This window comes from Streptopelia decaocto (genome assembly GCF_964273445.1).
Source record: "Streptopelia decaocto genome assembly, chromosome: 11".
NCBI classification, from domain to species: domain Eukaryota; kingdom Metazoa; phylum Chordata; class Aves; order Columbiformes; family Columbidae; genus Streptopelia; species Streptopelia decaocto.
Window position 1 is genome coordinate 16490554 of NC_138666.1, and position 121896 is coordinate 16612449.

Genomic DNA, 121896 nt, shown 5'->3' on the forward strand with positions numbered 1-121896 from the left:
GTAAGTGTTTTACTTTCCTAGTACAGCAGCAAACAAAACTATGTGTCTATGGCCGGAGTTTGATTTTGAGTGCTTATGGAGGGCATATAGGGAATGGTGATGGGGCAGTCAGCCTACAGACACTTCTGAATCTCATTTTTTTCCATTTAATTTAATTTAATTCTGTCTCTATATGCTGATGACTATGGCAGCCACAGCTGTTTGATATATGGGCAACCACAGGCCGTGTTAAAGCTGATGAGTAGGCTAAATGCTTTCTCTCACAGCAAGCAGAAAAATAAATGAAAAGCCCTTTCTAGAATGAAAGCAGAAAGCACTAGGGAGCTGAAGGCAATGGGGTGAGCTGAAGTCAAGCTGGGGAGTTGCTGGAGAATTTCTCTGAGAGTGCTGGGAAGTGTGGAGGGATTGGGGATGCTGAGCTGCCACTGTGTGGGTGAGTGTGCACAGCAGGGCAAGAGAAGGTAGGAGGTAAGGGAAGAGGTTCTGGGTGGCAGAGAGATAGGATTTCCTGAGACACAGGCCTGAATAAAAAGGTGGACCTGGAATTTGCAAGGTAAGTGGCTCTTTGTTGTTATTAGCACTGAGTATGTATATCAGAGGAGCCAGATTTGGGTATGTTCCCTTTAAATAAGGAGAGTTGCACCACAGAAATACCTGATCTCCATTTTCAGCTGCTTACTCTGGAGCGGTGCAGCCTGGTGCAGAGTGGTTAAAGGCAGACCAAAACGATGATCTACAAAAGCTGCTTTTGGCTCTGAAATTTCTTCAGGCAACACAGACATTTTAGAAAGTAAACAATTAAGCAATTTACTTAGTCCTGTAGAACAGGCAATTATTTTGATTTTGTGATCTCACAGATAAGCGTGGTTGGTCCTCCTTTTCTCTACTCCACCTAAACACACCTCATACATGCAGATATGTAACCTGGCTTAGTCTTAATTCATTCAAAAATGAGAGAGGTTCCAAAGTCCATTAGGTATAAGATGGGAAATATGTAGGCCTTACTAACACACTTGTTCTTTAATTCATAAAAACACCATTATAATAATGCTGGCTGAATACATAAAAACCCCAACTTATTTATGGTCTTTCTTTTGGCTTCACTTAAGTAGTCAAATTTTTAGACATGATTTCAGTAAGGGAAGCAGTGGCCTCTAGTTGCAACCACTTGACAGTTGTTGTATGTGTTGCCCAAGAAATACTGTATTGTTTCTTTGATTTGGTAGAACCCTTTAGACTAAGCTGAGTTTCAAGACTTTTTTTTTTAACTTGTTTTAATATATTTTAGTTTCTTTCTTGTTCGCATTCCTTCTGATGCTGCCCTAGCTACCTTTATAAACATCTGAACAGTTACTCTGTTTCCAGATACAAAGAACAATAGCACCTCAAGTGCAGTGAAAATACCAAATATTGATCTGTCCCTTGAATGCTGGAAAAGCTCAGCAGGAGGTATACAAAATATTTCTGAAAAACGATAGCTTATCACCTGCAGACCTGGAGGTTGCTGTCTGTTATTACAAAGACTTGCTGGGGGGGCTCCACTGACCTTCAGCCTTCAGCTATTTGTGTCTCTTCCAAGGCAAAGAGAAAAAAATCTCAACCCTCTCCACAATGTTTGCATTCACCTCCTTTCCTGTGTCTTTCACCTGAGTTTACCAAGGGGCACTGAAATACGTCAGTCGCGGTGATGCAGCAGCACCAAAATTTCAGAGCAGTGGTGGAACCTGATGTGTGAACTGCTTTTGGAATACAGATTTGGCCAGCTTGTTTACACCCTTGCAAATATCCCTGTAACTTAATCAAGTGGGGTGGTATATGGAGATGTGACTCTTGCTGTATAATGTTTCTGGATTCCTATTTAAAACCAAGCTGCACCTGAATGCTAATTTGCACTGTGCACTCTGATGTGCTAATTATTTTCCTGTTAAAAACATGCTGGCATTACCCTGGGGATACCAGAAATGTTAATGCTGCTTTTCCAGTCAAATTTGGCCCCATGGGGACGATGAGGGTTTCTATTTGCTCTCCCTGGCTTGTAGGGTGGCTGTGGCGTTGCACCACTGTGAGACGGGCACTCGCAGCTTCTCAGGCCACCACAGGAAGCTCAGGGAGCTTGAACAGTCACTATAATCTCCAGGGTCACCTTTTTTTGAGAAATAGAAACTACTTCTATTTTGTCCGTTACTTTTTCTTTTGGCCAGTTCACGTGTGGTCCCAGCAGCCCATTTCCCCAGTTCTTGAGCCCCAGTGCTTCCCAGAGCAAGAGTGGGTCTGGACTAATGATCTCCAGTCAGCAAATGAAAAGTTCAGGTGCATAACTAAGAACCATTTGAACCCTGAACTATGCTCCCTTACATGCTTGCAGGACTTAAACATACTGACACAGAAAGCAGGCTTGACCGAGCAAAATGGTCAGTTTCCATGTATGGTGTAAATCCACATAAAATTACCCCCCCCTTTTTTTTTTTAAACTTCCAAGGCTAAAAATATTACGAATCAATGTATATTACACAGTAAATCTCTTCCAATCTAGTTGACTTTTTATGCTCTACTGCTAGGCATGGTCTAGCTACTTTCCCATTCCAGGTGATATCTCTGTTCTGTTGCCTTTAGTAAATAATTAGGTATCTTGTGGTCCTTTTAAAATGTCACATAAGTTACTATCGCAACCCAGGCTTCATCATGTTTTTCTGGTTTGGCTTACTCTGTTCACTTCAACACACTCATTGCTCTCACTTGTAGCGTTCTCAGGACTTTGCTAACATTTCGCTCGAATTGTTAATTTGAATTGGCCACCTAAGTCAAACATGGGGTCATATTCATCCCTACTGTGACCTACAAAAAATGAATGGAATACCAAAGCTGTGCTTATCCCAGTACGGTCAGAGTTTGCCACTCAGAAAAGGATTTTTTTGAAAATTGTGGGAAGAGGGTAGTTCAAACAGCTACTGAAGTGTCTCTGAGTTGCCTGCTGCAATTTTATGAACTTAAAATTAAAAAACAAACAAACCCATGCCCAGAGCTTCATATCTCGCTCTTCAAAGAAAAAAATAAATTACATATTCCCTTGTGGTTGCTAACTCCTGAGATAATTTAATTCTTACATTTACATTTCTTATAATGTGTTTTCTTCTGCTATATAAAAATTATCAGTCCTTGGGTAAATTGTTCTGAGAATTTTTTTCTTCTGTTTTACAATAGAGGGAGCTCTAAAGAAACTTATCTCTCCATAGAAAGAGTTAAACAGACTGCATCTTCAGAAGTGCTTGAGAAAACTGCAGCGTCAAGGTGCCTGCCCCTTACGATGGCTATACATTGCACATAGGTGTTTCCTATACATCGCACATGGGTGTTTCACAGTGAAGTCAGGCCAGCCTGGAGTTCTCTACCACAGGGAGTTCTCACTGATCGCTGTGTAGGGGCTTATCAGTAGCTTTGTCTTGCTTGTTGGGAGCCGCTCTGGAAAACTCATTTTGCAGCCCTTCTCTGAGGATGCCGGGGCGCTCTGCTGTACCGAGGAGCGAGCTGCTCTTCATTCAAGGACTTACAGCAGAGCAAATAGATCAGGATGGATGTTTTTATATGAGTGAGTTCTGGACAGGCAGATTTAATAGAAAAGATAATTCACACTGTCTGGTTAGAAATCATGCCCTGTGAGGATGGTAGTGACAGGTGGACTAGTTATAAGAAACTGTGGTGATAACAGTGCTGGAGTGTTCCCATGTGGAAAAGGAGACCAGCAGGGTGGTTACAGTGTTGGCTGGAATGTGGGAGCACTGTCCCTGTGGCTTTGAATGTCTCGTTTAGCCATCTTCCTCCCTGTGTACAAAATGCGTATCAAAGGGCTTTCATATGTTAAAAATAAAAACATATTAGGAACCAGGCTGGTACTGAGCGTCTAAGTGCTGTGTGTAGAGACTGAGTCAGGTTTTATCAAAAACATCTGTTGACAATATATACTTAATATCTGGTCTATGGACTTTTTTTTTTAACTGCGTTTATATATGCAGTACCTGGGAGCACAAGACAAAGTTCTTCCAAAAATCATTTTGATTTAGACTTTTGGGAGGAAAAATTTCTTAAAATAGTTGTTTTATGGTTACAATTCAAATATGTTTGGCTGTGTTATTAATGCTTTTTCCAATGGTTTTCCTTCCCCAAACACACAGGGAAATAGATTTGAGAAAAAATGACAAGTGTCATCCAGATTTGCTAGAGCATTAACTTTTAGAAGCAGCAGGGTGTTGTTTATGAACCTGGTATACCTTTGTTTTCATAAAATCATCTTTGCTGTATTCCTTGAACCAAGGCTTTTTATGAACAATCACATAATCATTGTCTTTCAAAGGTTGTTGTACTAGAATAAAATGACTCTTTTTTCTAAAAAATAAATAAACCCCGCCCTGTTCTTTACCCAGTTGACAAGTGCTCTTTAAAGTATAACATGGTGCAGCGATCCGTACATCCTGACTTGTTTGTACTAGAAATCTTTCTTGGGAGTAAAATGCCAAATAAAGCCAAAGACTTGTAAGTCTTCATCTTTGGGCTAGAGTTATTTTGATGTTGTTTTGTGTTTGGGGATTTTTTTGGTGTGGGGTTTTTTTTAATGGTTATGTTTTTTTCTTCATTCTGCCAGTTCTTGACGCAGCAGACACTGATGGTAAAAGTTTGTCAGCCAGAGAATGACCATACATCAACATAAAGAATTTCAAATGTGACCACTTTAGCTTTCTATTTTTGGCCTGCACAATTCTGTAGCATTTGTATACTGAATCATATGATTAAGGAATGTGAATGTCTATACTATTCAATTGAATTGGAGTTCTCCCCCTGCAATGGGGATTGTAGAAGGCTTTTATTGTTGTCTTCAAGTCAGGCTCTGTGCAAGAAAAGGTCAGACTGCAGACATAACTGTATTAGCAAAACACTTGCTGGTAGAGATTGTTTTGCTTGTAAACCAATACAAGGTAGGTTGATTTAAAAACCAAAAAACATTTGGGTTTTTTTTTACTCAGGATAAACCGCATGTATTGTTAGATATTTTATCCATTGTACCTGTATGTGTAAACTGCAGGAATAGGTCTTGTTTTGGAAAGAGGTATTTCATGAGTGCTGGCTTCAAAGTTTGTGCTGTACATGCACAGAGTTGAACCTGACAGCTCAGTGCAGACAGAGCAGGAAGGCTTTCTCTGAGATCTTTATCTAGCTAGCTATAATTATAAAAGCTTAGTTTGAGAAAAAATGTGCATCTCTGCTACTTGAGGTCTGTCGAAATTGTCTTAAGTAACTGGACAGATTTTGTCCTTAAAATCTTGATGGGCTCATTAGTTCACATGCACAATCAAAAACCCCAAAACTTTTACTGACAGAGGGGCTGTAGTTAAACAACATAACATATGCATTACGAATAGGGCAATGACTGAGGCCAATGTGAGCATTTTGGTAAAGAGCAAACCCTGGCCCAGGTGTGCTTGTCCAAGGAGGAGGAGGAAACGTGAATGTGAGTGGTGTGTTCAGGGCAGAAGGGCTGGCACAGCCTCTTGTGCCGACCTCTCGTCCTCTGCACCGCCTGCAGGAAAGCTCCAACTGCAAGATGTAGCGATTTGGGAATTTAAGACTCCCCAGTTTATCCTGAGGAAAGGCTGAGCCAGGAGAGGTTTTTGACTGCCAGCTAATAAGCTGTTGTGACTGTGACACATGACATCCACTGCATATTTTAAATTCACCGCTTTATTGTGCTCAACTGACTTTCAGTTTAATAACACAGAGCTGTTAAGGAGGTAGCAGTAGTACAAAAGCTTTAATGAAAGAATAGTTTGGAGTAGGTCTACAGATGTCTGCCTGACTTTGGAAAACTGATCTCTCTCCTGGAGTAGTGTACTCTGTATATGGTCATTCGTATCATTTATAATAACTATTCAGTTCTCATAGCCACAAGCCTACCAGCAGGCTTTCAGACAAGATTTTAAAAAACATAACAATAAGTCCCAGTTGGCAAGGAATCTCTTAACCTTTTAAACTCTTGCTTTTCAGGACCACAACAACGTACAGCTTTGCAGAAATGTCAGGTTTGAACAAAATCCATGTTCTTTGAACAAAAACTCTCTTTCAATACCAGAAAATAGGAGTAGGCAGAAATCTCTTCCAAGTAGTGTGTTTCAAATTTTGGGCAAATGGAGACCCCAGGCAGGTGCCTGTGCCCTTGTTGTGGCTGGTTTGCGTCACCTGAACGTAGCTTTGCTCTCTGGCAGCCGTGCTCAGCCAGCCCTGCCCTGGGGGCGATGCTGGAGGAGACATCTTCCTCTGCCCAAGTTACCCTTATGCAAGAATAAAACCTGGCTTGTTCTTAAGGTTGCTTTTCTTCTAGGAGATGTTTGAGAACATGACTGTGCTTTTCAGAAAAGTCAAACATGTGACCACAGGCTTTCTCAGATACTGTAATGTATTTGTGGAACATAAGACCTTGCAAATAGCTACTATACAGGGGAATACAATTGCATTTTGCCTAGGTGAGCTAGGGTGCTAGTTGTTTGTTTTAATCAGGCTGATATGAAGAATATGCCTTTCACCTTTAAATATTAATGCTGTCTTTATTTTTCAAATGTGAGTATCTAATCCTATTTATATTTACCCACAATACCCATGAACGTCAATTAGCCTAATTCTTGCTTTCACAAATTTGCCATTAATATGAGCATACACCTAACTTAAAATATACAGATAAGAGTCCATCAGTGCAATCCATTCAGTGTAACTGATAAACTCACATTCATATTTGTTGCATTAGTCACACTGCTTTCAAAAAGTCAGCCAGTATGCATGCAGTACAAATGCAAAAACTATCCTGCTTAATAAATTTTCGTACTGCCAGTCTGTAATACAGAAGAAGTTTGTTTGAGAAGCACAGTTGTAGCAATGATGGGCTGTGCAGCTATGGGCTTTGTCCCCTGCTCCAGGAGGTGGATGTCAGGTGTTAAGGGTGGCAGCAGGATCTGCAACCTCTTCCCCACCCCCTGGCTATGATCTAGGCCAGCCCTGATATGGGGCAGCTGTGTAACCTGGGATCAGGCTGGTGTGAAGAAAAAAAAAAGCTGTGAGAGGGCTTGTTGGGGGCTTTCTCCCTTTGTTCAGGAGTCACATTTAATCTCAGTTGCCTGCTGTGCCTGTACCTGGCTGTGCGCCTTACTGACCCTGACCTTGCCTTGGCTTCCTGGCTTGACCTGGGACCTGCTTCATCACTGCAAACTTGTCTGGTGAGTGCAGGACTGTGGCTGACCCCGGTTAATGCCACCAGACCTGCTCTGCTTGCACAGAGACTGTGTGACTGTGGCGCTTCCTTGTGAGGTCCTTGCCTGCCTTGCTGCCCCCCTGGCTCCCAGCTCACCTCCCTGGGCAGAGGTCTTGCTGCTCCCAGGCATGTTTTTGTTTATGTGTGTGTTGGGGGTTGTTTTATTGGGGTTTTTTTCCTCCCTCTGTTGAGAATAAATTGATGTCCTTTTGTCTGAGTGTCCACGAGAATGAGAAGTTTGCTTTGGAGGATGGATTTGTGGAAATATGTGAATAGGAGAGGAATTATTCTGATGAGGTATTGACCATAAAAACAATAAATTGTACTGATCTGTGTTCACGAATGGTGCTTTATGTCAAAATGGTAACTGTTGTGTGTTTTGGTGATGTTGCAAACAAAAACAAGGTATGTGATTGATGATCACACTGCAAATTCTTTGGACAAGAGGCTGGATCTGTCTTATGATCTAAGAGAAGGAGACTACATCATATGTTGCTATTTTTGTTGACTTAGTGGCTTGAAAATTCAGAGCTGAAAAAGGACAAATAGGTACTGGAAATATTTCTACTGCAGGTTTCTAAACTGAGAGATTTTGTACTTAATAGGTTGCTTTCCACCATGCCTAGATCACATCATCCTCAGCTGTGCAAGTCAATGAGCTAATGCTGCCTGTGCCCACAGGAGGCCCTAACCAGCTTCATGTGTGCAAAGTTTTTAAAGAGCATGATAAAATATTAAGAAGATAATGAAAATATGGTGTAAGTTCAAAAACAATCTGTTGAACCTTGAGGAATAGCATGGTGTTTACTGTCCTCTAAATAGAGCTCATTATTTGATAGCAGGTAACTAATTATTTTATAAGAAGTGATTCTGAAATAAAAGGGTACTTTGATGGTAAAACACCCTCATGCTTTGGGTCAAAGACCTCCCTCTGCTGTGACTTGGGCTTGTTGCTCATGGTAGTTTCTTTGGCAAAGTAAGATAGAGGAGAAAAAATTCCCCATGGCATGAAGCCTGGCAGAGCTGCCCTGTGCTCTCCCAGGCAGTGCTGTGTCCTGGTTGAGCTTTCCAGCCCCTCTCTGGACCTGCCTGCTGGCCAGGGCGGCCGTGGGGCCTGTGCTGTTCTGCTCATCCCTGGGACACTGTGTTCGAGTTGGTGACTGAAGGAGGATGTCTGGAGCCATCGCCCACAGTCCAGGGTGGAGAGTCCCAACCTCAGTTATTAGCTGAGCCCTGCTTCAAACAAATTCTGCTCCTGCTCTCTGCTTGGCATCACCCCCTCCCAGCTGGCCCAGAGCCACTCTTGCCCATCTGACCTTCCCTGTTGGAGACCCTTTCTCCAAGGCTGCTTTGGTGCTCTCTGCTGACTCCTCTGCTCTTTCCCTGGCAACTCTGGGGTTTGAGTCTGGGACTAAACTTTGGGAGGGCTTTGAGAGCCTCTCAGGTGCTGCTGTGCCACACTCATGCCTGTGGACATTGGGCCAGCCTGGGTGCTGCCCTTGTCCCGCACCGGGCTGTACCTTACCTGTGGAAACCCTCTTGTTCTGAGGATGTAAAGCAGCTAGCGTGATGGAGACAGTTGCAAGACCTAGGCAAATAATTACTTTATGCATAATAATTAATAGAGTCAGTGTATTGGAGGCTTCTCTTGATTTTCAGCTTTGACAGGTCATTATTAAAGGACCAGACATGTTTTGGAAAGGGTGAGTGTAAACATTGCTTCATAACTTTGCTATGAGTACTTGGTGGAGCTCTGCTCCCCCCTCTTTTTATTTTTCCTTAAGAAAAGAGGAATGTTTTCCCTTTGTGAATAGGTGTAAAGTACTAGCTTGTGCCAAGATGACTGGTATTTGGCCTCCTTGCATGCTTGCAGGACATGGGTTGCATGTAAAGCAGGAGAGATGTAGAGAGTTGAGACAATGGATGTTGGGGAGTAACTGAAAGATTAAAAAGAAATCTCAGACATTGCAGGGAGACAAAGTTTATGAAGAAAATAAAGGCAAGGGAAGGTATAAGGGTAAAACTTTGTAGGGCAAGAGAAGCATTGGTGGTGTGTGGTGGTTTTTGTGTTTGGTTTTTCTTTTTATTCTTTTTTCCCCGAAACAAACACAGCCGTGCAGCTTTTCTTTGTTTCTTGGTATGTATGACAGGAGCATTGTGGTGGAATGGTTCGGTAAGAACTTAGATAGAAGAAATCTATAGTCGTATTGTACTCTGACTCTTCCTGTCCTCTTCATCTCTCTCTTCCACTTCTTTAATTCTCTGCAGGCAGAATGATGGAGGGAAAAGAGCTGATGGCACTTAAATAGATTTCTTCCTACTTTATGAATCTCCTCGTTTAAATTATTTGAAATCCAGAGAACTGTTTTTTAAATAGCTCAGTCTTGAGACCTGTTTGAAACTTCCCATTAAGCAAGCGAACAGAATTTCCTCTGTTTTGTGGCTTAATTCAATCAATAGATGTTCTGGTTTGCCCGTTGCCCTGTGATGTACTGCATTCCTCGATCAGGCTGAACAACTACTGCCTGGCAAGTTTTCAAGTGAACCAGAACCCGTGCATTACACCCTCCTGGGACAGAAGCGGGAGGCAGGAGTAGGTCAGCGCCCTCGCTGTGGAGCAGGGCAGTTTGAGCCTTGCTCTGGCATTAACTTGAATCCACCTGCCTCGACTCGTTTGGCAGAATGGTGCCTGGTTGCCTAAGGAGTCAGAAGCAACTGGAGCTGATACTAGCCATACTGGTTCTTCATTTACTGCAGAAAATGGAGCGGTTTTAGTTGCATCATGGAACATAGCCACAGAGGCTAAGGCTGGACCTTTGTCCCTGAAGTAGAACGGCATGACCTGTTCTGTGTTAAATGGCTGTAATGAAGGATGAGAGTAATGTATAGCCCTAACGTTGTCTCTTCATGATGCAGAATGGGGAAAGCTAACTTGGTGGCTCACAAGCTTTCAAAAATAATCAGAATGTGAGAAATAATTGAAAGTGGGGAATTCATCTGTGCACAGATCAAGTATTCTCATTGATGTTAAGGGATCTTTGTCCATCTCTGACACTACAAACTTACTTTGAAGATGAGATTTAGCTGACTTACCAATTCCTAAAAAGGAAAACATTTTCAGAAATCTTGAATTCTGTAATTATTTCTTAATAGAATCCACCTCGCATATACACTAGCAAAACTTTCCAGGAAAATAAATAATCTTTTACTTCAGAAAGGGGGTCGGATCACAAGGGCGCTATCTGTGTGTGTCAAAACAGACGTTCAGACATGTATACGGTCCTTGTTAGAGTCATGCAGGCATGCATCGTGTTACCTGGTAGGTTTAGATGACTCTTTTTCGCATCATGTTCCACTATTAATATCACTGAATGATGGAGAGCTCATTGAGCCCAGGAAGAGGATGTAATACCCCTCCTCTGCTTCCCGGAAGACCTATTTTGAATTCCTCAGCTTCACGCATCCGGACCGAGTTTCAGTGCCTGGTGCACAGTAGGTCCTTAGACGTTTACAAGGGAAAGATATGTGACCCTCAGTAGTGATGCGTGCTAATCCCAGCATCTTTTTGAATACCATGTTAAGATTGTGCAGTTTTAGTCAGATGGCAAATCTGGGGAATACCGACACACAGAACAACTTGTGGCCATAAGATGTCATTGTGCCTGTGATGAGATGAGGTATGAGAAGCCATCTGAGGGTGTGGGACCTCCAGGGCTCTAGAGGTAGCAATGGGGACTGCTTGGCAGCCAAACTGACTATTTTCTCCAGACCAGATGTGGAAAATTCTAGGCTACGATGATAAGGGACCAGGGAGAGGGAAGAGTTAAATTAATAAAGCTGCCACATGTGTACATCTCAGAAAAGAGAAAGAAAAAGTGGGGAAAATGAAGGCAAGGATCTAGATTTCAGGTTTCCACCTACCACCAGGAACTGAAGGTAGCCTGACATGGAGTGGAGCTCTTCATTCAAATGGTTTTTTGAATGGAGACTCCACAGGAAATATGGAGTAATATCAAAGCTATGGGGTTGTATATGGCAATGTTCCAGTTGCTGGCAAGCTGAACGAGGGTGAGGAAAGACATTGTTCAACTTTTGTGTTTAGGAAGTAATATAAAGGCTGCATCAAAGCTGAGAGCATTAGTTAGGAAATGCAGACTTTAGTCTGGACTGACTCCCTGTGCTTACATATTCTTTTTAGCATATAATCTGGCAGTTCAATAGATACAATCTAGACACGTCTTTTATGACTGTGGGTCTACCATAGGTGGTTTTGTTTGTTTCTTTGTTTTTTTTCAGACTTCCATGGCAGAAGTCTTCTGCTAGACAATCATTCCATAAACAGGGTTTATGCCATTGCTTTATCAGTTCTCATATAACTTCTGAACTTCTCGCCAACATCTAACCAAATTTGGTTGTTCTTAAAGTGATGTGAAAATAGCTAGGGAGAAAGTGGAAAGGAACTTTTTCTGAGGGAAAAGCAGTATTCATTAGAAAATCCTCTGAGGACTTCAATCTCAAAACATAAAATCTATGAGAAATAATACTTTATTTTGCTGCTCAAAGAACTATTTGTCTTAACATCTTAACAAGAACTTTTAAAAGTTACATTTAAAGAGAATTGTCTCTATAATTTTTAGGCTATTAGTCCCTTGTGCTACAAATGTTTATGTGCAAAACTGGCCTTGACAGATCATTAGGCTCATTAATTTCATTAAAGCTATTCCCTATAAAGACTGCAATATTGGGCCTTTGCTGAAACTACAGAAATGCTGGAAAGAGGTGTTTACTATGGCTGGAGTGAAATGTCTTCAGTGACAGTGTATCATGTTCTCCAAGATGTTTGAGTTTTTTGTAATCAAAAAGGAAAAATTATACCATTCAGTTTGCTCATGATATAGAGAACTGAGTGGATGCCTTTGTAGACTTACTAGCCCTCTGCTTCAATATAATGTGGCTGGGAAAAACAAACTCTGGACAAATTGCATAAAGAAATTTTATTTTATGAATTATGGTGGTAAGAACACATTTGCAGAGTGCAATTCTGTTTACATAGTTAAAAAAATTATGAATGTTCTAAGGCTATTTACACAAGGGAATGGGAACTGAATCAAATGTTTGTTTTCTTTTTTTCTAAAAAAAAAAACCCTGTTCTTGATTATTTAAAAAATATGAAAAAATACCCCACTCTGATGTCAGACTGGCACTGTTTTTTAAGATTTAAAATTAGCATTGAACAGTCTGTTCTGGGAGCTCAGGGTTTTAGTACATTTTTTTTCCACCACAGTCAGCACTGGATTGACTAGCATTGCCCTCCTTGCTACAAGTACTGTAGCTGTTCAGTCAGGAATGTAAAACTAAAATGAACAACGGCAAGGGGGAATTATTAGGATTGTTTACAAATTTAGATTTGCATGAGGGAGCAGAGATGTTGACAGTTATACTTCAAGAATCAAGCTACTGCAGCTGGATAAACATTTATCGGATATCTCAAGGCCTCTCTCTTTCCACACCCCCATGGAAGAGAATGAACCAAATGCAAGTCTAAGCTAATCTGAAAAATAATAGAACAGCTGTCAACAAAACCTATTTATCTATGAGGTCAAAAAGCCTCAGCCTAGTTACACTCCTAGATAGGCTCTTCTTGACAACATCGTCATACTATCCAGGAGGCCAGGAGCTGTAGTGTTACAGACCACCCAGAATTATTGCTCCCACAAGGCAACGATAATGGTTCTATGATTTCACTGCCTACAGACGTGAACTAACCTTTTAATAGCTTGAGTAGCCACAGGAAACATACAGCATTATTGTGTTTTATGGATCACTTTTCCTGGATGCTTTTTAGTCACCAATAAAACCATATTAGTTGATGGAAAAATTGTAAGAAAACAAATGAAGAAACAAGTTGGCATTAGTGTGTGGAGCTTAACCAAAGCTAGCTGTGACTAATAAATAGGTTTTATCTTCTTGGGCTTCATTATATTTGACACACCAGAATTCTGTCAAACTCCTTATGGAAGCAGAACATGTGCTGTCCTTTGGAATGAAAAAGTGAATGCATCCCAAATGCAACGGACTCTCAGTTTTCTGAATCTGTAGACAAAACTCCTGGGGCCTTTGGGTGCCATCAGCAGTGGCAGTCTGAGTGCAGTCTACAGGAAATAACTACTTGTGAAAATTTTACTAACTTTGTGTTGAGAAAAGATTGTAGAAATAACTTTCTTTAAATCCATTCCGATTACTGAATGATCTTCAAGTTGATGGGCAGTCCCATATGTAACTCTGTTGTGTTTGTGTGGTGTATGTTTGTTTGTTTGGTTTTTAAATTGGTGTGTGTTTAAAAAAAAAAAAAAGCCCCCCATACAAACACCGAGCCCCAAGCAACCTCAAGAATATTTTTGCTGAAGTTGGGTTTCTATTCTCGTGTCCTCTGAAGTCAAAAGAAATCGTGCCCTGGGTTTCAACGGGAGAAAATTTTGGCTTAAGAAATTAGCAACTTTCATGGGGAAATGTTTGCACACAGTGAGATATTTTTGTTTAAGTGCTGATTTACATGCTCAAGTACCTGTTTGCATAAGGAACCATATTTGGGCCCAGCTGTTCACAAATACTGCAAGGTGCCTGGAAGTCCCCTTTTTCATTACTGTTTGAAGTTGTCTGCTACCATCCAACTAGAGCTGAAAAGTAACATGATCTCTTTTGTCTTCTCACCATCCAAGCTCCCCCACCCCCCAAATCCAACAAGTTAACTATGAATTATGGAAACTATCATGTTGCTTTCCTTGTAAATCTTTGGTATCTGTAGATAGCTTGCAGATAACCTTATCTTTCCTTTTGTTACAGGCATGCAGACATGAGTAATGCTACCTGGTAGGTTCAGATGAATCTCTTTACATCCACTGTAGATAATTAATAGCAAATACTTCAATTAATGTGCTTTCTTTTTTCATGTGTGTTATTATGCTGAGGGTTTTTTTTTTTTAGATGGCAATGGTTGATGTTTGGGGTTTTTTCAGTGCATTAGGATGTAGTGACTAATGTCTGTATGTTTGTGGTGAGTTTTGAGTGAGCATTTTGTTTGTTTCATTGGACACATTTCCAATTCTAAAAGCTGAAGTCACATCTCATACCAAACAGGAATGGTGCCATCATTGTCTTCTCAAGAAACTCCCAAACTTGTGACTGTAATTCTATTATTTGAGCTGTAATTTAGCATATGCACAAATATTAGCAACAAATATCAGATTAAAGCGAATTCCTGTTCGGCTCCAGTAGGTCCTCCATGGCCACACCTGTTGTTGTAACCCCTAGTGTATGAACACTTGCCTTAAAATCTGCTTTCCAGTGATTATTAGCTCTGGTGTGTGGAAAACATGTGAGGAGGAGGAGGCAGGGAGTTCTCTGATGTTTCCTTCCCAGCTCCCTCAAGTGACTTTGATCCCAAGAACTCTCAGAATTCAAAACCCTTCATCACCTTCAGTGATTATAAAGATGAATATCAGGTATCATACACTTTTTTGTTTGAACTGGCCTCTTGGAGACAGAGATAAATGTTAGCTGCAGATTGTCAATAAGGCTTCTATATGGCTAGACACAGGTTTCATTTATATCACAATACTGTAAACTAAAGCTGTATTTCCACAATCAGTGTGATACACTTTGAACGCAGCAGCTCTTCTTGTTTACCATCTGGCTATATATAAACCTTGTCATGGAAACAGAGATGTTTGTGTGATTTTCTTTTTTCACTATATCATATTAGTCATAGACGTCTTTGTGGTGTGGGTTTGTGTGGATTTTTTTCCTGTTTGTTTTGTAAACCACAGAGAAATGTCCCACTCCTTCTGTTGTTGTTAATTCCATGTGCAGCATGCCAGGAGAATGAGGTGTCACAGAAACATCTCCTCCCATCCAAGTCGATGCATTTCACAGCCAGGAGAGCATAGGTGTGGTGTGCCATTCTCTGTTCCATTGATTCGGCAGCATGTGGCCCTTGTCAAAAAATGGAATAAACTCATGGTGCTTCTCCAAAGATGGATGGTTTGGTCTGATCTTTAGGGAGAACAGTGAAGTCTTCCCCTGTTTCATTTTCTAGATGAAGAAGGTATTTTGTTGAAAAAAGTCCCACTTACTTGGCCTTATCTGAAAATTGGCCCAAGTGCCTACCTTTGGGACAGGGCAGGCTGTGAGACTCTGCCATCTACATCCACAGTGATGTGATCCCCAGTATCATACTGAGCACTGTCTCCAGTTTCTTTTCTTCTCCACCTTCCCCATCTCATCTAAGTTCTGGATGAAACGTCCTGTTCTGCTCACCTGGGGACAGGTGCAAGCGCTGATCTCAATTGACTTTAAAGTGAGATGAAACTGTCCAAAATATTTGCAATTAAAGGTTCTGCTAGGATACAGCTTTCAAATTTCCATCTAATGATGGAAAACAATCTGTGTTTTCAAAACTTCCCATATATGTTTAGAAGGATTTTAGTTCTAAAAGTCTATTTCCTACTTAATAGTAGAACAGCTGTATTTGGAATGCAAGGTGATTTCATGTTTTGCTATTCGGAAAACTTGTATGCAAACACTCCTGCAGTAAATGTAACCATCTGTTAACTTTCTCTGTTTGCCAAATGCAATGTTATTTCATTACTAATATTTGTATATTGGTGATTTCAGTGGTTTTGGCTGAGTCATACCAATGCCTGAGAAATGGTCATGTACATGTGAAATTTGCATAAAAGACTTCCAAAGTGTCATCTAGGTTTGATGCAAGATGATAATATAAGCTTAATAAGTGTATTTTAGGAAAATTTGGGAGGGAGGGGTATTTACAAGTTTTTTAAACACAATATACTTTTTTTCATTATTAAAATTATTAATTGTACTAAACGCATGGTGGGTGTGGGTTAGGCAGTGTCCCTTGTGCAAGGAGTACACTCAGTGCACTGATCCGAAGGTTACTGCTAGTTCCTTTCTAGATCCATGGTAAAAGGCTCTTCCTAACCTTAAAACTAAGATTTTTGCCCCAGTTTTTCTTATGCACGTGGAATTTATCTAGTGATTCTCCATGTTCAGCAACACACAAATTTGCTGGTCTCCTAAGTATTATAAATATTCTGCTCTGCACTTTTGTATCCAAGACAATAACTTTTCACACAGGACAATTTGAAGTGATGTGACCACAGGGAGTAAGGAGGGAAGATAAATGCTGAGATTAAGAATTGTCAGGCTATTTTGGGCTGAACGAGATGTAATTGAAATGCATCGCTTTATGGGAACATCTTTGGGATGAGCGAGATGGGGAGGAAGCACTGGGAGAAGAAAGATTGCTTGCACTTGGGGCATGAGAAAACAAGTACCCACTATATCTGAGACAAAGCAGAGCTTTCCACTTCAGGTCACTGGAGCCTGGCAAGATGAGTCTTGAACTTGGGGATCCCACATCCCAGTGAAATCCCCAGCATCTACTCTTTTGTGTGTTTTGATGGCCATTCCTCTTTGTTGAGGAACTGTGCCAAAATATCTGTGTTTTATAGGACTTCTGTACCTTGTGCTGTGTGGCATTAGGGAAAAAGAAAAAAAAAGGAGTACAAGATACAGATCTTTATAATTGCCACAGAAGAGCTTTGTTGTCCTTGATCTGTTCTGGTTAGGACTGGGTCAAACTAGGCATTAGATCTGGAGCTGCTATGTTCTTTATGCATGATCTCTCTGAAGTGGACACTGGTCAGCTGCTTCTTGGGAGCTTCTGGATGGAGTAAATTTTCATCATCCCTCTCTCTGTATAAGTGTGCTTCTCTCCTGCAAGCCTTGTGTTCCTTCCAGTCTCCACCATTGGAAGCATCAACATTTTGTTCTGCTTTGCTGTCATTTTGTGGAAAAAAGTGAGATTTGGGTTACTGAGCAGACTGGTTTCCAAAAGAGTGAACCTGAAGCTATGAAAGGGCAAGAATTAAACACTAAGGAAAACAGAGGTTAAATAATAGCAACAAATTTTGTACTGTAGGAAACCTTGTGATATGTCTCAACTATGCCTTGTGAGGCTTGGTCAGCTGTTCTCAATTGAGGTAAAAAGTAGTGTGGGATGATAACAAGAATGTACCAATGACTAACCATAACTAAAAACTGTCCCAGATAAGCAGCTCAAAAGTGCTTGCCCCAGGCACTCTTTTATTAGTAGTATTTTTTTTGGTGCACTGAGATGAATAACTTGTAATGCTTTTAAATTGTACCTCCCTTGGAAGTTGGAGTAAATGCATGTTACCCAGCCAGTTTTCAGATCTTGATTAGCATTTTAAGTGAGGCAACATTATTTTTCGCTGGTGTTGAAGAGCGAGTTTGCAGGTTACTGTGGTGTCATTTGACTTCAGTGAGGCACCACTCTCTGAATCCTAACGTTTAGGAACGGAGCAACAGGAATATACTGGTGTCTAAGGCCAGCGATCCTGTGGAAACCCAGATCAAGGCTTTGTTGTATACAGAATCTAATTGTGAGTCTTACGTCTAACATTTGCTGATAATATTCTAACTTTATTGATTTATGACAGAAATCCTTCCTTATTGGGTATCAGCTGTGTGATTCTCACACATGGTGTGTGAGAGTCTTTGCTAGAGGGGAAGAAGATCTTGATCTTGGTTAATCTTTACACAAAGTTTGCTTGTTGAAGTACAGTCTTATGTCAATTTGACTATCTGTCTTCTTTTAACCTCATCTGTGTTCTTAGGAGAGAAGAAATGTCCAGTGCAAACCATCCTCTTGGTTATCTCACAAGCATTGCTGGAGATACTATAATGGAAAATATAGTCTTTGTGTTTGAATTCTGTAAGGAAAAATCACATAAACCTTGTGTTGTCATTTAATTCATTCAGAAACTATCCTTTAGTTATGTTTACTAAGTAGACGTTCTCTGTTAGACAGAGCTGGATTTATATAAGTACTAAATATTTTATGTTTACACATTCACAGTTGTTTTTTTCTCCTTCTGCATAGACATCTGTTTCTAAATTTTTCTCTGGTGTCCATCACCACAGAGTCAAAACAGCTTACAGATGTCAACAAATTATTTCTTGTGATACCACTGGGAGATAGATACTGCTCTTTCAGCTCTCTGAATGGCTTCCTGAGGATTAAGCAAATTGCTCGAAGACAGTGAGAGAAGGCAGGAGCAGAAGTGTTAAGTATTGACCTTGCAACCACTCTTCAGGCAGCGCTGCACAAATGAGCTCTCCGTTCAGCTGACAGGAACCCACTCTCGTGTATGACACTGTCTTCCCTCAAAACTTTAAACTATGTCAGCAGGCCAGACATCCATGGTATCCACCAAAATACTTGGAAACAAATGTCTCTTTGCACTTTGAGCCTTACTCATTTTGGAAATCTCAACTTTGGAAATTTGTTCCGTGCAGAATTAGAGACAGGCTCAAGTTTCAAAATGCAGTTCTCATCTTTGTTTTTTTTGTCATTTTGTTGACTCTTTGGCTCTGAGGTTTGCTGTTGGCTTGTATGTAGCCATAGTAAGACTGCAGAGAAGTCTTTTCAGTATGTGTGCAGGCCTTGTCAAAATGTCCTGCACCATTATGTGAGGTTTTTCTGCTAAGAGAAAGAGCTGTTACTGCTCTTCATTTAATACTTAGCTTCCTTCCTAAGAACTGCTATTACTTAATCTATTTAATTTCTTTCAGAATATCAATTTTATGTGCTTCCTTGGAGAGCTGCAATGCTTTTTGGGTTCTCTGTGTAAATTTTGTCCATAGATTCTCTTTCCCAGTGTAACGATGTGATCATGGCCATAGGCTGTTCAGCTTCTTATGATGAGTGTTTGTGTAATTACAAATGATGCTGTATCTGAAAGAGTTGGTTCTCTGATGATGATAGCACTAAGTTACCTGTGTTTTGCTTTGTTTGTGAGAGATATGTGTTTAATGTTACCTGAATAAATCTATAGACACAACAACTTTATTGCTGCCTGGTTTCCAGCAAGTCTTTGCTTTTACACTGGGAAATATAAAGGCTTAGCTTCTGCAAGAAGCTATGCATGTAGTTGAAGTTAGCGGCAATGCGTCTGCTCAAAAATTATTTACCCACTTCAAATACTTGCCAAGTGATGCCTTGATGCATAAATGGGATATCTTTGACTTCTCCTAGACTCTTTTACGGGTTTGTTTTTTTTTTTTCACTCAATAAAAACTTCTGCCTTAGTTTCAGTTTCTCGAGTGAGACTTCAGAAGGTCAAGAATGCAGAAACAAATGAAAAACAACAAGGCATGCATGTATTCGAAAATTACTGATTGCACCTTTCCCTTTTGTCTCCAGCCTTTTCCACTCAATCCTGGGGTATTGAGTTATCTTGTGGTAGGGGCACACCAACAATTACTGCACAGTGAACAATGATGTGAGCATACAGTCTGTTCCTGCAGCCTTAGAGACAACTAGGTGAGAGACATAGGAGACTTGTTTTTTTCCAAGATGTAACCAGAGCGTTCTTCTGGATTACCAGAAATGTCCCATTTCCAAAAAGTCACAGTAGAGAATATAAGGTTTTGCTGTTTTGGCAAAATTATCATATTGCTGTTCTACAAGGAAAGCAAGAAAACAGTAAATACATAGTTCAAGTCAGCAAAGGTTTTTGTGTGGAGAGAGAGGCTTTCCTGGATGGAATCAGAATGGTTTGGGTTGGAAGGGACCTTAAAGCCCCTCTAGTTTCAAACCCCCTGTCGTGGGCAGGGACACCTTCCTCTACACCAAGTTGCTCAAATCCCTGTCCAGCCTGGCCTTGAACACTCTCAGGATGGGGCATCCACACCTTCTCTGGGCAGCCTGTTCCAGTGCCTCACCACACTCATGGGGAAGAATGTGAGAGGAAGCTTCCTTCACATCAGGTGTCTGTCACAAGTGAGCTTGGTCCACCTCTCTTGGAGAAACGTGTCTATGGCTACTGCAAGGCTGTTTGATTTGGCTCAAGTGTGCGTGGCAAAGTGGTAACCAATGAAGTAGGCACACACCTGAGCACAAGTTCTCGAAGCTCTTAAAACCTTGTCTGGAGTCTAACTTAGCAACTAAAATCTTTCTACGTGCAACTGGCTTCTTCAGCATCCAGTCAGTATTCCCATGGGTTACATTTTCAAGCATTTGTGCTGTAGCTACATAGTCCTCTATGTATACATTCGAATTCCTTTTCCCTTCCTTGTATCATTTCTGAGCTTGAGGCTAGAGCAAAAAAATTAATGGGGGGGGACTGGGGGACTCTTAGGCTTTGTTTATTTGTTTACTGCTCCTCACGAGCCCTACGAAGCATTCACAACCAGGAAGAATCTGTGTCAATAATTGGGGTGGTGGGAGAGACAGACCTCCTGATCTATTTTAGTCCTCCAAGATGGCAAAAAATACCCTCAAAACTGCAAAAGTAGTCTGGAGGTAGGAGGTTTACTGTTTCCTCCCTTGCATGCCATCCACTGCTGCTCTGGAGACTTTTTAAAGCCCCGAGCAGCGTGAAAGGTAGATGTGACATTGTGCAGGGAGTTGGGGATGGTAGGCTCTTGCAGGCCCGGGAAAGTAAACTTTCTGTGGGCAGCTGTTCTGTGTCACTGCTGTCACGTTGTTGTTTCATTGGAGGCAGCAGGAATGGGAGGGATATAGTGCTGCTCAGAGCTCCTCACTGCTGGTCGTGCAGGGAGCTTCACCCTTGTTCGGTGAATAGGGAGAGTTTGAAAAAATACATTGGGTATTGTGATCAGAGTATTTGTGCGTTAATTCAGGACTCTGCTTGTTTCCCTGTATTCTGCTGTGGGACTGTCTTTTGGATGTAATGAGTTATAAATTACAGACTCCAAGCCTCCTGACTGCCTGCTGTTGCTGAACACCATTGCCTTTCCCACCTCTCTGCTGCTCAGAAGATGGCTCTCAGGCTTTGATGCTTGCAAATGGTTGCTTAGGGCATGATTCATAGCCTTACAGTTAAGCTGATACTTTAGGGATCTACCCAAGATCCTTTTTTGGACAAAGAGGGTTTGGAGGAAAACCAAAATACTGTGCTGCATCTGGTTCGCTGTCACTGTCTTTCAGTGACAAGGTACCCTTTAAATAATATCTGATAATACATTTCTCTGTTTCATGGATATTATACACAAGTAAAGAATTTAAAAAATACAGGTATACTTATTAGTAAATTGGGCTGAAGTTTAACAGGTTTGTTGGAAAAGCTTTTCTTCCTTCAGAGCACGAAATGGGGCTGCTGCTGTGCTACAGTCATACCAAGGGGCTTTGCTGACATTACATGTATAAACAAAGATTTGGGATGAATTTTACTCTTTTGGTTAGCATTGCTGTTTCTTATTTTTCAGTACGTTGTGTAGACTAAATTATGAAACAGAATAAATACTAGACTGTCTGACTCTTTATTACAAGTGAAGAGCAGAGTTGTAGAAACTTTTTTGGGTTTGGCCAAAAGGAACATTTGTCTTTAATGTTCAGCATTAAAAATGACACTTCAGTGAATCCTTTCATTTTTGCTGGTTTGAGAAACAAGACAAACTGAAAAAAAACATCCTGAGCAAGTCAGCTGGCAAAAAATAAGTTGAGCATGATTTAAATTCATATTTCTATATCACTAATACAAAACTGGTGCTTTACATGGTATGGGAGAAGTAACCTTTCAAAAGCTATTTTTAAAATGTCTTGCCTACTCAAGGCAGAGCTGGATTGCATGTGGTTATACTTTATTATATAACATTATATAATCTAGGAAACTGAGGTTTGGGGGTTTTCCCACTGAAATAACTGTTCAAAATGCATTAGCAAAATGTAGCAGTTGCCTTGGGAGAGAGCACTTGTAGGTGTCTCTCTCTGCCAACCAGCTGGAGTGAGAACACTGGTGTTGGCACTTTTATTTAAACACCATAACATTTAATATTTCTCCAATGTCCTTCTGATCCTTTCTTTTGAGGAACTGAATGAAGCGCAACCGTTACTGTAAGCACAGATGACATTCAGCGGTGTTCCAACGTGCGCATTCTTGGCAGCAGTAAGCTTTCTCCAGATAGCTGCCCGGGAATTCACAAATCGGTCACATCTGAATCCATGTTGTGAACCTCACTCGAGTCTGCACCTGCCTCCCAGAGACAGACGGAGGAGAGAGGTTGTAGACATGTTATCCATTTGCTGATGCTTCATTAGAGCCCAAAGGAAACAGCCACAGTTTAATGGTCTGATTACAACACCTTGGGTGGCAAAACCTCACATTGCTTGTTGGAAGAGACCACTCAGTAAGTCATTTGTACTGTTTATTGTGTTTCCCTCCTCCGCGGACTACATGAAGCCTAACTTTCTCCAGGTTATTTTTGCTGAGAAGAGAGGGTAAATATTAAAGTAATGGAGGCTCAGTCACCAAGTGCGAGAGAGGTTTCTGGTGCTGCTGAATTTGTCGTGCACTGGAGCCGATACTGGAATAAAGAGGGCAGCAGCGAGTCACGATCGTGCAGGGACGGATGGGATGAAACTGGGTGCGCAGGTAACACAGCAGAAACCTCTTTGGAAAGACCCGAGTGTTGAATTGTGCTAAAAACACTGCACCAATGTTTACAAAGCACGTTTGCTGGTGAAATGTAGGCCACAGCAGCTCTTCCTGCAGAAATTATCAAAATGTTTGTCCGTAAGTCATGAAGGCTTTTTATTACTAGTACTTGGCAGCTTGTCTTGTTAGATTCAGGTATAGAAACTGAACGTAAAGCTTACTAGTGTATTTTTAAAGTGAATTGATTATTATTCTAACTCTGAAATTTTTAAGCACTATGTAGACTTCGTGGTTGATCCATGGCTTTTTCTGTCTGCAGGACAGTGTCAGCACTGACCATGGCACCCTGCACTTGTATTATTGACTGTTACAGGAAGATTGCAGGTTGTTTGGTTTTGATGCTTCTCTAGTCCCAAGTACAACTTGTTTTATATGAACAGCCAGTTACCAGTGGAACCGAATGCTCTGTAATGACAAGATGGGATCGAAAGCCTCATTTCTTGGTAACAGCTTTTGGCCAGCAAGAGAAACAAAACCACACTGGCCAAGTCTGGATTTAAATGTTTGGATGCAGATGCTTTTGTAGCCCTACTGGCTTCAGTCAGACCAACCACAGAGGTGTAAACCTGTGAGGAATTGATAGCTTGTGTTCTTCTTGTTTCCAGAATTTTGGGGATGGAACTCCAGACCCATTGTGTCCCTATAGAATTTATTAAGAAAAACCCCTGTACATGGGTATTTACATACACACAAACATATATATATATTATCTAAACCATAACTGCTTTCTCTCTAATTCTTTTTGAAGTCATCCTTTCAAGGCTGGCAGTGACATGAAGGTAGAGTATCTACTTGCTCTTTTACTAATTCTAATATCTGGTTTTTAATACTTGTTTCTAGAAGGAATAGAATCTCTTAAAGTCCTTCTGGGCTTTCTCTAAGTTGTGGACACTTCCAAATGTAATTCATGGTGTAGCTTCAGAGAGGCAAATGTTGCTTTACAGATGCAGAAGGCATCTGTACTCCTGAAAGGTATTTCTTTACTAACAAAGAATTAGTTATTTATTTGTAAGTAAGCTGTTGGGTTTTATCAGCTGTTCTCCCTTTTCTGTGGCAGAACAGTTTGCTAAAAAAGTTTGAGGCAGCCTTATGCTTTACAACAAGTAATGGTGACACTCCAGTGCAGTCCATCTTCACAGCAATTTACAACAATACCTTCTGTTCCTTCCTCTGCTCTTTCCTGCTTAAATCTCCTGATAAAAGCCTGGTTTTATCTGGGAAGATACCAATAGCATCTCCTTCACACTTCAGCTAAATACTTGTTCACATGGCAGCTTTAAAAGCCTCTGGATTTATCAATGGAAAAAAATGTTTGGAAAGGAGAGGTTTAGTACTTAAATTAGTTCTATCAGCACTTTTTTTTTTTTGGCTGGGACTTGTTCTCACAGAACTTCAAGCTGGATTATTTGTGTTAAACTTCCTGACTGAATTCCGAACAAGTCATCTTTCCCCACAACGCTGACCTTTAGTACAAGGCCAGAATAATTTTAATTTGTTTCAAGTTTCCCTTATAAGCAAGAGAGCAAGAAACTCTGTCCCTCAAAGACCTGGTTAGCTGGTTGCATAGCAAAATCTTTTAGAATTCCAAGGGGGGGGGAAAAGTTGGATATTTCAAACTGGCATCCAAATGGAATGCTTCCTGAGTGGGCTTAGCTCTGCCATCTTCCAGAAGAACAATGACTTTAAAGAAAGGTATTAAGTAACTGAACTGTTTTAATCAGGGTCATGCCCTGATAGGGGCATTGCGGGGCATATTTCAGACTCCCAGTGACTGTTTCTGGCCACGGTGGGGACAGACATGAGGACATGGGCCGTAGTTTGCTGAATACATCAGGCCACCACCTTGCACTGGTGCTGGCCCCCACCTCCTGCTGGCATGAGCATCTGTTCACTTATACAGTGAACAGAAACCATGTAATTGATCTGGCTGAATGCAAACCTTTTATTTCTTTCTGTTTTTCTTTCTTTCCTCATTAGTTTTAACCCAGTTTGGTTCCCTGATCTTCTCCACTGTGCAGCTGCGTGATTGCCTTTGCCACCACACGGGAGGAGGTGGTGTGAATGTAGAAGCAAGTGACTTGGAAGGAGCATGCTACACTTCTTATGGTCATGATTAAACACAAGGACAGGCAGTCTCGGTCCTATCATGGCAAGGAATTGCTGAGAAATGAGAAGGATTTGATTGAAGCAAATCTTGGTAGTTCCATGTTAGGAAGAGAGCAATGTGTTTGGAAGGCTGGCAGTGGGGTGGGCAGCTGGGGTACCCTTGTAAAGAAGAAGATCTACTTGCTACTCAGCATAGCCCAGCAGCACAGATAACAACGGCTGGAGAATCCACAGTCAGTAGCTGTGTCTTTTGTGGGATGTCTGTCAATCTTCTTTACTGGGATAAGGGCATGTTTCCTGTGTGCACAGTTCATCGGCCGTTTTGTTCTCAGACTTGCTGCTGCCCATAACTGGAAGTGAACAGTCTTGACTTCTGCAGAGACTTGGCTTTGGTTCCTCTTTGCCTGACACTTAGTCTCACATACTCTTCTGGGACTGCAGAGGACAGATGCAGAAGTGAAGGAGTGATTTTTCTAGCACTAGGTGGCTGTATGGAGTTCTGCGATATCCTGTACACAAATGTTGTAAAAGCTGGGGAATGGACCATTCTCAAATGGAAAAGCTTCTGCCTTTACTCACCTCTTCTTCAGTATGATTAAAAAAACTTAAAGAATAAAGCCATTTTATTTTTATAAGCTTGTGACTGGCTGCAGACACCTTCATTTCTGTGGAGCCCAGGTGGGATAGAGCCCACCACAGAAGTGACTCTGGTGACTGGACTGTAACTGCTGCTGTTGGCTGGTGGTGCTGCTGCTGCTTTTGCTCTTAGAGGCTTGGATTTGAGCATTAAAGGGAAAGTCTATGTGTGTAATGTCTGATCCTGACCTTTCCAACTGCTCATGGTACCTGGAGGCCAGTTGAAACACGAGGATGGTTAGGCAAAAGGTGTCCACACCACCAGGGGACACAGTATGCTTGGTAGGTTCCTGACTTCTGATGATCCTCAAATTCCCCAAAGGATGTGGAGCTGCACTACACTTTGCTGATTGACTTGCTGATGGACCAAGCTTGGAGGGGATTAAGATGTCCTAAGACCTGGTTGTGCCTCCCCCCAGGCCAAGTGGCTTTGCCAAGGCCAAAGAACCACCTCAAGAGCTGTGCTCAGCCGTGTTGTCTTTTTTTCATGAAACCCAGCCCTTAGAAACAATTTGTCTCTGAAGGAAAGGCAGGGAGTTGTTTTCCTCCCCCTTGCAGTACTGTCTTCTCTCCTTGCTCTTTGCCATGATCTAGTCTCTGCGTTTCTGTGCTCAGGACACCCCTCTCATTAGCGGAGAATAAGACCAAGAACTAGGTTTCAGCTTAAAAGGGACTATAAAATCCTGTTGTAGTGGCTTGTGCGATCCTACATGTATAAAGCCTGATGCAGGAGGGGTTTGGCAATAGTCAGTGGTGCCTCTGATTATTTCTTTGCAGTTAACAGAAGTGAAAGAACCTTTCACAACTGGGATCCTTTATGTGTTTGAGCTTCACTTCATGAATATTTTATAGTGATCGAAGCTACTGTAATTTTTTTATTTTCCAGAGCTCTCTGGAGCGTAGTTCATGCAACTCTGCACTGAAAAACTCAGTGACACTAAACATTTATTTTGCATTCTTGGTGGTGGAGTATCCAGTATGATGATACTTATTTCTAAGGCCAGAAACTTAGCTGAGGTTTAAAGATCCTGTAGTGCTCAAAGCTGCTGTAAATACAAAGGTCAGACATATAATGAATTAGCGGATCCGCTGAAATGAAAATGTTCAAATCATAGTCTATGGGCTCAATAATAAGTTAGGTCTCCATTATGCTGGGTGCTGTATGTGGAAAGCAAAAATTTGGTATAGACCCCCAGATGTTTTTTATAACTCTATTTAAATTTTTAGGTGATGTCCCTTTGCAGCCTTGTTTCAGGTTTGTTTTCTCTGAATACTCTTGAATGAAGATCCCCGGGACATAAGAGTAATGTGCAGGAGCATTTGTCCCCAGGTTTTTGCACACTTGATCAGATGTGAAAAGAAGACACTGCAGTGACTCATCTGACCTTGTAGACCCAAGGCTAAGAATGTGACAGTGGTCTCTTGCTAAGGTCCTCATCACACGAATGCAAAGCGTTTCGGAAGTTTTTGTCAATGATTCTAGATGGTAGCCAATGTTATCTATAATGGACAGAGGAAGAAAAAGACTGAGTAAATCATTGTGAAGTGCTTACAAAATCGCTTTAGTTTGCACTTAACAATGTAAACCCACTGCAGGAATGGTACTGCTAAGGATGGCTGTGATGAGGTTTATTTTGTTGTTTGTTTGTTTGTTTGTTTGTTTGTTTGTAAGGACAGCTTTCCGTGCTAGACATAGAAATACTTCCTACAGCAGAACTGCAATTACATTAGGCAAAGAGGATTTTGGCAATACTGAAGTATTTGCTGGTGTTTACTTGTAAACTTGTAGAGTTGCAAGGATGTCTTCCTTGTAATTAAAAACCAGCTTTTTGCCCTCAGAAACTTAGTATCCAAATTTAAGACCGGATAGATGGGTACAGGTGGTAGCCATAGTGTGTTAACCAGCTCTAATTCATTTAGGTATCACAGCAGATGGGAGTATTAGGGAGGGATTTAAAGGAGGATAACGAGGTAAATAACTTTGCTGTTCCTCCCAAATGCCAGTTCTGTACAATCAGGAAGGGCCTTAGAGGAGGAAGCACATGAGGAGAAGCGGGACGTGGAGGGGATCTGGGCGGCTGGCAGGAGGGACCGCAGCGTGCGCCAGGCTCAGGAGAGCAACGAACACAGCAGGAGGGGAGCGGGGAGAGAACATCGGCGCTGGCTCATACAATCCAAGGCACTCATAAACATCTGAATTACTGTCTCAGGATATGTTTAATGGCAAAGTATTTGGGCAAGAGTTTGGGGTTCTTTCTTTGGGGGCTGAAAAAAAGAAGCCGATTTGTTTCAATGTCTAATTTTACATTGAAAGCAAACTTTCCCGTTTGTCCTCTGACGGCAGCAGCCAAGCATGATGGGTCTCTGGGGGCCACGGTGCTGGGCGGAAGCCGCCTGCCAGAGCTGCTCTGGGATTTGTTTTCTTTTGATTATGGGAAAAATAACCCGAGATATTTCTGTGCATGCAGAGCATTCTTAATGACTGAAAAATCTGTTGTCAAGTAGGGACAAGGGGGAAGTGCCATCTTGAAAGACGACACAAATGTGTTTTGGTTAGGTTTAAAAACCCAAACAAACTTATTTTTAGTGACTTCCAGAAGCTTCTGCTACAAAAAAAAAAATTGAGATAGTTGCACAGCTGAACCTGGACTTGCTGTGGTGGAACTTGGTGGAGTTCACTGCAATTCACAGCTGCAGGCGCAAGCGTAGGGTCTCCTCCATGGCCTCCCAGATAATAATTGCTCATCTCCTCCAGGCAGAGGTGCTGTTGGGCCTCTTGGGGTTACACAGCGTTTGGGGGTTGATGTGCCAGTCCCAGCTAAAAACAGCCATTTTGGAAGAGGGGGAGCAGGACTGGTGGTGCTGCTCTTGCCTTTGTAACGCTTGCTTGGTAGCTGGCTCCGCCGTGCGCTCCAGGAGGCCCTGGGGAGGGTGGGGTGTGCTCCTCAGGGGTACCTGTTTTGAGATCACTCTGATATTTCCCCTGGAAAAGGTTCTCTGCTGACATTCCCATGTCCTTCAAAGTTGGTGCACTTGGTAGCATGCAGGAGGCTGACCAGTGGCCATCTGCTCCTCAGACTGAACTGCTGGCTGGGTCACCTCTGGCTCTCCCACCTTTTGGCCTTCTTTATTCAACATACTGCAACTATTTTGTCGCCGAAGACCCAAACACGACAAAACCCAGGAGGGTGCCTCTTGCTGTGCTCACAAGGCTGTGCTTTGTTGTCAGCAGGCTGCGGGGCGGTATCTAAACCAGTCACCCAGAGCAGCACAGGAGTTTGAACCCCATCTGTAGGCACAGCCTGGCCCTTGCCCCACGGCCCGGCAGCCAGAGCTCGTGGGTGCTGCTCCAGCCACCTCTGCTGCCTGGCCCTGAGCACATCGCGGCAACTCGGACTGGGGAACTTCCTTGCTGGTAAAATAGGATGTTTAGTAAACTTCAGCTGGAGAGGGAGTAAGGGATGATGTTCACTGCCAGATAGTGTGAGGAAATGTGCTTATCGACACGCAAAGATTGTTATCACCTGACTCCAAAGGATAATCCTGGATATGTTTAAAATACTTTGTAATCCATTGCCACTGAATCTCTTGTGACCTGGTTTCCTCTAAAATGTGATCTTTGCACAAAACAGCCCTTCAGCCCCCTTACACCTCTACATGTGGATTTATTATTTATTTATATTGTGTATAGTGTAGAGAGTAAGTTAATGTATGTGAGTTTGGGTTTTTTTTGAGGCGGGAGGTGCTAGTAGGACAAGCAAAACCTTTGCCACTTCCATGAGCAGATACAAAGGACCAGGTGCAGGTGTAGTAGCACTGCAGAGATTTTGGATGAAGCATCAAGAGACTGCTCTTGCCCCACAGCAAGAGCTACCAGCTGGCTTTGCTGTTCTCTGCAAGCAGGGCTGGCAGCTGGTACATTACATACCCTCCTGCTCACCTCTTCACTCCCACTTAATCTGGAAGCGTTGCTGAGTCTCTGCAGCATCTTCTCATCAGGGCTACCGTCTGTTGGGCTGCGTGTTTATATCCAAGGCTGCAGCTGAGGATCCAGCTCAAGGACAATCTGCAGTCTTCAGTACTGCCTGACGGTGCCTGCTAGGCCTGCAAGCAAATTCCTGCTGCAGGAGAACATTGGACCTGGGACGCAAATAATAAAGCCACGAAATTTTTGGGAAAGTTAATATGGAAATTACTGACTGCGGTGCAGCAGGTGCCTAGGTTCATATCGTCTTTTTGGCTCATCAGCAAAGGAAAATATTTCAACTTTGAAGATACTGTGATTAATTTAAAAAGTTGAAGTTAAATGATATCATGAAATCCAGCATGCTTTATCAAAGCGTTGTCTGGTGGCTGCCAGAGCTGTTGATTTAGCATATTTTCTGCTGTATGTCGCAGAATAAAATAAGAAATATTTTAAGAAAACTTTGCTCCACTCCCCTTCTTTTTTGATTCAGTTTGGAAGATGCAGAGGCCCATTCTTTAAGCACTTCTGCTCCATTTCAGAGGCATTCATAGGCTCTTCCATATAGACATATTTATCTTTTTTTTTTTTTTTTTCCAATTCTGATGGGGCTTCTGGAAAAAAATCAGTCAATTATGTATTAACTGACAGTAAATTTATTCTTTTTTAAAACAGCTCTTTCTGGCTTTTAAAAATATATGGTTTTGATCCAGAGCTTGGCAAATGTGCTGAGTAAGAGAGTGGCTAGCAGCTGCCTGCAAGGAAAGTAAGTTATTTAACAAAAAGTTACAAACTTTTTAATGGAGAATGAAATAATGTTTATAGCCAACTGAAGGAAGATCTTACTACAGCTGAATGTCTGTCACTTTTACCATTAAGTGTGGTGTATTGAGGTGATAAAAGAACAATGAGCCAAATAAACTGTAGGTATAGCTTTTATGGGTTGGGAATGTTGGTAACAAATCACACACAATCCCAGAATGTCAGGGATTGGAAGGGACATCGAAAGCTCATCCAGTGCAATCCCCCCATGGAGCAGGAACACCCAGATGAGGTTACACAGGAAGGTGTCCAGGCAGGTCTTGAATGATCTATTCCGAATGATAAGACATTGCTAGAAGCCATAGGATGTGTTTAAAGTGGCCATGAGGATTGTTGGAGCAAGACTTGCCATTTTGAGCAAAGGGATTCATTCAGGTGTGACAGGGCACCCAATGCCATTGGCCTGTGCTGAGGTGCCACAGCCCTGGCAGGCTGCAGCCTGCCCCTCTTCCCTTGCTGGGAAATGCCCTCATGAGGAACAGACAAGTGAACGGTGCAGAAAGCTGCGATGCTTATATTTTTCTTTTCTTTTTCTGATATAGGAAGGAGGAGTGAGGAGAAGGCCCAGCTCCGCGGTGAGCCCAGGCACAGCGCGATGCGGAGGAGTGCGTCACCACTGTCCTTCTGGAAGCCATCAGCCGGTCCTGCTGCAGGACACCGCTGTCCTTTCTTTCCTCCCTGCTTTGAAGAAGCTCTGTGGAAAAAATTTCTGGGAGTCACGTTCCCTGGCAGAGGTGAGGGCAGGTAAACTCTGGCTTGCAGGTGTCCCAGGTAAGTCCCGTTGTTCTCTCCCTGCACTCTAGCCTGCCACACAGGCCGGTTTCATTTTCTTCCCTGCTCTGTCACAGCATCCATCCTTACACATGCTGTGTGAGCTTTGCAAACTTTACCTAAAGGCACTTAGGTGACACCAGAGCCACACAATAACTGGCCCTCACAGAGCAGAATTTATTGCTGCTCTATTTCCCCTCTGGTGAGCTTGTCGTTTTTGACTCATGCAGCTTTCAGCTGCAGGATTTAGGTGGTAAAAGACACAGCTTGATACAGTGAATTTCATTCCTGTCCTAACGCCCTGTCCACAGAGGCCATGAGACATTCTCATTTAGCATAACTGGCAAAGCTTCCATGGTTTTAGCCACGTAAAACCCATTTATACCAGTTGGGAACTGCGCATGTCACTGTTTCCTTACTGGAAAGGAAGCGCTGAGGGGGTGCCTCTGGCTTTGATTTGCCTCACCACAGCAGCCAGTAATTAACCGATCAGTTGGCTTTAACATTCCTGCAACAGTTTAAATGTGCCAAATTTTTAATGAACAGGGTTTTTTTTTTTTGCTAATCCTTTTAACCACTTGAATTACTGTAACTAACCAATGCAGTACTTGTTCTTGGAGGTGATGACTTCCCAGACATGTACGTACAAATGTACATACAAATGTGGAGTTTTCAGCTGTGACACAAACCTTTAAGAATTTGTTTTTAAATGTGTTACTGGATAGATACTTATTTTATCACTTCTGGCAACCCAGTTCTCCGCACAGTTTCTTTGTAGTTTTCAGTTTGTACTTATCCTATGCTGTGTGTGTAAGCACAGTGATTTATGCCATCTAATGTAGTGTATTTTCTTCTGACGGGACAGAAGTTGACCAGCACAGGGAAAAGGTACAGCAGAAATGCGCTAGTTCTTATTATGTGCTCTTAAGAAACAGTATGGCAACTTATTTCTGCTGTCTCAGTGCTAAGTGAAGAGATAGTAAGAACTGCATTTAGCACTGGGATGGACAAATGAATTTTGAACAGGAAGAAAATATTTCTGGTCTTCTGGAGTTTTATCAAAAATTGTGGTTAACTCCATAGCCTTTAAAATATGTAATTCAGCTGCTGATGAGCATGGCTGTGGTGACTGGGGGATGACCTGCAATTTATTCCACAAACCAATGCCATCTGCTCAATGAGTGACACCTTCATGTCCAGCTTAGGCATCCAGAGAAGGCTGATGTGTCCTGCTCAACATCCAGCTCTTGTTCACTATTTCCAGACCTTGCTTAGTAGTTCAAAAGTTCTTATCTTCAAAGTTTCTTATCTGTAAGTGAACCCCAAGCATGAGGTTGTAGCACCAACTGGGATCATAGTCTGGCAAATTTGGCTAAATTCATTGTTTTTAAAGCTGGACGAAGTGACAGATTGCAAGTGGGGCCGCAAGCAGGAAGAAGCCCGCAGGCAGATGCTGCTGCGAACCACATTCAGAGTAATGAGGTCTGAGTTCTTGGATGGGAGTGGCTGTAATTGCAGGCTACTGTGCCACGCTTTTAAATAGATCCGACAAGTAAAGGTGTCCGCTGTTATCCTCCAGTGTTTAGTGTACATAAATCAGTGTTTGAAATTAGGATGTTTTAACAAAAAAAATATAAATCAATCACCGATGTTGCCTTTGTAAAAACCTATGCCAGCCCAGAAAGCTTGCAAAGGGCAGCGCTCGCACTTGATCTGAAGTTGTTTGCATTGTTTTATGCAGGTTCTCTGCCTTTCTACGTTTGCCAGGCTCTGCCACCTTTTCCTCCTCTTTGCTGCTGTGAAGTTGAAGGCACGGGCACCCATCAGCCAGCCAGCTGGTGTCTCGGAGCCTGCAACGCCAAATGTGGACACTGAGCAGCTTTGTCACCGTCAGACTGGGCCAGTTAAGAAATGCTGTAGTGGCAGGAGCAGCTTTCCCAACGACACACCCAAGGAAACATGTAAGGTATTACATATATATATGAGACTTATAATACATATATATGTATATATATACACACAAATATATATACTTGGCTTGCAGTGTGTGTGTTGGTGGTGTGGTGTTGCACCAGATGGCCTCTTGAAGTCTTGTCCAACATCACTTCCCCTATGACTCTCTGAATTAGGAGGTCTAAAGGCTGAACAAGAGCGATGTGAGCTGAAGGCAGCTTCACCAGCCTCTTTCACGTATTCCTGATGGCTCCCAGCAGTAGCCAAGTGTCTCTGGTTCAGCCCTGGGATGACCTGGAAAAATCCTTGTTCTGTTCAGCAGCTGCAAGGTGGAGGGTGCAGACCTGGGGACAGCTGGTAAGGTGAAGCGCAGGGCTACCAAAGCCCTCCTGAATAATCTGTGTGCCAGATTTAGCAACCGTGTGTCACGCCGCAGCTTCCTGTTACGCACGGCCCCGAGACTCGGCCGCGGTGCCAGGGAGCCCCGCGACACTGGAGACTTCTGTGGTGCTCCCCCCTGGAGCTGCCTCCTGACTCACCGTCCTGCAGGGAATGTATGTTCGTTTTCCAGTATGTGCTTCCTGCAAGGAGCCCCACAAGGGGCAGCAGTTAATGTTTTTAAGCAGTTTGTTCTTTTCAACAAGGCTTGTTATGGGTTGGTATAAATTCTTGCTGCATTATGTCCTAGTTTTTATCTGACTACATATGTGTCACCCATGTGGTGGGGCACTGTTCAAAATGTGCTGAACTGGCCAGTCTTTGTGCCTTTTTTTTTTTCTTCAAGGGAGGCATGAATTGCTCATTTTCAATGAATTTTTAAAAATTAGGAGAGTGAGAAAAATAGCATGTGTGTGAAGGCCATCTGTGTCAAAGCACAGAAGTGCAGACCATGTCCCTAAAACAACTGTGGCATTTGTAACTCTTTCCATTCTGACTGTGCAAAAGAATAAAAAATGACTGAAATAGCCGTTGTGTGAACACCACCAGTAAGTTGCATTTCCAAATGTGAAATCAGTTGTACTTTTCAAAGCCAGGCTGGCAGAGCTGCAGAGCCGCCCTCTTTGGAGGAGAGGATGGCATCACACTGACATAGCAGCTTGTGAGTATTTGGCTTCTGCAGGTCACAGGAGGAAAGAGCATCCCCAAGGATGGCAGACTGACCAGCTTAAGGGGAAGGAAACCCACTGAATATGATGATGCAATATGAGGAAAACGACTGGTTCTTTTGCTCTTCCCCAGGCATCCACTTTTGGCTACAGTTGGAGACAAGATCCCAGCACTGATGAACCTTTTGCCTGAAAGACACAGCTGCTCTTGCAGGACCACGGTGTGTGGAAGGTAAAGGTGACCAAGCTCCCATCTGTGCCTTGAAGCTGAAGACAGGAAAGTAGCAAAGAGCTTCAAAAAGGTAAAATATTTACAAAGCATCTTTTCAATCCTATCAGATCTGGTCATGGTTTCTGAATTCTTGTGACTTTTAGCAAGAAAATTGAGAAAATTCCCCAAACCAAGGTCCCAGTGCTTCAAGCTCTGCAAGTTCATAGCCCAGGCAAATACTTATCTTCTGGAACACTCCAAAAATAATGGGAGTCTTGAAAAGGAATTGATCCCCAGTACTGACTGTCCTACATGTGAACTAGCCAGACTGGTTAAAGCTTAATTAAAAATAGCCAGAGTGGCTAAATTATTTTCTAAGTGCAGCTGCAAAACATTAGCTGTGGGCATATTTTAGACCTTAATTAGTAACACTTGCACTAGAGGACCAAAATCTTTCATTAATGCAGCTGCAATCAATTACAGAGTCACAGAATGTCAGGGATTGGAAGGGCCCTGGAAAGCTCATCCAGTGCAATCCCCCCATGGAGCAGGAACACCCAGATGAGGTTACACAGGAAGGTGTCCAGGCGGGTTGGAATGTCTGCACAGAAGGAGACTCCACAACCTCCCTGGGCAGCCTGGGCCAGGCTCTGCCACCCTCACTGAGAAGAAGTTCCTTCTCAAATTTAAGTGGAACCTTTTGTGTTCCAGTTTGAACCCATTACCCCTTGTCCTATCATTGGTTGTCACCGAGAAGAGCCTGGCTCCATCCTCCTGACACTCACCCTTTAGATATCTGTAAACATTAATGAAGTCACCCCCAGTCTCCTCTTCCCCAGCTCCCTCAGCCTTTCCTCACCCAGGAGATGCTCCACTCCCTTCAGCATCTTTGTTGCCCTGCGCTGGACTCTCTCCAGCAGTTCCCTGTCCTGCTGGAACTGAGGGGCCACAACTGGACACAATATTCCAGGTGTGGTCTCCCCAGGGCAGAGTAGAGGGGCAGGAGAACCTCTCTGACCTACTGACCACCCCCTTCTAACCCACCCCAGGTACCATTGGCTTCCGGGCCACAAGGGCCCAGTGCTGGCTCATGGTCACCCTGCTGTCCCCAGGACCCCCAGGTCCCTTTCCCCTACGCTGCTCTCTAATAGGTCATTCCCCAACTTATACTGGAACCTGGGGTTGTTCCTGCCCAGATGCGAGACTCTACACAATTAATATCAGGCACTTCCGTAGGCAATACAAAGGTCTCCTGGAAATGGTTTTAGTGCCCACCTAGATTTAAAAAAATACAATACTTATACACAACAAACTACAAAGTCAAAGATAACTACAAAATGTCTTTATTGAAAAAAGCAGATTATAGTGTCTAAGGTTAAATGAAACTTCTGACTTTAATATTAAATAACTTAGAATGATAGCAAGTAGCTTCTTCTTTAGATAAATAAATCTACATTTCCCAATTTTTTCTTCTTCAACAATCAAGGGAATCAAACACTGAAACAAAACCACAAGTAGTTCTAAAGACTAAAAGACAGAAGCACATTGAAAGGTTTTACAAAGATATATACACAAAAATAGTTAAACTAATGTATATTTTCAGCATGTAAACTAGTTACATGATATACAAACTGGGAATTTATATATTTCCTACAAAATAAAAATCAACGTTGGTCCAAGTTCTTGGAAGAAAACTATATTCTTTTAAAGAAAATGAAAATATTTCTTAAATGAAAACTTAATTTAAGTCAAATTATATACTCTAGTTTACGGCATTAGTTACAGAATGAATCACAAACTTTTAAACTTTTCTTGAAACACAAGAAAGCAGCTTTTGTCTCCTTTAGAGCTTTGGTTTACTTAACTACTCTGGAATTTCTGGTCTTAAAGAGCTCCTCTAACCATGTTTTCCTTTTGAAGCTCCACCTTACAAAATATATACACACACGCGCGTGCACACAAGTGAAAGGAAAAGGAAAGCAACCCAAACAAACCCTCATTGAAAGCTCAGTGATCTGTGTTCTTTTGTTTTCAAATTATCGTTTTGGTCCTGTCTTTGGAACGTGTCGTCCAGCGCGCGAGGGGCTCTGAACTGCCTGCAACAGCTTTGTGCTGTAGCGGCTGTGTGAGGTTCCTCACCGCATGGGAAGGTGTAGTCCTGATGCTAATGAGAACAAGTTGTTGTATTTTTATGGAAATATTCCCAAAGTACAGCAAAGGCTTCTGAAGAATGATCGCATCATAAAATGAACTCCAGAAAGTTTACATCTGTGTTGAACTGATTTAACATAAGAATACTCCTTAAGAAAAGCATTAAAAGAAGCTTCCTCATTTACATGATTCCCCAGAAAGGAGGTAAGAAGTGCAGAAGCTGTCACTAGCACTAACGAGTACAGCACATCATTGCTTTAGATTTGCTTTTGTTTTTCTCTTTGATTGAAAACAAAACCAAAAAAACCCACAACCTGGCAAATTTTTCTCTAGCTCCAGTTTTTGCCCTAAATGCTGGCAAAACAAAGCTGTACTTCATTATACACTAATGGAATGCACCTGTCTATAGAAAATACTGCAAAAAACAACTGCTGCTTTCTGGTTTTAAACAAATTGCTTATTCTCTATTGAAATATTACCTTTTGGTATTTTTTTTTCCATGATGATATTTAACACATTGGAAGTGAGTAGAACTACAAGAGACTGACAAATTGATATGTGAAATGAAATTAAAACATGACCGTGTTCTACAGTATGATCATTTTCAAAAAAGAAGGAAAGGTGTGGTATGTGCACGTTGGATAGTGTGCTGGCCCTTGACAAGTATGTGGGAGTGGAAACTTGAACTTGCTCCTGAAGGAGGCGAAGTGTAAAGGGGGCACTGGCAGGAGACGGGGCTGAGCCCCAGAGTCACCGCTGTCTCTGCCCACTGCGATTCTGAAGGTTTTGCTTCTATACTGGTGAAGCAAAGCAGTTTTCCAGTACTGGTGTGGGGTGAGCTGCTCACAGGAACAGACCCAAACCTTCTCCGGGTATTTTAATGACTGCTTTCTTAATTTGGCTTCCTTAGTAAATATTGTACAAGTAAAAATGTTTCAAAGCTAAATGTGGTCCAAAGCAGCTTCCTTAAAAAAAAAAAGAAGTATTACATTGCAGTTGCTGCTCAAAGTTTATCCTGAAGCTCTGATCTCTTCCATATTTGTAATAACCTTAAGGAATTGACCTGGTCACACAATCCAATTTAAGACTATTTTTCCCCCCTTTTCTAGTGTCTGCTGTTTGGGCAAGAGGCGCATGTTCTGCACCACCTGCTGCGGCCGGGCCGGGCCTGCGGACACAGAGGTAACGTTTGCAAAGGCAGAAAAGGTGTGCGTGCACCCAACGGCCTCTCTTCTGCAGGCCAGGCCTCTTCGGTCACACTGTAGGAACAGGGCACTAGTTGCACTGTTATTCCTTCTAAACATGGCTACTATCATATTAAATATGTTAGTTATAAACTGATATATATATATTAAGTAGAAAATTATTTTTTAAAGGAGCATCTGACTTGCCAAGGAGCATTCAGTAGGATTGGTTAATCTAGGCCAATGGCAGTTTGGCAAAAGTTCAGGAAACATACCTTTTGTTACTTACTAGCAGAAAAAACATAGTTCACAGAATTTGTCCTGCCCACCTCCTCCCCAAGAGGGAAATCCAGACTTTCAAAAAGTTATGTTAAGGGAGTTACTTATTCCACTTTGGAATTAGTGTCCATTGGATGCTCTTTGTACTTTTCAAGAGCACCACAAATGCCTTTCTAAAAATCAATAGAGCATGAGAAACTAAACTGCAATGGTGTTGCCAAATAAGTAATTTCATCAGTCTGCGGGCTGAATTTAACATGGGATCATTTCCGAATGGATCTGAATGGATTCTCAACGTGCTAAGAACTGGCATGGAAATGTTCCAGTTTACACATGCGGAGAATCTGGTCTGGTATTTCCACTTCCTCTGGAGCCGAAGAGTTTTATTTCATTGTAATTTTGGATACAGCTAAAGACAGCAATGATGGATTTATTTAAAATATAAATTCAGGAAGGCTGGATCAATTCTCATGAGAATGCAAGAATTTTTTAAGCATACAGATGTGTGATTTGCATGTAAATCATCAACACATGGTAGAAAACAAACCATAAAAAAGATTCATCTAACTTCCTATATGGAAGACATATATTTCCCCAGAGCTCTGAGGTTACTGTAAAAGCTTATGCAAAATACGAAAGTGTGTACATTCTATGTACATCTAATACTTGTTATAAAATACCAATGGTTCAATGGTCTGACTCTCTAAATTATTACTTCTGCTAAACTGTACTTGTTTTCCAATGAAGACAATCACCATAATCAGTTCAAAAGTACATCTAGAAAAGAACACAAAGCTGAAAAGATAATCCAAAAGCCACTGTCCCCCTCCTTTTTTTAATAATGTAGCAACATACAATCATAAAGCAGTGGGTAACAAATGAAGTCTTGTGTAAAAGTAGTAGTATAAAGACAAGTGTACCTTTGCATAGAAAGGGGTTGCTGCTAACCCTATTAAACAAAAAACAGGTTTAAAAGATGAAGAATTTAGTTAAGTGCCAAATCAAGTTGATGTGAATGCATTTTGATACAGCAGGGGGATTGGACTAGATGATCTTTTGAGGTCCCTTCCAATCCCAAACAAACAAACATACTGTGATACCATGTCTATCCTTGTACACAGCAAGCAATTACAGAGGTCTGTAACTTTCTTCAACTGTTGTGACCCTGCATGTGCCAACCTTTTGGATATATTCCTCTGTAATGTGGTTTCTATAGGAGACGCTTGCCACACTTCGCTAACAAGCTAAATAGTCTTTGGATGACTGTGAACCTTGCAGTGTGCAAAGCTGGCCTGACGCTGCTCTAACGTGCTGAAACCTGTCGTTGCTAAAACCACTTTTTTGCTTCCTATCCACTACTTCTGGGAATCTAAGTTTAAAAAAAATGTGAGACTGTATTCTCTAAGACCAGAATTCAACAAAACTAGCTAAAATGCTAGCGTTTATCTTATCATGCTTGCTGCAGTATGATAAGGTGCTAACTTTTGGAAAGTAATTCTACACTCCTTACCTGGGCAAAATCTAGACTGAAGGAAACTGAGGAGGGAGTGCAGAACAGCCCTTTGTACCATTGTTTTTAGAAATCCTGCCATTTACAGTTACAGTTTAGTGGTGAATTATTTGTTCAAGTAGACGGTGTCTCAGTGAAAACATCTACATAAAAGAATGCATATATACAAGATCAGAAAAGGACCCCCTCACCTCTGATTTAAAAAATAAATAGCTGGTTTAGACTGTTATTACTGGAATCTCATCTTTAAAGGAACAGGAAAGTCATTTTTAGATTTTCGTCTTCTCTTTCAAACGGCGTATTGGTCATGGAAATGTCTCTCAGAGTTCCGTGACGTGCATTGGATAGCTTGGAGGTGGATGTGATGGCAGTTTAATATTAAGGCGCCTGATATGACAGCCGTGGCAGAGCAAGTGGCCCTCCAATGGATAGCACCGATGGCCTTCCTCGTCATTGAGCTGTAAGCCACAATCCTGGAGGAAACACAGACGTCCCAGATTAGGTAAGTCATCTCATAACAATATTGATCTATCCTACATAACCCTGAGAGCTCCCTCCTACGTCTCCAAAGCCAGCAACCTCCAAAGGTTTTGGTAGGTGGGCCCTCACTATCTCCTATTAAGCAAAACAACATCACTGAAGTCGAACAGGACAGTCTACAGTAGTACCCCCGCATTATTTCTCATCCCAGTCTCTTCTTCATCTAATAAAGGCGGATGCAAATTAGACAAAAACAGACCAAGGCCTGACCCTGACACATACAACCTGGAAGAGCTTAGAACAGAGAAGGAGCTAATTCTGCAGCAAGGCAGCAAGCAAGAAATGGGGGAGCCTAAGTAGAGAATGAGAGGAGTGGGGAAGAGGGGAAGATGAGGCACGTTTTACTTCTAAAATATTGTTACTGTGACCAGTTCTGACAAACCAGAGGTTCTGAGTACACATCTGCACACTTAAGGAAAAAAAAAAATTGAACATGTTGGGCATATAGGTCATTTTAGTATTAAAAACTGATGCAGTTTTTAATTGGACACAAAGTACAATTTTTCAGCTTTCATAGCTCAAGTTAAAATCCTCAAATTTTACAACAGTGAAATAAGAATGAAAAATTGGTTTTAAAGTAAGGTTTAAAAGTGAAATGTTAGTTTAGGGAGGCGTTAATCAAAGTCTCTGCCAAGGTAGTTTTCTGTTACTATATGCTATATAATAACTTCATAGTCCTTTGTGTAAGGTTTGAAATTCAGTTCCTCATTAGAATGTAACAGTTTCAGATACCCTACAGATGTGCCAAGTGTTCATACCTTTTTTCCCCTCTCCAATAATTGTATTCCTCTTCTGCAATAGAAAGCCTGCCTTCTCTGTGTGTTACAGTTTTGGAAAGGGGATCTATTGACCTGTAAACTGGCTTGAACTTCTCAGCAGAAATGGTTGCACAAGAAAGAGATGATACAGAAAAGCAGCAACATTTCCAAACTGATGATTGACTTTGCATGGCCAGGTGGTGATGACATTAACATCATTTTAGAAGTGGCTGCGTAAATTCTTATAGCCTTTGCAAACATCTCCATGTGAATACCTCAAAATACCAGCACAAACTGTACTAGCAGGATTTGGAGACAGCAGTGACCCAGGGCCTACAGTTTGAGAGCTGGCGTGGAGACCTTTAGGCAGTAACCCACCCCTGTTAATAAGTGGCTCACCCCTGATTTCTGTACATAAATGCACTCTGCAGTTCTGGGCAGATGTGGAGGCAGCTTGATTTGCCTCAAACTGGAAGGAGAATGGGGAAATGAATAACGAAACAAAACTGAAAATAAACCCCCATGGGGACATTCTAATATAAAGTCAATAGCCTGCGAGAGAAGGGGAGGGAGCTGTCATCTTAGGTGAAGGCTGCACAAAGCAGGAGCTGGGGGAAGGAGGAGGAGGGAAGTACCGCTCTCCAAAATGCTGCCATTTCCTGTGCCAATTTCTCTTTAAAAATTGATAGAAAATGATGCAGTATCAGGTGTCTCTGTTGGGAGGAGACAGCTGAGTACATGGGGTCTTTCTTACATTTAAGTTAATGTACATTTCAAGATGCCCTGAATTTTGTTTTCTCCCTCAACTGGAAGTGTCTTTGTAAAACCTCTTTTGTACAGAAGTGCATGGCATCTAGTAGTGCTGCATTTTTGCCTCTGGTGCCAAGACAGTTAGGATCTACGTGGACATTTGCATGTTAAATCAGTGTGCCAAACCTACAGCAAAAGGAAGTTTTAGGTTGATCCCAAATTAAAGAGTTTGTTTTTCTCCTCATGCTCCCAGGTGCAGAGCTAGGACTAAACTCAGCTCTCCTCTCCAAAGCAAGAGCACTAATCCCACAACTTGATCTGTCTCAATAAACATTTAAATGTTCTGCACAAAAAGAGACTACTTCCAAAAAAGTGACAGAAAATCAGTGGTATCCCGGTCTCTTTTCTAGTGAAGAACCAGCATGGAAACAACACAGATCCCCTAGAGAAACATTCGTGGTGGAGTGAGGGTCCTTCCCTGCACAGGCAACGTGAGTTTAAGTCTCCTCAGATCAGAGCCACACAAGCTGTATCCAGAGATCAGGAGAAACAGAACCAGCCCCTACGGTTCTCTCCCAGTCTAAACATATTGAGAAAATTCAACTCAAACAACCAAACCCAGCTTTTGAAATTAAGACACTGGGGAAAAAAGAAAATTTTGTAGTGGAGATGGAAGCGCCACTTGCAGCCCAGCCAGCACACAACCCTGCGCCTCCAGGGGCCGAGGGGCAGAACCCACCTGCCCCAGCGTGTGAGAGCAGCCAGCGCACCCTGGGGTGCCAGGCAGCACCGACCAAGAGGCTGCAAGCTGTGACAAAGCCTTGCTGTGGGGTGACAAAGCCTTGCTGTGGGGTGACAAAGCCTTGCTGTGGGGCAGGTATGGTGCCTGGTGCCTACCTCGCAGTGGTAACACTCCACATGGTAGTCTTTGTCCATTGACACCACGCGAATGGTCTCCTCGGAGCCCTGTTGGGGAAGCAGAGGGAGGGTAAGAGCAGGCTTGTGAGCGGTGTTTTCCCTGTTTTCTTTCCGTGCCCAGCCTATCACTCTGGAGAGCTGTTTCCCTGCGACATCCCCTCCTCCTCTGCAGAGCAGAGCGCTGTGACCGCCGCGGCTCTTGTCCCCGGTGCACAGCACTGCACTGCACTGCTGGTTTTGCTGTTTAGCAGCAGCGTGGGTGTCTCACATAGCTAAGCTGTAGAGGTCATCTGGGAAGTGTAGCCAAAACTTCATCCTCAAGGGACAAATTAGTCTTGAAATGAAATAATTTTCCAAGGGCACCCAGGATCTGAATGAATTACCAGCCAAAACCTACGACCTGGTGATTGGGTAACCCTTCCTTGTAGACATCCTGGCCTGAGTTTTCCAAGACCTGTACTCCCCTCAAACCATCTGCTGCACAGCGATTTTGCACGTCACTGTATGTACCCCATAGGGGTTCACATACCAGTCTGGCAGGTAACAAGGTGCACAGGCCAAAGCCTCAGCGTGAGGGTGGATGCGCTGGAGTTGTGTAACTCCTGGCTGAGCCCCAGGCCTGTCAGAGCAGCCCATACCCTGCTTGTTACCTCACCGACTCTTTCCCTGATCCATTCTGAAGCCTCTGAAGACAGCGCTTGTTAAATTTGTTGCCTCGCATTGTTTCCAGTTCCAGGTGTGGTTAGAGCATCAGATATGACGTAAACTATGTCTGAGAAAAGCTGTGGGCAAGTTAGTACCTGCACTGCTAGACTTGAACTATCCTAAGAAACCTCCATGGGAAAGAACGTGGAGCCTGTGCTGCTAACCATCATGAGTCAGCAGTACGACTGCTGGACTGCTTGCCCTTTGTGGTTTATTTTTGTTAAAAGTAGTTTTGTAAGTCACAAATTCAGTGAAATTTACATAGGGGTTTTCTCCTCAGGTCCCATCACCAGGACAAGCAGTTCTGGCTCAGCATTCATAAGGTTTTTAACTACAGAGAGTAAAGCGTAGAGTGATGGAGGTGGGCATGCGAGAGGCTCCAGCCACAGGCTTTACTGGGGCACAGCAGCTCATACAATGCAAGCTGTGGCTCTTTAAACACGCCAAAAGGAAAAGGAGGGAGGTGTTGTGGCTCTTGCTTACAAACGAGCTGGTCAGTGACCTCAGCAATGGGAACTCAGAGGGTCCTGTACCCACCAGAGCGTGGGGGAGCACCACTGCGGGCAGGCAGAATAGGGATGTCTTTATGCAGAAGTCTTCCAGTGCTAACTATGCTGTCAGGATAGGCTGTGCTTGCAGGCAGTTAATTCACCTGGTTTCCCTTTTAGCCAACTTTTCTGCTGCCTTTTCCACCCCTCTAAGCACTTCCATTTCATTGCCACCCCATGACAACAGACTATGTGACCTCCCCGCAGGGTCAGGGTAACCCTCAGATATCTTTTCAAATCTGGCCATCTTAACAGATCCACATCAGAAATGCAAATGTAGCAGACAAGGAAAATTGCTACTTGAGCTAATGGGAGATTCTAAAAATAAACAGGACTTCACTTCTTGCATTGTTCTTGGAGTCCCAGTCAGGGTTTTCAATTAAATGAGATTTATAACAGCATAATTAAGACCTGGAAAGCACCCCAAAGATACAAAGAACTATGCTGCATAAGTAGCATGACTATTACAACCCCTGGGAATGTTTGGGAGTGACATTACTGCTGAACTGCATTTAATATAGTATCTGACATAATATAGATTCTGGAAGAGGGAGGAAAAGCACCTAATGTGTTTTTAGAACAGCTGTTTTCTCTAGAAAGTCAACGCATGGTAACACATACCTGTGCTGGTAGGATTGGCTGGTTGCAAGAAGCGCATTTTGGTGCAAAAACCCTAGGGTGAAAGAGGAAAGCATTCAAATCACATTTACAGCTTCTTCAAAAAGTGAAACCAAGAGATCTCTATTCTAGCCATGCCTTGTTTTTCAGCAGAATACAGATCCACAGGATTTGAAACACCGCTAAATATTTGATGATATTCAGGGAAAAGAAGCTCAGAAGAGCTTTATTGCTTAGGTCTTCCTGACCTCTAACCTCATGAATCCAGCCCTCTTCCCACATACGCTCTTTTTCTCACCTTCCATTACTCATAAAGCCATTCAAATTCTTCCAAGGACTTGCTGCTTTGACCGCAAAGCAGCTCCCAACTTGGGGACTTTCACCATTTGACGTCTGGAAGACATAACCATGCTGAGTAGGAGAGGGGCTGATCTACTTAACCCAAATGTATCAGCTGGTCTTCTTATCCACAGCTACATTTAATGACAATCACTGGGCCAAAATTTACTCTGTTCTTGTGACATGGTCAACTTGGTACCAGTTGGGTTGAGTTCACATTCACTGGTTGACTGGAGCTAAGAGCATTCATGTTGCTTTTGAGTGGGGGCACAAAGGAGTGCAAAAGCAATCACTTAAACCACAAAACTTTTTGTCCAGTGAGGCTAAAGTCATTCTAACACCAGCTGCTCATTACATGTCTACTGTGCAGTTTGGGTTAAGCGAACCTACACTCGCCAGTGCCATGCACCACCAGAACTGCGACTCTTAGAAACAGTCAGCAGAACCTACCATTGCTTGCAGAATTAGTCTAATTAACATTGAAAGTCCTGAAAGAAGTAGAGAAACAGCCACCAGATAAGTACATCCTCTGACACAGCTTGATTTTCAACCTCACTGGGCCCATTATGTGACCTTTAATGTAACTTTAAAACAAATGCAACATGTGAGAGCAGTATTTGAGGGACTTGAGCAAACAGGAATGACCCTTTTTTATTTGCTACAAGGCTTCTAACTGTATCAATAATTTAACCACTATAATTTTTGGAAGCATGCAATGGATTGGTGTACTTACGTATGGTAATCTTTGACACAGTAAATATTGTTCTCCACATCCACAGTGAAGGGGACTCCATCCAAACACTCGTTACACACCACGCAGCGGAAGCAGCCAGGATGGTATGACTTTCCAAGGGCTTGTAAGATCTTAAGAGGCAAATGGCAAAATAAGTGGATGCATGATTACATGAGATCCCCCTCATACACTGCTGCATCTGATTCTTAATAATGACAGTGGGAAAAGCACTTCAGGATGAAATTACCACTCTGCAGATCTGTCAGCAAGGGGCCTCTTAAAACAATCAACTTGCTTATTTCAGTGGGTTTCAGTAGGCTCCCAATAAAGAGGGAGAGCTGTGAAAATCAGGCTAACGCCCATCAGTCTTAGCTCTGCAGGGCTACTACTGCCAGAAGAAATTAGAAACGGCTTCAGAAACCACTCTTGGAAAATCTGCTCCAGCAAGTTACTGGGATACAGAGTTAATTCACCAAACTTAACAGGCTGTGACAGACAGAATCCAAACCAGTCATTACTCAAACTTAGGAAGTAAAATAACAAAACAAGCAAATAAATAGCTGTCCCTTCATTAAGGATCTTACTGCACCACAGCTACCGACTGGTTATCACTCAGCCATAGGGGCCCATTGATTTCTGTTAAAATTCCATCTTCATCCGTGTGTTTGGATACAGACCTATCCACCTGCCCAGGCTTGTCCCACACTGACCTTCCCTATTGCATTTTGGGGGGTTCAAGGAAAGGCCTGATCCAGCCTTGGCTAGGCTGGTGCAGAGCAGATCCCGTCCCGCTGCCGGCGTGGCGCGGTTGTGCAGCCGCCCCGTGCACGGAGCAGCTCCTGCTCAGCTGCACCCTCAGCCTCCCCCAGCCCGGCCGCGCCCTGGCACCTTTGTGTGTGCGCTCCCGGGCAGGGACACGCAGGGATGAGCCAAAGCAGCCTGCTCAATGCCTGGAGCTCCCAGAGCTGCTTCCTTCTGTCAGAGCACACTGGCTGATGGCAGAAAGGCAGACAAGCACTTGCCAAGCTTCCAGCTACTGAGCTGCACCACCGAGACATGATGGACTCTTGCCTGGGATCCTGCAATTAGGGCCAGCTCGAAGCACGCGAGTCAGGATACCCCTCCTCCTCCTGGCATGATACAACTCTAGAAATTTGCTCTTGGGCTAAAATAAATGATATCCTTGTCCAACCAGTGGTGCCAGGATATGAGCCAGAATCCTCATTAGTGAAGCCTCTTGTTCCTGCTCCTACTGAACCTCCGTGGTTGCAATGCAACACCTACTTCTATTAGACATACTGAGGTTCATGTACATTTTAAAGCAAGAAGAAAATAGATATATACTACATGACAGCACTTCAATGTGCAAGCCACTTCATTTTGTTTGGGAATTTCTGCTTAGGAAGAACAGACTAAACTCTTCCTGCTGTCACCCACTGAAACGACGCCAGCAGTATCTGGCCCAACCCGTAGCCCTTGGATTTTTTTACTGTACAAGTAACTCTGACTACCGGGTCCCTACAAATCCCAGTGCAATAGTGCATTTTAACTGACATGGAGCAAGTGGCAGAAGATAAATGATGCAAGTCACAGAGCGGGTAACAAACCTCTGGACTACTGATAACATCCCTGTCCTCTCCAGCTGCTATCATTCACTTAAAAGAGCTCTTGCCATTCTACCATCCTACAGAGTACAGCCTCTGTTTTATGTTCCCATACAAAGCTGGGCTGTATTTTCTCCTTAGTATTAAAATTATTATTTTCTAATGACACGTAGTAGAAAAACAGCCTCCCATGATCTCATAAGAAAAGAAGCCCACTTCACCATACTTCGTAACAATAGAGCATGAAGGCATTTTTGTTTATTTACTGCCTCAGTTTCAAAAATTACCTTGACAGCAGTGAAGATGCACCGACAGTCTGACTAGGGAAGGAGCACACCTCACGGTGCATGCCCAAAGTACGTGCCAAGCAAGCTACCCCACCGCCGGCAAGTTAGGTCTCTTACCATTTCCATTATGAGGTGTCCACAAACAAAGCACTTGTCCGCTGTTTGCTGAAAACCTGAATACTGTTCAAATGACAGAAAAGAAAGGATTATTAGTAGCCGCTCCTCTCACTGCAGAAATACCTTTTAAGTGAATACTGTGTTATTTTCCAGCCCATATATATATATATATATGATAGCAAACTATACAAGAGGTTTGGGAGATGGTGATGCAAAAAAGCCTTCTCTCTGCTCTTGCAGCATGCTCAGACAGCAGCTTGGCCTTCTGACCCACTGCAAGACTTCAATTGAGATTTCCAATGTAATAACATTATTTTCAATTTGACTTTTATTTTTGAAGCCTATTTGGCGAGTTTGCATTTGATGTTCTGGAATTAGCTTGAATTCATTCTTTTGGTTGTTGCTGTTGGGGAAGTAAATAATATACGACTTACCTCCCAACTCCTGCTCAAATTAGTGACCAGACTCTTACTGACCTCAGATTTTGGACCTACATTTCACTCAGTGCTATATACAGGCTAGAAAAATGAAGGCAGGCCCAAAGAGGATTTAGCTGCCTTGTAGACACCAAGCTTTTTATCCAGGGAAGAATCTACAAGTCCAGTTGCAGGAGCTTGGGCTCCCTGCACAATGTTAGTGCTGGGGTCACGGCAGCCAGGAGCTACTTTGCCCATTTGGGACCAAAGCTCTGTGTTCCCTGCCTCAGTGCTTTTCTCCTTAACTTTGCACTCATGTCCCCAAAGCGGTTGCTGTTTCAGATGCCAAAATCTGTCTTTAGCCCTGTGTTCAGAGATATACAAAGAATATCAAGGTTATCAGGCCAGACGACTGACCTACCAAACAACCACCCTATGGGCAAGAGGCATTTGCCCGAAGAACTCCAGCCATGCAATTTTGAAACTGGTATTTGCAGTGGCCGAACTTCACCCTCACCCACTGCAGCCCCGCGAGCCAAGTGCTGTGTGTGCACTCCTTCCGCCAGAGGGACCGGGTGCCCGTTATTTGTATGGTGCTGCACAGTGATGCCTATTGCAGCAATTAAGGTTGTAGCCAAGCTCACCTGAAATGTACTTTAGTTGCACAAGATAAAAGACGGGAGTGGGGAGGATAAGTGTAAACTGGACTCTTCTCCCAGAGCACAGGTTAATTGGCTCAGGCACCTAATGCATCCTCGGTGCAACAGAGCTTACCGCTTGCTCCATTCCCCCTTGATTTAGTGGGGATTAACTGTCCCCTCACTTCAAAAGCCAGTGGCTCCCAGCCTAGAGCTGCCATATGTTTTTCTTTTTATTGGTATGAGGGGATTACATGTTACTTCAGATCAACAGGTTGGAGACAAAATTATCGTTGCTATACAACAAAGTGATGATGAAGGACAGGGTCTCGCAGACACTTTGACGGGCCCAGGCGGTCAGTAAGTGATGGTATGGCAGCTGTCACAGCTCCAAACTTACAACACACTAAGGAACACAGCTCATGCAATCTTAAGAAACTTTGAAACTTCATCAGAAGAGACCAGGGCGTTGAGGAACAAATACAGAGGCAGCAGCCCTAGCTGGCTGTATCTGCAAGATACTGCTTTTTTGTGCCTTTTTCTTCTGCTGCTTGGCATGTTTCTTGGCTGCGCTGTATCTGAGTAACCATCTGGCTAGACTATTTCCTAAGGTTGCAAACTCGAGGGTTTACTGGAAACAGGTGGGCAAGTCCTAGCGGTGCAGACAGTAGGGGATTAACAATAGTACAAACCCGGCTAATTCTAAAATCCTGCTGGAATGAATTTACCAGCACCATCTGGCTGTCATTTGATAAGGAATGCAAAGAAGCATTTACCCAGCTATTGATTAACAGGAAAAATTATTCCCCAGGAACAGAATGGTATAGTGGTCAGATTAATGTCGTTTATTGCTAACTAGATTGTCATAAATTACAGTGTTTGTCAGAAAGAAACGTTTTGCTGACACAAACCCATTTTTTATATGACTAACCCTATTAAATTAAAACCATGATTTGTTTTTAACAAGAGAATTGTTACTTGTCAAACACATCCAGAGCTGGATTACTGAATTAAGAAGAGGTGCAAAGGGGCAGGAAGCCCAATAGCAGTGATAAAATATTTCATGGGCTTGGGGAGCTGTCCTTTACCACTGCTCTCTCTTCTGATCACAGCATCGATCCCACTCAAACTGAAGACTCGATTCGGTGAGATCAGGGGTTTGGATTTGGCTCTGCTTGTGCTATAAATCCATTTGGACTGGAAAACAATAACAGTCTCGGGTCCCAGCAGCACCGTTTCTACATGACAGCAGCACTGTGGACACTGCTGGTTAAAGGTAAACAACAAGTTAATTTTTCTACGTTTTTGTAGCTCACCTGCCAACTTCTGCTTTGCAGTGTTTGTTCTTAACTTGGAGAGTTTCAACAGAGCTGTTGTGCTAAGTTTTCAATTTTAGAAGCAGAGCTTACAAACAAATTCTTAAAATAATCGTTAGAACTGGCAAACTGTCTTTGAAGCACTTATTACTAACTTCCACAAATCTTGTGTGTGCAATGAGAGAGAAGTTGTGACTTACTGCAGACAAGGCAGAACGGCCTTTTTATTATCTCTGAGCACACCCAAGAGCCTCCCTGGCGGGGGGTTCCCAGCGCGGCTCCTGGGTGGACGCAGCACTGGTCCCAGAGCTCGGGAACCGGGGAACTGCAGCACAAGAGGACGTTATGCTCTACACACTCGTAGCCTCTTTTGTTACTGACATAGCTGGGAGAGGGAAATGAGCTTTTGTGCACAACAGCCCCCCAAAAGTATTGAGGTGTAACAGTGACGTAATATGGGCTGATGGGCAAGACCCTGCTGGAGATGCCAAATCACAGGTGTGCTTCCTATACACAGGGGATTTTATGCACACGATTGCAGTTGTGATGTAAGCAGTACTGGGCTCAAGTCTAGCCTTCCTCTAGAAAGCTTTCATATGTGCCAATTTTTCTTTCTTTTTTTCTTTCTTTTTTAAAAAATATTTTGTTGGCAGACCAGTAAGATGATGTAACTGCAGACCAAACTAGACAGAAATGTTCAGAACTCTACAGACAGTCTGTGCTCAGGACAAGTAAGAAACGTAATTGTCAACTTTCCCAAATATTCATTAGAGATGGTCATTAAACATATATAAAAACATTGAAAGAAGTTGATATAAAAAGAACAGCTCTGAAATTCAAAGTTGAAAATTAAGTGTTACCCTTTACTCTCACTTCTGTGACTTAGAAATAAGGTGCTAGTTACCAGGATGAAAAGAAAACAAGAGCATGTTGAAGAGCTGATATACTATTTTTCCTGGTTTCTTAGTTGGGCCCCAACTGTTTTTTCCCCATATTTACCTTGTCTTTGACTTCTCCCCCACATAATAAAACCTCACTTTATGTGCATGAGTCAAGACTTCGTAATCAAGCTCCCGAATGATACTTATGCAAAATAAGACTCTGGGAAACTAAATAAACCTTGAGAAATATGTTAAATATGTTAGAGGAGTAAAAATAAAGTAGAAGACTTGGCTGGCTGAACTTCTGTTTGCTGTCCACTATACTTTGATTAACAAATGAGCAAAAAAATCTCTAATGATTCTGTTCAAGAGTCTTTGTTTCAATGTAAGAGGAAAACAAGTCCTTTTCTGTCCTGAATATTTAGGCCTGTTAGTGTCCTCCTGTGATAATCTTGCTGCTTATAACTCCTCTGTCTAACGTGCAACATATCCCAAAGAAATTAACAATGAATTTTGAGCATATAATGAACAATTATGCATGGAGGATAATCCCACCAAGTACTATGAGAAACAACTTCTCCTGTCTGCTCCCCAACTGTAACCAGTCTTCATTGTCTACCCAGGGTCTTTTAAAGTTTGATGTTCTCATCATGATTTTCAAAAGCAAAAACATTCAGAAAACAGCACGCCTGAAAAAGGCTTCAAGACTCAAAGTTTCTACCTTAGGCAACGTCAGCTCTTTGAAAAGACACGTCGCTGCTTCTCCTTCGCATGCCTAACCGTGCCCAAGGAGAGGCTCACGCACTTCCCTGCTGTTATGCACTCAACAAAACAAAACCTTCCTCCTGGAAACAGACGCTGGAATCTCATTCAGGCCCATTTTCTTCTTTGATGAGGATGTTCAAAACCTGCTAAAGGTTTGTGCAAGCAGATCGAGCGGGTTACATTTCAGTAGGTGTGGCAGTCGCTGCCCCGGTAATGGTACGAAGCCGTAAAAACTACAATTCGCTGTTAGGGTACTGCAAAGTCACTGAAAGGGATTGCTCAGCCTAGGCTTGAGATTCCTACTCTTTTATGCTTACAGGGTTTTGAGAAGGACGATCAGGAGTTTTTGCCAAAATTCTTCAGGCATTTAATTCTGAAAACTAATTTCTGAATTGGGTGCTATGCTAGTAATGTATTCCAACCCCAGGCTGCCTGTAATCCCTCACAGACTCTCTTCTCCTTGGTTTCCCATTAGCAGAGCATCTGTCTTCTCGCTGCTTTATTGTTTGCTCTCTGCATGAGATCCTTAGTACATGGGACGCAACAATGCAAGAAATTCATGGGATCACATTAAGAGAGGGAGAGAATATCAAATTTGGTTTCATGCAGATGGGGTTTTGTTGTTGGTGGTTTTTTACACACATATTTAAATGCAGCGATTAAACTGAACTGAACAAAACGGGCCCTTCTCAGGCTCAAAGATACGGGAGCCTCATAGCAGGTGGAAGAGATTAAATTAAAGGCAAATAGTCCAGAACTTTACTCTTCATCTCACTGAAACCCTTTCATATACCCTGTTGCTTCGCCCTCTCCTGCTGGCTGTGAGGAAGCACTACTGCAGCAGCTCATCCTCCTGCGCCTCCACCGTGTCGCGCCTGAAGGACACGGGTAGGACATGGAGGGACTTCATGTTCTGCACAGAGGTAACAGTTGGCCTGGCCGTGCACAAAACTCTGCCAAAAACCAGGTGTTCAGCTGGTAGCTGGCTCCGTCTCAGCATCAGGCGTCTTGCAGCCCACAGAAACCCACGCGTGAGCACTCACCAAGGCTGCTGTCCGCCTCATTAATTAAGAGCCAGTAATTACTTTCTTACCTAGAACTTCCTTAAACAAACTCCTGCAGAAGCTTTGCAGTGACAACGATCAAGAAAAAAACCTGAAGCAACAACTTGAACCCTGCATGGTATCATACAGCCCAAAATCTATTAACTTGATTCACATTGTAGAGCACTTCATATTGCACAATGCTATACTCCTGCTATGCGATATTAATTGTCACTGCTACCATTCACTATGTACACCGCAAAATAAACTATCTGCATTAGAATATATTTTCCTGGAAAAAACAAACAAAACTCAACAACTGGATTTTATTCAAAACAGTTGCTGAAAGGTTTCAATTCAAAACATGACAGCAACTAATACCAACGTTTACTAGACAAATGGAAACACACCATTTCCGCACTTTTTTTTCCCTAACTCGCTCATAGAAAAAAATTAATGCTGTCTGCTTACAAGTGTTTGGCATGAGTTACACATAATTAGAATGAGCTCTAGCTTTTCCTAAGTGTGCTTCAGTTATTGTAAGTTGCTATTCAATGTAATATTAAGAAAAATGGGATAATCTCACTTTTTGGATCAACATCTGAAGAGGAAATAGGGGGGTAACCATCTGGCATGAAACCAACTGGACTTTGTAACACGCTCTTCAAAACATTCCACTAGCAAATGTAAGGTAAAGGACAGTTGCAAAGCTAGTCCACAGTGGTATATCTCAGAAAAAAACCATCTTTGCTTTCCTTGTTGATTTTGTCCTGGGACCCATTTAACAATCCATAAACCCATTCAGGAAATGCTGAGCATCCTTTTAGTGAATACAGATCCTACTCACACATTGACTTTTCATCACATTATGTTTATCTACATTATCACCTGGATGCAGGTACTGCCTGTGTATTGCTCTTTTTATAAACTTGGGAGATTTTTCTGGATTCCAGTTGGTCTCCTGTTTCAAAACGCCAATTTCCTTCCATAAATGGACCTACAGTTGACCATGTCATGCACCGTTTGTAGTGTTCACTCTTAGTTTCTCAGCCCTGGTGCCAACATTTTTATATGGGCCCCAGCTCGAAAAATTTGTCCACTGAGGTAAACTCCTGGGAGAAAATCCAGACCTCCCTGCAGTCAATGGGACTTCTGCCACCTGCTTCAATGGACTTGCAACTTCTTGGTGCAGAATCCAGCACTACGGTGCCATGTTGCAATGAGAGGTGAACCCAAACTGCCAGCTCTGCACGCTCTTCACGCTCCTCCACACTGAAGTCCAAAGTGCAGAGAACAAACAATATTTGCCTCTCCTTCACTATTCTGAAATTTTAAGTCCCTCTGTAGGTTTGATGCAACACTTCAATTCCGAATACCCCAATTAATCATCATTACTGTCAATTTAGTTTATAAAATAAAACCAGGACCACTAGCATACCACAAACTTAGCAAAAACTAAGGAAGGAAAGTATTCAAATTTTTTTGGCAGGGAGGGGCCAGAACAAGACACACACACAAGTAACAGCATGAATGTTACTCCCTCATGCACGGATTACAGTAACGTGCTATAATCTGTTTGCCTTTGTTTTCAGTAACAGTATTTGGAGGCACAGCAACGCAGCATTCCTGATGTCTCAAACTTGAAAGCACCTCCTGTCCCAACCTACAGCCATCAGCACTTTGAAGACACTCACAGACTCCCTTACACTTCTGTACATCAGAATACTGCAGCAAATCCCCTTCCAAGCTTTGATTCCATTATTCTGTTAAACATGTCAATAAACACCAATGTCTGTTCTCTGATGGGGGTACGTGTTCTAATAGCAAGTCTCCTAAATACATCATCACAGTTACCTAGAAATTCCATTTGCTCTGTGATTCTCATTAGATATGAAAGCTGCAGCTTTAATAATTTACCTTTTAAACTGAGTCTGGGTTTTTTTCTGAGAGAGTCTGGCTTAGCAGCAACGGGCTCTCTGACTAATGCACCAGTCCCAGTGCTCAGCCCTCCCAAGGGGGATCTCCAAACACGTATACTTGCTGAGATGGAAAATTAAACCTCTGACTCCAGCTGACACCAGCTTCCATTACCCTAAATAAAAACTACCTTCTTAGGGCCCAAGCAACTGGGAAGGGCCATTTCCCACACTGCCAGGCTTGGAAAACAGCATGTACACAAACTGAGAAGAACAGCCTTGATCATATTAGTATCTACACTGCAGCCATGCCCAGGGGCTGGATTAGGGTAAGGGTCTGGTTGTGTTTGGTGCTACGGCAGATGCAGGTGCAAGCCCTGCTCTCATGAACACTGATCACCCAGCTAGCCCTCTGTTGATATCCTGTCCCTTTCCCCCATTAATGGCTGATCATTTCCATTTGTCACCTCCCTACCACTCTTGCACACCCTGCTCCTTTCACATTTTTAACATCACTGGGAGGTTTACAGTTGTGGATCTAAGACAAGGCCCTGTATGTTCTCTGCACCCAGCTTTTGTGTTGCAGTGGCCAGCTGTGCAGCAGGGAGGGCAGAGCTGTGGCAAGGAGAGTGTCCTGAGCAGGTTCCAGTCACTGGTGTGGGGGAGAGAAGGATCAGGAGCAGGGAGCCCCAGCGGCACCAGCACCCATCACCACGGGAGCTGGGCACCCCCGGGGCTGGCCAGAGCACGACCGGGCCGCCCAAAGGCCTCCTGGACGCTTCCAACGCGCTAAGACTCTCTGTACGGTTGGCATGTGCAAAATGAAGTTTTGGAGCCTCTTTAAGGATTTACGGGCAAAGTGACAGCTCCTTATTCAGTCCTACTGAAATAGATGAACGGCTTTAGATGAAACTTTCAACAACTAATGACAGCGAAGTTAGCCAGAGGCAAAAACCTGGCGCAAAGAAGCTCAGCCTAAATGATTAAAATTGGCAAAGTTATAAGACGGTAAAGAGACACTTTTAAAAGGGGAAGTTTTGGATGACCTTAGTGCTATGCACTGCAGCTTGTGGTGTCTGTAATAGGGTATTTCCAGAGCATCCCAGTGTCTTCCAGTAGTGCATTAAGCAATGTAAGTAACATCTGTCACAAGGTTCATTTTCCCTCTCATCTCTTCCCTGGAGGGAAATTCCCTCATTTCTTAACCCCTGCTGGACCCCTACTCAATAACATTCATTACCTCAAGAGGAAAAGTAAAAGTCTATCAAAAAGAAAAAAAGAAAAAGAAAAATAAAAGAGAGATAATACATCTAAGATTCTCGTCTGCTTTGGTGACATTTTTAGTCTATTTTGCCAAGAAAAACAGTAATTTCTTTTAGATTTCTTTACATGATATTTAAGCATTGGAAAGACAAATTAAAATTACTGAGCTATTTTTCCTTCACCCATGATTATGCAGAAATATATCAGCAAAATGGAACAAGAACATCTGCCTGGGATTATTTATTATACAGTAAGGCATTTATTTTTTGTTCACTTTACCAGGAACAGTGTCCCTGTTATGGCTGGTCAGCTGTGTCCTAAGAGCTTTCAGGGAAGGATTAAACTGTCATTTGTTTTATTTCCTTTCACGAAATAACTATCCTAACAGGGCTAAGGCAACACTTGGATATTGCTGGACGTGGTACCTTAAGGCGGCATGAAAAGGAGTAACTGGATTTTCCCTGGAGCTGAAGCAAAGCAGCGAACAGTCTGAGCATTTGGTTTTGTTCTTTTTACTCCTTACACTCAGTAACATGCCTTATCACTACTGAAGTGTTCCGACTAGAAACTGCACAGATTAGGCAATCTCTACGCCATGCTTAGGCACAAATGGAATTATCTCTGGAATGGAATTATTTATTTTAAATCCGATTCATTCATTACATTTATCCAATATGCTTTGGGTTTAAGCATGAAGGAAGACACATGCCACGTCCTCCAGGCGGTAAGGGTTTACCATCCCTTAGCCATTGATTCGCAGCCCCACACACAGAACATCAGCCCCACTCTCACGAGGACCACGGCGGCATGTGGCATCCCTTCCCCACCTACAATTCCACGAGTGGGTCTAAAGACTTCTAGCACTTCTTCCCTGGAAAGGAGGAGGAAAATAAGCCGCCTGATTCTGAGAAAGATAATCTGTGCCCTCAGTAAGAGCAAACATGTGGGAAAACTATTTGCTAGAAGAATGTACCTTGCGGCTATTGCCAAAGGTTTTGATGGGTGGCTCTGCACTTTGGATAGCTTTATGGCTGCAGTGGAAATTGCTCATAATGAATGATAACATCTCCATTTTTCTAACACTTCTTGTCTAGAAATCAAAAACACTTTCCAAAGAAAGGGCCAGTTTTTGACTGCCTGATGCTAGCAGCTCCTCATGCCACACTTTCACAGACCAATTATTTTGGAGCAGCTTGGTAGTCAAAACTCTCTGGCAGTTGCTATGCTTTAAGCGACAACTGAGCTCTCTAAAAAATGTGACCAACACAGCATTTAATCGCTGAAGTGCACCTGCCCTGCGGTGGAAGGACACACCTTGGAGCCAGGACCAGCGCCCTGCAGAACCGCACAGGGACAATTCCGCCAAGGAGGGCGAGCCCTGCTCTTGAAACACAATATTTATAGGGATCAAATAATGGCTTTTCACAAGGTCTTGGCTTCAAGGACCATCCATAACACTGCACTGAATTCCATTATCACCTTTAATAGGGAGAAAGAGCTGAACCCTCTGGAGTGAATGGGAGTTAAAGAGACAGGAATGAGCCATCAACTACAGCTCCGGAGGCTGCTCTGTTCTGACACAGAAAGCAGCATTATTGCAGAAGAACTAAAATGCTGACATATATAGGACATTAAACATTTATAATAGTTACAATAAGAAGAAACCAATAAATAATACCCATTCTTCCCTAAAAGACAAGTCTGCCAGTGCGAGAATGGTGAAGGCAGGAGTGCGTGCTCACACAGCTGCAGTGGGACAGGGAGGACGCGTGCAGGAGGGAGGAGGCACATCCCTGTGAAACCTGTGGGACAACTCCACAGTCGGCTATAAGCACAGCAGCTCCTATAGCTCTGCTGGCGCTCTCTTCTCGGCCTGCAAAGCTGGCATGGCCGTGGTTGGAGGACAGAGTGCAAGATCAGCCTAACTCACCCTCAGTCTTTACCTTCCCTAACATCCCACTACCATACTGCCAGCAGGGAATCCAGACATGAAAACTGAACTGAGATTTGGAGTCACAGTACAGACTGAAATTCACAGTTATACAGAAAAACATTTGGCTATCTGCTTTGAACTGAGAACACCTCTTTTTAGAGAGGATTGGGGTTTTCAAGTGCTAGGAGCAAGACCTGGGAATATGAAGGAGTTAAAATCACTTCCTTTTTAATTGCTACTCTGCAGCCTTTTCCGCCGACTTTGAGAAAAGCTTTGAGCTTTCTATATCCACAGAAGTCTAAAATAGACTTTATTTTACTAGGGAAACAAGACAATTCCTAGTATTCTTGCAATGACGTGTGCTCAGGGGAAGCTCAGAGAAGATGAAACCTCTTTCTGAGAAGCAGCTGGCTTAACACTGGCAGGGCCAACGTCAGACTTTGATTTCTTTTGCTGACGTGCAGCAGTGAGTCCATTCGTCTGCTTCTCTCCTGTCCTTCTAGGAATGTGCTTAGACACACTTGTGGGAGTTTTGGGCTTTTAAATCTGTGCCTGAAATGTCCCAACGGTTCCCTAACTTGTTTATTCCTATCAGGTCCTTAACCTCAGTTTTCTTGGGAAATCCTAGTACAGAACACATCTAAGAACTGAAGAGGTTCCCCCCCCCGAAAACTGAACTTTCTTCAAATGATTGAGATTCTTAGATTTACAATTCTTGCGTTTAGGCTGAAATTACAAGCTAATAACAACAACCATGTCATAAAGTCTGGATGAAAGGTTTTGACCATAGTTTTGATCATGGGGAAAGTACATTCCAACACAGTGCTTCTGAGGTCACACAGGAAAGAAAGAGCTGAAAACAGCACAGGAGAAAACATGTTTTTCTCTCCAAAATGCAAGCAAAACAGTAACACATCTCAATTATAGAAAGAAACTTATTTTCTGCACAAAATACAATTTGCTCTTTTCAACAGGCTCCAGCTGTGGTAGGCTGAGTAAAGGTGTAACACATGAAGGTAATTATGGCTTATATTTTAGGAATGTACATGATTTTTATGGATTAGATTGATGAGAAATTCATTTGCACACTTTGAACTGCCAGTAGCATTTTTGTTGTGGAATATCCTTTGAATAATTCCTTTGCCAAAAGCATGGCCATCTATTCATTAGAAATGGAACGTCACTCTGGGACACCCAAGCTTCTAAATTAATGGTATATCAATAAATAAAGGTGGTATAAATTCATCATACTGATTCTCCAATTCATCATCCTCTAAGCTAAAACATATCATTCCTCTCTAATTTCAATTCCCAGGCATGCCATCCTCTTAATCTTAATTATAAATGGTCTGCCACTTATCAAGTAATTCTCTGTGTACTGCACAATCCTTACCCTTAATTGCACAAATATTTTATTTTTGGAACAACATGGCTCAGCAACAAGCTTCATTTTTCTTTTCATGACTCAGTCTCTATTAAAGCAAAGCGTTTATAAAAGCTCTGGGCGCATGGAGAGAAAATTAGTTGCTCCTCCGTGGCTAACAGTTTTTAGCTAATCACAATGCGGCTCCACATCACTCCGAGCAAAGCGGTGATTAAAACTGAGCCTACAACAAAGCAACATTGTGCACAGCGATGACGCGCTGCAGTCAAAAACGTCTCCCCTCTTGTTATGATTGGTATTCCCCAGATGTTTGACTTTGAGCTCCAGCTTGGCAGGCGAGGCTTTGTGGCTGCGATTCAAGTCCCAGGCTTGAGCAGCTCCAGTGTTTATTCTCATAATTTACACTTTGTGACGGCTTATGGACAGTTATGTACTTGGTTTCAGAGCCACCACTTCAAACCAAGGGCCTGTATGGAGAGTTAGTGGTAAATGCTTCCCAATTCCAGCACTGGCAGGAGGCCCCAAATGACTAAATGGCTTCTCAAAGCAAACAAGCCAATATAAAAGAACAACTTGATTTAAAACAATTTGAAAATGCCTGAAATCTTACTTACTAGGAAGTCTTCTTCACAGTACACCTTGCCATTGACATTGTAGAACGCTTTTCCTCGTAGTCTTCTCCCTGTTAAAATACGGTACTGTCAGAATTTGGTGTTCCACCCCCAAACCCAGTCGTTCAGGATGCAAAGCGAAAAGCCCACCCTGCTGTGCCTGTCCATGTGGCCCACCCCTGGCTCCTCTCCAGAGGATCCACCCAGAGACACGGCTGAGGGTTAGGTTCTGCCTTCACAAATTCCCTATCAACTAAAATTTACTCCTAAGTGCAGGAACCCAGTTCCTGAAAATTTGAAATCTAAGCCCCAAAATTATTATTCTGAGGGGAAACGCTCATTTGCAAATTGAGACAGTTTTCTTAGCAGATGAAATCCCAGCAGGCATACATCCCCTGCACTCAACATCTGCGATGTGTTTGTCTCTGAAGGACCAAGCAAGGGATACTGCATATAGATGTTCCTGTCACCTTTAAAAATATTAATACACGGATCAATGCCACAGCAGCTACCCCCACAGCTGCCTGCAATGCTAAAGCAGTACAAGGCACACATGACAGACAGAAGGGCAGGAAAATCACACTGAAAACAAGAGATTTCATTTTCAAGTTTGAACATTTGCCATTTCATTAGTGCTTGCGGAACTCTACTGACAGAGCCTGTGATCATCATTAACCGATGGCTCCTTTTACTGCTAAGAAATGCAGAGTAGACTCCAGAGAGTCCCAACTCAAAGGATTAAAACCAGGAATTCAGAAACCACTGAGCCCAACCAGTTTTCAGATACAGCAGATCAGATCAGATCAGTCTTACACCAGAGCTGCTCCATTGGAAGCAACACCATTTTATCAGTGTAAAAGCAGAGAGGGAGAAGGGAAACCACACTCATCCTGACTCATTCCCAGTCTGTGCCAGGGTCACGCTGGCCAAAGCTCCCAAACATTCGGGTGCCCGGCAAGCCATTTGCAGCCTTGGCAAGCAGGTGGCACGGTGCCTACGAGGGGCTGCATTAGCAGTGACACAGAGCAAGGAGGGGGCAAGAGGCTCTGCATTTACAGGTCAACAGATGACCCCTCCCAGGTCACTGCCAAAGCTTTTACTCTACAGAAGAAGCCTGGACATCTCTCAGCGAGGCAGAGTAGCAGCTCCACCATAAACGCGGCCGATCTTTGCGGAGGGTTTGACTCTGCGGGCCAGCGCGCTGAGCCAGCTGGCCAAGCACAGATGGGCAGGAGCGCTCTCCACAGTTTCCATAAACAATGTTGAGGAAAATATGATTAATTTTCAGTGCTTGAAAGCGCCTTTTACATGTTGCCACTGTGATCCGATCCTGGGAAAGTGTGTGGCACAAAGACGTTGGGATCTGGGCTGATGCTTTTGGGAAATCACATGCTGCATGTGGTTGTCTGGCGGTTTTACTGTCGTGGCCGAGGGAAATGCTTCTTTTGTGTGCACATTCTTGGGCTGTCGATCTCACAGGCTGCTGTCTCCATACTGCTGGTAGGTGGAGTCAGCTCTTGTTTGTCTTTCTAGATGCCTGGTGGCTCTGGTGGGGACCAGGAGCCTGGTGGTATGGGCAACACACTGAGACTGTTCATCTCCTCCGAGACTCTTCAGTAAAACCAGTCTATCCTTCCTACACATCACTGAAGCAAAGCACAGGGCTGGGACGGCAGTGAGGGGGTCAGGGGGCCTCTCTTGACTACTGCAGAAGCAACCACCTCTAGCTCTTCCCTCCTGCTTCTCCAAGCTGTCTGTAAACCTCTCCAGTGAAAGGTAAAGAGTAAATGGAAGTGCAGAAAGAAAAGAAGCCATAATGGCTTTTTAAAGGACATGTTGGCTCTTCCAGACCCAGCCTTAATATATGACTTGTTAGATGGTGGAAATGAAGTGGCTGCACTCAGGACAGGGACTTGCCTTGGACGTGTTGATGCAGCCCTTCTACCTTGCTCACACAGACATTGCTGGTGGAGAGCTGGAACGTTTGTTTCAGGTGGAGAAGCCCTGGCCATCACCCTCACCACACCCCCATTGTGGTTAGAAACAGCAGAGATAATTACGGACAAATCCTGAACTCCATCGCTGGAAGGATCTCTGCAGGAAAGGAAGGCCCTAATTTGTGGAGGCATCAGCACGTCCCACGGCACTGCAGAAGGTGCACGAGGACCCGCACAGCCTGCTTTGTATCCCAGTGTGCAGAGCCTGGAAGTGCTCAGGTTGACAGAAATGTCCCTAATTCCGCTCCTGTTGTTTCCTTAGCACAGCATTACTGGAAGAAGCCCATGGAGTCAGACCTCTCCCAGACTAGGAAGGAGTGGGAAGCCTACAACCCAGAGAAAACTAGGCAGACCCGATAGTTTGGACTGGCTCTCAAAGATGCTTATCAGATGTGTTTGGCAGCTGATTGCCCTGTGACATGAAACCACCTCACCCCACCCCAGCAAAGCTGCGAGCTGCCATCTCAGCCACTGCACAACTGGTGAGCCCCGGCCCGTGCCACAGCGCGCTCTGCACGGCCCCGCCTGCGAGCACAGACCGCGGGCTGCCCCTCCACACAGCGACGGGGTAAAACAGCTCTATTCTACATGGCACTCACACAGCAACACTTCAGCAGTGAGGAAAAATACTATTTTCCCCATTTTACAGCTGTAAAAAACAAGCCACCTAACAGGGAACCGACTTGCCTAAACTCACAAAGCAGGCAAGTAGCTTGCTCACATGATAATTACAATTATTAGCAATAATTAATAAGATAGGTCTTTTACCTTAGAAGAATTTCATTCAAGGATCATACAATAATTATCACATAAACAAGAAACAGCAGGTTATCATACAAACAGCCATGGCTGCACTATATTGGCTTGTACATACTGCATTTTAGAAATAAAAGCAAGAACGTCCATTCTATTTGCCCTCCAGAAGAGTTTCCTTAATGACAGCATTGAACACAGTCAAACAGCAAACTCTGCAAGTGCCTGGGCAACGTGCAATCAAGAGGGAGGTGCAGGCAGTTGCAGCCCAGGGGGGAGAAAGCCCAAGGAGATGCAGGTTGGCACTTCCAAAGCCTCAGGGTCAGGTACCCGCCTCGAGCTTCATGTGCTGGACAAGGCGGTTTCACATCTTGAGGTCCTGGAGTAACTCTGGGGCCTGCACAACACCAGCCTGTCCTGTGTAGCTGTAACCTATTATTGTCAATCAGGCAGAGATTATAAGTTAAAAAAAAAAAACAACGAATGCCGCTTCAGCCAGCTGAGTCAAGCGCCTGGCCAGCTAGAAAAGGTAATATCATCCTGCCCACTGGCAGCAGAACCTGCTGCCTGGCTTTCCTTTGAATGATTGAGTATAGCCAAGCCTGGGTTACTATTTGCTTTCATAATATGGAAACAAAAAAGTCAAGAGTTTCTGACAAAACTTGATGCAACTTGCCGATAGCTCATTATAATAACAATGAGCAGTTATAATGAGCAGCCTAGCACAGAGTTCACCAGTTCGGGCTTTCACACTGTGCTCCTTTCCTCCTCCTGCTGGATACCCACCTTGGCACGTCCGCCCTGTCAGACCAGTTTTCAACAGCAGCGAGGCAGAGGCTCGGTTTCACACCCGGCCAGAGGAGCAGCAGGTCGGCCGGGAACTCGGGGGGACAGGGCAGAAGCCACCCGGCCTGCACCCACGTGCACTAACACCAGCTTTCATAGGGAGGCACTTTTCTCCCTGAGTGCTCCTCAGAGCCTTGTCTTACTGTAGAAAATAAAGCTCATATGCTCACAGTGACAACGGATGCTTGTTGCAAGTGGCTTTTACATTTCTTGACTGGCACCCACACATTTGAGGGGTAGCAAGCACCAGGATAAGGGGATTCCACCACCTCCGGTGGGAGGCAGAGACCTTGCAAATGCTCCAGCAAGGAGTGCAAAGTTTCATGCTGATATTCTAGAAGTTAATAAAATGCAAGCTACAAATTACTCCTATCGCAAGGAACGATCACAACTGGTGTTTGTAACCAACGTGACAAACATCCAAAAGAAAGCAGGCTTTTGGAGCTTTAAAAAATATATAAAATAACAATCAGCTCTAGGCTTTTAATATCAGTTTTCACATTTAACCAGTATATGAATCTCTGGTATTTAAATGTGTCTATCAGCTACTTCCTGCACAGTTTTTCTCCCCTATGTTTTGCAAACTAAAAGGAAGGAACAGGAAAGCTGTTGCTTTAGCAAAAGGACTGAACTCAAAAACTTGGGCTTGTAAAAGGCAAAATGACCCGTAGTTGACACATGCTGTCCACAACTATTCTCTCCAGTCTCCACAACACTTCACTGCTTAGTGAAAACACATCAACCAAGAAGCCAAGATGGGGCAAAGCTTTTTCCAATGCTGTTTCAAAAGCTGCTCCAGGCCCTCATGGAACAAAATGTGAATCAGACCGGGCTTTACAGTCTTGAGGAGGTGCTCTGAAAGAGCACTGAAAATGTCCTGTCCCATCCATACTAGCCCAGAAAGCATCTTCAGAGCCCTCCCTGCCAGCAGTGGGTATTTGCCTAAAGGGAGGTGAGTTTATCAAGTCTCAGCCTTCAGTGGTAGTTCTTCCATCTCACATGGGATGATGCAACCCCACCGGGGGTCTGCCACCCCCTCACCTTTGTAAGACAAGAGAGAGCAGTGTCTCACTGTCACAGCATGGTTATTAGACCTAATTACTGTTTGCACTGTGCTTTGAAGTTGAAAAGTGCCAAGCATTATTATAATATTTTAAGTACTTTGATGATTAAAAACACCCAACTGTTGGGTAATAATCATGATTTACTAGCATTGTAGTGTAAGCAAGTTCATGAGAGAAGCCTGCATTGTCTCAGTGTCTGACGCTACTTAAAAACAAACAGCTCCCCTCTGACATAATGGGAATGCTGCAGCCCCAGCCTCGCCTCTCAGATAACGCCTGGCGCATCCCTGAGACTACCAGCAGGCTGAGAAAATACACCAGCATACCTCCTCACCATCACGATCTCTCTTGTGATATCTCGCGATATATGTGCCCCTTCTCATAACTTCATGTGGGAAAGTGTCAGCGCTAGATGGAATAAAGCGTGAGATGACTAATAATGTTCTTGTTATTTCTAAAATTACAGCTGTGTGCAACAACAGGATTGCATTTTAGTAAGAAAATGTAATTAAAATGTCCCTGTATGCAGTGCAGTCGAACAGTTCAGCAGTTCAGGTATCACTGCTAAAGATAAGAAATTCGTTAAAGCAGAGATAATTAAAAGCCTGCACAGCCCAAGCTATTCTCACCGAGTATTATTCAAGTACCTGCTATTCCTGTTGGCTGGGGACATGCCCGGGTAGGTCTGACCACACACAAGCACAGACCTCAGCTCTGTTGCTGCTCCTCCCGTGGGGACACGGGCCCGGCAGGAGCCCCCGCACGGGCAGCCAGCGAGGCGCGGGCAGCGGCAGGACCAGGTGGGATGGCTCTGTCTGCCCTGCTATGGAGGCTTGCTCAAGCCCCTGGCACGGCCACGCGCTGCTCCTGCTGGGAGGCGGCACCACACACTCCTGGCTTGTCCCACAGCAGCAATACAAATGCACAGCATCCTTCTTTAACAGGGAAAAACGCATATCGCATTGCTTCTTTCATTGGGGTTTCTTCCTCTTCCCATTTTATGAACTGTCAGTTCTAAGGCTGAACAGGACACTCGGTGAGAATCTCAGCGCTCTGGAAGCTTTGGTCCATGAGTCGCACAGCTTTCAGACCCTGGCTCTTCATGCCTGAATGACCGAAGAACTGTCCATGTTTTAGATGGCAATGCTAAACATGGACCTAATTGCTTGTTAACTGCTTCAGACACCATCTCTGCAGTGACTGATGTGGCACCAGCATCGTTACCAGTCTCATGTTAGCACCTCAAGTGACAGTCTCTCAAACTAGTCAGACTAAAGTGACATGCAAACATACACGCAGGATTAATATGCAACAACATTTGTTCAAGTATTTTCCAGCTACCGTAATAAGGAAGGAAAATTGCCATGTATTGCCCCAAAGCCCTGCACAAGTGGATCCAGACACAAGGTGGCCTGGGCCAAGTAAACGTACCAAGTGCCCGCCACCCACCTGCGGCCACATTCTCCGTTGTTGCTCAACAGAACAACATAACATAACATAAACATAAACTTTACCAGACCAAACCTGGTAATTTTGTTTTGCAAAAGCCCCCGGCATAGGTCTGGGGCTGCTCTGATCAGAGCCCGTCTTGCAGTGGCCATCCATGAGCTGCCCACGCTCCCGAATGCACACAGCACCCAAACACGCTTGTACACCCCATGTGCCACCCTTGGGCTGTGGCCCATGGCCAAGCCCACGCCGGGGCAGCTGGTGCCCAAGTCATCTCCTGTATGGTCTGCGGCCACCATCGCGGCAGCACGGGGCAGCACGATGGGAACCACCATCCAAAGCCTTAAACTAAACTCTGGCACGGATGCTGCAGCTTTTCTTACGGTGCAAGGAGCGAGCCGCCCTCTGAAGAGTGTCTGTGTGCTCTCCAAGTACACATTCTAACGACTGAGAAACTGGGACCAACATAATGCAAAAGCTGAAGGGCGAATGAAACATCCAAAACCCAATCTGTTCTCTGCAAACCCCCAGGCTGGACAAATACTATTTCTGAAAAATGGAAGCTAAACTTTTACGTTGCCAGATGATCCCAGGAGCTGAAACTTCAAGAGAAATAATAAGTTCTATGAACATGGAATAAATCATTGAAAATACTAAGTAATAACAATGCACCTCTGCTACCTCCTCTACCAGTCATCTCAAAACTGATGCGGAATTTCACCCAGGAGATGTTTTCTTTCACTTGTAGCAGAGGTTCATCTGCCCAGGAATTAAAGATGTGCCAAAAGAAACAAAAGCTTGCCATACTTTTTCTTTGTTGCTGTTTCTCCGTTACTCACATGTGAGTTTGGGCCTGCAGTTCTCCATCCCTCCCTCTGACTTATGAGGTTTTCTTTGCACGAGGTTTCTGTCACTCCCACCCACTTGAGAGCAGGAAGCACCAAGGCTGCCTTAGCCCCTGAGTAACTGTTAATGAATTTTTTCTCCTCCATCTCCTACAGAGAGCTCACACAAAGCCACCAAGCAACGCGAGCACAACCTCTTTGTGACAGGGTCCTGCGCTGGAGCTGCAGCTTCTGTGGTGGGTGCTGGGGCAGCGCAGGGTCTGGGTGGCAGAAGGGGCTTCGAGGAGGAGGATGAGGAGGATGGTGCTGCAGCCCCAGCCCCTGGGCTCCCAGAAACCTCCATCCCCCACCGACACTGCCTCATCCGCTCCTCACAATGCTCAACTGCTCAGGCTTTGTGAAAGGAGGAGTGAATTTCTAGGGCTTTCAGGGTTTTTAAGATAGAAAAAAAAAAAAAAAAGAAAAAAATCAATGCCAAATTCCTTTGAATAGAAGATACTGCATGTTGGCAGAAGCCACTTTTCACAGACTCCAGCCGTTTGAAATCTGAAACACTAAAAAGTGGCTACTGTGGATGTGATGTATTCTTCTTTTCAAAGCAATCTGGCACACAATTTTGCTCCCCTGTTTCAGGACCCAATCCTGCATTCCTTTCACGCTCAGACTCCCATTGACTTTAAGGAATGCAGGATTGGATCCTAAATGTGTGCTCTACTCACACAATAGCTCCTCATGGTTACGATCTATTGAGAAAGGCACACTTTAAAAACCATTTGGAATTGCAGGCTCATCCACCAGGCCAGAATGCCTGTAAAGATCTTCCATTATTTCAGGAAAAATGCTCCAGTGTGTGAATTACACACACACACTTTCGTGGTTTCAAGCTGCAGGCACAGCTTAACTTGAGATGCATCAAAATATTTTGAGCATTGGTGTGATGGCTCATAAAGGAATCCAGTGTAATTTTAGGTTTTGGGGAAAAAACAAACCAAACCAAACTTGAAATGAAACAAAAAAACACATGCACAAAGAAAAAACCCCAAACGCACCACACACACACACAAAAACAAACTCTGGGGAAAGAAAATAAAAAAGCCACCAAAGCAAACGCAGAAGCAGCTGAATCTTTAGGACGGTTTTTCAGAGAACTTTTGTAAAAGCCTCTAAAAGACCTGCACCAGCTAAGACAAAACAGAGCCTTGCACTGCTAGTTTTGAGGATGCTGTATATTGAGTTACGAGGCTATTACCATGCAAATCTCAAATGTACAAGCTTTTTACTTGGCCATAAACACAAAACAGTATACATTGTCCTTTCAGAAGAAAAGGTTTGCTGCTAAAATAGCAGAAGCCCTACGTAAATAACCAACATTCTTTCTGCCTGAGGTCACTGACTTGGCCTATTCAATTCCGGGCTAGTCTGGGATTTGACAATCTAAGCAGGGGAGAGGCCCTTTCCTTTTTTTCAAAAGAATGCTGGGATTTTATTTGAAATTTAAACTCTTGCAAACAAAAGGTGGCATCGTATGCTAGAGGCCTATGAAGGTGGAGTACAGGATGTGTATTGTTTTCTCCCTTTACATAGATTCTTTCAGGAAAGAGTATTCAGAGTCTGTGAACAAATTCTAATCAAATATTATCATCAGGTAGGCAGACATAGCGAGATATGAACGAAAACTTAAGAGGTCAGGAGATTTACTTTTTAAAACTATCGATGCAGGAAAAGCGCAATTTTTAAAAAAATATAATTTAAATTATAATTTAAACCAAATTATTTTTAAAATCTAAATTGAAAATTCCTCTGTAGTTTAAGTTCCTATAATAATTCATATTTGTACATCGAAAAAGAGCTTTTCAGTGCAAATTAACTATGGCTACAAAGTCAGTATTCATTCCCACTCTATCTCTGGCTGATCTGTCCTGGTGAGGCAGACGGCCATTAACTGTTTTTCCTCCCGATTCCTGTTGCCCAGCTCTTCCTTGGAGTCTCACAAAAGCCCACTCTCGTATAACACAACTATCATTTCCACTCCGGGGCTGTTGCCCAGGCCCTGCACTGCTCCGTGTCCTGGGCCACCTCTCCAGCAGATGCAGCTTCTGCCACACGGACGTGCTGGTACCACACACCTCCCACCACACACCTGTCCTAAGCTAATTTGCAGCTGGTGTGAATCGTGACAACGCCGCTGAATTCATCACAATTTACACAAGCTCTGGACCTGCCCCAAGGTACTATCTTTGACAGAAGAAAGTCAATCTTTGCTATGCACTCATTAACGTGTGGTAAAAAACAGATGAAAACAAGGCAGTTTATCATTTTGATATGCTTGCAGCTCAGGGTAAACTCTCGATTCTCCTCGGCATTTTACCTTAACACCCCATGATGTCGGAATGAAAAACTTCATTATCTTCCTCAGGATTTTGCCTCATGTCAGCTACTGCACTGAAGGAAAGACCTTTCTATCCAGGAAGTACGCCTTTGCTGCCAAAAAAACTTGCATTTCTGCACTGAGACAGGCAACGTAACTTGCTCTGACCACTCTGCATCATTTGCCAGCACCAAAGCCAGCAAGCCCCAGGCTGGGTGGAGAGGACATGGAGGGAACATTTCTGCCCCAACCTAACTGCATGACTTAAACTGTCAGTCTCCAGCAGGACTGTGTAGACAGATAGCTAATATCTTTTGTTACTTTGCTGGAAAACCCCACCTTTCTTGGCAGGGTATCCATAATCTCCATGCCATGTTTACTCTAGTGTGGAATTCTCACTTCCTTTCTCTCTCCTCCTGCTCTTCAGTCAGGTTATTTAACCAAAAGGTTACTTAATGCTGCAGGAACAAGAAGATCTCTGACCTCTGGTTCTCGGGCAAAGTGTTCCTGTGCAGACCATATCACAAACTTCGCAGATACTTTCAAGCTTCCATATAATTTGCAAAAGTTAAAATTGGCAGATGTTTCCTTTCTCTCCCGCTTAGGTATTTATTCTATCCCCTACCACCCATCATTTTTAGGGTTAAGGCATAAATTATTTCCATGGACCTCCAAAAGAAGGACTTATATTGAAAAAGAGTTTGTAAAAACATAACCCAAGCATACATTTAAAAACAGAAATACCACAGCCTGCATTGATCTAATAGCTATTTTGAGCCTATATTTTAAAATATATCTTAAAATATTTTTCTTAATAAGCTAGCAAGCAGACACACTAACAGGGACAAGTAATAAAGCTCCAAATGTACTTCAATTAAGATTCTTTTTTTCAGGGCTGCGTTTTCAAATGCAAAAAAAAGTGAAGAACAATGGCAAAGCAATGCAGACCACTGGATAAAAACCATGAGAGGCCTCCCCACCGCTCAGCAAGCTGGGAGGGATGGGGATATAGCTCTTCCCCCAAGGTAGCTTCCACTGTGGGAAGCTTTCACGGTTCCATCACAGACCCTGCTTGTTATCAGCAAAGAATTACACTTTTCCAGCTGCTGCCTGTAAGCCAGGATTTAAAAGAGTACTTGTCTTATCACACTACCCCAGGGCCCTAGTGCTGGCCCATTCTATGGCAAAATAAATCCCTCCCCACACTGCAGCCTATTCCAGCCCTGGCTCCGCAGGACAAAACCTTTCTGAGCAGCTGTGCTGGCTGCTGCCCGTGCAACATGCTGGGTGGTTTTCATCAAGCTCCAGTAAGAACCACCATACTGGCGGCAACAAGGATCCATCTAGGGCCGCGTCCTCTCTCTGTCTCTGGCCAAGACTGGAAGCTCAATGGGAAAGAGCATTAGAAATGGGGCTCACACAGGCTGCTGTGTTCCCAAGAATAACCTCTCAGCTTCCAGCAGCCAGCACTTAAGGCTTTCCTGCACCGGGGGTTGCATCATAACTATTATGTTTAATGGCCTCCCTGGACCAATCCTTCTTTAATTTGTCTGATTCCTCTATGAGATCATCTATAGTTTTGGCCTCCACGCTGTCCCTATGGCAAGTTCCACAATTTCATTATGCATTGTATGAAGCGCTCCCTTTTGTTTTAAACCTCTGCTGATCCCAAGCTTCTGTTGCATCCTAAAGAACAAAACAGCCTCTACAGCCATCACCACTAGATTAGGGAAGAGCTTTGTAAGCTGAAGCCTGAAACCTGGGTCTTCAGCTGCCACCTGGAAATGAACAGCATGCAGATCAGAAGCACAACAGGTATTTTTATCTAGCAGCTTTTTGAGAGTCTGCTCAGGTCCTCTTTGTACGATAGAGAAGCAGACACGTAGGGGTGGAACAGATAACCCCCACTCAAAAAGTTCACCCTCTGTGGGTGAGCTCCCTGCAGGAGACACGACCAAGCCACTGAGTTCTGTACTGCCTGAAGTTAATGAGCAGCCTTCACGAGGCCATCATACACACAGGAGATAACTGCTATGGGAATACACCCAGAAGAAGTCACTGTATTCCAGGAAGGAAGGACGGATGGACGTCCCTACTGCCATCTGGACATCATTTAGGACAGGGCAAGAACCTACCAGAGACTTCACCTGATAAACTTAACTACTAAAGTTATAAACTTGTTGAACTAAGGGCACTGCAGACCCCTCACCATTGCTGCCAGGTTCTTTCTTGCAAGTCATTATTCTCTTCTTCATTCAAGTACAGCCTCAGCTAAAAATCATAGCTTAGCCTGGCTCTGAAGCAGATGATCAGAGATCTGACCAAGAGCTGGAAAGGCAAGTTGGATCGCTGAATGTCATCTCTGCACAGAGTGAACTGCAGCATCACCTTCTCTCCTAGTATTTTATACATAAAAGCATGTTCAGCAAAAGGAGTGGACACAGCCCAATCCTGTGGCAACATGCAGGAGAGCCTCAAGGGAGATGAGCAATTTCCCTCAACTATCTTCTGTGCTGCCTCAGAAAAACAAGAATGGATTTGTACATGAACAGTTTCCTTTCTTCCTCCCAGTAGCATCGTATGCGTCAGCACCTCAGTGTGAGCAGTATATTTTGCTGTAAATAAAATAAAACTGAAAAACTGTAATTGTATTGAATTACTGAAATGAAATGGGGCTTGCTCAGCCAATTAGAAACATAATCAGAAATCAGCCACCCAAAATGGCTTGTCCTTGATGTTTTGTGGTGGACTGACCACAGCTTCCTGCACCATGTCACAGCAGAACTAAAACCACAAGCAGCTTCCAAGACAGAGAGCTGAATAGGTAGGACTCCCGACAGTACACTCCTTTTTGCACTCAGGTACAATAAGGATATTGTTCCTTTAATGCTCAGCTTTCCTTTTAAGAAGTATGTGAGATTTCAGCCAATTCTCCCCAACAATTAGTTCAGGCTGAATGTAGTTAACTCAGGATTCAGCTGGAAAGAGCCCAAGTAGATGCAATCAATTTTGCACTAAATCCACTTCCTTCCTCTCTTCCCTACCCAGCGCGAGGCATCAGCTCGCCACTGCATTCAGTGGTGACTAACACAACTAAAGGCTCTGCCTTCAGCCAGGCTCATATCAGACTTGGTTATTCCTTCTTTTGAATTTGTTTTCTGTTTTCACATACCCTGTTCACTAGCCAACATTTGGGCTAAGTGGAAAAACAGCTATACAGCAAACCACAAACACCAAATGCATTGGCTGCTCTAAACCCCAAAGTTAATAGTTCAAAACTGCACAGAATCAGCTGTAGAATTTCACTGACAAAGAACAACCTTCCCCTTTGCACATATTTAACTGGAACCTCCTTGAGGTTTCAATGTGCAGGTACTGTACGTTTGCAACTGTCAGCACCCATGCTATGCCATCTCTATGTGTAACAACAAATTATCTTCACCATCATCATCTAAACACCACAGTAGTTCTGAGATACTGCTGCTGGCCGCCTCACTTGGACCAACCTCATGCAGCACAGACTGAAAAAGAACAGTTGTAACAACAGGGATGATTTGCTACTAGAATTTAATGAGGATAATAAAAAAATAACATCTGTTCAAAGTCAAGTCTTAGAAAACATGATATCTGGCTCTCACCTACATGCATTCTTAAAAGTTTAAGTAGATGATTTCCATCCTCATTTCCCCAAGCATATACATTCTCCTTTGTTAAATAACTTGTCGAAACAGCAAAGCAATTCCTGGTGGCTGTGTATTCTTTAGGCTGTCTTCCTCTAGAATAGCAGTCTCCACACTTTTTTGACTGTGCTCTCCTACCAATGAAAATGTTTGAGCATGCACCCCAATACATGCATATTTATTCATAAATTAGATACATCTACTACTTATTTTCTTCTCTCACCCTAATGGATCATCTTGAGCACCCTCTGGGGTGTGTGTACCCCACTTTGGAGACTGCTGCTTGAGAGAACACTGGACTGTTAATACTGATTCACCAAATTGTTTCCATAGGTCTGAATTTACACTGTTGTGGCTCCTAAAGTCGATAATCTACTGACTCAGTCAAGTTACTTGCATTATTTCCAGGAAAAGTTTTGCAGGGAACACAGTTGGAAGAATGACAGTGTAGAGCACCCAGGCAGCCAGCTAAGTGACTGAGGTTCTGTGACTATATCCAATTTAATGTTAGGACATATCACACTTGTGTTTTACAACACATTGATAGACAGCCATTGAGACACAGCAGCCAGTAATCAAAAATGATTGCTAAACCCATTCCTGCTTTTAAATATGCATTAAATCAGATGCCTTTCACTCTGCACAGGTACAATTAAAGAGCAGCTGTATTCTGCATGCACAGGGGCACCCATGCCAGCTGAGCCGGCTGTGCTGTCTGAAGCCAGCAGCCACTGCTGATTCTATTTCTTCTTACAGGAGATACTTTAAAAGTTTCTCTCCTCCACTTCTTTGCCTGTTTCTTGCCTGGCTTATAATTCACTTTTATTACTACTATTCCAAACGCAGTGCAAGTTCACAGAAGCGTGGCAAACAAAGAGTAAAGGCTTGACGGTTTTAGGCAAGAAGGTGACAGGAATGTTTGGCAAAACCACTCAGCAGAAGATGCTTTGAGAGTGTAAGCAACAGGTACTGACTCCAGCAGGCTTCCACATCCCTCTAGTCATGTCATGCACAAACTAAAACTTCAATGCAAACATACTGACCCACATCTTTGCGTGTCACTCAGCTTTGTGGGACACGGCATGGAGGCTTTGCCACTTCAGCTTGCAGGGTGGTCGTTTCATCACCCAGGAACAACAATTTTGCTGGTGAAATGCTGAAGCACCTGAGCCCCCACTACCCCAAAATGATGGTAGGAGGTTATTCTGGCTCAGACTCACAGGACATATACCTGCCCTCAAGTACTAAACATCCACGGGAAGAGGAGTGAGGGGACCAAGTGTTCAGCAAATGCTCAGTGCTGTTCCCCAAAAGAACCTCTCCTCACTCCTTGCATGCCCTGAGCCTGCTGGGACATTAAGGGCTGGCAAGGAACACAGGACTATACCTGAAGTTATTACACTCCTGCTTTATCCACCACTTTAAGAAAATATTTCTCACTAATTTATTTGAATGTTGAGCCAGGAGAGCTGGTGAGCTCTCACAGGAGGGCGGATCATCAAGAGAATGTAATTGTTTAAGGGACAGCACAGAGCATCTGCGTATCGGGTACCAGCCCCAGCCAGGCTGCTTTCATCCCCTGCAGCCCAGCACCGATTTCCAGACACACACCAACACTACAGCATATCACATTAACTCTGCTGGCTGCCAAAGTGCGCTGCCGGCGCTCAATCAGATACCGGTCTTGTGAACTGCCAAATGGAGCCAATAATCCTATAAATGGAGGAGTACTGAATACAGACTGGACACTGGCCATCAGGGAGGCCACAGTGGGGTTTTGCTTCAGGTTTGTTTTTAGAAAGTATTTACTGTGCCTAATTCAAGACTGTGGGATCAAGTTTGCAAGCATGAAGATTTCCTGTTTTTATTTGTGTCAGTTCAATGCAGGGCACCCACATATAAGTTTCATGCTGGTAAAATATTAGGAGTTTCTCAGTAAAACCATAAAATAATTTCTTGCTATTTCTAGGACAGTGTTCATAAACAAAGCTATATTGCAAAATCACCTGGTTCTTATACCAGCAGAGGGAACAGGCTCCTGCTGCCCAGCCAGAAGCTCATGCCGCTTTCCATGAAGTCAAGAAAACTTTGACACTAACTGAAACTGGATTTGGCCATGAGTGATGATAAATCTAAAAAGTCCCAGTAGAAGTTCTGGTCAAAGGCGGGATTCTCAGGAAATGAGATATTTATTGAAAGGGGAAAAAATGCTTTCTGGCTAAGATCAAATTTACTAAGTTTCTTCCTGTGCTGTGTTTTGAGGGAGAGAGGCAGAGAAGATTGGTTGGTAACAAGAGCTCTTCCCTACCTGGGTCAAAACCAAGCTAAAATTTCCTGAGAAGTCCAGGGTAGGAGAAAACATCCACTGCTGGCAAATAACTGTGGAAAGTCACCTGTAGAAGTCAATTTACCAGAATCAAGCTGCTCACTGTATAACAGTAAGTTCATAAGAAAGCAAAACATTCAGCTCATGTCAAATACCAGAGGTCAGCAAAGCACTTTCCTTAGTGTTTAAGGACAGCCCACCACAGCTACAATCGGCCAATCCTCCCGAGTCCCGTCATTTAAATGAGAAAAAATTTATGGTTGTTTATGTAGGCTTCATGCCAAGCCTGTTTCCCTGATAAGCTTCTCTGGTGCATTTGTGTCTCACATCCGATTTAGAGCCCTCTGAATACTGGAGACAGCATTCCTTGGATACTTAAAATAAATTAAAAACACAATGTTGGGCTTGGACAGAGGAATGGGAACGTTATTCACGTGGCCCAGGCACTAAGGGCTCTGGGGAGCTGTGCTGGGAAAGCAGGCTTCTTTAAATCTTACATTAGTCTATTTAATGATATATAATCCTCAAAATGGTCCTCCATAAACTGTAAATATGCATTATTTGAGCAAGTAATTATTTTCAGTAGCATGCTGCAGCAGCTGTATGGCTTGGCTGCCAGACACTGCAAGTGTTTTCCTCCAGCAAACACATCTACTTGTGATATAACAATAATTATTTAATAATTTATAAAGCTTCTCACTTCTCCAGGACTTCCACCTTAGGATCTCCAAACAATTTCAAAATATTAATTATATCAGCACAGTACCACGCATGTGAGGTCAGCAAGAAGAATTATCTCTACACAGGCAAAATGATCTGCCCAAGATGACAAGTAAGCCCATAGCGAGTAAAACCCCTTCCTCCGACTCACAGGGCTGATTTACCCCTTTGTGACCACCAACCCATTAATCCTCTCAGCTAAGAATTTGTTCTCTGTCATTTGCCAAGACCCTCTGCCAGAAGAAAGCCTGAAAGACAGAATGTCAAAGTCTGCTGCCACTGTTTATTTTATAAATGTGAAGACAAACTTTACCAACAAAAGATCTGTTATGGCAAGACTCATGGGAAACAGCTCTTCTAGAATTGCAGAAGTAAAAGCATCCTTAAGGTAAAGAGTGACAGTGGAAACCTTTTATCTGTAAAATTAATTTATAAGATAAACCCCAGGCTGCATTCTGGTGTGACACATCAATGAGTGTTCAGGCCATACCGATGTCCTTCTCTTGAAACAAGCAGTAAACAATAATTATTTTTAAGGATGAGTTAGTAACGTAGCCTGGATGGGAAGCATAGATGAGGTGCAAAGCAAGAGAGTCTTTTTATTAGACAGCACATGAGGATGGAAGTAAAGAAGCAGCAAAACCAGACTTTAGATCACTTCACACCACGTCCTCTGCCCAGAGCTCCTGTCCTCGTTGGGCCCGACTTGCAGGGCAGGAGCGAGAGGTGGGTGTGTGGCCTGGCAAACAGGGAAGGGAGAGGAGAGGTCCTGTCCCTGCAGCGCCTCGCCAGGGAAGGGACAGCAAGAAGTCCAGGACTGGAGACAGAAGGAAAACAGGTAACAGGAATAAGAACAGAAAACTCATCAGTTGTAGAAGTACACAGGAAGTTTGGAAAAGGAGGTTTTCTAGTGAGGAAGGACTGACTGAAGTTGCCATGGCTGCAGAGCAATATATTCTTGCCTCCTTGGTGAGGGCATGATGAGCTGCCAGCAGGCTGGAGCCTTTAGACCCTGGGAAATCGAGGATCCAGGAAAAGCCTAAGATATGCATAACGAGTCAAAATGGGAAATGACCAGGGTATAACAAAATTCTAAACAGTGCCAAGGGCAAGGGGGCAAGCTCACTATTTTCTGAAGAAACAGGTACTGACATGCAGTTAAGATCTTTACGAAAGAAATCCATTGTGCTCGTTTGAAATGAAGAACAAAAGATGCCCACACAGAAATTACAATAAAGTCTGAATTCTTCAGTAGTAGAGCAGGCACATGCCAGAGCAAACACAGGCAGAAAGAAGGAAGAAGAAGTCAAGGGAGATGGAAAGCTGGCCTTCCCTTCTTCACAGAAGATGCATCAGAGACAAAAACTGAAGCTCAATCCTTCCAGCACACCTGGAAAAGAATCAGGTAGCGGTGGCCCACAGACCACACTGTGGGTCAGCCCAGAGCAGCAATGGCGAGATCCACGTGTCCAAAGGGTAGGACAAAGCAAACATGGAGATTCAGTCAAGTTCTAGGAGAATTTCCACCTGTTTTTTTCTTTGTTTTTAGATAATACTTCAAAATTACAGAACCTGGAAATAGGAAACAGAAACATCTGTTGATAATGCCAGTGACTTGCCTGCGCTCTGTTCTGGATTATCTGGATTTCTTCCCCTTTGAGAGATGAACTCAACAGCAGCCCAAGGGAATCTTTTCTCTTGGAGAAACTTGAGATGTGTTCCAAGAAAACATTTTAAATGGGCAGCGGGGAACGCAAGAAAGAGGGAAAAAAAAAAAAGAGTAGAAGGGAAAGATGAAAAAAACGCACAAGACGTGGGTTTCAGACTAAGAAAATCAAGACCTGCAGATAATAGATGCTGATAAGGAAACAGAGAAATTTTAGCACATCTTGTTAAACTAAACAATAGGTGGCATTCCAAACACACAAAACTATGCAAGGAAGTGATTAGGTTCTCTCTGTTTTTTACAGAGAAATAAAAAACAGAGGCAGCAACTTTGATAATTACAGTTTTGTACTTTATATGTTTATCAACCCCTGAAAGGGTCACAGGTGCTGTCAATGATTGGTTCCACATTATGAATTCAAAAATATTGTGGGAGGAATAAATCTATGGTCAATCAATCAACACAAAGGAAAGTTTCCATCATTAGTTGCCAGGCAACCCCCACCAATTAAAAGAACCATCAAAAGCCATGCATTTTATGCTGGAATAAATAACAGCAGAACGCAATTACTAGCTTTCAAGGAAACAAGGAGACAAACCACCAGCCAAATATTCATTGCATGTCCTCTGATGATCAGAAATAGGGAATGGAAATGTATTCAAACTACCTTTTCCGGGGGGTCAGCCTCCAGACCTATTATCCCAACACTACATGTGACAGCAGCCCTCAGAGAAGATGGGTACTCTGTATTAAGACCCCCCACAAACCAGAGAAACTTTAAACACATGCATCTTCAAGCATCTGAGATGTCCCCACAGAAGTAAGGCCTCTCCTATAGTTGAACTAACTTAATTTAAAGCAGTCACAGAATTGAAAACCTTTAATGACATAACACCTACCAGTATCGTCTGTAGAAGGGACACAGTCCATGGACTGTTCTATTTATCTGAAGTCAAACACACAGATCAGTGCCCTGCTGGACCAGAGCTGGCTGGCACAACAGAGCACAATGCAGAGAAACTACTAAACACCTCCTAAAATATAAAAACCAGCTAACTTCATTATAAATAAAGGAGAGTTCCCTGTGTCAGTCCCATTTCACACATTTACGATTACCCTTTTCCCATCCCATTCTTTTTTTTTTCCTAAAGCCTGGAATATTATCAGACTAACCATGGATCAAGATAAAGGAAACATTTTTCAACCAATCGGTACCTGAAGGTACTTGGGCTCTTAAAAGGGCTGGTATCCAAGTCTGACTTTTAATTACCAGAAGACAAGATTACATTCCTTTGCTGAGACTCATTCATGGTTCAGTCTTGCGCAAGGTGAACCCAAACCATCTGAAGCCAGCTGTCATCTCTACCATCTGGCTGCCTCTTTTTAAAGCAAGCACCTCCCTTTCCGTGAGTTTTGCATTAATGGGTTTGTCTGGAACTGCAGTTGCAGACATACCTGAAATAACTTCTAACTATCTGTCTTGATAGGTGTTAAAACGGAAAGCGTGGGGCTAAGCACAGGCTGTAACTTATCCCAAAGACACAGAATGACTCAGGCAGAATTCTGCACTCCAGCAGCAACCCAGAAAGTTATCTCAGTTACACGTCTGCACAAACCGCAGCCTTAACAGCACATACAGCAAATCCTTCAGTCCTTTTCCCTAACCAAACTCTCACCTCTCTAAAGCGCTTGGCTTTTCCTGTGAATCACACCTCAAAGTAACTGCCCCACACGCAGTGCATCAGGACCCACTGCCAGCTCCAGTTGTGGCCTGGAAACCACCAAACACTCAGGTGGCCATGAATTCAATCCAAATGCAGGGTCTGAGTTGGGGATGAGTAACAACTGCAGTTATGCAAGCTGAGGGCTTGCAGCTCTCACGCTCCAGGCCACGGGGGTCGGGGAGGAATGTTCCCACATGCACAGCACTGAATCACCCGCTGGCTTGTCTTCCCCTGAACACCAGGTATTAGCCAATGGCTCTGGCAGGGCTACAGACCAAAAATCCCAAAATTCCAGCCTGCTCTGGTCCAACAGTATGTGGTTAGAAAATGTCAGGGAAAAGTGTGCAAGGACATTAGCAACCCAGCAGACTTTCACTCCCTTGCAGCAGTACTCATTAGCTCCCTGCCTGAAGGGCTCTTGTTGTGCTTGCTGGGTGCTCAGAATAGCCACGTGAAGCCGCGGCAGTCAGATGAACGGATACTGAACCTGAAGCTGAGTCACCTAGGTCAGCCACGAGGCACTGCAGAGTTAGAAGCCACTGACATCCCCACATGTATTTGTACCAATGTGATTAACAGCTCTAACACTGGTGGACACACAGTGTAGGGCTCATAGATTTGACACTGAATTTGGTTTTCTTCTACGTGAAAATCACGTTCACAGATAATTTAATTTAAGGCAATGAAGCAAGTACTGGCAGTGTGCAATTTGGATGCAATGACTCATGCCAAACTTATAAATATGCTGTGGAGACATAACAAATATGAATTGAAAATGAACCTTCCACTGGCAATGTGGCTATTTAAAAAACTCACCAACTGTTGATAAATATACACTGAAGGGACACAGCTCCCTTAAGATGTTCTGTGCCTCACTACCACCAAGTGCAAACAAAGGTTCAACCCGGGGCAGCAAATACACAAAAGACCATTTCCAGTGTCACGAGGAACTTCTCCCTACAAGTCGGGACATGAGCAATCTCCTATTAATAGACATCTACATCCAGTAGCACTGAGCGGCTTCAGTCAGAAGGGAGCTGTTGTCTCTGAGACTCGATACGAGTGAAAAGGCAGCTTGCATCCACAACCATGAACCATCCACAACCCTTGCACATCAGTTGGAGGGCACAGGCTAATTCAGAACCACTCTTTATACCTTCAGGGTAACAATACCTACTGCTGCAGTTGTCCCTCTCGGGCCTTTTCAAAGGGCAGTGCTGTCAGCCCTCGCTGTGATCCTTATCCTTCTCTTAGACGCTTGTAGCAATGGGCTTGTGAAGTCTGGACAAAGGCTGGCGCTGAGGCAGCAGCAGTGCCAGTAATCAACTGAACTGCGATACCTTTACGAGCTGTCCCTTAAAATTAAACTGCTGTATGAAACCCCCATGAGAGCTCCAGTCTGATCAATAGCTACCAGGTAAGAAACAAGCCGCATACCTCTGGGATTATACAGTTTGCTTTAGGCTTCTGACTGATCTTGCAGTGATTTCCTGTGCCTTAAAACCAGTGGCAAAAGTGCAAATTAAAGACGAATGGCATGCTCAAACATTTGCCTTCATGTAAGAGAGCAGAACGTGTTCCTGGTTTTTATGGTGAAATACGTCTCAGCTTTGACAATAGGGAGATTTAAATCCTTAGCTCTACAAAGTTCATTCCCTGCCCATCTCCTACACCCTCAGAGTAACAAATACCAGACCAATATTCCTCACTGCAAAGATTTATCTTACTGCGGTTTCTACAATTATTGCCACTGGATTAACATTTTCAGCCTGAAAAGATGCTGTGTGGCATTATGATCTGCAAACTGAAGGGACCTGATAAGTTATCTTCTGTAATGAGTATCAAATAGAGCCCATTAATTCCTGCAGCTGATCACCTGCACTTAGATCACACAAGCGATCTGGCATTATTGCAATTATTCTTCAAGAAATCCTGTCATGCTGTGACATACTACTAAGAGGAATCAGATTATGAGCTTTTCAGGCAGACATTTTTCAGCTCTTGTCTTCCACAAGCAAAATCTGCCATTGAACTCCTGCCAAAACTAAAATTTTACACTTAACAGAAGGGACAGTGTATGTTGTTGCTTGAATTCATCTCTATTATTTAAGATTCAGCAAAGCATGCTTACATATGAGTCATATAATATATTGAAGCACATGTCTGAGTGTTTTGCTGAATCAAGTCCTAAAAGAGGTTCCGCTGGTGTTAGGGCTGAGAGAGGATTTGAATCTACATTTAAAAACCACCCTAACAAGCTTCAAGTTGTTTTCTCTAAGAGATTGTGGATAAAGATCTACATTGAACTACTTGATCCCAGGGAAATCAGATCACTTTAGCTTTTACATTACCTGAAGAGAATTATCTAACCTCTGAAGTAAAGCTAACTGAAGAACATGGCTTTTTGCAGAAAGCAATCAGGGTTTACACAGAGACATAACAAAAATGAACTTACAAAGTTCTGAGATGCTGAACTTGCCCAGTTACAGGAGCAAGGCTCAACTAAAGCTCACTGAACACATTAAAGAGGCAGAAATGCAGCACATGAAAGGTGCCTGCTAGGTCATTTCCTTTTCCTTTTCCTTTTCCTTTTTCCTTTCCTTTCCTTTCCTTTCCTTTCCTTTCCTTTCCTTTCCTTTCCTTTCCTTTCCTTTCCTTTCCTTTCCTTTCCTTTCCTTTCCTTTCCTTTCCTTTCCTTTCCTTTCCTTTCCTTTCTTGTTCTGACCTCATCTCACTGGTGAGATTTCCTTTTTTTGAGGAGATCCTGTGCAACTCTGAATCAACATATTACTGAGTTTCATCCCAAAGTTGCCAGAATCTAGGAATACAGTGAAGAGATTTACCATCTGAGCATTTGACGAAAACATCTAAAGGGGACAAAAGTCTCCTGTTTATTTACTTCACAGAGGTGCCTGCATCTGCTAGCATATTTTATGTTTTCCTCTTGATTACCAGCAACACAAACTCTCCCGCAATGGTGTGATATGCGATGGTGGGAGTCAAAAAAGACAGCGCTGGCATACACACTGTACACCCCTGTAAGGCACAGGATGGGCCATTCTGCCCTTTTCAACCAGGGCAACCTGACCGGTTGCACTTGGTGCTGAAACCAAAGTTAAACTCACAGAAGTGCCTAAGACAGGACTCCAACTCAGGCAGAATTTCCTACGGAGGATCTCTTCCCACTTCTCTGTGTAACTACACTTGTCTCCACTCACTATCACATTTCAGCCTGAGTGGTCTCCAAACCACAACTCTTCCCAAGGGTTTGAAATATATATATATATATTATTTTTTAATTGTAACTGCTTAAGTATTGGGCCCTTATCTAAATCAAATGTCTTCAGGTAGAGAATTTTTATTCTTTGGTTACAGCCTTTCGCTTTATAGATCTCTTACACTGAAAATAAGACTGATAACTGCTGGAAGAGAGTTTAGATCATTCTTGTTATTTGGGAAAAAAAGAGGAAAAAGGAAGGGCAAGCTTGCACTCCTACTCTATCTCAGATTTTAAAGCCTACATAGGAACTAGTGCATAGGAACCATTGTAGGCAGTGCATACTAACACACTGCTCTCCTGCCAAAGGCTCAGAAGGAGCATTAGCCTGTGTGTTGTGACCTCTTGCCTAACAAAGGTCATTAACGGTTCACCTGGTTACCTACATATTGAATCCAAAAGCCTGGCTCAACTTATAACACTTTCCAAAGGGACATTTGGTCTTAATTTGAAAACAAACATAGAGAATCTGCCACTTCTCTTGCTATTTCATTCCAGGAGTTAATCATCCTCATTGTGCAAAAACTGTCTTTGATTTCCTATTTTAATTCTGTAATTTCAGCCTGTAGAAGAGATCACTCTTGTGTTTGTCTCTAGTAAGTATAAGACCACTTTCTAATGCTGTTTTTTAGTAAAAGTATTTATGAGCTCCAACCACATGCCCCTCCCATAATTTCTGATACTCAAATTATATTAGGCTCTCACATTTTCTCCTGCCTTTAATCATCTATGTAGCTCCTTCTGGACCCTTTCTAGTTTTTCCTCATCTCTTTAAGAGTGGGCACGAAAACTAGAGTGCAGAATTCTCACCTGGGTCCCACCAATGTCACACTCAAGGTAAAATGAACTCCCTGTTCATGAACTACAGTACTCTGAGAAGTTTGCATGTGGTTGATGGTACAAGATGTACTGTAAGGCCTTTTCAGAAGCACAGTCCAGGATGCAGTTCCCATAGGTAACTCACACACCTCATTCCCAAGGTCTGCATCTACTGGCACTGTCCTGAATCACTCTGTTTTTCCCAAAGACTGCACAGTCCCAAATAAAGATAGAAACCAAAGAATTAATGAAACACCACCTTTTCAGCTATGCTCATTTTGATACTATTCCGGAGCTGGGTGGAGAGGAAAAGCTCTGCTTGTGTGTAGCTGAACTTAAGCTTTGATCTAGTTTTTCTACCCACACTCAGGCAGTCCCGCCACATCACCAACACATCCACCTTTTCAAAGCCTCAAATAAGTCCACACACGTTCGCTTTTCAATGGGATTGTATCAGAGGTTGCAGACAGAACGAACCCAAGCCCTTCTTGCAAAACATCCTGGTGGGGAATAGCTGGGCCCTCCAGCCCATGTGCAGTACAGCGAGGGGCTGAGAAGACAACCTGGAGCACTGTTTCCTCGTGCATGTGCATGACTCACGGAAAACCGTGTGAATCACTAAATTCCACTGGCACTGTGGGGTGGGGAAAAACTACACTCTGAACAGACATGCCTCAAGTTGCCCTATGGTAGATATACACTGGCCACACACACCTCATCAGGACAGTCAGAAAAGTTGATTGTGCTTTTGAATAATTACGTTGTGTTTGTATTTTGCTGTTAAAATACATTCCTCGGCCCTTATACATTCTTCTAAGGAACAGAGTGACTTGTGTACAGACCCCTGTGGTAACAAACGCACATCCTGACTACTTAAAAAAACCACGCCTGCCCCAGAGAGGAAGCTGGAATTCACCCATGCAATTAGGTTAGGTTAATGTTGGCAATGAGTGGATAGATATTATCCAATATCACATTTTGTAATCCTATGTTAAGCAGGATGCTGTTCACTTTATGAGCCAACAAAACAGCTACTCATTCCCTGTCAGACTTGAGCAAAGTCAAGAATGATCCCTGAAGGTTTGAGACAAGTTTATTCTAGAACCTGGTCATGGTCCAGAATAATTTATAAAGGTCACTAAATTCTGCATTCAGGTTGTAGGTTTCTTTAAGCCAATATTTATCTGGACAAAACTCAGGAGAAAAGACAACACTTCTCCTTTCACAAGTCAACTTTACAATGGTCTTTTCATTATCAGGTTCTTTAGTTCTATACCAATACTCTTTTACTCTTTTTCTAATCCTTATTATAAACGATTTATGCTCAGCATGTGCTGCTCAGAGTAAATATTTTGCTGTGTATAACAACAAGATCTTCAACATCCAGGCAAATATTTTCATATATTAGGAATGGAAATAATTGTGTGGGCATATCAAGAAAAATTACCTGACTCCTGAAAATTGAGCTCGCATACTTCCCTTGAACCTGGTGGGAATTTGTGAGCTCTCAGGAGTTTCTGACAAGACAGTGAGAAAGTTTCCAACTAAAGTTCACAATGCTTGACTTAAGGCAAACACTTCTGAAAGTGCTGCTCTGAATCTTCCAAGTCCTGTTTCCCGTGGCAAAGCCCTGAATAGAACGCATCACTTTCAGATGCATTCAGATTAAAAGAGAAACCTGAAAAGGTCCTGAAAACAAGGAGGAGATAGTGATTTATCTGCAAGTTTTCCTTTAAAAAATAAAGTATTGCAACAGCTTAAGGTGTTTCAACACACAGTTTCTATTTCTTTTTATCACACTCAAACATAAGAGAAAATTTTTGAGCATTAGGCATCTACAGAAATTACAAGTATACATGCTTGAGTTGCATTTGTAAATAGACAGTGAGGGAAAATATGGTTTTGGCTGCACAAATTTTGTCATTTTTCTGTAAAAATGATAAATATATATTACAGTTCCATAAACACAAGTGATTTAAAGTATGTAGTGCTTATAACAGCCAGGTTGAAGCCATTTTGTAAATGCAGCCCTTAAAACAACCAAATACTACTTTTCTGGGATGATGCTTAAGAAAACACCTTTGAACACTTACAGATGGCAAATAAAAAACAACTTCTGAAGCTGGAGTCTTGCATGGGCATTTTGCCTCAGGAAGCAGGCAAGATTAAGTCTCACTTTGTACACTGATTGATAAAGTAATATATATTACAAAAAGAAGCCACTTAGGCTATGGTAGATCTGACTTACCACAAGAGCAGCATGTGAAGCAGTTGGTATGATAGAGGTTACCCATTGCTTGGCAAGCCTGGCTTGCTCCATAGACACCTTTTCCACATTTTATACAAATACCTACAAAGCAGAAAGAGAATGGAAGTTAGAATCCTCCGCAGCTCCTAGAAACAGCTCCAGGCTGTTGATTCATAGGACTCACGATACCCCCATGAGGCCCCAAATCGATGAACTCCTCACCCTGAACAGATTCAAGTACACAAAACAGTAACAGGTGACTTGAGTGAAACAAATGCATAGAAATTAACCCAAAATAAAAGGACGGGGGAAAGTCTCTGCTGGTGTTTCAATGCATGGAGACTGAGTCTGGCTAAAGACACAAATCCAAAGGAGGCAAATGCAGTGAGAGGACAGAAAATCTGCACGCTCCCTAGAAATAACTTCATTTGCCCCACTAGTAGTTCAGTGAGACTTTCACAACTAGATGCTCTACCATAATACATTCAATAATCAGTAATAAAACAACAATTCATTCCAAAACCAAAAGACTTCTCTTTGCCCCTCTCCAGCAATGCAACAACAACAGCGTTGGTCCATGGTGGAAGCCATGCAGTACCAGGAAAATGGGTTTGTCAGTCACATTTAATAATTGTTTATCTTTCCATGAACAGTAGTATGTAACCTCAAAAACATAACCTGGCACCTTACAAAACGGAAGAGCAAGGTGTCTACGCTCCTTATAGTCTAAGGGCAAAAACTGTGGCTGGCAATTTTGCTTCAGTGGGGCGATAAATTCCCCTTCGCTGCCCGAGCGAGCTCTTGGTGATGCCGGGGATGACTCCATGAAGCCTGCATGAGACCCAAGTACAAAGCTCCAGCGTAACGCTGGCCAAGTCAGTGGTGAGCTCCAGACATGGCAGACTCACAGGAAAGGTCACGATTTCAACAAGCTCCACACAGAGGGTTTTTTGCGTTGTTCTCTTCTTTGGTTTTAAAAGGCTTTTCCCTCATAGTTATAGCTTTAAGAGTCTTCTGCCTATGCATTTATTCCTATCTATGTATAACCTCTCTTTTCAAACCAACCAGGGCAGGGGGATAATTCAAGAATCACTCTGCTTCCATTTCCACATGAAGAGGAAAATAAATGCTGGAGAATCCACATAGTTCTGTCACATACTCAGGACTATCGACTTTAAGTTTTTCTGAGATGTCCGTTAGGCTCTATTGGATTGTAGTAGGATGGTACATCTCAAGAAAAGGTTGTGTGATTTTTAAAACACTACAGTATAAAATAAAAGTTGAGATTTTTGCCTCATGCAACTCTATAATGAAGCTGCTGTGCTCCATGTGCTGTTTGAGGCCCTATTTCTACAAATGCACGCACAAGCTTAGCATTAACCACTGGCACCAACAAAACTGCTAATATACTGTCCTGGTGGACAGCAGGATGACCATGAGCCAGCACTGGGCCCTTGTGGCCAGGAAAGCCAATGGCATCCTGGGGTGTATTAGAAGGGGGATGGTTAGTAGGTCCAGAGAGATTCTTTTGCCCCTCTACTCTGCCCTGGTGAGACCACATCTGGAATAGCGTCCAGTTCTGGCTCCCTCAGTTCCAGAAGGACAGGGAACTGCTGGAGAGAGTCCAGCGCAGGGCAACAAAGATGCTGAAGGGAGTGGAGCATCTCCCGTGTGAGGAAAGGCTGAGGGAGCTGGGGCTCTGGAGCTGGACAAGAGGAGACTGAGGGGTGACCTCATTAATGTTTACAGATATCTAAAGGGTGAGTGTCAGGAGGATGGAGCCAGGCTCTTCTCAGTGACAACCAATGATAGGACAAGGGGTAATGCGTTCAAACTGGAACACAAGAGGTTCCACTTAAATTTGAGAAGAAACAACTTCTCAGTGAGGGTGGCAGAGATCACTAAGCCTGGCAGGAGGGCAGCACCCAGCCAAGACTGCACGTGGCTTCTCAGCGAGGAAACAGCCACTGGCACCATGATGCCCACAAATATCTCTGCCCCTCCCCAGCTATTCAAGATGCATTTTAAACATCATTTCTGAAACCAAACTGTTTCAGTTCAGTGCAACATTAATACGGCCACCTGCATGGGCTGTGTCATGTGATCAGTTTAAATAGGATTCTGTCAAGTTAAAAAATATATATATATTTGAAGAAAAAAACCTTCCTATGCTACTAATATTCAAATACTGAAGTGGAAAGACCTTTCATAAATCACAGGTTTCTTGGTGTTTCTACCTTTTAACTCCTTCATTTCAAATCACGAAGAGAGATGAGCCTTTCATTCAACTAGTTCAACATCCTGGCACAACGTTGCCGTTTTGGGCCACTAGCACATTTTCCAAATGGAACAATAATTTTGAAAAACAAGAAAACTATTGATAATAGATTAAAAAAAAAAATCCTAAACACAATTATTGCGTTCCAGTGAAGCAGGATCTAGAGGATGTTTCAAAGAGATTGACCCAATTGCAGAGATATAGCGATTTCGAATTGGGTCCACCTTCTTGAAATGCGATATATAACTTTAATATTACTAGGTAACAATGCCCCAAGCTAAACCTGTACTAGCAACAAGCTGCCAGTTAGCTCAACTGGTTCATTGCAAACAAAGTATTGAGAAAATGCTGGTCCTCAGGCTCACTCAGCTCTGGTATAGGAAACGGGAATTTCAGAATATTTGTTGCCTTATCCAAGGCTGTTATGTCTATTTATTTATTTGTAACCAAAGGTTACAAAAAAGGTCTGCTATTTGCCATGAGTTAATAGTTAACTGCTGATGAAAGATGGTTATTGATTCCTGCAGACACTGATTGGAAAAGGCATTCCATCTACCAGCAGCTGCGGGAACTGCTGCCAGCAGCACAGCACCCGCAGACCTGCTCCCTGTCCCACCACATACCACAACCTCCACAATAACCCCGGGCCCTCCCGGCCCTGGGGCGTGGGGGTGCACACCCAGCAGGGAACAGGGGGTCACACCACAAATGTTACTTCAGCATCAGGTCTTGCCATGACGTTTCAGTTACCTGCACCCTTCCTGCTACCTTTTCATGCTGAATGTGTACCCGGGACTGGCAGCTATTGACAACCTGTCTGATTGTGAGATCTACCTTTTCCTATTTATGCTTAATATTACTCAAAGAGGAGCAGAAATCCAGAGTCTGTAATCCTCTGGCATTTCTGTCTATGAGCTCTCAGGCACAAATCTACTACAGCCATGAACTGCTTTGATAAATGAAGTTATTGCCTCATTTCTTTGCCAACGCTCCACTGAACCATCATAAGCAAAAGGATTTATTGTGGATGTTAAATTTACACTGGCCTCTCCAGCAAGTGATTCGTTATGAGCAGCTGTCAGTTTGTTAACTCGTTTTCTCTAAGACACTACTCATTAACTCCAGGAATGAATGACCACAGAAACGATTAGCATACTAAAAAAAGTGCATGTATAATTTTAAAAGTGTATTTTGGAAAATACATATGCAGCTGTGGTGTGAGTATAGTGTGAGCTCATAACTGCCAAGGAAAAGCACTGATTACTTGGCTGTTCAGGTCTGATTTTCCACCAGCCACAGCCCAGACTGCACACTGCAAGCTTGTGAAAGACTTGACATAACAGCTACAGCACTTCCCCCCCCAATTTAATTCCAAAGCTTGTTACACCGCCTATGAAGAACATTCTGTTACAGAGCAAGCATGTCACATTTCTGACACTTCACTTGACATGACTTCAGATCAACTGTTCCAGCCTTTATGTGATTCCTCGCCCCTCCCGACACCTCTGTTCTAAGCACCCCACTGTGCCTCCAGTTCTTTAACACATCAGCTGTTTATTTCCACTCAGGTCATCAGCTCTCCTGCAGGTCTGGTGTCTCTCTTCAGCTGTTGTAAGATGTTGCATATACCCAAAGTTTGCATAACGGTTGGCTGAGCAGAACACAGCATCACAGCATTCCTTCACTGCGGTCAAGAGATGTTTGCATCCTCACACAGTGTTTAACCAAACATCAGAGACTGAACAAACATACTCTGCGGGCCACAGCAAAAGACCACCAAAAAAACAACACTAGAAAGAGAAGGAGCTCCCAGAGACTCCCCCATTGGAGCTGGTTACAGCACATCGCCAGTGCTCCCCACACCTTTCACCTGTCTGCTTCACTGAGCTTGACTGTGTCAGTCAGAACATGTAACCAAGCAAGCCTCCAGCACTGTACGGCAACACAGCCATCAGAAACACAATGCTCTCTGAGTAAATCATGTATTAGCAAAATACTAGTATCAGCACCAGGAAAAAATAAGACACGTATTTTCTGACATAGTCAACTTTTGCTGCAGACGCAAGAGATGGAAAGCAATGCATTATAACAAGCAAAGATATCAACAACAACCTAGAAAAGATATTAAAGCTATAGGATTTTTGTTTTGCCTCCTATAATTTACTTGCAAGAGTTCCATGTAGCAGCCTACACATTAGAAAAAGTGTAGTTTGCAACCTGTACATCAAATTCTAGGATGCTCTTTTAATGATGCCAGTACAGGCTGGTACTTCATACAGACTTCACCAGGAACCCAGAGTTGCAAAAAAAAGCAGTAGGCTTTTATTAGCTTAAATGCAGTACATCTAATGGTAGATATATAACCACCTTTTGGTCAAGCTTTGTTCTCAGACACAAGTGGAGCTCAGCTTGTGCCTAATGCCATCCTCACTTAACCTGAAGTCAAGGGTTTAGCACAAATGCCAGAAAAATGGTACCATACAGCCTCTCAACTTCAGTCCGCAGGAGCTGTGTGAGTCAGAGGGAGAATCCGGCTATTGCACGCCTTGACAGTGCACAGCTTAGGGATAAGCTGCAGCTTTACTGTCTTGCAGCCACACCGTATCTCCAGGATAACTGCTACATGTTGCCTACAGCAGGAAACAACCAAGCGCTGTCGTCAAGAGTTATGGTAAAGCTAAAATTAACAACTAACACATGGCACAGATTACTCCCTCCTTGCCTCTGCAGTTCTGGGAAAAGGGTGGATGAACATCACACTTGGCTACTACAAAATCCCCTGCTCCTCTGTTGGACTGGAAAATATCATCTCTCCTTAAGTCCCCAACAGGCTTTTCCACACCTGTGGTGTATGAAAACCTACAGCCATGAAGCAGGAAGAACAAAGGAGAAGGAAAGCTTTAAATCAGCTCAAGAAATCGAACTGCAGCAATAGAGGCCACTGCAGGAGCAGGAGAGCTGTATGGGGCTGCTCCAGACACCTGCAGGTATTACTGGCCACAGGAGGTGTTCCCACGCGGGCTGGTTTTACATAGGGTGTTGCTACTACCTTTAAAAAAATACTCTGCTGAGAAGCTGGGTAAACAGCGAAGCATCAGAGCTGCCCTGAGCCCAGGCAGCCCTGTCACTGCCGCAGCAGTACCTGCCCGAGCTGATGGCAGCTACTGTGCAGACGTCCTGGACTGCGGCAGCTCGGATGCTGAGAGGTGACTTCAGGCAAGAGGAATGCTCCCTCCCCTCCAACCGCCACAGGAGGAGGGATCTTCCGACACACACGTCATCTCTCAGAGGCAGACAGAAGAAACAAGGCACCTACAACAGGGCGCAGGGGCAGGTCCTCTCCCCACAGCCAGGCAGGGGTGAGGGGGGCAGCCTGGGAAACCCTCCCAGCCCTCACCACCACAGGTAGCTCTCGCTGGAGGGCTTTGTCACCTGGCAGATGCCTGGCAAATGTACCAAGGCTTGAACACCCAACATAAAATAAAATCTGGTATGTAGAAGTTATAAAAATAAATAAGCATATCCTGGACATGCTCAGCAGCAATGCAACAATTGCATGAAGAACTGGCCTAAGACGTCTAGTGATAGGAACGACGGAGGGGCTGTCTGGGTAAGCTACCAGCACTGCCCCCTCCCCCCAAGAAGACCAGAAGACACCACAACTCAAATTAAGGTTTAAAATGACAGACTAAGAAAAGTGAGGAATGCTCAAGTAAATATTTTAAGCTCCCGTCCCAAGCCAGAGCCCACCCACACCTGGCAATGCAACACCCCACAGCCAGGAAGGACCTGATCCCATCCAGTAACACAGCTCTGGCTTGCAAATACCCATGCACTCGCCACAGCGACAATGCTGAGGTTGGAGTAGGTTAAACTGGAGGAAGATGGGCCACAGCACCTAACACAAATCACAGCTGAAGCAAAGCAAGACAAGAAGCAGGCTGTGGATGGGGAAATTTTTTGCTCTCATTGTTAAGCCTCACTAAGATTGTCCCCAATCTTGCTTTCCTCCTCAAATAAAGAAGGTAAAAAAAAAAAACCCCACCAATAAATTACCTAGGCCCTTAACATACGTATCTGCTGCCTTAAAAAGATCTCCATCACTTCAATACCTCCTACAGGAGGCTTTACTCATAGGCTTGGAGCACGAGGGATGTGTGTGTAGAACTTACTCAGAAAAAGCAAAGTTTGAGATTAGTTTATGTTTGGTTACAAATGTGGTAAAGTTCACATTCAGTGGAAGCTTTGTAGAAGCAAGCTCTAGGTTCCAACTCCAGCTCCTGGAATAACTTTCACTACCTCCACTGTGCTTATTGCTTAACAAGGCTGTGGCTCACCTAGGACAAAGTTGCTGGGAGAGGTCATGGCCACAAAGGGAGGCACTGAGACCAGTTCCAGGAATGACAGTGCTGAGCTTTACCTGCCTGAGGGATCAGCACTTCCAGCAGGTCAGCAGGGTTTGGCCTCAGCATATACCAACTCACTTCAGTAAATACATACACTGTTCTTTTCTGTCAGAAACTTGTCAGAATTTCAAAGGTAGGGTGAGGTGACAGGTGAGAGTTGGGGAACATAGGCGGCTGTGGAAACAACTCTCAAACATCACTCTCCCAGAGTTCGTACTTTAGCAGGTAGGAGCCCAGGGCATGTCTGTGCTGGTGAATTAAACCATGGCAGCTCCAGGTCAGCACTGGGGAGTGGGAGATGTCACTGGAGCCAGTATCAGCTCTGATTAGCAGCTGCTTGAAACTAAAAGGCTTTTGTTACTGTTAAAGTAGATCCACCCAGTCGCACAGTGAAAGCCTGAAGCTAGCGTAGCAAATGCTTGTTGCTTCATACAGTATGTGAAATTACTGCTCTGAACCATGAAATTACTGACACTATCTGCCCAGAGTTCACCCTGCCCCAGCCGCAGCCAGCGTGCCTCTGCATAACTTCTCTTTGTGTGGATCTCCGACTCTGCCACGGAGCCTCCTGACAGCACAAGGCATATCACAGGACTATTGTTCTGCACAGTGTTGTAGTTACACTGACACTTGGTTTACAAATATTCATTCATTTCTCTGCTTCTTGATTTAGTGCATGGCAGCTCCAGGATGATTTATAATTCTCACTTGGCATTTATAGAAAGATCTTTTGCTACTGAGGCAACGAACTGGAAGACTGAGTAGTTTTTGTGGCTGCTCTATCGTCTGCACCACTTTAGGTTGCTTTGTCTGTGATTCAGAACTCAGCTGACTGCTCAAGCTTCATGCTCAAGTTGACAAACACAGCACAATAACTTGCAAATAACTTTAGCAACTGAATTATCGACCAAAAAGAAGACAGTAGAAAATCCTGGTTCTAAAAGTACAGCATGTTTCAAAAAGACAGACCCAATTTGAAATCTGTTTCTTTGAAACTGGGTCCATCTTTTTTAAACACCCTGTACCTTGTGATTACTGGGGTTATCAAAGCGAAGGGACACATACAATTCGGGGTGGGGGTAAAGGAGAGCACCACTGGGAATGAATGACTTGGAGGGAAAAGCGTGTCTTTAAAGCCCCTTCCCTGTCCCACTGCTCAACATCTGAGTATCTCACTGTGGACATGCACCCTCCTACAGCCCAAAGGGACCGGGTCAACAAGGCCTTTCAGCTCAAACCACACTTGTTTTGCCAGGAACAGGCTGAATTATATGTGTGATCACACTCATCATATTTGAGGAGTCTAAAATTTCTAGTGCAGTGGCAGTAGCGAACAAGTGAAGACAGACTAAAGCCAGCACAAACTTGAGCTTCTACAACCACTGGCAGAGGACAGCACACCTCTGCATCCAGGGTCACCAGGCCAGCCTCACACAGCTCAAGTCAGCGATGCTCCTGCAGGTCTCAGCTTCAGTCTAGAAAGACCTAATACCAACATCCAAAGCTTCCCCATGCTTCTAAGCAAATTTCTTGTTAAGAAGCTGGTGTCAAACACCAGGAACATTCAGTCCAGCTGTGTGTTCGCACTGATTTAGGAACAGGGTGGACCTTCACACCAAATGCCCCAATATAGTGGGCAACAGAAGTGGCAGTTCACAGGTGGAGATAGAGGAGATTTACAAAAAAAAAAAAAAAAACAAACACCAACAACAAAACAACATTGCAAATGCACTCACACATATACATTTGGTTTTTAATGAACATGGATACTGCAATTTCTACCAGTGCTTTAATTTCTACAAGTTCATTTAGCTGGAGATCATCTGAGCTCTGGGATGAGATGCTTGTCCACACCATTGCTTTAGATTTACTCTGGCACAATAGCAAGTACAGATTCTGACCTACGAGTTTTATTTAAGTTGCTTCCAGTAGCAGGTGTATAGAGTTCAAGACAGTTTTATTACAGTAAATGAACAATAAATGAAATATTTCAAGCTTGTATTTTCATCACCTTTCTTTTGTGCTGATACTGTACATTAATAGTAATATAGCTACATATTGCAGATTTTCCTCTATAAATTACAGTGATCACAGTACAGAACCAGCAAACAACTATACTGTACCAGCCTCTTTTCCCAGTTTTGACTTCATTTGTCTTTAGCAAAGCATTTAGTTTGTCTGTGTCTTGGCTCTTTTCTATATGAAAAGAGAACCACTGACACGTCTGTGGTCTTCAGAGAGAAGACAGCTAAACCTTCTGAGATGACATGGCAAAGACAGAATCCATTTAAATACTTCAGTTTAGAAAAATCCACAACAAAGTAATGAGCGATACTGAAAGCAACAATGCAGCCCAGATATCCCAAACTCCACAGCACGTCAGACCTAACAACATCAGCTGCACAAACGTCAAGTTGGAGAGATTTTTCATTACATTCTCCTGACAGTACATGTATGAGTCATCACTCTAATATATGGCAGAAAAAGGTCATATATTACAGCTGCCTTCCCTGACATATTTGAAATGGGCTCATGATTAAACAGGGAGACTAGTCTAAAAGTTTCCAGGTGCACTTTTATATTTTCTTAGATAACGGTCTATTTGCAGAAGGAGCATGACGGTCTGGAAAAGGCACGGCATGACGTAACCACGCTCCAGCAGCTCCTTCCACCAGCAGTACCCAAGTGCCACACGTCCCCAGCAGCCCCGCAAAGGTGCTGCCGACACTGGCTCGCTAGTTCTCACCTGCCACATGAAGGTTCTTAATTTCCCAAAGTATAAATAGGTTTGCTTAAAACAAAAACATGCATGTAGGCAGGTATGATACCAAGCTATTTTCAAAAGGATACAAAGCTATTTCGCTTAAGGAAAGCTGGGAATGACTTAAAAACCTCTGTCACCTCAACCCTCTGAATATTTTTTTTTCCCTGTCAGTGCAAGTCAGGTAACTCGAGGATGCTTTGGGAACATGGGGAGGAGGGATATACCTTCCTGCAAGGAAGGATTTTACTTCTAAAGTTTTTGGTGGGTGCAAAAGGAAATGCAGTTTTTGCATTGTTGAAATTTGCCATTGGAATACATTATTAAATAAATGTGGTTATGTTATACATAATTTTAATGTGCTTTTCTCACTTTGCTTTTTTTGCTACTAACTTATTACTTGCTGATTATTTCACATTTATTTTAGACTACGGAAATGATGTTAGACAAAACACAAATCCAAGGGATTTTCTTATTCAAGTTCAAAATGGGTTGTATAGCAGCAAACAACTTGCAACATCAGCAATGCATTAGGTCCAGGAACTGCTAAAAAATGCACAGGGCACCGGTGTTTCAAGAAGTTCTGCAAAGGAGAGGAGAGCCTTGAAGATAAGGAGCGTGGTGGTTGCCATTGGAAGTCGACAATGACCAACTGAGAGCAATCATCGAAGTTGATCCTCTTCCAACTACATGAGAAGCTGCCGAAGAACTCAACATTGACCATTCCACAGTCATTCAGAATTTGAAGCAAATTCAAAACGTGAAAAAGCTCAATAATGGGTGCCTCATGAGCTGACTGAAAATGAAAAAAAGACATTTTGAAGTGTTGTCTTCTCCTATTCTACACAACAACAACAAACCACTTCTCAATCAGATTTTGACATGTGATGAAAAGTGGATTGCGCATGACAACTGGTGACGACCAGCTCAGCGGTTGGACCAAGAACCTCCAAAGCACGTTTAAAGCCAAAATTGCTCCAAAAAAAGGACACAGTCACTGTTTGGTGATCTGCTGCTGGTCTGATCCACTCCAGCTTCCTGAATCCCAACAAAACTATTCAATCTGAGAAGCCTGCTCAGCAAATCGATGAGATGCACCAAAAACTGCAACACTTCCATCTGGCATTGGCCAACAGAAAAGGCCTGATTCTTCTTCATGACAACACCTGACCGCATGTCACACAAGCAACACTTCCAAAGCTGAATGAACTGAGCTACAAAGTCTTGCCTCATCCACCATATTCACCTGACCTCTTGACAACCAACTACCACTTCTTCAAGCATCTTGACAACTTTTTGCAGGGAAAACGCTTCCACAACCAGCAGGATGCAGAAAATGCTTTCCAAGAATCTGTCAAATTCCAAAGCACAGATTTTACACTACAGGAATAAACAAACTTGGCAAAAATTTGCTGACTGTAATGGTTCCTGTTTGGATTAATAAACATGTATTTGAGCCTAGTTATAATTATTTAAAATTCACTATCCAAAACTGCAATTACTTTTGCACCAACCTAATGCCTGTCCTGGCAAAGCTCACTTACCCTGCCTTGACTACAGTGAAAATCCCAGCCCCCTCTGCAGCTCTAAGGCCCAGTCCAGGGAGGTGCCCAGTGCTGGTGCAAACAGCCACACTCCTCCCTCCAGCAGGGCAGGAAGACCATAAGAAAAGCCTGTCCTGATCTAGCGAGTTGAACACCCTTGGGAGAACTGGTCAAATATAGCTCTAATGACATGTAAACAGGATATTCTAATTTTGCCTCCTCCACCTCCGGGAAACAGTAACACTACATGCTAGATACATAGGCTCAATTCCTTTCTATGGGTCCAAGGGGGGAAGGGCAGGGTGAGCAAAGGAAAGTAAAAATCAGAAAACCAACATGCTGCCAACTTCCACAGCAAAATGAGGCTCCTACAGAACTGGGTGGTCCCGTGAGTTCAGCTGCTCTCCGCTGCAGACCTAAGGCAGAGAAATGGTGGCTGCTCCCAGGCTTTAGTCAGATTCCTGCCTGTAACAATTCTTACAATAGGATAACTCTGAGTTTTGCATCACCACAAAAGGACCTGAGCTGCATTTCTTCCTTCAATGACTTGCTCCCCAAGGCAGCTGTGTCCAGCCAGCACTGCTCAGACCAGTCAGAAAGGGTAGATCCCCCTTTAATCAGTAGCGACCCTTCCACTGCGGTGGGCAGCAGCACTGCAGCAGATGAGGCCATGTTCCGACAACTGAGTAAATCCAGCTTTACAGCTCTTAGTACCGTATAAAAAGATGCTCCATAGTGTAAAGTACTGATGGTTAACTTTGTATTGGCAGGACTTCTGCTAGGTCAGTATCGTGTGCCTGCACTGCTTTGACTTTTTGCTGGATCAGGTAACACTGCTCTGCAGCAGCTGGTGGGAACTCCGGGGTATGTGGTATGTCTGGTGAATATGACAGAAATGTGAACATGCACTTGATCCACCTCCAATTAGTATCCATGAATGATCCAGAAGTCCACAAATCTCACACTCGGGACCATTTCTCTTCTCTGGTTTGTCCCTGACTGTCTCACTCATCTTGACACAAAATGGGAGCAAAGTGGGTATAAAATGTCAGAAAATTAGAAAAAGAGAGTAGAGCTATTTTTTTTCAGATGAAAACAGTGTGAAACAGGCAAGGTCATAGCACTCAACTAAGAAGTATGTGCTGACTCTGCTTATGCTCTCAGTTATGTATTGATTCCCAACTAGTGATAAACCATCATCCAGAGTTAGCAGACTGCATGACTAGAAACACACTTGGGTTTTTGCTATCCACTTTTCACATTCTCACAGATGGACCAGGGGTAGAAGTACCTGGCTCCTCTGCAAAAGCTGGGTACAGAGGAAAGAACATAGAAGATGCTGATCAGGGAGTTATCTCAGAAAGGACCTGACAATAAGAGGCAAACCTCAGCCATAATGGAGTTTTGGCATCCTCTGCTCTTTTCACAACCTGCCCACTGCACCTGCAGCCAAACCCTTGGCCCATAACCTCTACAGAGAAACCTGCAACCACTTCACTGAAGTGCTAAGCCACTCCTATTAAAGAACATGTGTCCTGCAATAGCACTTGGCACTGAGATGCAAACAGTGAAATGCACTTTGGCTTCAATCGCTAATATCAAACGCTATTAGCTTGAGGGGAGAAAGGATTTATCCCTTCTTCACATCCACCCTGCTTACCCATCTCCAAGCCAAGATGGCAAGGCTTTCTCTTTTTAAGGTGAATTTGGGAAGATGGACTACTACTTGTAGAGCTGGATGCCAGACTCAAGTGAAAGTGACAAACAAGAGGCAAGATGCTCTTGTGTTCCTGAGTTCCCACTACCCCCTCGAGCATCCCATCACCTGAACATCACTCATTTAGTGTGTAACTCAGTTCCACCACACACAATCATCAGACAGCAAAAGTCATGTCTGAATTTTTAGCAACACTTAGAAAAACACATCTAAAGTACAGTTGTGGAGCAAACACCTCCAGGACAATTATTCATTAGAAATCTTTCTGCAGGTGACAAAAAGAAAACATAGGAACTGCAAAACCAAAGAGTGAGAAGACAGAAGAGACTGAAGGGTTAGGAAGGCAATTTTACACTTCGCTAGTTACAGTAAACACCTCCAAATAAATGTGACCTTATGCAATTTAACAGCCAAACCTCCCTTCTCCATTTTGAAAGGTTACACGAAGTGGTGAAATGCTAGTTAATTTACATCTTAGAAGACCAGCTGAAAAATAACAGAAATGTGTAATCTTCTCATAATTATAAAGTCAACACTTAACTGATATGAGAAGCCTCTATTCATAGCAGCTAAAAGGAGCATTCATTCCTCTTTACATCATCCCTTCAGTGTTATGTCTTAATGCAATTTTCAACAGCAGGTAAAAAATCACTAAAAAATGGAAACTGTGAAAAATTTTCCTCTATCTGGTTTTAATTAAAATACTCAGCAAAACACAGAGGAGTGATCAAGAGGTAACCCTTTCCACCTGAACCATGCTGTCTGTTCATCCCTCATTACAGAGCCCAGTGGAAACCCCACGTACAACATCAGTGGTAAATATTTTCCCTACTACTAAAAGCAGTGGTTCAGATTAGGATCATGACAAAAGCAATAAAAGATAATTTGCATCTCATTATAACCTATGCAGTAGGTGTTCGTGGTCTTTTAAGTTTCAGAAGGTCTACCTGAGAAGTGGGCACCGGAGGCGCTGCTACTGAGAAGACCAGATGAGAGCTGAGCTGCCCCACAGGCTCACATCACAGCAGCAGGACCTTCCATCTGGGCACTGGGTGCTAGTGCCTCTGCAACCTAAGACCTACCCACACCAGAAGATGACACAACCCACTCTCAACCCTCCAGGCCCCGCAGTCCCGTTTAGACACAGCTCTTGCAGACAAACTGAGGGGGGGATGTAATGCATGGACAGAGCACACGGGCACCCAGCTCCCCATCAGACAGCCAGGGCACACATTCAACTTCAGCATTCCCATGATCCAAGATGTTTGGGTCTGAGCACCAGCTCAAGATGCCGCTGTCTGTCTTTGCCACAAGTGCACACTACTGACTAGCCTTCAACTTAGCCTTGTCCTGCAGATCACAACTCTGAGTTCAGCAGCTCAACCAGTTTTCAGTCCATCTCACAGGCCACTTATCTAGTCTGTACTTCATCAGTTTGTCTCAAAGGATGTTATGGGCAACAGTATCAAAAGCTCTGCTAAAGCTGAGATCAACATTATCCACTGCTCTGTCCTTATTCACCAAGCTTTTCATCGTAGGCCACCCCAGTAGCCTTGTTGCTCCACATTTTCCCAGTCATCCTTTGCTCACAAATCTCCAGAAGCACTTCTCAACCTGTATATCTCTCACCAGATTCAGCTCCAGGCAAGCCTCAGCTCTCCTGATCCCAACCACATGTGCTCAGATAATGTTTTTATATTCCTCCCAGGTCACCTGACTCCATTTCCACCTATAACACATCCTACATTTCCTTTTAATTTCTTCCTTAGGAGTTCCTTGCTCATCCATGCAGGCCTCCTGCATGTCAGGATGGACCATTCCCAAGCTTAGAGACAGTAATACTTGAAAAACCAACCAGCTCTCCCAGACCCCTCTTATCTTCTTCTTAGCTACTTTATAAATCCTTTAAGTCAGAAAGGTACAGAATTTATATATGTGATATCCTAAGTCAGGATAGTATACAGGAATGCTCTCCCCTGTTGTAAGTACTAGTAGAGACTGAATTTCAGTTTTCAAGTAAAGCTTTCCCTAAATTCACAACAAAGTGACATGCATAAGTAAAGAGCTACCTGTGAGTATTTACACATTCAGTTCCTACTTAGAGAACTAACTCCCAGGTGGATTCTCTTTAAACTTCCAAATAAGAACAAATGCATTTCTGAGTCCGACCCTTAATCATAACATTCAGGATCAGCGGGTAAATCAGTCAGTAGGTATTATCCTTCTTGCGTGCTAAATCACTGCAGCACAACCCAATGAAACAATTCCCTTAATTGCAGCAAAGCCTTTTTGGAATCTCTCCTTTCACTGTACCCACTAAGAAATGAGTCTGTAAATATTGCTTTTGAAAACAAACAAAACACACCAAAAACCAAACACCACACAACCCACAAACTTATCTTTTGAAAACTAGCTAAGAAAATTAGTGGTGGGTTTTGCTAGTTTTGTGTGTGTGTGTGGCTAGTGTTTCTTTTTGCCATTTTTTAAATTACTAGAGCTTTTGTTTCCAGACGAATCTAGCCTCTTCTGTAATTATATCCATGGAAATAAAGGCGGCTTTTACTAAATTGATGAAGAATCTCTCTACTGTGCTGCCTCTGTAAGGTTAGCAGTGAAGTACAGAGTTGGTACTGAACTGGTGCCTACACACCCCTTGCTTCTCCCACTGGTGCCTTTGAGAAATGAAAGATTTTATCATTTCTGGAGAGGAGCTATTTATTCATTTCAGAGCAGGAACCATTGTTTATCCTCAACTAAAACAGATTCTGTTCCAAACTAGTACCAGTCACAAAACATCTTCTCTGGTTGTCTTCAACCATAGCCAGAAAGAGAGAGATGTCTCTTCAACCAAAGCAAGAAAAACTAAACAATCAGTACAAATGGTCACTTCCCTGTTGGTTTTCATTTGATGGGAGCCACAGCTTCTATGTTGCAGTGGTGCCAATGACTCAGGCTGACAGGAATAGCTCTGGCAGGGCAAACACAGGATGAGCATGTATCCTTTTCCTTATGTTTCCTTGAACCAATGGGCTTGCTGTAAAGATCTGTGATATCACATAAGAGTTAGCCAAGCAACTTTCATCTTACCCAGAAAAAAGCTGCATTCCTCTACAGTACTGGGTTTAAATCCTGGCAGGTATCTCACACCTTTACCTGATGAAGCAGGTAACATCCAAGCATCTGTTGACAGCAGAAGGAACTTCAGCTCAGACCTGAAATACTGGGTGTCCCCCAGCCTCTCCTTCCCCTATACAATGGCCCAGTGCACTACTTGCTACTGTTTCTCAAAGACCTGATCCTGGAGCTCTTTGACAGAAGAGAACTTGAAATATTTAATTCCTATTTAGGATCAAGCATGTGGACTGTCCTCTGTTCAAATCTACACTCCAGCCTGCACAGAACAGAATAACCTCACCTTTTTCCCACCCTAGGCTTAAAAGTTAGTGTCCTGGCCTTGAGCTGCAGGACAAGAACAAATATGCAGTTATTTGTTAGGAAATGGCCACACTTGACCTTGGAGTCAGTCTTACTCTAAATTTAGACCCCAAGACAACACTGACTGTTCTCTTAAGTCAACTCCTCGGTGAAAAACTGCAGGCTGCATAGTCCAAAAAATTCAAACAACAATTTGTTCACAGGCTTATTGAATACTCTTTCTGGCTAGTAACTAGGTTTTTTTTTTTTTCCAAACAGTAGCATTACAGGAGCAAATGATGTGTGCAGAACTGAGCCTGCACCACCTGCATACCCAGGGCCCAGCTGCTGATCTTTCTTTACAACAGGAATATCTACTGTTGAGGGAAATGTTTTTACAAACTATTGCCACCTGGGTTTGTAGCTTCTGTCCTTTGAGGAAGGAAGACTCCCATCAATCTCAGTGTAGTTTAGCTGTAGTCCTAATCCAATTTAAAACATATATAAGGAAAATAAAACTTATAACCTAACATTCCCCCACAGTGCCCCTGTAATTTGTTTCTGTGCTCAAAATAAAACCAAAGCGGTTTTATAGCCACTTTAAGCTCAGTCCTGGTGCTGTCAGTTCTTGACCAACAAACAATGCCTTGATATTGCAAAAGCCTAGAAAATGGGGCAGGCGGGGAGGGGACACACGACAGGGGAGGACACAGGCAAATGCACAGGCATGAGCTTCATAATAAAGATGAAATAATGTTTCTCAAAAATTCAAGCAACTATTGCCAGTTGCCAGAGCTCTCAGCAGCACCCTCTCTCCTTTTTTGAATCAAAGTTCTCTTTCACATTTTACACATTGGTTAGGAATGTTAATTTAAAGCTCCCCAAACACACCTGCTGGTGGGCTGCTCAGTCACAGTGGGCACTCCCAGAGTGACCCATCCTCTGAAGAGCCATTCCCCACCACCCCACACTGCATGCATCTTCCTCCCTCCTTTGAAATATCACAGCAAAAGTTGAAGCAACCTTGAGGGACCAGAGCAGCTACCTCCCTGCAGAAGCCAAGGTCTTTGCACAAGCCTGTACAGGCCTTGTATTTGTGGATTGAGAGGGGACAGGAGTTAAGACAGGAACAATCCCCATCCAAAAGATAAAGAGAACTCTGACTATTGGAAACTGCTGCTGCACCTTATCCTCATCCAACCACATGGGCTGGAAGAGTTGGAGGAAGCAATATTTGGATATAAAAGGGAAAAATTCTTACATCACTTGTTACTCTGATATCTGTGGCTTCAGGGCCAGCTAACATTTGTGCGTTCCACAGAGTGGGATTCAGCTTCATGCTAAACATCCCCCATCACAACACACAGCACAGCTGGTGGTCAGCGCAGGCAGCTCCCCGAGTCCCCTGATCTGCTCCAACCCAGGCACAGTTGCCTCCAGTAGCCCCTTGGCTTGTCATCCCACCTGCAGAGCAGGGTCAGAAATTCCCCATGCAGGCACACTGTGTGGAACAACCTTTTTGGAAAAAAAAGGCTTTAAGCCAATACTCATTATTCATGGGGTACTTTGTCAGAAAAAAAGAAAAGTATCTCACCCAGACCCTCAATGCACACTTTTCTCTGACCTTGCAATAATCATGCCCAGTAACTTCAAAGGAAGTTCTACCCACGGAGGGGTCCAAGATTTGGGCTTAAGCTTGGGAGCTAGGGTGTTTCTGTTTGTGTTTGATTTTGTTTGTTTTGGTTGTGTGTGTGTGTGGTTTGTTTTGGTTTTATTTGTTTCCCTTTCACGAGCTGCAGAAATAAATCAGATGGACACACAAGCAAGATAGGGAGCCCAGCCAGAGCCAGGTCAGCGCTGTGGCCAGCTGGGTCCGAGCTGCTCCCGCTCCTGCCCATCGTCACTCCTGCCAGCCCCCCAGGGAAGCCAGGCAGAGCCCCGCGAGGTGGGGAGCCCAGGGAAGGGCAGAGCTTCACACACTTGGCACACCAGGAAGCTCATTTGCAAGTCTGCACTTGGAGCACCTTCAAAGTATTTTCTTTGTGAATAAATGCAAATCAGCCTCTGGGGATCACCTTTTTCTGGGCTGGTTCTTCACTGGCCTGAATTCCTCCCAGGTGTGGAACATGGGCTGAGAAAGCCTCTTCCCAGAAGAGTAACATCAGTTTGTTCTTACACAGCATGCAAGGCTGCTTCAGCCTAACCCAAGCTACCCCTTCTTCTTTCCCCTTTTCCTAATAGGTCAGGGGGATTTTCTGTGGTGGTTTTGTTTGTTTTTTGTTTGTTTGGGGGTTTTTTCTTTGGTTGTTTATTTTTCCTAGACAAGCATGGTCTGGCACTCCTGAGTCCTTCCAGCCCATGGCACAACGGCTCTCTGAAGCTCTACGGCAAGGTGGGATTTGGCGAGTGAATTGCCACACCTCCACTCTGCCAGAAACTACAGCAAAGGGCAAACCTTGCCTTGCATCTGCCCTGTGCTGCGTTCAAAGCTCCAAGCCTAACCCTGCTGTGGATTTGACTTTTTTCCCCCTCTCTGAACTTGGCAGTGGCCTGGCTTTGCACATGTTGCTTGTGTGGCTTCCAGGAAGCCCTGCATCACTCTCCAGGACTGGGCAACACCTCCTGACGCAGCCGCTCTCACCAGCCTTGCATGGGAATGCCTCCCTCAAAAATAACATACAGAAGTGAGAAAGGGAGATTCTCCTTCCAGGCCAAGCAAAACAGCAAGCTTTTTAATTGTTTGTAAAACAGCATCTGAGACAACAGCTGATGGCTGCAGAAATTTCAAGGGAAAAAAAATTAGGTGTTAATATACAGCACCTATTATTTTGCTGCAAAAAAGGCCGCCAAAGGAAGAAAGTGGCAACAGTACCCAAAGCCACCAGCACTTTATTCACAGCACATACGGCATCAGGGTGCTCTCTATAACCACCTGCAGATCAGAGGCAACGGGTGTTACACGCATCACCCATGCCCAGACCTGTTCCTCTACTCAGTACAGCGGCTCCAGGTTTAGGCCTTCATACCTGCGACTTTTGTTCTGGGTAGGAGGCAACACGGAGAGGAAAAGCAGAGGATGCAGAACTCCACTTCTGGACACAACCTTTACCCTATCCTGCTGAAATCACATGCATGGAAAAGTCAGGTTCCATCCCTGGATCTAGTCTCATCGCACGGACACTTCAGGGCTCCGAGATGGTGGGATCTCAGCTTCTGCAATAGGGAGCCTTCCTAGGATTTACACGCATCTTCCACAAACCCATCTCCTGCAAGCAAGCTGAGCAACCTGGGAACTCAGTGCCCATAGCTGGCTTTGTACAAGCTGAAGGAGGTCAGCAAGACTTCTCAGAACATTATAGCCCTCTTTCACAGCATTAACTCCACCTGCTCTTTGTTATTCACATCACAATTTGAAAGAAATTAGCGTCTGTCAAGATACCAAGTTCCCAGACAAACCACACATCGCTTTTACAGCCAAAGCACAAAGCAGCCGTATAACTGACAGCTCCATGGTGAACATGTCCAGGGAGGTGCAGAGGCAGCTGGGCAGCTCATGCAGAGAAACACGACAAGGGCAAAACACAGATGTGGAATTTACCCATGCCCAGATCTCTGTGGTGTAATAAAAACAACTAGAGGTGACTCCAAGCCATCAGCAGCAAGTCAAACATGCTCCCATGACCTAACCAGGACTGTCATGAATGAGGAATGTCTGGATTTATCAGATAAGTGTTCCATTTTCTGAACAAAAATTTAATTAGTTAATACCTTATATGGATTTTATTTTGAGGTGTCTTGAGGTTCTTTTCTCCCAAGTTAAGCCATTAAGGTCTACACCTGAGCCACAGGGGTTTTCCAGTGGAGCAAGCGCATCACTTGCTGCGAGCCACTGCTGCCTTACAGGGCTGCACCAGAGAGGCTCAGCCTCACTCTGCCCAGAACACATACAACAAGCCAATACACTTTCTAAGAAGATCAGCTACCGACCTACACTTCAGAAAATTAAATGCTTATTTCTCAAGCCAACCCAAAACCTGGACTCTAATACACTCGATTGTTGCGCAGCTCTGTTTTCTATTGAGTGTTTAGATTTGGGAAACATGGGTTTGATTAAAAGTGGGCAACCCACCAACTGCAGAGAATTTTCATATAACTGCTTGGCAAAAAAAAAGAGCTGCAACAGTTATTAGCTGTCCATCAAAACTTCTGTCTTGTGCCCTGACAAATTACCTGTTTCCCCCATCTATGCCTGAGAATTGGGATGCTCAAGGTTAACAGCATGAAAACTGCCACAACACAGAGAGAAACATCAAGAGATCCAACATTTTACCAATTACAGCTCTTTGCACTGCCTGGTATAAACAGCTGCTCTGCCTCAGCTGATGTTGAGCTCCAATATCTTTTGCTTCTACTTTTTTTTTAAACAAAATTCAACACTCTCTACGAACTAACCTAGTTATAGAGAGGTAGAAAGAAGAGTGACAGGTGAGACAGTCCAGAGAGACCACAGGTCCAATCCTGCTGCACTGCATGTCAATGACAAGAACAAGCAGAGCAGACAGCAGCACATGGCTGGGTTAGTACACTTCCTTGAGGAAAGGAAACCATTAATAAGTGGCAAAGTCTATTCACTATCTCCCTGCTCAGAATCATTTCCCCCAGTGATTATTTTCCAACTATCCAACATTGGCCCAAACAAATGGATTTAGTAGGAATTTCATACAAGGAACAAAGAACGCAAAACCAAAATCCTACTCTAACACCACTGAAGGCAATGTCATATCTGCAGGGCCATCCAAACAGATTCAAGCCACAGCAGCAGACAACTCAGCTATTGCAATTCAGTCAGGTCAGCACTTGATTTATTACACTAAAAAAATAATTTAAAAAAATAATGTTTCTCCCCATCTTATTAGAAATCCCTTTCTAACAAAGGTTTCCAATCAACTAGACCCTGCATGCCTGCTGCAGTTTTGCACGTGCAGAGCCCACACACAAAAATGAACCTCAAATTACTAGCATTTAAATTTGGGACATACACAAACAGTTGCATGTCCTTGTGTTTCAAGTTCAACACCACACTGACCCAGTCAGGGACTTGTGTTCAGGACTGGCCTTACCCGATGCTTCCCAAAACCCTGCAGAGGCTGGGACTGCCAGCACAGAGGTGACATTGAAGGAGATGAACAAAGTGCAGCAGAACCACCCAACTTCCAGCCCAGGAGCTGTACCCATGGGATCCCAGTTCCCTGCAGTCAGTACACAGAAAGGTTTATGCCACAACCAGCAGAACAAAAGGTTATTTCCCTGGGAGAGGCCACAGAGTCTCCATGGACCACAGGAAATATGATCCAAGTGAGCTGGGGCATCTAAATATGCAAAGCTGTCAAAATGTATTTAGGAATGGCTTTTCATTTCTCTTTAACTTTGAAATTTTCTAATTTTTTTTCAAGTGTCCACATTAAAAGGGAGAAACTATCTTGTTTTCACTTTCCAGAAGTTCTGCGGTGTCGCAAGCGAAACAGTTCACCAGTCAAATAAATGTCTGGATGGCCAGGAAAACAGAGTCCCCAACAGTTCTTCCACAATAGCCATCTACTTCTCACAAAAAATGCAAACATGTTCTAAACTGAAATGTGCCTTGTTCAGCCAAATTCTTAAAAAAGCAACAGTACTTAGCCAGAGATGGCCTTCCATAACCTATTGAATGCCTTTTCATTGTCCATTTGATCCATTCCCTAGCTATTCCATAACAATATGTGGTACTGATGTTCTTTACATTTGCATACTGCCTATCCTGCATTTAACCCAATATTCACAAATACATGCATTAACCCTCACAGCAAGCTAGACACATCCCAGTGCTGCTGTCCGCAATTGAAGACTTTGAGAATTAACCATCTCCCCCCAAATCTAGCCTTAAGTATTTGTGTTGTTATTCCAACTCAATCACATCCCTCTTAAAAGTCATTTGACTCCTCATCCCTGGCACTTGGAGAAACTCCGTTCTCTGTTAGGTACCTCAGCTCATAAAAACTCACCATGAGCAGAACTCCAAGCACACGTGCAGCATGCAGACAGCGTGTGGCACCCATCAGCAGACCCCACACCAGCCCAACCCCGACGGGCAGCACCAACCACATCAAGCCAATCCATTCCTTCTTCCAAGTCGTGCAGTAGCTGCCCCTGTTGCCCCCTTCTCTCAGCAGCAGGGAGGGTCAGGGCTTCCAGCCACACTGGACAACAGCTGAGCTGCACCTGTCAGCACACATGCATCACCACAACCCCAGCAACACAGAGGCTTAAACCAAACTGCCTTCAAGTTTTTGTACAAAACCTGCTGAGAGGAATTTTTCCAGGATCTCAAATTTGGAAATAGGTGTCACTAGCAATAAATCCTTACTCCAAGCTGAGTCCCTCTCTGTAAGCCCTTTCATGTTCTATATGCACAGTAGTTCTCAGCTGAGCATTAAATGAGTGTTTGTGCTCCGTGCTGCTGGGGTTTTTCCTTGATGAGTCATAGGCTTTTTCTTAAAAGTTTGCTGGAACGCATGAATGTGACATTAAAGATTCAGTAAAACTGCTCCAAAAAAACATGGAATGAAGTTCCAGACAATGTGAAATACTCCAGCTGGAAGAGATATACGACTTGCTTGGATGTTTTCTCGTGCTCCTCTGTCTCACAACACAGTAACAAACAAAGCTATGCTGACAGGGAGTGTAAACAACACAGTGAGGTTAATAGAAAGAGATAACACATACCACACAACAGAATATCTGCTCCAATGTAGAAAAAAAGGAAAAATCTGCTTCTAGAGAGAGCATCCACATGGGCACAGTAGAAAGAGAAGGAAAAATCCAGCCAAACACTCACATATATTGGTCGATCATCAGCACATCTGCTAATTTTGTTAAAAGCTGAAGACCTGATCCCAAATAAGCCAACGAGAATCCTGCTTCCAGCCGTGGGAGCCGTCACACCCCTGGAGCATCTCCAAGCAATGCCACATCATAGCCCCAAGTACCTCTGTCCTGTCAGGACTTGAACCTTTCAGGCAGTTAAACTCAGCCCTCCAAAATGAGTCTTTTTGAGCTTGTAATAAAACTTACAGACACCATGCACATTCCTGCATTTCTTCCTTTTTGCTGCTTCACAGTTCTGCTTTATATCACATATTCCCAGCCCTGCCACAGAGGAAGCAGTCCAGGATGGGCATTAAAAAACAAACCAACCCCAAACATCACATTATGTTCAAAGAGACATCTAGTTTCTCCAGTCACAGAATATAAAATTATCCTGGACACGACTCACCCAGACAGCAACACCGCTCCACTTTGTCAGGCTGCGAGACACAGCATGGACTTTGAGACCCCACAGGAAGGGCTGCACCTCCTCCGCCCCAGCAGAGCGGAGACCCACAGGATCCCCACACCTTCACCCCAACAAGGACTGCTGCCCAAGCACCCAGCTGGCAGGCAGCTGTTGTTGGATGGCACCACAGGATTACACCCCCCACCAGCACCCGAGCTGGGTCGGGGACAAATGCTCCAATGCTGATGGCTTTGGGGACATGTCATGTAGGTAGGAGACCAAGCCTAGAGCTTGGTAAGTTTCTGCAAAACTTTTTTTTGTTCTAGTAGAACTGTTTGGCTTATCACTGCTATTTTCTTTCCACTGATGAACAACCCCTTCAAACATCTGAAAAATTTGGTGGATTTTTTTTTATTTATTTTATAATAATTTTAGTATTTGGCAAATTCTCTTGCTTTGAGAAGGCTTTCTAAGCATCTAACATCCACATGGCTGTAACAGAGACATTGACATCTTAATTTATTAAGCATGGATATGAAGGATTTCAGCCTAGACCAGTATCTTTGTTACTGCCACCAAGCTATCAGAAAGAGCACAATAAGTTGTATCATTTATACAATTTAAATGTTGAAAATTATAGAACTTCAGCAAATTTTTCCACTAAGAACCTTCAACTTCAATCACATTATAACTACAGCTACTTTGACAGTTACCTGTTCCTTCACAACACGGTCACATTTCTACTCTGCACAATGCAGCAGCCACAGAATCCATTAAATTATTTACTTCCAATTCACACACCATCATGTACAAATTTCCAGTGTGTGACTTAACGGCAAACTGGAAGTTTGCACACATAAATCTTTGTGCAATATCAAGCACAGAGGCAGCTAATACAAGTTAAGTTCTGCTAGAAAACTTTACTTTAAACCTTGCCTAGGATGTCTCCCTGACCCACCTAGGAGGGTGTACCCACTGTTGGGTTTTTGTGGGTTGTTTTGTATGACTGTGTGGTTTGGTTTGTTTGGGGTTCTGGGGGTGCAGCATGGGGGTGGGCACAGGGGGAAGGATGTATTTAAAAGGTGATGTTACTCCTGGGAATTCAAGAGCCTCTTTCTTGAGGAACACAATACAGACCTGGCTTAGAGCTTGTGACAGAGCCCTAAAAACCAAGTAGATCTAATTAATTGCCCAGTGTTTCACACAGCAGCCACCATCACCAGCAGCACAGCACGCTCCAGACCAAACCGCAACACAGGGCTCCACTCAACCCTTGCAAACCAATTTCATTTCCACAAAGATACAGACCCTTTGAAACAGGTGAAAAGAAACTTCCTCTCTGCACACATTTTGCATGTAAATGATCCCTTATACTCCAGACCCATGGAGCTGGGTGGCTCATTCCTTCCCTCCCTCTTAGTGCATTGCTGCATCACTGTGTGGCTCAAAAGCAACTGGGTACAACATTCACAAGGGTATGCACATAGGTATGTTTCCCAAACCATAACGCAGCAGGAAAGGGTAAAAATTAAACCAGGAGTTACCATACCGCATCTGGGCGTATGTCTATGTCAACTCTATATGATACAACCAAACCTCTGCATTGGAAATCTCAAATGTTGCAGCCCTGATAAAACGTGGTGGTTTTGGAAGTCATCATCCCCCTCTGCACGCAGTACTTTCATAACAACATAGAGAGAACACAAGAATAAAGGCATAAACAACAAAACCAAGCAAAACACATTCTCCATCAAATAATATCCCTATTCATAGTCAAGTTTCCTGCAACTGAAGGTAAGCAAGCAGTTGTCCTCACTTGTAACACGCTTCTGTGCAAGTTACAGTTGCCCAAATTTCAATTTAATGTTAATTGTACATGTTGCATGCATCTAGTACTTAATAAAATATGAACACACTTCCTACATCTCTCTCCTCCTGTTATTACACGTGACATGGTTTATCACTCCCCAGCTTCAGGGAGACTCGCAAGGATGTGCATGGCTAGCAGGGACTGCAAGAAACCATCTAGGACCACTCCCAAATCCTTCATAGGATATTTCATATTACAGACAAAAAAACCCCACAAACTTTTAAAAGACTTTTTTAAACTCTGTTGACTTGCATTACCACACTTATTTTTTGCGTTGTCTTTGTTGTCTTTAATTCTTTCTACATTCTCTCCCCTCATCTTCCTCCCTTTGGACAAGCCTCCAGCTCCAAGCTTTCCCTACCACTATTTACCATTATTTTTTCCACTCAGTCCATCATTCACTCTCTTCCCCTCTCCTCTCTCTCACGCACCCAAGCACAGGTGGCAACACCATTCACTGTCCCCCTACCGCAACAGCTGCCTGCGGTCTCAGTGCGGGATCAGTGAGAGGAGGGCAGGCTTGGGGCAGCTGCGAGCGACCGGATGCTGGGAACTAACGTGTACCCCAGCATCTCCCACTGCAGCTCTTCTCGCACCTTCCCCAGTGAACAAGCATCTCCCCTGTCCTTACCCCATTTTTGACGGCTTTCTTGCATTTCAGCTAAAAAAGCCTGACCACTCAAAATCAGCTTCAGCAATGTATTTTCCAGCTGTAATTGGGAGATTAGCAAAATTGAACTCTGAAGTACATGACCTGTTTGAATGCTTCAGGAGACCACACCATGTAAGTTTATTTCTATTTAGACGTTTGCCTATTAAAGGCTCAAACCTGGTGGAAAATTAATACTTTTTACACAGCCTTGACTGAAAAAGCTGAAAGATCTCAGCTACTTATCAAAGACAATGGACTACTAGGCCCAGATAAAGAGAAATACAAAAGTAACTCCCTGACAATGAATCTTTGCTTATTTCCAAAAACAACATGATATATTGACCATTACCTCTATTTTGATGGAAATAGGAAAGATCTAATGTTTCACAATGAAAGCTTCAGGAAATCATAAGACAGAAAACAACACCTCAACAAACATCTTAAGTGTTCTGGTTGCCAACTGTAAACTCACCTAAATTTAATTCAGATTTTCAAATTTCATCTTTAAGCAATGCAGCTTCAAGAGATCTAACATTTATCTGTCTTAATTTTGACCTCACTTGTATTTACACTCTTATGTCACATCAACTTGCACACACAAACATGAACATGCAACTCTGAACTCACGAGCACATTGCAGGACCTAAAAGCCAATCCTGCAATGCCAGCAGGATTTCTCAATGCAAAGAAACTGATTTTCATGGATGACTACGTACATAAAGGGCAGAAAGGGCCCCGATGGGTCTAGGGATCTATTTCTTCCCTTGACCTACCTACCAGGTCAAAAGCTTTTCAACAGGATGTTATCAGCAGCATTTCTTGGTGGAGCTCCAAAAACTGTGAGCTAGTACTACTGTGTGGCTTTCTGGAAAGATCCAGGAGCTCTCAAAAGTTAAGCCTACTTGCTAGGGTAAGAATGTCATTCTGAGACATCAATCAACCCCGGGTTCGCTTGGTAAAGTTCTCACACGGTACCAACAAAGGGTCTATTTATCTCGAGGTGGAGAAGGGTCAGACAAAGGTGCCTGTGGAAGACAAGAAAGGTGACAACACACTGTGACAGGACTGGTTGTTTCTCACTGAGGAGTACCACATGTGCTATAAACTTGCTGTGTTCTGCATATCGGACATGAGAGCTACAGGACTGAGGTGGCAGCAATGGGTAGGGAAGACACTCGATGTGCAGAGATGAGGAAAAGTATAATACTTTCACAAAGGACACTAGATGAGGGCATCAAAGAAAGCATGCAAGGCTGCAAACTTGCTTGTCACTCTCAAGACTCAGCACAAGCAGGAACAATTCCTGCTCCCCTCACCTCCCTAGTCTCACGGTACCTTTTCCACATCCTCTTTGGTTGAAGAAGGTGAGACAATTAAGTCATTGCTTGCACCGGATCCCACCACCATGACCAAGATGAGCAGACAGCCCTTGTTGGACAACGGCTGCAGCACAGCAGGGGCTGCCAGGAACATACAATTGCTGCCTGTGCCCCTCTGTCGACTCTCCTTCCATTTCTGACAACACACCAGCAGAGCTACAGGACATACAGAGAGATCTTGATCAAAAACAACAGCAAATCAGCATGACTGTTTAACACGTTGACATTTCCCTGCCCAGCAGATGACAAGCTATAGGTTTGCAGTCAGTCCCACAAGGACAGCTTTGCCTTGGATGCACATGACAAAATACATTTTTCTTCTTGAACTGTCTTTTTCAACACTGAGACATCAGACTGAAGAATTCTGCAAAGTAAATAGAATTCAAGCCAGCACCTGAGCCGATGACTTTCCAACACCCACAAATGGCCTGTTGACACCTCAGGATGCACATTCAATTTAAAACATCCCTGAAACACAGCTTTGAGAATTCACATCATCACATGCAAATGCTCAGCTGAGAAGTTATGAGAGTGAGTTAAAGTACTTTTTTTTACTACCTCTCTTCTCAGCATCTAACACAAAACTAAGCACATTTACTAAACAGTCAGTACTCTGACAGGGGTCTCAGAAGGTTGAGGATGAAGCAGTTTGGGCAGGGGTTGCACAGGAAGCAACTACAAGGGATGAAATCTCACAGCTTTACCCAATCCAGCTGCAGGCTGCCACCAAAGGAACAGTCTCAGCCTCCTGAAGCCCTCACAGTCTGCACCCTCTCCCTTGGGTCAGCTCCAGCCAGTTCCATCAACAGAGATGAACTGGAGCAGCTCACCAATCCAGCCCAAAACAACCCTCCCTTCTCCCCATTCTTCTCTGCAGGCTTCATTTTCTGTAAGATCAGTGAGCACATGTGGCTGCAACGTGCTGGTGGGAGCATTTGGAAGTGGCAGGGTGCTACCCCAGCTGTGCAGCTGGGGGTAGGGCAGATGCAGAGCACTCCTTTTACAGCACTGTCATCTTCAGTCAGACTAAACCAACTGCGGAAGGGCGTTTTCATTCTCTCTACAGATGTACTGAAGCCTGACGGAAGAAAGGGGAGGATGGAGAGGGTGAGGCAGTAAAGCAAAGCTCCCAGCACAGCGCTGCTCAGAACTGTTCATACCAGCATAGGCAGAGATGGCTGTCAGGGCCCCGGACCTGCCAGGCTGCACACTGTTTGGCTCCCCCAGTGCCTCTCCAATGCTCAAACCCTGTACATGTCCTTTATCATCTGTATCTGCCCCCAGCTACAGGTTCCTGCTGAAGCAGAGCAGTGAGCTGTGGGACAGCAGCCAAGGACCACCAGCACCAGTGTGCTTAGGGGAACACTGAGACCAACTGCCCTACAAACAGAATGAAGGCAGGATAGCATTGTTCTGCCCCCAAAGAGGACTCGTTAGTCACTTGATCTCAGTTTCAAAATAACACTGCTCAATTTTTTTTTCTTTCAGGGAAGAGGGGGAGGTGAGGAAGCAAGGAGGACACGTAAGACGGTAAAATTAACATTTACTCATTAGACAATTGAGCTCATCTAATTAAGGAACACTAAACCATCTCCTCTGTTCCCTCTACCTTGTTAGACTGTTGTTTCAACACTTCTGTTCCCCATGAGCACCACAGAACAACTGCCTTTGGAGCATGCTAGACACCTGCGCTAAGAGAGTGACTGCATAAGCAAAGATTTCAGCTGTAGCATGTGCAAGCTGCTACACAAATTAATACACTTCTCCTTGCTTCCCTTTATTAATGTTGTTTAAGACTCTCTCAGGTAAGCCAAACTAAATAGCAAACTTCTCCTCATTCTGTTCTCACTCTCCTTGTCTCTGACGTATCAGTCTGCTGTCATACCTGTCAACCCCTCATGCATTTTTGCTCTGCCAAAGCTCAGCATTCACCCCCATAGGTAATCTGAACCAGAAGGGCAGGATCAAGCCCACTAGGATTTATCAAAACCCCAACAACCCACAGAAATCAACTTTCTTTTTTAAAGCACCCCAGTTTTCTGGGTTTCATCTGCTTCCAGGATGCAAGTCACAGCAGTGCTGTTTTGTGCTGCTACAACAAATACCAAGAGCAGCTGCTACATACAGTTTCTAGGCATCAATGTGCAAGTTTACTGCTGATCCTACACAGGATGCCTCCGATGAGGTTTAGGTCATGCTGCAACATGTTGCTACAGAATATACCTGCAAGTAGTGACACTCGCAAGAGGTGAATTCTTATAAATAAGAAAAACACACAATAGATTCCCCAGGGCTTCTCCCGGAGTCCCTGACTGCACACCCAGACTCCCTGGCCACTGGAAACCCCTCTCAGAGGCTCCGTACAGCTGTAACTTGTTTCTTACTCCGAATACGTATTATTTCTCAGTCTCTCGCTGTAGAACCACAGAAATTTTGAAGACAACATTTGCTGCAGTTAGTGTGTTGACAAACCCTCCCATCCAGCTTATACACAGACTCAGAAGCGAATCATTACTGTCCTCAGCTGAAGTCACTCAGCCGGTGAGGGTGAGTACTACCATGCCAGGTGCCAGACATCACAAAAGATGCAGCAGATGATCACCAGCTTATCAGCCCCACACAGCATAGAGGGAAGCAGTAAGCACTGCATTCAGCTTCCTTTGTCTGGGCACAAGAGCTTGTAGAGACTATGCTGCTGCAGTTCTCAGAAAGACTTTCCTGGCAGGACAGAGTACTGCTTGCTCAGCTACCTCTGCTGATCCAGCCAGGTCTGTCTCTCTACAAGCACCTCACAGACACTTGCAAGGAGCCCCGAAACTCCTCCCTTCTGTGTAGAGTACACTAATGCTGTGCCACGAGTGGTCTGGATCCTCATGTTTAAATCAGCAACCAAGGAAATGCATGTCTCCATCCTCAGCAACACTCGTGTTGGTCAGAAATCACACACAGCCAAGGAGTCTCCCCCATGCTCAGGCAGTACACAAAAGTGCAGAGATAACTGTCCCCTCAAAGGCCACAGACAGGGGTTGGCTCATCCTCAGCCCCTCATCTTCCCAGGCGTCTTTCTCCATCCTCTGCCAGGAGCTCCTACACCCCTGAGAGCCCTCATCCCTCATTCAAACAGGAGACAAACTGCTCCCAAGGGCTGCCCAGGTCCAGCAGTCACCAGGCTCACCTGCAGTCCCCAGCACAGGAGAAACAGGGCAGCATTTACATGCTCAAGGGTCATCTTTCAAAGGCATTTTGGCCTTTTCCACCCAGTACAAGACAAGACAGACAAGGGACCTTAATCCTAACTAGCCAGACTACAAAATGCATTCACTCATTTCTAGAAATTACTCTGTTCTATCAAGAAGCAACAACAATTCAGGAGATGACCAACAGGCTGATTTTGCCTCAGCAAGGACAGAGGGGTCTCCTCTCTACCAAACTCTGCTCTTGTCCCAGGGACAACGCCGACCCTCGCCAGCCAGGCATGCTGAGCCGACCCTGCGAGGCCTTGCAGGGCAGAAACAATGCCGGGCTTCAACAGGCACTCTGAACTAGCACAAAGATTATATTAAACGAGGCACTAAAAATTCCTTCGCTAGTCACAGTCGTCATCTATATGTTATCTTAGCTGGCCTAGGAGCATGATTGCAAATACCACAGCCTCAGGGATGCTGGAGGTTATATCAGTGAAGCTTCAGCACCCCAAGATAAAAGGAGGCAAATGAGAGTCACTGTAAGCCCCAACAGCACAAAGAGCTTCTGTAACACCTCAGATAAGTCTCCCATTCGCACGTGGAAAGAGAAACACCCCACATCTTGACAAACCTGGCAAGGGGGAGATCAAACACCAGGAATGAGCTATGGTGCAAGCACTTCTAACAGCATTCGTGACAACATGGTACTTCAGCAGGTACCTGGTCCGGAGCAGCCCTAGACATCACACACTCGCCTTTTCCACAGCCAAACCCCTTGGCTCCAGGCAGGCCCCACACACTGTCACCCTTCAGCCGCTCACCCCTCCAGCCCCGCGGCCGCCCGCACTCCACCCGGCGGCTCACTCACCAAAGTACTCCTTCTTCATGTGCATCTCCAGCTCCTTCTCCAGCTCCAGCGTCAGCGCCTCCAGCCGCCTCTCCGCCTGGCTGGGGCCGCTCTCCCGGCTCGGCGTCACCTGGTAGGGGAGCTTAAACTTGGGAGCCGAAGCAGAGCCTTTGGTCGGACTGTAGGGGTACGGGGGCGCCGCCTCGGGGGCTGCGGCCGGGTGCTGCTGGTCGTGCCGCGGCGGGGACTGGGCATGGATCTTGTGGTAGACGTCCCCCAGCTCGGGCACGGCGCCGTCCTCCTGTAGGCCGGGCCCCAGCAGGGAGGAGCGGGGCGAGGGCAGCTGCAGCTCCGGGTAGGCGCTCATGGAGCCGCGGGAGCTCCGCGAACTCTGGCTGGAGATGCTGGAGCGGGGGCTGACAACGGCGGCGCCGGCCGCGCCGCGGCCCTCGGGGCCGCAGAGGCTGGAGCGGGGACTGGCCAGGGCGAGCCCGGCGCCGCCCGCCCCCTCGGGCTCGGCGCTGCCCGGCGGGCCGTACCTAGAGTCCGAGTAGCTGGAGCGGGGGCTGGTGGTGCAGGAGTACTGGCTGGCGGTGCTGGAGCGGGGGCTGGCGTGGCGCTGGTCGTAGCCCATGCTGATGCCGCTGGTGCGGTTGCTGCTGGGCTTGCTGCCGCCGCCGTCGTAGCTGGTGAGGCTGGCACGGGGGCTGGAGTGCTTGCTGGTATCACTGGCCGTGCTGGCGTAGCTGGAGCGGGGGCTGAGGGCGGCGCCGTCGTACTGTACCAGGCTGGCGCGGGGGCTGCCGTACTTCTCCTGGCCGGGTACCACCAGGCTGGAGCGAGGGCTGGAGAACTTCTCGTAGGGCAGCGCGGCCGCGCCGCCCAGGCTGGAGCGCGGGCTGGAGAACTTGCCGTGCTCGGCGACGGGGCCCGGCGAGGAGGCGGCCAGGCTGGCCCGCGGACTGGCGGCACCGTATTTGCCGTCCGGGCCACCCGGTGCTCGCCCTCCACCCTTGGCCACGTAGCCGCCCTCGTAGGCGCTGCCCGCAGCGTAGCGGTAGCCCTCGGCCGAGTACCGCTTACCCTTGTCGGCGAAGCCGCTGTAGCAGGGCAGCGCCACCTCGGAGCGGGTGCACAGCCCCTCCTCGCAGCACGGCGGCCCCGCGGCCGGAGGCGGCTCGGCGGCGGCGCGGCCGTTGGCGGCGCGGAGCGGGGCGGCTTTGCCGCAGGGGGCGGCGGGGAAGGCTTCGGCGGGCAGCGGCGCGGCGGTGCCGTTCATCTTCCGGCCCCTCTGCTCCCCCGTCATGTGGGCGGCGATGACCCGCTTAGTCTCCTCCAGGTCGGGGTGCAGTGGCAGGTCCCGTCGGCCGCCCCGGCTGTACGAACCCTCCAGGCAGGGCTCGTACAGGGACAGATCCTCCATTAACTTGGTGGCCTTCAGTGCCATGTCCTCCTCGTACTTCTCCATGCTCGGCCGGAGCCCGGCAGCGCGGGCCGGGGGTGGGACGGCGAACTCTGCGACAGCACAGCCCACAATAGGTGGAAAAAAAAAAAAAAACACCAAACAAACAAACCAAAAAAAAAAGGAAAAAAAAAAAAGACAAAAAAAAAAAAAAACACCTCAAAGGAAAGCCCCTTCCCGCGGTCCTGGCGGGACACAGCTCCTTCTCGGGAGGCTCCTCAGCAGCGGCCAGGCGAGGCGGCAGTCACCTCAGCGGCATCCCCGCGCCGCGGCGCTCGGCTCGGTGCGGCCGGGCTGCCCGGCGGAGCGCGGCGAGCGGAGACGAGGAGCCCCTGTGTCACTTTCCAGCCTTAAATAAGTTGCTCGGTCCAGTCAATGGCGCGCTGCGCGGAGGAATTTGCGCTCGGCGGCTCCCTGCCCCCGCCGCCCCCGGCCGGCCGCCCCGCGGCGGGGCCGCAGCCCGGCCCGCACCCCCGGGCGGGGGGCGAAGGCGGCGGCCGGCCCGGAGGGGCTTCGCGGTGCGGCGAGCGGAGCGCGGGACGCGGCGAAAGAGGGAGGGACTCTTTTGTGTGGGGCAGGAATGCGAGGAAGGAGACTGGGCGCTGCGTCCCGCTGGAATGTAGTTAATGCTGGAGCCAAACAATGATTTTCACCGAGTCAGTCAGGGAGAGGGCGGCCGCGGCGCTGCTCGGCGGCGGGGCCGGCAGCTCCCTTCTGCACTGCCCGCTCTCCTCCTGGGCCGGTGCTCGCCGAGCCCTGCCCGGGGCGGGCGGTACCGCTCCCCGCCGCGGAGCGGGAGGCGGCGGGGCTGTCACCGCGCCCCGCGGGCAGGAAGCCGGGGCCCGGCGCACCGAACGCCCTGTCAGGCGCTGAGCAACCGCGTTCCCGCCCGCCGGGCTGCGGCGCGCGCCCCGCTCCCCTCCGCCGCCCGCGCCCCGACTGGAACTTTCCGGCGGGACCCGCGGGCTCGTCCCGCCGCGGCGGCACCAGGGGAAGGGACCGGCACCGCGGTGCGGTCTGCAGCGGCCGGGGGGACGGGAGCAGCCCCGCCGCCGCAAGTGACTCACACCTGTGCGAAATCCCCAGAACCGGCCAGGTGACTCTGCTGAAAGGACCTGTGCTTCAACACGGCAACTGATAATTATTTGCAGTTATTTATTAAAAACAAAACAAAAAAAAAGGAAGTACTGAGACATATGATAAACATATTGAGGGTTAAAGCAATCTATGAATTGACACGAGTTTAAGAAAGCACGCTGCTGTCAGTGTAACTTTGCAGGAGCTTCCTCTGTTGATCCAGCAATCTGTTGATTCGGACTCGGCACCGCTTGCCGTTTACATCTGTACACGCACTAAAGGCTGTCAGAGAAACCACCTCTGAAATGGCTGCTTCCTGAGCACTCTGACACAAACCCGTAGCCTGCATGTGATTTTTTTACAACTAAACTGCGAATCTCTGTCAGTCATTTGTGTTGATGGCAAAAAATACTTACAAAAACCCCAACAATAGGTACCTAGGTTGTGTCCTTACAGTGCTGGGTGCTGAACACCCTGTGAGGAGAGAAATAGGTTGCAAGTTTGATCTGTAGGCACTCTGCCCACCAAGAACATTTTAACATGTTATCATACCTAATTAAACATTAAAAGCAACTGTGTACTTAAAAATGTCCCCTGCTGTGGAGGGCAATTGATTGGCAACATGTTTGTGTGTGCAGGGGAGGCAAGCAAAAAAAAAAAAAAAGAAAAAAAAATCCAACAAACCATGTAAATGTGCAGAGCAATACCAGAAAATCAGATCTCCTAGGCATGACAGAGGTAGTGCACTGTCAGTGTGAACATACGCATGCAAATACAACCAGTCTTGGGGGTCAAGTGCTCTTCTCTACTCTATGTTCACATCTCTCATTCCATAGTACCATGTGCTTCTGCAGCTTAGTACTCGTGGAACAGTAGGGTATGGTGCAAGCGTCCCTGCGCAGAGCTGCGTCAATCATTCCTGGGGCCTGTACTAGGATGATCTATCTTGTTATGGATGTTGAACTGCTCACTGCCAATTTTTATAAAGTTGTCTTCCTGAGAAACTAGGAGTGGCTCACGGACAACCTGGGAACTTGATCCATCAGAGCACATGTAAAGAAAAAAGTAATTTACTCTATTTTAAGGTTTTGATTTAAAAAAACCCGCATCACCAACTTTACAACATTAGTTTGCTTTCTAGTAATCTGTCAGTGGGTAGGACATACCTGGGGGGCTGTGCCTGTGTGCTCACGCAAGGAAGCACTTTGAGCAGCTGTCTTTACAGCACAAACTGCAGAGCTGATGCTGCATGAAGTCAGAAGCATAAGCCCCAGCAAGAGCTTGTCCTTCTGTAGCTCTGTCCTTCTGAGCCACAAATCTGCCCTTGTTCCTCCTTTTAGGGCAGCACAGTTCTGTGCTCTCTCTGTGGCCGACTGGTAGCAAGTTTCTGCGGTAAGCCTCTTCGTAGGTTAAGTCATTAGAGCATGTGCTTTGTTGAATATGAACTCATGGGAAAAACATACCGAGGACTAAGAGAATCTGGTGAATCTAAGGAAACAGCCCTTTTTAGTAAGCAATGTGGATCAAATGATCAAAATAACTTTTACTGTTGAAAGCTCGTGCTCAGTCAGTAAATCCTCAAAGCCAGGCCCAGCCAAGCGTGTTGCAGCCCTGGGCCGGACTATCCCTGCAGTGTTCCCATCTCAGCCCTGCTGCAGGGGCAATACTACAGACCTGCTTTTCACCAGTAAATCGTACATCCGTCATGCACATAGTGAACGTTTATTCACACTATGGCCACAGATGTAGCCCACATGGGTGAAATAAAGACGTTTGCAGTGGTACACAGCATGCCCAAGCACTGCTGCATTTCTCATAGAGGACCATCTGTGCTGGGCCATGCAAACAAAAAGTGCAAAGTGAAAGCTGCTGTTTCTGTAATCAGTAGCTTCATCATTCTCCTTACTGTTATATACAAGAAACCCCAAAGTACTGGTCAATTACTGACCGACAATCCTGACATGTTTTTCTCCCCACTTTTAAAAAATTTATTTGCTTAATTTTAACAACCAGCATTAAAATGTATATATTGCCAAAAGACTCACACTTGCACTACTAGGAGTACAAGAGCTGTCATTGAGTATTATAAAAGCCGAACTTCATTTCTTAATTTGGTGAGGTAATCCTTGTGCCCGATTTTAAGTTATATCAGTAGATCAGATATTGAGGAAAGCCAGCTGCTTCTGTTAAATAAACCCCTTTGTCTAAGACCTAAAGGGAGCAAAAAAGCCAGGTAGAGTTATTGATCTGTGAATATCAGCTGGCTGGGCCTCCCAGGCAGTGCACTCCTGTTTCTTTTAATTGCCAGTGCCTTCAAGGAAATGCTGCACAAGCCAACGGGCAGCGAGACCTGATGGTCTACTGGGGATTTTGTCTCCCTGAATTGCAAACAGTTTATTACCAATAAAGTGGAGAATCTCTAAATTCATCAGTGAAACTTTACCCCTATTGGAGACAACAGCAAAAATGCCACTGACTTCTTGTAGTGTATGTTATATCAGACGTGATTTTACTAACACAATGCAAGAGGGAGTTCTTTGTCTCACTTCATCAATTTAACAATTTGAAGCTGTTCCACAA

The 121896-nt window shown here is 44.2% G+C and overlaps 1 protein-coding gene across 2 annotated transcripts; it reads right to left on the reverse strand.

Annotated features, from left to right (window-relative positions):
- Window positions 1-35743: 35743 nt before the first annotated feature.
- WTIP (WT1 interacting protein) lies at window positions 35744-118582 on the reverse strand. Of its 2 annotated transcripts, XM_082063116.1 has the most exons (8): window positions 116799-118582; window positions 85413-85514; window positions 59634-59701; window positions 47465-47527; window positions 45457-45587; window positions 44388-44439; window positions 42493-42561; window positions 35744-40020 (listed from the first exon to the last, which is right to left on the reverse strand). In XM_082063116.1, the coding sequence occupies exons 1-8, from the start codon at window positions 118243-118245 to the stop codon at window positions 39868-39870; spliced, it is 2085 nt and encodes a 694-aa protein (XP_081919242.1). In that variant the 5' UTR covers window positions 118246-118582; the 3' UTR covers window positions 35744-39867. The 2 variants fall into 2 exon arrangements, with proteins under 2 accessions (XP_081919242.1, XP_081919243.1); XM_082063117.1 differs by lacking the exon at window positions 42493-42561.
- Window positions 118583-121896: the final 3314 nt, after the last annotated feature.

Excerpts from the sequence above, each read along its gene's own strand:
- WTIP (XM_082063116.1), bottom strand. The coding sequence starts at position 118,245 with ATGGAGAAGTACGAGGAGGACATGGCACTGAAGGCCACCAAGTTAATG. Across the intron at positions 47,528-59,633 it reads ACTGTGAAGAAGACTTCCTA|TATTCAGGTTTTCAGCAAAC; the intron begins GTAAGTAAGATT and ends TCATTTGAACAG. Across the intron at positions 45,588-47,464 it reads GACACCTCATAATGGAAATG|ATCTTACAAGCCCTTGGAAA; the intron begins GTAAGAGACCTA and ends TTGCCTCTTAAG.